The sequence below is a fragment of the Pyrgilauda ruficollis genome, unplaced genomic scaffold (assembly GCF_017590135.1).
Source record: "Pyrgilauda ruficollis isolate IOZ18807 unplaced genomic scaffold, ASM1759013v1 scaffold8, whole genome shotgun sequence".
NCBI lineage: Eukaryota > Metazoa > Chordata > Aves > Passeriformes > Passeridae > Pyrgilauda > Pyrgilauda ruficollis.
Window position 1 is genome coordinate 6,326,009 of NW_024529932.1, and position 144,179 is coordinate 6,470,187.

Sequence of the window (144,179 nt, forward strand, 5' to 3'; positions counted from 1 at the left end):
CGTTTGTAACCCCCTTGCAACCAGTTTTATATTCCTATTGCATCCTCCCTCAGCCTTCCCTTCACCAAACTGAGTGAACCCACCTCCTACAACCTCTCTTTGGGACTTCAGGCCCCTGCTCATCTTTACTGACCCTTGCTGCACCTTCTCCAGTTTCTCCACATTCCCCTTGAACTGAGGGCTGTGAAACTGGACACAGCACTCCAGGTGGTGCTCTTGCTTGCTCTTGGTGCACACACCTTGCTGGTGCTCACATAAAATCAAGCTATTTGCCCTCATTTTCCTCCTTGAGATGATATTTCCCAGGGCAGCCTGGCAGTGAGCACTCAGAGAGATATAATGTGAGCTCTCTACTGGAACAGGGTTAGATTTCTCATTCATTCACAGGTAGATTTGAAATAGACCTTTAAAAAACTTCAGCAGCAAGAAGAGATCAAAAACAAGTGAGCCCAGAAAATGTAAACTTTTTTCTTTTTTTTTTTTTTTGTCATGTGAAATCGTTGCAAAGTATACACTAGAAGAACTAGGCAACAAATACTCCTGTGGAAAACTTAGTTTTTATAGATGTTTTGTGTCATGGCTAGGGCCAGATTTGGACCTATTTGTGCTATTCCTAGCAATAATCTTCGCACTTTGAAGAACATAATCTTCTATGCTGTGCATTGTCCATTTTCCTGCATTGTCTGTTAAATGTCCTGCATCTCCTCTTGGGTTCATTGGCTGTGTGTGGTGGTCAGATACCCAGCTGTCACTGTATCAGAGACTGAGGTATAGACTATGATGGTGAGGTCAAGTCCTGAGCTGGCAATGCTGCTTTTAGCTTGATGGGGTGGGGACAGAGGATGTGGCTACAGAAATTCCAGTAGGCCAAGGGTGATTTCCATTTTTACTTAGTTATCCACTCTATGAATAATAAGGGCATGCTTATCGCTCTGGGTATTTATAGGGTTTGCTACAGCAGCATGGTTTATAAATAACTAGGGATCTCAGGGCGACTGTCAATAGCAGAGAGAAAGGAAGTTAGCTTTTCTCAGAGTTAAAAAAGTTGCAGTTTGTGATGTTTTCTGTATTATTAGAACTGCAACCATAGTGTCTGTGGTCCAGCAGATCTGTCCAAGCAACTTGCTCACACGCCCTTTTTTTTAAATACTGCTAATTTTTCAGCACCCTGAGACAACCCTTGCTCAAGGGTTAGTCTCATCTTTGCAATTCCATACAATATTTTCTTGCAATTTGCAACCCTGCTTGCAGTTAGGTTAATGGACTCACTGCATGTTTGGACTGAGCTGCATTCCAGTCTCTGCCACACAGGCAGCTTGGCAGATTTTCTCCTGCGTGGCTACTGTGACAACCTGGAGTTTAGGCAGGAATTAAAGTAGTGATGATTATTGGGAATTCTCAACAATATTGTCCCACATATTTAGAGCTATTCTTTTTGACTCTTGCTGTAACTCTGTGCCTCTGTCTCCTCCCTTTCCTGTCCACACATACTCTGCAGTCTCATCCCTTTACAATTCTTCCCTTGCCTGCTGCTCTTCTACCTTCACCTTAACAGCTCAGAGCTAGTCCCACATCCCCATCTTTCTCTAGTTATGCTGGCAAGCACCACAGCCATTCCTATTTCTGTTCTTTCTGCCTGAACTCATCCTACTATCTTGTGATGTGTCCATCTCTTCCCCACCTTCTCTTGCTGTCTCTGCAGTGCCCAATTCATCTCTAAAAATGTCACTGTCGACTGCAACACTCCCCTGTGCTGCCCTTTGTAACTCCTCATTATTCCAGATAATTATCTCCCCTTTCCATGAGTCTTTTGGCTCACTTCTCAAACTATTCTTCCATCAGATATTTTTCCTCATGAAAGATCTTACCAGCCCCTGCAGAATTATTCCTCCAATTTACACCCCCCAAAACTTCCCCCATTATCCAGCTTATATTTCTTCTTCCTCTGCTGAACAGCCAGCAAAAATGTAGTTTGTCTTCTGCTCTCTCCTTCCAGTAACTCCATTTGCACATATGGTCTCCTGTCATCTCCTGCCCTCTCCTGCGCAATTTCTTATTTTTCCTCACTCCATCTCAACCCATTCTCTTATGCTGTTTGCCTATTCTCCAGCTCTTTCTCCATATACAACAAGCTTCAGCACATTCCAGCCTCTAAAAAAGAGAAAACCTTTGGGTCTCTACTTTGATGTCTGTCACCCACCTTCCTGTACTTTGAAGTTCAATCACTGCAGTTCAGAATTTGTTTCTGTAATTGGTTGGGTTTTTTTATGTCCCACTCTTGCCTTCCTCTACTCTGTCTTCTTTCCCTACTGCTAACTCACCACACACATCAAGCTGCCTTTAATGCCCTCTTCCTGGCCAAACTCCTAAATTGTTCCTTCCTGCTTACACTCTTCAGCCCTTCAGGAGCCATTCTGGTTTTGGAATGTTGCATCATCTTTCTTTCTGAAGTTCTTTTGTTTTCTCTTTAACCTCTGCTTACATTGCTAGTAAGTCTTCCACATTTTGGTAAAAGTCAATGTTGATTTCTGCTTCTAAATTATCTCCAGCTTCTTGAAATCCCTGCTTTAAATCTGCTCATCAACTTGAAAAAAATGAGTTATTTAGAAAACTGAGAGATCAGTTTCATGTAGAAGCAGGTGCTACTCAGCCTTTTTCAAGAACTAGCCCTCATGTAAAAGTGCTTACATATTGATTTATTTAATGCTACTGTGAGCCTTCCCTTAACATAATTTTAAGGAGAATTTCATGGGCATTTTCTTGAGACACGCTTAAAATATATTTTGAAAGATAACTGTCTTAAAAGGTGTAAACTTGGAAGGTTCTTGGGTTGCACTCTGTAAGGTCAGTCATGAAAAATGAAGCAGGGCCATGCATATTAAGTATCTCACAGATAAACACATGTGATGAAGAGATCCAGACATAGAAAGCTGTTGGGTTCTGGGACAGATTCCAAGGACAAACAGAGCACTTTGCCTGTAAAAAATAAATATTTTCTCCTGATAAATTGGCTAGTATCACCTAGACGTGGCAGACTGAAAACGTATTTTGCCTTCTTCATGGCTCAGAAATATTTTTTTCCTTGAATGAAAACTTTCATTAAACACTGAGTCCTTGAATTGACTGTTGTTCTGGTTCTGGTCTTTAGGTTATTTTATTCAATTCTCTGAGCCATCCCTGCATTCTGCTGCAGCCAACAGTGTTGACACATCTCCATGCACTGGAGTCTGCTCACTTCAGGGTGCTTATCTGCCTGCAATAGGAGCCCCGTTGCTCTGAGCCCCTGTTCCACAGTGTGTCTGGCCAGATTTTCTTCTAACTGTAGGTCTTTCTGCATTTTCCCTCTCACTGATCATGGAATAGTAACTTACTGCCTCTGTGGACCAAAAGCAGCAGACTTACAGAATACATCCATGCTTGGCTTGCAAACATTTTGTACTAGCAAAAATAACAAATTACTGCCTGTGGTATGCACAGGGAACTTGCTTATATTTAATGGTTTTCAGCCACTGGCAAAGAATGAAAACCTTTTCCTACAGGGAGTTCCAGCTGATTTCCTCATCAGGGTTTTATTCCTCTTTGATGATGCAGACAGAGCACTCTATCCCGCATTTAGCTAGATAGTGGCTATCTATCAATTCAGCCACTAGTGGCTTTTGGCCACTAGTGGTCAATTGAATTTTTCAAGCTCTGCTTTCCAGGCTAAGATACCTAATTTTTACATGTAAGAAATTAAGTTCTGTCTATTAGTGTCAAAGTTCAGTTTATCAGCTGTCCTTGTGTATTCATCAAACATGGATAACCCCAAAGAGGAGAGCTAAAGGGTTAAACATAAAATGTAGAGTGGTCATGGGGCAGCTATTTTCCCTTCTGTATGGAGTGCTGTGTTATCACTGTGCTGCTCAGAGGCAGGCGTGAGTGACACAGTGAAGTGGGCCCAGGAAGCACAATCAGCTTCATGTCCCTTTCTCCTGCAAGCTCACCTTCTCTCTTTAAAGAAAAACTGCAAAGTACAGGACACCAAGCCAGAAAAGCATATTCTGAGTATCAAAAATCCAGCTGATTGTTGCCTTGACCGAACATTTTTCTGTATGTCTGAGTTCATGTCTCATGTTGAGGAATTACAAACTGTTGGCGTATGTCGGCCCAAGGTTCCTGAAGGTTACTACTCTGGCTGGATTAACCTTTTCTAAAAATGACCCCCTGCCAAGACCAGATTCACACTGCAGGCAAGCTTTGGTGCCCACTGCCCTTCTTATGAAGTAAGTGTAGTACCTTACTTTCATACTGACTTTCCTCCAAAATGATTCCCCAGTATTTTAGAGCTTTGGGCTCAGTGTTAATCCAGCAGCTATGCAGCCTCACTGCTCTTAGCAATGCCTTCATGCTAACCTTGAGGGAGTCCTGTCCCTGCCCAGTACCTCCCTTACCCCATCAGCAAAAGGGACCCGTGGCATTCATCTGCTTTAAGAAGTGCCTTCACATCTGTAGATGAGAAGTACAGAGATACTTTCAGTCATGGGAAAGGACACCAAATTTGAAGAATAGACTGTGGTAATTAGTATAAGCTTTCTTTTATACGCAAATGTACAATCTTTCAAATAAGAGCATATGTGATTTAGCAAATTGAATATGATGGGCAAAATACAAATCTTACAGAAAACAGCCTATGAAAAAATATTTATTTCTAATCATAACACTGCTGGTTCTGTATATCACTTCATCCCTTACAACAGCTCCAAAAATGTCTGCCATGTGTCTATAGCTTCACTAACTAGCTAAAGACATCTTGAAGTGTGTCATATCATCCCATGACAATTAACATAGTCATCTTTCATATGAATTATGTCAACAAGTCCCTAAGAAAAAAGCCAGGGAAATTTTAGAGAGAAGACCCAAATTGAGGAAGAATTTGAAGACCTGCCATGAGCAATGGATGTCCAACGTAACAAAGAAAGCACCAAAATGTGGCTGAGGGGGATGGTGCCACATGGCGAAAGGAGCTGAGAGGCAAACTTGTGCTTCTCCAGGCTCCTTTTGTCCATCCTGAGAAGGAAACACAGTGTGTTACTTGTTATCTGTGTTAACTGTTTTTTCATGCACCAGAAAACAGCAAGAAACTTCCCACATTTTGAAAGACTGCATTTTGTGGGATCTGTCAAGAAGGGAGGCCTTATTTTAGAGCAATCCCTATGTCTGACATAAAATCCAAGCACCATGGCTTCATGAAACTGGGACAACTAACACAGGTAAAAGGAGCTGATGGTCATGCCTGAGGGGGTTACTGCTGAAAACGTATTTCAAGATAGACAACAATTTTTGTAAGGTTTAATTGGTTCTGCATTCTTAACCTGTCATTTAGATCCTATTAACGCTGTCCCAGAATCTTTCAGTGGGAAATATCTTCCTACGGCTGGTTTCAGAAAGCAATTACAGATGGTCATCTGGTTTTGGAGGATCTCAGAAAGTGGAGAGCAAGTGCTTTGGAGTAGTCTTGGACAAGAACTAGACCTTGGACAGCATGGCACTGGGTGACTGGCACTTCTGGGCTGTGGAGGTGACTCTGTCTAGCCTGCAAAAACAGAAATGGTGCCCAGCTGTTCGTCTCCCCAGTCCTGAGCAAATGCTGACAACTTGTTGACAGTGCTAGCGATGAGGTCAAGCACTGAAAGTGCAGCAGCACTCAGTCCTTCACTCATTCTCCTCTGTTATGCTGGCACTTGAGAGGAAGTACTCTGAACTGGTGTGGGTGGAAGAGGATGCTTCTGGTCTGTTGAAGAAGACTTAAGCATCATCAAATTGCTGTTCCCAGTAGACAACATCTTTCAGCTTTGACAGAACACTAGAGGAAAAATGGTTAACATAAAGAGAGCTGAAATGTTTTAGTATATTGATGGGAAGTTATTTTGGCATTGGATTCAGATGGCAAAATATGTTTCCTTTGATGCTGCGCCACACTGAGGAGATTGGAGATGATTTGTCCCTGAACAAACTAGCAGCTGATCATGCACATATCTGACTGGTGTGCTGCAGCTACAGGCTGATGTTAAACTAGAGCACCAAGAGGGGCTGAGGGATGCAAAGATGAATAATGCAAAGATCAAGAGATGCAAACACACTGAAAAGATGCAATGATGAGAGATATAAAGACAGAACAGATGACAAGTTGGATGCCAGCACATGAGGTTTGGAAGTTATGTTGTGGCTACTGCCCAGAAAAGGAGCTGTTTCTTTCAGCTTTACTTTTGGAGAAAATAAAAATAATTATTCAAATGAGATAAAAATAGGATGTTGTACCATTTTATCATTTTCATACCTAGATCTCATTTAACACTATTGTGTTTACTACATTTGCCTCAGGCAGGTTGCAAAATAAATGTCTAAAACTGCTACAGACAAAACAAAAAACATCATTAGGGCAATTAACGCTGGCTGTCCTGGCATTTGGACATTTGGACTAATTGACTTAGACATCGATACCACAATCTTTTTGTTCATAGTCTGTACACAGGATATCTGCTGCCAGGAAGATACTTTAAGATGGAACAGGTTATTGGTGTCTTAGACAAAATAAGTGATGAACAAAAGAAAACTATAATCCACAAGCGTTTTCTGAGAAAATAAATCTGGTCTCCTTTTTCTAAACTGTTGGTATATTTCAAATTCTCAGTTGGCTTTTTTTCTGGTTTGTTTTTTTTTTTTTTTAATACATTGTTTGACAATCCCCAAACAAGTCCCTAAATTAATTTTTGCTTGACAAAGCACACGAGGCCACACAGAACTGTTGTAAGGTTTCTGTGCCTCCATCCTGCCTCAGCCTAAGTGGAGGCATGTTAGGGTCTCTTCAACAACCCCCACTCAGAAAGATGATCCTGTGGTCAGAAAAGAGAGTCAGAGTATTGCAAGCAGGCAGCTGAGTCTCCAGCCCTGCCATGATCAACATATTTTTCAGTTTAATAATCTATTAAGCTTTTGTGGGGGATCCATGCTCTCTGAGATTTTATTATCAATACCACAGGGTTTGTTTTGCCAAGGAGAAAAAAACAAGAGAAAAGCTTCATTTGCTAGTAGTATTTGAGCTTCAGTTAAATTTGCTAGTATTTTTATTTGTATAAGCCCCACAAAGCCAGATAATTTCAGGAAGAATTAATTTAGTGTGAAACGACTCAACAGGGCAAAAATGTGTGAGATGCAAAGTCCCTGCTTCTGATTATTTTTTCACAAGCTGTCTGCATGTTCTGTGTGTTTGAAGATCCAGGTATCTTCAAGGTCCTTCTAAAATTATAACACCCTCCTCTCCCCCAGATGCTCCCTTACAGAAAGTTTCAAAATGGGAAATAACCATGAAGAAGGCATATATGATGAACACTGTCCCAGTAGCACGTGTTGAACAGGGTTAGCAGACATTGGTGAATTTTCTTTAAGATGGAAAATAGCTTTCCAGTTTGATCCGGAAGTCTTAAAGGCTTCCTCACATTTCTGCAAGACTGTGATCAAACTGAAAAGTTATATGCCAAAGGAGTAAAACTGCTTTTAAAATCCAGCCAAAAGATATGTTGCCACACTCTGGATTTCTCCTATTGTTTCTCATGCTTTATATGTATTCACATTGCCAAGAAAATAAAGAATTATTCGGAATTTCAGAAGAACCTACCTGCTGGAGACCTGAACAAACTTTCCTCTGCTGAGAAAAGTAATTATTCTCTCTAGTTCTGGTCCTGCCTTGGCTTTTCCATGTACACAAAACATAAGTCTGTGCTGTTCTTCTTTTTGCACCTCAGAAATACCATCATATCTACCTGATATTTAAGGTTTTGTATGCCTATGGTCCCATATGGGCTGCTAGGCTGCTGTTTTTCTCAGAAAATGGCAAGGAACAACAATAGCCCCTTTCCTGGAAATTTCGTGTGCTTTACTCCTGCCTCCCCAGAGAGCTGATCACATCTGCTCTGACTTCCAAAGGGCTCACTCAGAAGTCCAAGAATAGTTGACAGTAAAGCCCAGAGCAATTAATCAAGTGCAGAGGATGACTGGACTGGGGAATGGCAAGTAGCTTTCTGAAGGCCCAGCCACAACAGACAAACCTGTTTCAGGGCACATATGAAAGTCTAGTCCTCAGGTCACAGGTCTTACTCCCACAGCCCAAATTCCTGCGTGAAGGGTGGAACACATCCATCCAGCGCTGGTTGCCAAAGTGCCACTCAGCTGGTCCATCCCATTCAAGCAGGCTCATCCAGTAGCCAAAGGGGAGACAGTGGTTCTTCCAGACAGTGATTTACTCCTCAGGCCTGATTCCCCAGTGCTTGACGAACTCTTCATTTCTCCCGTCTTTTCCTCTGGCAAGTGCTTTCCTAACCTAGGGCAGAGATATCAGAGTTTCCCAGGTTTGGTGAGCCATTGCCAGGAAACCCATCCATCTCCCATACAAGCGCATCCTTTAGGAGAAATAGGAGCAATCCTTTTCTAAGGTCATATTTATTGAATAAATAATTCACTTTTCTGGCTCATTTGTTTGCTTGTTATCATAGAGTGATTGCAGTTTAGCTCTTTGCCTTAGTTATGAGGCTCTACAGGCATCATTCCTGCCATTTAAACTGTTTCACTGCCTTTGTTAGTCCCTGGCTGGCAAAGGTCAGGGGTTTAAAAGACACTCCTATCATGCAATGCCCCCACCCAGCATCAGCAGAATAGAGCTGCCAAGAGCAAGGCAGCTGGATGTGAAGGCCATGGTCACTGTAAGGATATCATGTGAAGCCACCTACAGAGCAGTCAGTGCTTTTCTCTGAGAAGCCTGTGCTGAGGCAAAAAGGTGCCAACTGCTGAGTGATCAAGACAGCCCTTTTTAGTTCCCCATGGAGTTTCTGGGTTTATAATTTCTACTCATGTGTAAAACAAAATTCTTGCTCTTGAGGAGGTGATGAGGATAAGTCACCAGGTGTCCTGTGACACTTCCCTTCCTCGAGCTTTAGAGTGCAACACCTTGCCTTGGACATTAATTCACCTGGGAAATTTGCAGGAATGAAACGTTGCATGCTGATTACCCAATGAAGAACAAACTGTTGTTCTGCTCTAAATGGACTTTGAGTTGTTCAGGGAAATGTCTTTTGTCCCTAACTGATGTCCCTTTAGCTCCTTTAGTGTCGCTTGTCCCAGCTGGATGGTGGCAGGGAGGGTGACAGAACCCCCGCTTTGAGCCCCGTTGTATCCCTGCGCCAGTGACAGCGCAGCATGAACAAAGAGCAGCACCACGGGTCCCGGGGTAACTTTATTCCATGGTAAAACTTCCCCTCTTCAGCGTCCCAGGACCCTGAACTGGGGGCAGACAATGACTTCTATACGGGGGCAGGTCCCAAGGGGAGGATATAATCTTTAACAAATCAGGAGAATTGAGAGTGAAAAACAAGGGGGGGGAATACAATGTATGAACCAATAAAGAATATCAAGGGAGGGAAACAGTTTCAGTGAACTAAAACTTTATTCCATGGTAAAACTTCCCCTCTTCAGCGTCCCAGGACCCTGAACTGGGGGCAGACAATGACTTCTATACGGGGGCAGGTCCCAAGGGGAGGATATAATCTTTAACAAATCAGGAGAATTGAGAGTGAAAAACAAGGGGGGGGAATACAATGTATGAACCAATAAAGAGTATCAAGGGAGGAAAACAGTTTCAGTGAACTAACAGAGTTTGAAGAAATACAAAACTGACAGGGAAGTTTCTCGAGGGAAGGCAGGTTCGGGGCGAGACTGGCGTTTAATGAAAGGAGGAGTGAGGAAAGCTCTGGGAAAAGGGCAGAAACAAAAAGACAGCATAAGGAAATTACAAATCAAACAGTAAGCATACTAATAAAACAAAAAACACACTATTATACTTCAGGTCTTTCCAATTCTGCATTTTCAAACACAAAAAAATTTTCATGCTGACCATTTGGATGAGGCACTCTATTGCAATGTTCTAGCAGTACTGTCTTTAGTTCAGCAGTAAATCACGTAACTCCAGGATATGGGAAACTGTGGACGTGATTTCTGGGAACACAGAGTAGTATTCCTTTCTTGTTGACCTTAATTTCCCTTTCCTTCTAGCGGAGTTGTGTGTAAATGTTTCTGATCCGAAGCCACCTTTTGAACTCCCGTTGCTGTCATCACTATAAAGGAGGCAGAAATCAATGAAGCAGAGAAAGTACTGTGGGCGCAGCAATCAGCAGCCACATTCTTCATTCAACCCATGCTTTTTGCAAGCACAGAATGTTGCACCATGCTCTTGCCAGGTATTCATGAAATAGCGGTAGAAAGGGGTTTCCATCAAGAAAAAGCCTGTATGAAAAAGGCAAATGATTCATAGCTGGCATGTGAATCATATTTCCTGGCTGCAGAGCTACAGATTTTCTGATGTGCAGCCAGGCCCATGTCCATCTTCTCTGTAACTCCTGTTTCACCATAGACATCCTGCCTGCACTTTCCTGTCTCCAGGGAGGGCAGTAGTTCTCTTGGATTTCAGAGATTTCATATGCTAACTTGACATGATGATTTCCTCTGTGAATTCTGGCACACATGAATGTTAATTAGTTGCAAACTTTGTAAATATACTCTTAAAAGTATTTTATTGTAGTCAGCATAAAAGACATCAAGAACCTAGAGGAGATTTTCCATATATAATCAACAAAAGAATGGTTTTATGGTTGTGGAACTAGAGAAAGGCTCAGACACAGGTTTAGGTTCCAGCTTTGCTGCTGGCTCCTGTCCAACCTGATCTCAGTAATTCAGTGTCTTTCACTGCAGAATTACTGCTTTTTTCTTTCCTTTTCACTCTCATGTTTTGTCCTGATTTCTCATGTTAGAAAAGCCTGAACTTTATAATCCTCTTAATGTGTGTTTGTAAAGCTTGAATGTGAGAGGACGCTCAGGTGCAGTTGTGTTACTCACAATTACTTTGTCAGTCTTATGCTTCACTTGACAAGAAAGACAGTGCTGCAGAACACCCAGTTATATTCTGCTTTGATTTGGTTTGTTTATAGCTCTTCAACAGAGCTGTAAATAAACCTCTCCAAGAGTCAGAAGAAGCATGTAAGAAAGAAAAAAGGAAACTTCTTTTGAGGACGTCTGTCCATCTTGTCTGCTGCAACCAAAAGATCATAGCTTCAAGGGGAAGTCGTGTTTGACCACTTCACAAACTTCTATGATGAGATGAGTGGCTTGTTAGGAGGGGCACAGAGCAGTGGATGTTGCCTACCTAGACTTCAGTAGGGTTTCCAACACATCTGGATCTGCAGACAGTGAAGTGGATTGAAAATTGCCTGAACTGCTCTGGCTGGACCCAGAGGGTGGTGACCAGTGGGAGAAAATCTAGCTGGAGGCAAATAATGAGTGGTGTGAGCCAGAGAACAACAGCAGGCTGTACCTTCTTAACACTTCCATTTTGAATCTGGTTGATGAAGCAGAGTGTACTCTGAGGTTTGCAGATGACACCAAACTGGGAGAAGTGGCTGATAAACCTCTGGTCTTTCTGCCATCCAGAGGAACCTTGACAGGCTGGAGAAACAGGCCAGCAAGAACCTCATGAAGTTCAACAAGAAGAAGTGCCAAGTACTGCATCTGGGGAGGGACAACCCCAGGTACCAACATATGCTGGGGACCAGACAGCTGGAAAGCAGTTTGGGAGAAAAAGAGCTGGTAGACAGCAGGTTGAACATGAGCCAGCAGTGGGCCCTCCCAGCAAGGGAACCTGATGGTGTCCTGGGCTGAGCACTGCCAGCAGGTCTCAGGAGGGGATCCTTTCCCTCCACTCAGTCCTGGTGAGGCCACACCTGCAGTGCTGAGTCCAGTGCTGGGCACCCCACTACAAGAGAGACATGGAGTTACTGGAGACAGTGCAACAAGGGGCCACAAAGATGATGAAGGGATGGAAACATCTCTTCTGGGAGGGAAGGCTGAGAGAGCTGGGACTGCTCTGCCTGGAGAAGGCTCTAAGGGATTTTATCAATATATATGAACATCATGAGGGAAAGTACAAAGCAGATGGAACCAGAGTCTTCCCAAGGGCAAAAGAGACAACTGGCACAAATTGAAACACAGGAAGTTTTCTCTGAACATTAGGAAACACTCCTTCTTTTTACTGTGAGGGTGATGGAGCACTGACACAGGCTGCTGAGAGGGGTTATGAGGTTTCCATCATGTGGAAATTCTCAACAGTCATCTATCTAGGCATGGTTTTGGGCAAGCAGCTCTAGGTGGCCCTGTTGGAGGAGGGGGTTGAACCAGGTGGTCTCTGGAGGTCACTTCAAACCTTTCTGTGACTCTGTGAAAGGCTGTGTAACAGAGCAATCTCTGACAATTCTTATATCTTCTATCAGCAAAGATCCTGTAACAGCAAAGCCAGACAATAGTAGGCAGAGCTTTCTTTCAAAAACCAAAAATGTAGTCACATGCAAGAAAGGTTAGTGCAGGATTGGTGACACGTTCTTGTTTATGAAGCTGAAGCTCTGGAAATGGAAGAAACTCTTACACTTTGTCACTGAAGTGTTGTTCCCCACAAGACACTGCACCATGGTACACCTCTGCCAAATTTAAATCTCCTGGTTCATATACTTCTAAACCATTTCTTACAAAACTATTTTACAGCACAAGTCACAAAGGTGTTTTTGCCATTTTTTTGTCTTAATCAATGCACTTTAAACCTGTGAAACCAATAATGTCCTGGTGCTGAGGTTCCAGTGATACACAGGGTCATGGGAGGCCAGTCTTGGGGACAATCAGCAGCTTTATAGCAACATTCAGTTAAATTCTGATTGTTAGGGAGCAGGGTGAGGAGATGAGCAGCACAGATTCCTGCTCCAGAAAGCTGAGGAATCAGCTGTGCAGTGCAGAGGGGAGGCATGACAGCAGGCAGAGGAAATCATAGCAATGCTTTTGTGCTTCCAGGCAGGACTTGAAACAGTTTGAAAGGCCATTCAGAGAGATTCTGCCCCCAGTTTTATTATCCAAGAAGTTTACTTGGCTGCTGGGTATTTGAGTTAAATGAGTGTTTCCCAGTGACACTCCCACTACCCCCTGCCAGGAGCTACTGACCTTTCCTAAACTAGGTAAGAAATGAACTGAATTTGTCATGGAAAGCAGGATACATTCAGCAAATCAGATCTGTGATCTGGAGCAAAAGATCTGGGCTGGCTGGGCAAACTGGCCTCCACTTTGGTAACCATGTAACCATGATTTCTGAGTGATGGTAAGGCCCTGGAATGCCTCACCATGTCCTCTTCAGGTACAATTCTTTTTGACTGTCTTGAACACCAGAAATATTTTGGAATATATGTACCTAGAATACAGGATGGACAATTGAAGATGTGTCAAAATTGACAGTATTTGCAGACTTTTCCTCTGACATTCTGTCATGAAATAAAGTCTGTCACTTAAGAACATTATATTTAAATAACCATTAGAAATAATTTTAGAACAGAACTACAGTTAACTTTTGTACTTACATTTTTAAAACACATCTTGAATTAACTTTGAAAAAAAATTTTAGCATAATAACCAAGTTTAGTTTTCACTTGAGCTCAGAGATGCAGGTGGATACTGAGTGCATATCCCCTTCTCAGGGGATAAATCTTCATATCCTGAAAAGACACTTGTTTTAACCAAAACCATCTGGAAATACTTATTTTAACTTCAGTTTTTCCTAGTTATCTAAAAAGATCGCACTGTACTTGCTTAAACAAAACACTGAAAAATGCAGTTGTCATCCATTCTATGCCTCCTGTAGCTGAACACTTTGTTGTTTTATAATAAATGGTGACATTAGTTCATATCATGTGATTAAAAAGGATTCATTGCACATTAGAGCCCATAATCACAGCCTATAGTCTCATTTTAACATTTCTCACTGGCATATCCTACTTGACCCTGCTTACTGCAGCACTTCTATTATGCTGTCGAAAAGGACAAGAGGACTGAACAGAAGCAAAAATGCAGGGGTGAACATTGCTTTCACACTCACAGCTATGTGTTCAGTGCTGTTATAGCTCTCAATGAATAGAAGAAATCTGGAGTCTGGCCAACACCGCTCGATAGAAATCTCCATCTTACAAAAAAAAAGACCTGATGTGTTTAAAATAAAGTGACCAGCTAAACCAGTGAGCAAGAACTTTCTTTCACAGAACTACAGGATGCCACGGAAGACAACCTGATTTAATACAGTATCAGCTTTGTGCTTTATGCACTATCACTGTTCAGTAGTGTTTAGTTTTTTTCTTGGTAAATTATGATGAGGATCAATATCAAAAGGTTGAAGATTACTCATTAGACCTTTCTGTCTAGGTTTGTTATAGGTAATGCAGCATTGATGTACAGCTTAGGAAACAAATCAAGATATAATAAAGCAAAAACCCTTCACGGGTCAATTTTGTTACAGATGGTATGCTGATAACAACATGAAAACAGTTGTCATGTCTTTATTGAGTGATATGAACAACCAAATCAAACCTTTCTTGGTTTAGCTCTTTCTTTTTGCCGTCTTTCAAGAGATCTGCACATCAAACCAACATGAAAATAGAAAGTAGCGAGGTGCTGTCTGAAGCTGAGAAAACATTTAGCTAGAGCTGGACCATGGGCAGGTGTGTGCTGGGGCCCCTGGGGCGGGCAGAGGGGCAGGGAGGCTGCTGCTGGTGCTGGGGGGCAGGCAGCTCTCCCTGCTGCGGGACGGAAGGAGGGTTTCGCCTCCAGCCCGCAGGATTGGTGCCACAGCCTGTTTGCCTTGTGTGGCACCAGATGGAATTATGGTGAGGAAGCCCAAGCTCAAATGAGATCCCAGCCTGAGGTTTAGCTTGGCCATTTCTGCTTCTCTGCTACTTTCACTTTGTTTTCATTATTTGTCATGCCCACGCTGCTTTGCTGTGGGCTCTGCCACCCACCTCCCCATGGCAAACCTGCTGGAGATGGGGCTGGCTTGGGGCACTGTGGGCACTGTTTTCCTGGTGCCTCTGGGGATTTTGTCCTGATTTATTTTTTATTTAGCATATTTAGAATAGCCTTACAGCAGCAGGTGTGAATAAAAGCTGTAGGCTGAGTACATGGTGTGGCACAGAGGTGAGGCAGCAAACATCACCCTGTCCTCGTACCCTGCTTCTGGGCATCCATCTGCCCCTTTCTGAGCCACACCTCTGGCTTAGCCAGTTTAACTCATCTGATGAACCAAATCTTCTCCAGCTTTGCTGAAATTCATGTGCTCAGTGATGGCCAGTGTCTACCAAATGGCATTTCCCCTTCCTGAGGGAAAAAACATCCCAATCAATCTGAATCACAGAACTTAAATTTCTTCATTTTAAAACCCTACTCCACAGCCTGTTGCCCCTCTCTCAATTGCTCATGTTTCTTTCTGAGATGAAGAGATATTCTGCCCTAGTGGCCTCTTTTTCACTTGGCAAAAGCAAGGTAGGCTCAGGCTCTCCCTGAATCTCTCATAGCCCTCAAAAAATGTTGTGTGCAAACTCCCTTTGTACACAGAAAAACCACACGAGACATCCCACAGTCCAAAGTATTTTACATCTCCCATGGGGGTCATTGCTCAGGTTTTCAAATTTAAACAAAGTCTTCTCTGCTCATTTTTGCAGAGACTGGTGATCCTGCCAGGAACTTCTTTTTCCCATTGTTTAACATACTTTTCACTATATCTGCTAAAGTTCATTTTTCAGGACTGTCTTGTAGTGGATTTCTTTTAATCTTCCAGCGTGGCTGATGATATGCTGCCTTTGCATAGCTCCCACAGTTGTCTTCCATCTCAGCTCTCCTCCTGCCTGGATGCAGTCCCTTTGGCCAGTCAGCTGCTGTCCCAGTTTGCTCACACATGGCCCATGGAGCACACCCAGGGTAACACGTGGATAGGGTCTGCTGTGGGAATCAGTGTGACCATTCCTGCCACTATCAGAGGTTCCCTTCCCATGGGAAAGGAACCTGCCCACCAGACCCAGATCCTTTTGCTGGCTGCCACAGAGATCTGCTGTTTCTTCCAGAATCCATCCCCTACTGGTGCTATTTTACCACTGAATCAGCATTTATTCAGCAGTAGCAATAGTTAAATAGTTAAATGATCATTTCCAGCACTTACAGAGAGGTATGTACTGTCCTATCCAACCTCCTCATGCTCTGCAGCAGCCAGGTGACCAAAGAGAACTTTGTTACTTTGGTTTTCTGGTTTTGATTTTGTTTGCTCACAGCCGTACAGAAAAGCCACAGTGCCGCCAGCTCAGGAACCTCAAGCTCATATGGGCTGTGACAACAACCAGATGTGGCTATCTACACAGGAATAATCCTCTAAAAATCCTCCACGACAGTGGTACCAAACAAGTTATATTTCTTTTAAAAGGAGTCTATGCAGCAGTGGGGAAGATGTTGGAAAACTCTTTTAACTTTAGCACAATAGTGTTTGATCCCTGTATCCGTGGTTAATGCTTATTTTTGTACCATATAGTGCTTAGTACAAATGCCAGAGATTAATGTGGCTTTGTATTAACTCCCTACATCTGTGACTAATAAGGCCTGTGCCACTTAGAGCTTCCTTATTTACCTATATCAGTGATTAATATGTACTGGCAGATGACTTAGTTTTGAAAACAAAGATAGTGTGCCAAAGCAAAAAATTATAAGAAAAGTACATCATGACCTGACCACATATTTGAGATACTCTTAAGGAGAAAAGATTCATTAGGAGGTCTGGAACCATGAAAAGGAAATTTAGGGAAGGGGATGTTCCCAAACAACCACCAAAGACCACAGGGGTCAAGTGACTCCTACTCGTATCCAAATAACTCCGCAGATACAATTAGCATACATGGATGTATTCAGGAAATGCAATGAATATGTAACAGAAATTTAGAGCATATGTGTTGGTTTAGTGACTATAACCTGGTCCGCTAGGCTGCTGGGTGTGCATGTTAGGTGGAGTGATCCCCATGCACCCAGTGCTCTCCAAGTGGACTTGGTCTCCCAACACCTCTCCTTCCATGCTGAGGGATTCAGTGATGAAATCACCGCTGCTTCGTTCAGCCCTCCTCCACACCAGGTACCCACATGTCCTGTGGCAGGGGGTGGCTGCAGGCCTCCTGCAGTGCTCTGCTGCCTCATGACATTTCTCTCTTGTCTGTCAAATTAGAAAGAAAAACGTGCCGTGTAAAATTCCCACCACCCTCCTACTGCTTTTTAATAATATATTTTTGTTTGAATTTATCTGGTTAACACTGGCTTTGCCTTGCCCTGTTTTATTATAGCACATTAATGTGCCTGGAAACCAGCAGCACTGAAAAGAAAGTTCAGGAAAGTAACAGAGTTGAAATTAGACAATCATTGTCCCCACCATTCTTAAATGAAATTGATTTATTTTTCTTGAAATCTTTTTCTTGTTAACAGCACTAGGTAATTATTACATCTCATTTCCCTTTAATATGAAACTCTCTGGGACCTGCATTGTCCATGTTCCTGAGTTTTCAGAGAGTTAACAAAAATGTGGTTACACCAGGCTTTCATTGTGAGGGGTGTCAGTGATGTGCTGCGGGCTTTGTTGGGCACTGGCTGCGCACGTGACCGTCCCAGACACCTCACACAATGGCACAAAAAGGCTCTCGTCTTGTCAGCAACACCAGCTCTGTCAAAAAAAACTTCAAACAATTGTCTTCTGTTGGAAGAGCATATATTTTGCTAAAAGCTCTGATATATCATTTGCCTTTTAATGCTTTTTTGTCTCAGTGAGAAACACGCAATGGCTGCACTGTGCTCTGCCTTGCCTCATGCAACACCAGCTAATTCAGCTGGCACTGCCAGTGAGATTCTTCTACAGCACTTGGAACACTGAACAGCTGAAAATGATGATGAAAGTTACTACAAATTATGGAGTAGCATTATATAAGCTACCTGCCTGCTGACATATATTGTTTCTTCTGTGAAGATGACAGACAAACTTCTAACTCAAGGCATATGGAAGTCAAACATGGCAGTGACTACAGCAGCATATGTCAAAGAGTGTTAATGTTCTCTATTACAGAGAAAAAAGCTGATTTAATTCTTACTGTAACTGAGAAATAGAATCACTGTACTATGCCTGCAGATCTATGTACAAAGCTCATGGAAGCCATTGTCACTGCCTTTCCTTTCCTGGGTCAGGACCTCTCAGCAGCAGGTGACACAGCTTGAAAAGGCTAAAAGACATGTAGCATTTTTGTATTTAAGAAATACTGCTTGGCATTGGGGAAAATGTAATTATTACGCAAAATGCTTAGTTTGAAAATACTATTTTTTGTTAAAAGAAAAAATTTGATTTGTCTCAGGTGTGTTATATGTGCTTAGAATTCACTAACAATTGTGATCCCAGTGGGAGACACTGCTTAGAATCATAGAATAGTTTGGTTGCTCAGAGCCCCACCTGACCTGACTGTGAATCTTTTCAGCAATGAGCTATCAACCACCTCTCTGGGTAACCTGTTCCAGTGTTTCACCACCTTCACTGTAAAAAAATATCTTCCTTATATCTAGTCTGAATCTACTCTCTCTTAAATTAAAAACATTATCCTGGTCCTGTCACTATAGGCCCTGCTAAAAAAAATTGTTTCCATCTTTCTAATTAGCCTCCTAACTCTCTCCTTAAAAGCCTTCTCTTCTCCAGGCTGAACAACCTCAGCTCTCTCAGTATTTCCTCAAAGGAGAAGTGGTCCAGCCCTGAGCATCTTTGTAGTTCTCCTCTGGACTTGCTTCAACAGCTCCATGCCTTTCCTATGCTAAGGACCCCAGAGATGGATGCAAATCCAGTGGCTCATGGGCTGAAAATGATGCATGAAAAGATTGGTTTTCTGTGCCTGATCTCCCTGCTGTACCTAAATAAGGTTTTCCTGAGGAGATGAAATATTGTCCTGATGAAAACTTTGGGTTTTCTTGAATGGGACCCCATTACCAGGTACCTTGCTGGGCACCCTAGGTTAAGTCCTCCCTTTGACCCTGGCAATTCTTCACCTTTCTTAACCCCAGACAGAGAAACAACAGGACCTTTTACAGAGTCCAAAGCATGACTTGCTACAGTCGTGGTCTCAATTTCCAGAGCCAGTAAAGCTGTTTCAAAGGCCTTCACTCCTGTGTTGGTTACCTTCCTGAAAAGGGAAGTTTGGATCTATTGATTCCTCTAGCAACAGCTCAGCAGCCGTTGTCATGAACCAGAAATTATGGGCTATAAATGCTCATCTTCAAAACCTTTTCAAAGAAAAAAGGCAACCCCAGCCCTCAAAGGTTTCCTAGGGCTCTCCCTGGTACCTGCATTTCCCAAAACATACAATTTGGGAAGCTGAATGCTGATTCCCCCTGGGAAGTTGAGAATCACACAAAATCAGGCTCCAGCAGAGTTTGCAGAGCTGCATTCAAATGAACCAGCTTATGACAAATTCCCTGTCCCATGCACTCCTGGGATGTGCCAGGAACACCACAGTTAGGGGAGCTGGCAGGGTTCTGCCAGAGGCATGAAGATCTGGAGTTCTCAGGCAGGACTGGCGCAGCTGCCACTGCTCCACCCCTTGCAACTGGGACATTTCCAGCAGCACATGGCAATTACTCTGTTAGTGAGAAGGAACAGGAGCAGCCAAACACCAGAGCAAACACTAAACTGGGCTGGTGTTTCCCAGGACAGGCACATCTGGCATCAGCAGGAGCACCTCAGCCCCCAGCCTCCTCCACCAGAGCAAATGCAGCCCCCACCAGTGCACCTCTGGTACCTGGTGGCAGTCAGGATGGCAACAGCAATGAGAAATCTTCCTCCTGGTAATTTTCATCTCAGAAGAGGACAGCAGCAAGACACAACTCTCCCTTAGCTCAGGAACCTCCTTCCCTATGCTGGTAACAGTTGTGCCTTTGGGAAGGCAGAGCACAGAATAACTTATAGATGATCTTGTTTCCCTGAGGCTCTTATTGCTCACCTGCTTCTGCCTGCCCTGCAGAAGTCTGTCCCAGGATGCTGCTGAAGGAGTAGAAGGAGGCAGAATACGTGCTTCAAGCAAGCAAGCAAGCAAACAAAAAAAACAAAATGTAACTTTCTTGCATTGAAAAATAAAATTATCTATACAATGTTTCTGTGACAGTGCAAATTCTGATGCAAAATTACATCCACCCTTACATAGAAGTCTTAGCAGTGTTCCTCCTCTCTGAGATCCCATCCCAATGGATTTCTGTAAAATAACAAAATACAGTGAAGCTCTTCTTGTTGATTTTTATTTCTTTTGCTCAAGTTTGTTCTAACATCCCTTGCTATTCACTTCCTCCCTACTGTGCCCAAGCAGTCCAAATTGCTCAGCCTTGCTCCCAGAAAATCCTTTTCACACCTTTGCTGTGCTCAGGTCCTTAGTAAGTTCAATAACTGCAGCATTAAATCTGGCCCCTTGTTAAACTGACTGCAGAGCCACCAAGGAATTTCAGAATCACAGAATCTGAGTTGGAAGGGACCCACAAAGATCATCGAATCCAGCTCTTAAGTGAATGGCCCATAGGAAGATCAAACACAAACCTCAGCACTATTAGCACCACCCCTGCTGTTTCACACGATTCTCTCTTGCTCTGGCAACATGTGAGACTTAACTCACCACTGGCCTGTGGCTCTAGAGATTCAGTTGATGTGAGGAATTACTTTGAACCTCCTCCTCCTTTCCTTTGGGGGATCCTCCCCTTGAAGCTGGAGAAGAAACCACCACATTGTATCTTGACGAGACACTAATGGCATAGATGAGAATGCTCTCCCTTGAGGGTGAGGACACTTTTTCAAAATACTCCAAAATACATGTTGGACGCCACCTCTGGGGATGAGGTGGAATTTTATTATAAGAAATACTTTCTGAAGGTCCTCAGAGATGCCTGCTTCAGTAGGAGCTGCCCACGACACAGGAACACGTACATGAACAAGCCTGTCCACGGCTAAAGGTGCCTGGGCTCCTATCCTCCAACCAGCCTGAACTGAGTGGACACACTGGTAGGGAATTCAAAGGCCTTTTCAGTTCTGTCAGCTGACATCAGGGACAAAGACTGATCTTCCTCCTGTTCTCTTTCAAAGTTGTCTTTTCTTATTTACTGTGTTTTACAACTTTCACCTTTAATCCCTGTTGGTCACTGATACAGCCAGAATTCATCAGAGGGGGAAAAAAAGGAACAAAAAAAAGCCTTATTTCCTAAGATAACATAAATCTGATTATAAATCTTCCTGTATTTATTCTTTTTATTACCACAATAGAGTTATTACATACTAATGTGGATGTCACATACGGGGCTGGAGAAAAGACAAACAGAAGATATTTTAAGATATAATGAGGAGGGAAGATTTTTGGAATTAGTTTTTTTCCAGAGGTACTGAGGCTGATGATTTTGCAGTGATGGTGAGCCCCTTCCTTTGTCTTAGTGACATAGATTTATTCTGAGCTGAAAAGCTCTCGCTTCACTTCCAAGTAGGGTGTTTTAAAAATGTTAATTAAAGATTAGAAATGCAAATACTACACATATTGCCTTGTACATTATACAATACACATATTGTATAATGCATGCTGAAAGCAGAAATAACCTTCATGACTGGAAGCAATCTTCATGACTTATTCTGCTAACATACTAAGAAATAAAATAATTGTTCATATTTTAAACTGGCAAAGAATTTCCAGTGTTTTGGCACAAATGAAATGTCAGCAGTTTAAATTACACAGATGACAAGGATGTTCCCATTCCTAAAAGGACACTGAGGTTTCGTGTTTTATGAACCAGAATTTCAGTATAAAATCACAATAGAGAAGGTACTTACAAGTACCTAAGCACATTGTACATGACACAACCCACTAACGCTTTGAACGCTTCCCTCTTCTTTGACTGTGAACCAGGAACAATTATTTCAATAAATAAATCAACAAATACATAAATAATGGAAGAAGATGCTAATAACCCCAACTCTCCTTGTACTGGGCAGAAGAGCCATCCTTGAGGAGTTTTTCTGAGAGAAACCAAAGCAGTCTGCTCCTGCCTGGGGGAAGACCTAGCCACCAAAACAAAATTTTTTAATTTTTTTTTTTTTTAAATACACAAACTGAAACCCAGGAACAGGCATAACTCAAAGAAGGAGCTGGTTTCATGTTAGGTTTTGCTCTTTCCAGACCTCTCAAGTCCAACTTATTGCCTCTCCTGTTTGGCATCCATGGGCTTTGCCTTCCAAAGCTTTCACCTCCCCCACAGCTGAAGGCACCCAGTGACAGAGGGACACACGTTTCAGTATCTGTGCTTCTGCCAAACTATCAGGAATTTGGGCCAAGTAAAGATTTAAACCTGGGGAACAATTCCAGGAAGCTTCCAGCTCTCACGTCAGGAAGGTGAACAGCAGCTTTGCTGCTAGCTGACATTGTCCCCTGCCCCTAGGCAGGGTGGCAGCCAGAAATGACCCTCACCAAGTGCCACACGCCATCTCTCCAGGAAATGCCACATTTCAGAGAAAGCAGAACTCAGATCATGTTCATGCTTTATTCATACTCACATTCCTGGAATTTGAAAAGGTAGTTGAACAAGAAATCAAAGTTGAGTTTGATCTTATTTTCTTTCTCTATTGCTTTTTGTGAACATCTGCAGAAATCGCTCTGCTCAGAAGTGTTTCCAGGACTGGCACTGACACTGGTTTGCCTGGGTAAAACCATGCTTTGTGAGGGGATCAGCAGAGTCTGGGCACTCATGTCATTGCTCTTCCTAGCTATGACAAACAAGAGGGCTCCTCTATGGGTCCTTGCCAGTAGCCACCTCTCACATCCTGCTGCCAGCAACAGAGGAAATGGCTGATGATGTCCTCAAAGGATTTTTCCAAGAACTCTGCTATCTTCAGAGATTTTTTCCTTTCATTTCACACAACAAGCAAAACACAACAAAACCAACCAACCACAAATAAAGGCTGGGTATGGGGGGGTAGGGGGGGAAGGGAGGAAGCAACTGGAGATAGAAAAACATGTAATGAAACAATCAGAAGTGCTGCAATACCTCACCGGTACCTGGGACACGATACAGAGTTAACTGCATCCTTCCCTACTCAAATTATGCAATTGCAAATGTGTCATGCAGGACTGCTGTGTCAGGTAGCTTTATTCTATAAAGATAACCAGTTCTTGGGCGAGGAAACAATTTTGCAGACACATGTATTTGGAAACACCAACACAGCAATTTCCTGAAAATAATCTCGCCAATAAAACTTTTACATACGTACCTCTTTCCCGCATCCACCATGCGTGCAGCAATTGCTGAAAAGCTTTCAGACAGGCTATGCAGGAAGTTGTATCAGGTGTCAGAAGCTCGAAGGCCTCATCAGAAAGTCCATGTTAAACCTGTACCTTTTAAACTCTGGTAGTTGTTCAAAGTGGACACAGTCACCCTTTTCTGTGCTGTTTCCCCGTGTCACAGACACGAACACCAGCCTGAGTTCCAAAGCACAGGCCCCATCACGTGCTGGTCCCAAGTGCTGTGGCTCATGTGCTGAGGGCTTTTGGGTTTCAACACTTCAAATTCAATGCTTTCAAAACATCATGAACCTTTGCATTATAATCCAGAGACTCATTTCACCTGTGATGGCCAAACACCCTCTTACGTCTCAGTAATTTAAACTCTCACTGCACTTACTCTGCCACACACTCAGCCCTGCACATAATGTGTATTATATAATGCACACATGAGTGCAATGAACTGAAGAGTGGATGTTTAAAAAAATGGAAATGAAAATATTTTACTGCTGTTCCTAACTGTAACAGACAAAATGGGAAAGGGGAACAGAAAAACCTCTCCTATATAATAAAAAGGTCAGCAAAAATGGGTATGGGATAGGTTTTCCTACCACTACACATGCCTTTCTCTCTTCCATCTCACACACCTTCCTTGTGGGACTGCAAGGTTTATGGACCACCTCTCCTGTGTTCCCCACCTATTTACACAGCCTCTCATGGGACAGAGTCACAGATATTAAGAAAACAAACGTTGCTGCACTGTAGAGTCCCACTGCAAGTACTTTAAAGGTATTTAATATTGTAAACACTGAAATTATTTCACAAACACAACCTTTTGTTCAATAAAAATCAACTGTTGTAATTTTTGCTTAGTTCCCTAATTACAAAAAGCTGCATGATTCTCATCGACTGAACACAGTCACAGATTAAAAATATTACTATCAAAGTAAATTTATTTTCTGAAAATTGCATCAATTTTTAACTGTTTCTCACCCTGAACTATATTTTCTATGTGATTTTCTTACTGCTGCTGTCTAACTTTCTTAGTGTCTTAAGGCCACTTCTTCACCTGGGAATTGTTCAAAATTTGATCTGACAGCAAGGAGATGCAGAGGAGATGCTGGCACGACTGGAGAAGTTAAGAAAACCCCGCCAGGACAGGAGTGAGGGCTGTGTGTGGACAGAGGGGTGTAGTCCCACACTGCATTTCTCAGGTAATCTCTGCCAGAGCTCACAGGGATGCCCTCAACAGCCCGGGTGCCACTTCAAACCCTCTTAAGGAGGAAAGTGAGGGCAGGTTTCTTAGACACATGACCACCTGAAAGCTGTGTGCCTGTGTGGAACAGAGCATCCATCATATTTTGTCCTGCACAGCATATAATTCCTTGGCATCAACCTTATTCTACTCCAGCTGCTGACAGTTCAGCCAAAGGGAAAAAAAAAAAAAAGGATTTGCCCTGAACTCCTAATTACTATAAAATTACATATCTTTATTTTTTCAGAACTAAGGTATTTTATTGCATTTTGTATCACCATTCAAATTTAGGAATAAAATGCATACATCGAACCATGATGCAGACTTGACTGCAATATCTCTGCAGTTTACAATGTTCAATCTGAACACATGAGCCACCCAAAAAACATTATTGCTGATGATGGAATAGCTCCATCTTCTGGAATAAAAGTTATTTTCTTAACAACCATCTTTACATTTCCAACATGGATCTATATGTAAAAATGTCTTTTTCAAAACCCAACTTGGATATTTTTACTGATGGCAGATGCATCTTGGGTAGAAAATGGAAGGAATTTTACAACAATTATGTTGTTTCTGATAAAACTTAAGAATAATTTATTAATTATTTCTTCCTGGTGCTGAAAATGCCTGGAGATTGTTCAACATGCCATACTAAAGACTGACCTTACTATTAAGAAATAGCTGTAATCTGATTTTGAGAACAAGAATTTGAAACTCTTGCTTAAGACACTCAACACTACTTAACTTTCAGCTTCACATTAAAGGTTTGCAGTTTTAGAAAAGTGTGTTTGTCATTAAACAGAGTTATAATCTGGGAGCAATTGAAATCTCTGCTGAAGCCCCTGAAGTCTGAACTACAGAGAAGGAGCTGCAAGTGATCCTTACTGCTATTTATCAAAACACTTAAAAGTTAGGTTTGAATGCAGTATTTCAAATTTCATTTTACACAGGCAATTAGTAATGATCCCCATATGTAAATTTAACTTATGGTCAATCAGGTGTTAAAAAAGCAGGAGAGACCAGAACAAAACAATGACTACACTTCCTGATTTCATCCCTTTTATGTATCATGGGCATATTCTATGGCTACTGTTTGGAAAAAAACAATTGTTAATGAACTAAGTTCTTAAGTATTCACTCACAAAGAGAAAGGTGCACTGAAGCTGTTGGTGATTTACTCACTGGTGCTGTGTTGTATTTCCTGATTTCACAGGAAGGGCAATGCCACCAGAAAGAAATGAAAAATTAAACATGTACATTTCCATCTCCATTTGAAATAGTGGTATATCTAAAATTAATACATACTCACAGACACACCAGAATAGCAGAAATTTAAATGAACTTGTTTAACAAAACAAAGCAACTGAAGCTTTATTTATCTATATAGAAAGATGCATCCTTATGTGCATTCTTTTAAGCTAAGGAAAATGAAAAAGCCATGCAGCCCTTGCAAGAAATAAATCCTCAGGTGGTAATATATATACATAGAAAGTTTCTCCTTTAGTAGGTGATTCCTCTCAACAGATAATTAATGCCACTTAGGAGAGACTTAAGCTTATGAGTATAGTAGAATACTCTACCACATTTTTTCAGTACAACAGCAAAACCATTGCTTGAACCACCATATGGTTTGTATTAGTTAAATAAGAGCGAGTAACAGAACTTAAGCAGTTAAACACGTATGTGGAAATCAGACTACTTAAGTAAAGTAAGCACAAGGAAAGGATATAGAGCAAATGAAAGGATTTTTCTTCAAGAAAAATTATCTTTCGGCTTGTTGCAACTTCACATCTCATATGGCTTTTGAATGGAGGCATTAGTTAAAATAAGCTTTCCACCCATAGTCAAGTACTGACTGTATTTAAATACAGCAATGCAAGGACAAACAAGTTAAAAATTTAGCAAACCACATTACTTCATGTAATATGGCAGAGAACCCCTTTCTATAAGGCTACAAAGGACAAATTTTCATTAATATGAGGTACTGGCATTTATGACTGAAAAAGTAAAGATGAAAAAAGGATTATACAGCATTGTCATCAGACATCTCTTTTTTTTTCCTTTTTTTTTTTTTTTTGAGGGGCTTTTGGTTTATTTTTCCTTTTTACAAAATACGTGTCTTGATGACCACATGCTCTAAGCTTATATTCACTTATTTTTACATATATATTTTATTTGTAGGGGCAATTGAGAGAGAGTCACAAATAACGAAAGGACACTAAGGTTTTAATAAGGGCAACAAAAAAGTGTTTTCACCAGAATAGATTCACATTACAGTACACCAATATTGACAGCATTCTCTTTTGTCTATTTTTGGTACATAAGATGGAATCTCTCTACATAACCTTATAAGGCTTCAGTAACTAAAAAGTAAAAAACCTATTAGTTTACAATTCATTTAAAAATTCTGAAAGACACAGCAAGTTCTAAACTTTAGTAGTGCTACCCATACACAACCATCCGGTTTAAGAAGCCATTAAAAGAGCCTCCTCCAAGGGAGCTTCCAACAGCAGAGTTGTGCAACATGGATGTATCTTACTACGAGGGGGAAAAAAATTTCACATGGCACATTCTCATTCATATTTTGCAATGTAAAAAGTTACAAACATACCTAATGAAATAAATAATAAAAAAAGAATCTGAAATGTGTTTGTTATGTATCCTAAAACCACTACGCAGAATAATGGAGACTTTCACTCACAAACTATTTACATGGTAATACCCAGGTGAGGGTACACACTGCTACAAAACTCATAAACAAAGGGTAAACTTGAAATGTTTTCCATAGTAAAGGTCTAGCAGCATGACTATATCTAATGCTGTTTGTTGTTTTGACAGTTTTTGGAAGTTTGTTTTAATCTATGTCTTCATCCAGTTCGTAATTGTCTTTATCATAAATATCTTTTACTAAAAGAACCCGTACGAGCATATTTTCCAAAGTGTTGCGGTCCAGTGAAGTGGCAGTGTACCAGATGGGGCTCTCGGCTGACACGGAGCACTCGGGCTGCAGGTAGAACATGTCTGTCCTCTGGTTCAGATTCTGTGGGCTACAGGAGGAAAACACAGCGGGTGAGAAACACAGCCTCATCACAGGACAAAACAGTACCTTAGCAGTTCCAAAATCTTGCAGAAGCGAAATTCTAACTGTACCTAGGCAAGTTACCAAAAAAAACCCCAAACCAACCAAAATGAAAAGAATAATGAGGAGAAATGTGGTCTTGCTGATGGAAGGAGCCATGCCTGGTCTGGCCCAAACCCAGCCAGTCCCAGATGCCTGGGACTCAGCAAGCATGCAAGAGATCACAGACTCTTCAAAAACCTGCACATCCAGGTCTTGCTAAACCAGAAAGAACTTCCCATGATTTGCAAAGAGCCCCAACACTAATTACGCCAATGACATCAATAATTGCTCACACAATTGTTGGCTGATGTGGCCACCTCTGAATGTAAAGCCTGGGGTTCCCTTGAAAAGCCAGGGATGGTAGTTCTGAGATGCACAGAAGTGTAAGCAGCTAAAATCCCTCCTCCTTCTGTTTTATTTAAAAGGTGGGTTGTTAGAAATCTTAATCCCTTAATTCCTTAGCTGCTATATTATGGAATTACATGCAGCTCAGAAACACCCTCTAAGACACTAGAGAAGATCCTTTCAGGAAATCTTAGCAGTTCATCCATTTAAGCAAGTCTCAGAAAAGCATTTTCAATTCTGGATGAGCAACTGATCACTCAAGCTCCCTCCTTCACAAATACTGCAGACTTCAGGAGTCAACTATATTTCATGTTTCTTCAGTAAAAGTAAGGATTTTCACCAGCTCACCTTCCCAAATTGGTTGATAAGATTTCAGGTGTTGCTCTTCACCTGCTGGGGTGATTGTCAGATTGTTTTGCTCTCATGTAGATAAGATTAGGAGTCAGATAAGAAGTCAAATATGGTTGTTTAAAATAGTCTAATAATATAAATATTTTAACCTGCTCCCTACTTGCTTGAAACAACAGTATTTTTATAAGAACAAGCAATCACGGAATCAATCAAGTTGGAAAACACCTCTGGGTTTATCAAGTCCAACCTGTGGCCCAACACCCCCATATCAACCAGACCACGGCACTGAGTGCCACATCCCATCTTTCCTTAAACACCTCCAGGGATGGTGACTCCAACATCTCCCTGGGCAGCCCATTCCAGTGTCTGATCACCCTTTCTGTGGAGAAATTCGTCCCTAATGTCCAACCTAACTCCCCCACGTGCAGTTTGAGACAATAATACAATGAGACAATAATATAATGAGACAATAATACAGTGTTTCATAGCTGTGAATGAAAGCATCCTGAAATTTCAGCTACAGCTGTCTACTGGTTGCCAAGTGTATTTCAAACAGCTGGCATTACCTGAAATTTTACAATAGCTTTTACAGTGTCAAGTATTCTGTTAAAATTATTTCAACAAAATTAAGAAGCAGAACCAGGAGAAACAGTCTGCTGCTTTAGTTAACAATGGTGACCAGCATCTGCAAGACATCATGGCTTGAAACCACATCATAACTGATGCTCCAAATGGGTTTAAGAGCATTCTTTTCCCCAAAGTTGAGATGTTCCTCCTAAAGAACAAAAAATTATGGGGTCTCTCCCCCAGTGACTGTGTAACTCAGTCCAAAAATCCAACTTAGACTTTTTGATGACTAATAATCTCCAAAATCCCCCTGCAACAACCAGGACCAACTGAGTCTTTGAAAAACAGGTGGTTGCATTAACAGACCACAAGCTCCTCTTTACTTGTTTCTCTCTATAACATCACATACTCCTACTTCTGCTGATGCTGTGTGTGAGCTCCTTCTTCACCTTTCAGACCACGATGCCGTTTCCTAACACATACTGAGTCTCATAATTAATTTATTGTCTTGTGTATACACTAGGTGATTTTATTTCTTTGGTATCACTTGCCCTCATTTCCCTTAGAGTTACACAAAACATTAAAATCAGTCACTTGAATGGGTGTTACAGGTAAGGAAAAGTACTTTCCAAGAAATCTTGTTTTCAAGCTTCAAAACACGTAGCTAGTAAATTAATTTTTTTAAGAGTTGCCTAAGCTTTTTATTAATGTAATAAATTCTGCTTCCTTCCTTCCTGCAGAATTAATTGTAGAGATCACATAGAAACAAGCTATGCCAGCTATGGGTTAATGCCAGCAGTCATTTTCCTACTACAGAATATTTCAAACATGCTTCCACACTGGGTACCTCAAAAGCGTCTACATTTCAGATGCCTGGTAACTTATAATGAAGCAAATCTGTTGTCTTAACCCAATTCTTAGTGAAGAGATGGGGACCTCACAAACAAAAGCTTCAGTAGCAAAACCCACCAGAATCCTTGATCTGGCAATTCTCTGCAGAGATGCTTGGTATTCCTAGGTAAGAAAATTGAATTGTATTGTTATTCCCAGATGGAGCCCTTGACAATTAACACTGAAGTACTCCACTGCTCCCACACTTAATGTCCAGGTACAGAACTGGAGATTTCATTTAGGTATTTTCCGTAAGATTTCAATCCATTCCCTTTGCTTGACCACATTTCATGTTGCATCAAAACAGTTCCTTTCTAGGTCTGGTTTACTCTAGACTCTGTCTGTATTAGCCTGTATCACACTTACCTTTTAGACAGATAGCACTCAAACATTTTCACAGGGCATCTAGCTGGATCAGATGTATTTTCAATTTGTTCAAATACTGGCACATCATCTTCATGTTTCCTTTTTCCAGTAGCAATTTTATCTTTAAGAAGAAAATCAAAAACATCTAAGCTATAACTTGAAGTTATTTCATATTTTTCAGTGAAATTCCCCATAAGCAGCCCACCAAGTACCACAGGGTGGTTCACCACAACTGTGCAAACCTGCAAACTGGAAATGCCACCCACAGCCACAGCAAAGTCACAGCATTTCACATGGAGACCAGTGGGCTCAAATTAACTCAGAGACCCTGCAGTCCCCATGGACCACACACTCCAATTAAGAGTTCTGGGAGCTGAGAGCTCCTAGACTTTGTATGCAAAGGCACAGCTCTGGCTCCTGGCCAGGTGCCCAGATGTCCCTCATCAGTGCCATGTGGATGCCCCTGCAATGCTAATTTTGAACTGCCATAGTACCTTCATTATCAGCTCTGCACAGGGAAGACACTTGATATCGAAGACAAGCTTTGCTTTCCATTGTTAGAGGATTTTTCTTCCACTGTCTAAAAACAGTGCCAAAAGAAAGTCTCAAATGCTGCTCCACTGTTTTCAGGCCAAAATATTTAGTGTTAAAGTAGAACAGAGTATTTAAAAGAGCAACAGGTGAATGTGATCCTAGCTGTTTAATCCTCCAAAGGTAATCTTCTTCAACTCGAGAGAATATTGATCCTTGGAAAAAAAGAATAGTAGAGGAAAATACAATGGATTAGCCCATGAACTGTCAAGGTAAAAAAAAAATATCAAGTTTTTTTTTTACTGTGAAATACAACAAAATGATCATGACAGAAGCTGCTGATAAACTTATTTATTTTTATGTTCACACTCCCCAAAGCCACATGTTAAAGACACTCACTGAGACAGTCAATGGGAAATATCAGTACAGGCAATTTCAGAGAGAACACATTTCTGTTTAGTCACAACAGCATTTCTGACACGCAGCTCTCTCATGATATTTCACAGAAATTAATGCTCAATAGAGTAACCGTAATTCTAGAATAAAAAGCATATTTTTGAGTTAATTTTATTCTGCCCAGGTTAAGGCCTCCAAACATTGTACCTTCTTCCTTCTTATTACTAATGGGTATCTCACTTGGAAAACATTCCTGGACCATAACAGGTTTCAGGAAGGGCCCAACACAGAGGCTCTCTGGGCTGTACTGAGAGAAGCCAAGATTGAGAAAAGAAAGGAAAAGGTCTGGCAAGGGCAGGCCCTCACTCAAGTGAGGATTGTGAAAAAGATGGAAGAACGGCTGATTCTCCAGTTCAGCACCAACACTGGTCTGCTGGGAAAAACTTGTTTTCTCCATGAACCGATGATCCTTCTGAGCAGAAGACTCCCAGCAAAGAGTCCTCCTAATCCAGGTGAGAAATTCTAAAATACATCAATTATAAGCCCTACCTACATATAGTGCAGTGCCTGCCTGCTTTCATGTGGGGGAAAAAATGGGCAAAAACAAAAGTTCAGCTCAGGTAAAAACTACAGGTCAAAGAGCTTTTTTTAACTTTCTCTCCTAAAGATGAATAGTTAATTTTAACAGTCAGTGGCAAAAACAACTCTTGTAGCATGGATTACCCAGAAAGAAGACAAATAAAAACAGGTCCAGTTTTAAGTTAAATCTTAGAAGACATGTCTGTAATTCTTCATCAACTGCTATTGCAATGCATAACATATATATATATATATATATATATATGCATGCTTAAGAATACATAATTTTTAAGAGATGAAAAACATACATGACCAAAAAGAAAATTACCATCTGGAAGTATGCTTGGTTGCCAACTTCGAAGGATTTTATTTAATTCCTGTTCAAACGTGTGGTAGATTGGATCAATAAATATGTTGTCCTTCCGATTACTCCTATATAAATACTACAGAAAAGGGAGAGAGAGACACAGAATTTAAAATTCCAGATTAGAACAACTCCTGTGCTACAGGGCTCTTTTTTTCGTAACTGGGCAAGTGTTGTACTGAAAAACAGTATCTAAAAATAAAGCTATGCCACTTTTCCAATACCTTACACGTAACATTTACTTCCAATATAATTGTATGTTGTAAATTTCTAACTGGGTATGAATCACAGTTTAATTACAACTAACATTCTTCTCTAAGATTTCATGTGTGCAACACTGTATCAGTGAATGGGGAGGCATTAAAAAAAACCCCAAACCACAAACAACTAATTTATCTTTTCCTACACCTCGGCCTTCAAAAAAACCCATAACCAACCCACATTTAGCAAGAATCTGCCCTTTTAAATGTGAACTCCAAACAGTGACAAAACCATCCTCAATACAAAAGTGGGAGAAAAAAACCCACCCATGTATCTGTGGTAATAATACAGCAATACAAGAAAGATGATAGGATGGTGCAAGGCACTGGCCTATTCTGCAATCTGATTATCGCACCCCTCTTGATCTTACAGACAAAAATTCTTTTGAACCTTTACCAAGAATTAATGGCTGAGGACTACTATTTGATATTATCATCTCTGAGACATTTCTAAGAAAGGGAGGATTGGCTTCGTAAGTTTTCCACTTCAGCATTATCTTTGCAAGAACATGCCTGTTAGTGATTACAATAAAAGTGACAGACAAAACCCACATTTGCTTCTGGAAATGGCATCTATTTCTGTACCCATGCTTGAAATCACATTAACCACAACACTTATAATAGGTGATCATGGTTCAGTACATCCTAGCCTCCTTATCTTTGCACTTAATTTTATAATAAGGGCAAATTAATGAATACACTTCCTACAAGTTTTCAGCAACATTTTCATTTAGATAACTATTTTATATTATGGATTTAACTAACTCCTCAAAGCACAATACTCCCTCACATGTGCTTGTTTCTACATACACCAGTTTTGATTTCATAAAGCAATTCTAAGCCAGATAACACAGCTCACTGTAAGCTTCGTGGCATTCGCCCTTCCATTCCCTGGCACATTTTTCCACCACGTATTTTCATCTGGTTTGAATGAAAAACTCACACTGAATGCTGGCAGTGAAAATGAAGACTGAAAACTGGTCCAAAACCAATCCACACCCAAGCCTGTGAGAACTCAACTAAAAATACTTCTTCCTGGTTCACAGTAAGTGTTGACTAAGCCCTGGCATCCCCAGCTGAAGTCTGAAGCTCCCTGGAGCACTGGCACTGGAGGGTCTCTAGAAGGATGACGTTGTGCAGCAGGGCAGACTCCAACCTACCACCCAAACCTGCAAACCTCCATTCCCAAAGCACCGTGCTCTGCTGCTCTACAAACCCTAGAGGAGCAGGATGAGCACAAGCCATTTCCACCTGAGATGAGCTCTACTGTAAATGCAGTGCATGGGAAGGAACTGGATGTGCCTCTGAATCCCACAGTGGAGGAGAACAGGCTGAATCACTGTCCACAGCAATTTTGTTTGTCTGACTTTCAGACAAATGTCTGCCGAACTCTATCAGCCTGCCCAAACAACAACATTACCAGACATACAAAAAACAAGAAAAAAAACCCAAACCAAATCCCAATAATCCCAATTAGGGACAAAGAATGAAGGCCATGATGCAACAAAGGAGCACTGCAGGCTACCACCTTCCTCTAGATGAACCCTCTCCACTAGATGCCTGCCTGACCATGCAGCAGACTTTAATTCAAAGTGTGAGATCCTTCAGGATCACTCCTTTAGAGTTACCAAAACCATTACTGAACCACTTCTGTCTGAAAGCAGAACAATTTCAGCTGCAAATGAACCTGAACTGAGAAACTGCACCATCTGACTCAGGGACTGGTTTCCTGGAACAGATTTTACAGTGCTTCCTTTCGGAAAAAGCTGTTTTACAAACTTAAAAAAGAAAACAACCAACTTAGGACTTGAAGACTCCTGGGCTCAAACCACATTTTATCCATGAGGAAAAGCTCCAAACTGAGTATTTAGCCACAATGAGTGCAGTAATGCTGGTGGAAGGGGAATGCACTTTTTTACTAGCCTATGGCTCCTACATCCTCCTCCTTTGAAGAGAAATTTACTCTAAGATACCAAAATATTAATGATCTTTGGCCCAACTGTATCCTTAAATGGCATCATTTAAGCTCCTCTGAGCCCCTTCCAAGTTCAACAAAGCCAATACCTTTTACGCAGTAGAGAAAATTTATTCTCTTTCAGGCTTGGGGCTGTCAGGTGGAAAGGACTAAGCAAATTCTAGAAGGCAATGGAGTTTTATTGTGCATTGTGACAACTGCATTGCATTTAGTGTACCACTAGCTTCCTTAAACATGTTTCTTCAGAAGGGTGGAAATATTTGCCCCCAAATATTTGCCATCTGCACACAGATGATGGCTGAAGCCCTTCACAGCTCATGTTTCTGTCCCTCACTTGCTATCTGCCTCTGTGAAATGCAAACTCATCAGAACACAACACATCTTCCTACTGGTCTGGCCAACAAATCAGGGCTGTTCACACTGCCTGAATGAAATACTGGGCACGAAGTACAAACAGCAAAATTGCAGTAAAATTACAGCAAAATGACGACATGTTGCTCCACTAATGTTCCAGCATTGTGTATGTGTATTAGGCCTCATGATAATTGTGGTTGCCACACAAACTATGGCTCTGAAGAGCTGAAAAAAAGATGTTTTATACACAACTAGCTTCCATGACTGACATAATAGACAATGTCAAAGGTACAAAGAGAAAGATTAAAAAAAATCTTGAGTTCCATTTTATAAACACAGACTTCCTTCTGTGTACTGTTTATCTGCTCAAGATGAGTATTTTCAATTCAACAGAAAGATACAGAGAGAGAGTGTATCATGCAAGTGCAGAAGCAGAAAGCTAGCTGAATTTGAAACACACCTTGTAGCAATATTGACTAAAAAGCCACTGACAAAAATCAATGTTTGCTTCTCAAATTTCAACAATGAGGCAAAGGTAGCAACTAACTCTTTATTTTTGCATACCTGGAACACAGGAAAATTACTATTTTACTACTTATTTTTTTAATAAGTATATTTCAATTTAAAAAATTGTTACTTGATTCAAGTCCTCTGCCTCAAGTATAGAACAGTTTAAGTAGAAATGCAAACCCTGTGAGTAGCTTGCTTTCCACATCATACACATCTTCTATTGCCTTTTAACTTGAATGCAATTTTCTGTGCTCTCAGCTCTGAATACATTTTGCCTATGTTTTCGCTTATGTAGCAAAAATTAAGACAGCCCTTCCTGCTTAAAAGATCAGCTGTGGAACAGCTTCTCTAATTACCTAGCAACAGTTTACTGCCTTCACATCCACTACATCCAACCTGACTCCTTCCCATCTTACTGTGTGTAAGACAGTCAATACAGCAGAGTTTTCTGCACCCTATCCTGCCTGTCCACAGTCTTCAATACTCAGTAAATTAAACCCTCCCCAAAAGACACTCAATTTAGGTTGTTTTCTCCCTGTGCTAAGAAACTGAATTAGTCAAAGGCTTAGAGATCATGCCTTGTTTCATTCTGTTTTTACATTGGACATCTTTAGCAAACAAAATGAAGCACAGCATTTGAGAAGACTATGTAGTTTTTGACTGGGTTAATTACTTGCTTTAACCCAGCAAGAAGCTTAAAATTATTACAATATACCAATGTGTGTTTGAGCTTTCAGGATGGGTCTGCAAACTCACTTCCTACACAGACAGCTCTCTACAATGTGATTACAAAGCAGCCTGATCACAGCCATGTATTAAGGGTAGCTCCTAGCCAGTAAATCCATGTTATCTCCACTCTTCTACTGAAATGGGTTACAGTCAAATCAGCAGCTCCATTTCCCATCTCTACAGCCTCTACTAACCTCCTGAATTCCAAGACACAGATAATAGATGCTGTCAGGTGCATAGTTCTCTCCATTAGGCCTTCGAATTTCATTGACAAAATGTGTCAACCCATAGTTTAACTCAGCTGAAGTATGTGATAATAGATCTTCCTTTAATTTCACAGACTTTACTGTAAAATAGAGAAGAAATGCTACATTATACAACAGAATTGTCACACAGTGAAGGTGGGATGGGGTACTTTTTGACTGGAAACTGGGAAACTGGCTTGATGTCCTCTCCATTAACCAGTGAATGAGACTAAAATGTACTAAGCAGTTAAAATGTTAGGTCTGTATTAAAACAATCAAGGCTCCCACAGCAAAGTCTAGTTAACCAAATGCAGTAACACCTGCTAACAAATGTACTGTCATGCACAGCTCAGGATGACACAGAGGCAGCCCAAGATGCTGAAGTGAAGCCAGTGGCGTAGAGGGGCACCTTCAGGGGAAACAGAAGTTTCCAAAGACCCAAGAGCACAACACAAGGGTGCTGAGATGCATGTGGGAGCTGAAGAACAGCAGGAGTAGCAGCAATTCCCCTTTTCCCACACAGGACAAATGTGTACAGAGAGGAGAGCTGCAGAAAGAGCAGCAGGGCTCCAGGGGATCAAAGGCCACCTTGTGCCAGAGCTCCATGGCCAGGTAATGCCAGCCTCAGAGGAAGATCTCCTTACAGGACAAAGAGTAGGAGGATGTGCCTCCCTTGCCATTTAGAAGCCCAGGTACAGTGCGAACCCTGAAGTGAGTTAGAATGAGGAAAAATAGGATGCAAACAAAAAATTTAAATGGTCACAGAAAATCAGAACAGCCAAGAAGGTGCTGTGCTAGCTTTCATGAGAAGTGTGAAACCCAGCATTTTGAACCAAACAGGAAAAACTAGAAAAAAAAAGTTTGGCAACTCTGTGGTAAAATAATCTCGGTCATGCTGGAAACATTAAGGACATGAGAAAAATTCCATCAAATATTCCAGCTGAGAATCACACAAGTACGGCAATTTTCCCTAGCAGGTCAGAATCTGGACGCTAGATTTTTGGAAATACTTACTTGATTTCAGATTTTTGGAACTACTTACTTGATTTGAGTTCCTCTAGCTCTGGAAGCTCTTGGTCTAAGTGGCGGGACTTTACCCAGTGCTTCCACGCGTTTACCCCGTAGGCGTATTTGAACGGGAAGCTGCACTCGGAGTTCTCGGAGCTGTCATCGTGCGCCTGGTACTCCGACACCGCTTTCCTCTTCACGCCCTGCCGTGGCAACACAGAGGGTAAGGCCACCAGCAGTCCCACCAGCAGGGACACAGAACCTGGCACAGCCAGCTGCGGCCGAAGGGCACACTGAACCTCAGGGCACTCACAGAACTGCATCGTGTCGATGCACAGGGAGCTGAAGATGTGACAAATCTGTGTCACAGGCTCCACTCATAGGCTCAAATGAGCCCTTTGCCAATGCAAAAGGCAGCACTGGCTCCAGATTAAAGCATGCCCAGCAGCTGGATATGTGATAATGTCCAGTGCATACTAGCAAAAGCTATTTTTTTAAATTACTCCAGATTTGATACTAGAAAGACTCATTTATTATTAGAAAGCTTTAGTAGAAGTTGGCTGGTTTTTTTTTAAAGCTGCTATTTCTACTGCAGTTATTGGAACAAAACCATTTCAGCTTTGTGCCAGACACAGGAAAATATTTCTTGGTAGCGTCCTTCTAAATAAAATACTATGGCTAATTTGTATCCAATGTCTAAACTAAGACTGGCTAAAAATAAAATCTGGGAAAATTACAAGCAAATAAAAATTTTTTTAAACTCTTTTATATGGTACGGCTCCCATTATAAACCATGGTAATGCCAATGTTTTTCCATCTTACTATCAAATCAAACCAAGACACCTTTGTTCAAAGTAGAAGGTAAAATAGCATTACTAAGAATACAGTAGGTATATACACAGTGGCACATTACATCAGCAGTTCTGCCACTGTGAAACAAAAACAGGATCCCAATTTACAAATCACACTCCTATCAAATCTAACAGCTATCTGCAACAGTCATACCACTGAAATAAATTTATTACTTGAAATGTATCAATGTATGTCATAAAGACAGGATACTAGGTATGAGTAGACAGTAAAACTGTAATGTTATAAATCATTATCACAGCTAAAAAAAAAGGGTTTTTTTCCCTACATAAATTTTTGTGCATTTCTTGGTATTTTTAATAGCAAGAAAAAATTACCTTCTTTTTGGACCGAGGCCTTGGTTGTTCCTCATATTCTTCACCAAAAACAGGAGGTAACAAAAACTCATTTTCTGTATCAAGCTCCTCAGTTGCTGAAAATACATTAACAGCAACTTATTTCTAAATGTTTTTTAAGTAACATTGCTTTGAAAAAAACCAATTAACTATATCGGTGTGCCTTAACGTAAGGTGTCCACCAAGGCACACAAATAAACACAACCAAACACTGGATTTTGGTAAGAGGAAGCAAACCTATTTTTATATCCAAACTAAGACAAAGCTGTCAAATAGTTTATTTCTAAGTAGGTTTCAGAGGACACAATGCTCAACATTTCAAGTATTATCTGAAGTTGCTAAGGCAGAATTTCTTATTGTAGACTCTTACATAATATTTTCTGCCCAGGCTGTCTTTGGCATCAAAAATTCTTAGGTACAATGAGAATGAGCAGCTATGACTGGAAAAATACAAATTAACTTAGTACATGTGGTTTTGTTCATGTTTTTAGATGATTTCTATACATGTTTTGTTATTTCTTGTAGTGCATCACACTTGGTTAAAACATTAAGAATCAGAAGGCAAATTCCGTCAGTGAAACTGGTTTAGTCTGTATTTATACATGTGGTGGAGGTCTAGCTCATGATGGATAACACAGTTAAGTTTGGTAAGCAGATGTATGGCAATACCTCAAAATACTGTTCATTTAACATTTCAGGGGTAGGATTGAGGACTCCATTTCAGGCAATGTTGAGGAATGAGACAACATATGAATGGATTTAGTGTTGCAAGTCCCACGTTTATTTACTTTATTGAAGATGGTTCATCCCTCATTCAGCCATCAAAGAAATGTTTTCACTCAAAATTGAATGCTCTTCTCATAATGTGATTTCACCAGCTTATTTCTCATGACAGCTTTCCAACTGGTGCAGATGAAACAGCACTTACATGCAGAGATTTCAGAACTCTGCCCCAGACTCAAAAGCAGTCCTTCTCCTGATACCACAAAGAATCTTATCTCAGAAGCACTCCAGTGTGATGCTTCTTACAGACTGCTGCTACTTACTACTCCAACTTGCTTATTTCTTTTCTTCTATGGTTTTTCTTTCTTATGTACCCAGCCTCACTAAAAAGAGGGTTAAAAACGTAGTATGCATCTGACTAGTAAACTTCCCAAGATTAAGGTCAGACTAACCCCCAGGCTTTCTCTTTAAATTAGGCATGGAGCAAACTGGGCATCTACTGCAGGTATCTAAAACACAGCACAAAAAGAGCCTGTCAGCTCCTACAGAACCTGCCCAGGACAGATTTCAGAGTCATGTGTCCAACAGAAGCTATATAACAGCGACAGTAACTACAGCCAGAAGCTTTCTTGGATCTTGGATTACAGGGCTATGATGCAAGGAAACAGACACTGTTCCCTGCATTCTGTAGAGTGGTAGAAATTGTACTAAAAAACATCAAGAGTTTCTTTCAAGAAAGGTCTCAAAGCAGTGATTTTTTTCCTGCTAATTCAAATAACGCTACTACTTCAAAGGCAGATACGGACATTACCCAGATATTAAAAGGTAACACAAGTGGTGTGCAGCATGCCAACTTGCATGCCAATTTTCTAACAAACTTCAGTGGGAAGTTGATTCTTTAGTAATTTCTCTAAACTGTGAAAATACTTGAAGATTGAAGAATGATTCATTATGTTTTCCATGACACATACCATCTGAGTCCTTGAGCCTTCAAAACAACTTTCCTAAATCCATGTTCAAAACAAATGGCGCAGCCAAGTTCTTTGTGAATGGTTAACTTCCCCTTTTCTTTGCATTATTTCAAATACTGTATTGAGAAAGATGGAAAAACTAATTCAGAAGTCCCCCATCCATGCCCCCAAAGGCATGGCAAAGTTTTAACTAAGTCAGTAAGGCGGATCCTGCAATCAAATAAAACTCCTCTGAAAGGATGATTAAACAAGGTACAACAGCTGCCCACAGTGTCACAGTGTTTATTAAAATCACGGAAGAATTACCTCTTGGAAAGTCTATTTCAATATCAAGGTCTGGCTCATATGGAACATCAGGCAAGCCTGTCCGTGACTCTGAGTTTAGGAGATTTGACTCAACTATCACACCTGTTTAAAAGAAAAGGAAAACATTTCATTATTTTAACCAACACATGGGATTAGCCAAATGGTGCAGATCTACAACTTTAGAAGCTGAGTTGTTCTAAAACTGATTGTTCTGCTCATTACCATCCTACATTTTCTTGCTCTTGGGTTCTCATATTTACTTTTCCAACCTGATTTCCTTCAAACATAGAAGATACTTACTAGCCCATTGTTCTTCTCCATGAAGGTGAGTCAGCAAAGCACATGTATAGAAAATCAAATACTGGTGAACCTGGATCATATCAACCAACCCCAGAACTCAAACAATCTTGACAAAACTAACTGTCTATTTTCCTACCTGATCCTGTCACAACAGACTTTCAAGTCTGCTTTTGTAGGAACTGTTTCTCAAATAAGGCATGCAGGCGGGGAGAAACAATGCTTGAACTCTCTCCAACTCCTGGCAAACACTGATTGCTCCAAATTCAGTCCTCTGTAAGTGAGCAAGCTCTCATCCCATACATCTGCTCATTTAGCTAGCTGTACTTCACAAAAGAGAGCAAGAAACTGAAAATGACAAGCTTGCAGTGCTACCAGAAATGTGCAGTTTTAGTAGAAGAATGGCAGTAGATCAGAATACAGTAAACCTCCCAGGACTGCAGCTCCACTGGCCTCCTACATAACGAGGCAGGAAGTGTAAGTTTATGTAATTTGTCAACCTTTCAGAAATCTGTTCAAAGAGCTTGGAAAAAGCCTTCAAAATTTCATCTGAGTGAAGGCAAATTTTACTGTAAAGATATAGAAAAGATTTGAAGATTTGGGCAAGTAGAGCCAGGAATGAAGAGCAAAGAGACATGGGCACTGAGAAACATGGGCATTGAGAAACTAAAACTACAAAGTATGCAGGACTTTTTGATCTTCAGATATAAATTTTTATTATGAGAATAATGTGTTGGTTGATGCCCAGTAGTGCTTACTCTAAATCAGCTTTTCAGTTTCCCATGTTTTGCCAGAGTGCACAAGGAGGTGAGTGGAAGCATGTCCAGAACAGCTGAACTGAAGTGTCCAAAGGGGTATCCCCACAGCACACAATGCTCAGTATATAACTGGGGGAATTGCTGGGAACCACCAATTGCTGCTCAAGAACAGGCTGGGCATGGGTCAGTGGGTGGAGAGCACCTGTATGGTGCATCACTTAGTTTTCTTGTGTTTTATTCCTCTCTCTCCCCTTTTTAATAGTATTTGCTAGTGTAGTTAATATTGTATTTTATTTTGTTTTAGTTATTAAACTGTTCTTGACCCACAAGGTTTACTTTTTTTCCCAAGTCTCTTCCCCATCAGGCGTGAGGGGAGTAAGCGAGTGGCTGTGTGGTACTTAGCTGCCATCTGACATTAAACTACAATGTAACTTAATGTAAGACCTCAGTGATAGCACTGTTGTACTCAAGCTTTCCCTAAAATGAAAAACCAAACCCAATTCTTCTTGTCACACACATCCCCCAGCACTCCAAACAGTCAAAAACTCATCAGGAAACTCACTGGCCACATCAGAAGCTTCAGCTTTTCCAGCATGTTCAGGTACCACCCCTGACAAGTTCAGTAGCTCAGCTTCCAGAGGATCTGAGGGCACTTTTCCCCTCAGCTCTTCTATCGCTGCAAGGATTTTCTCAGTGCTATCCAGAGTAGTGGGCAAAAAAACTGGAACTGGCACCTGTGCAGACAGGGAGGCAGAGATAATTAGAAAAGAAAAAATGCCACAACAAAGCAACCAACAAAAAAATCTATACTCTTCTGAGAAACAGAGTTGATACACATTAGAAACAAGTCACTCAAGGGTGAGCTAACCAAAAATGCTGACAGGTTAAAAACCCAACATGAAGGAGCTATGAACAGAAGGGACAGCAGGAAAGGGCACAGGAAAAGTAAAGACAAAATATAGCAGGTCAAAGAAAGAACTGAAGGGTCTTTGGAACGTCAAACCTGTCTGATTATAACCTCAGACTAACAGTTTGGACAAATCAGCATCTTGTTTTAGTGGCTTATTTTTTTCCTGCTGTTTATCCCACTCTGCCATCCTTTCCCAACACAACCTTTTCAGCTTCCTTATTCCAAGAACAAACCTTGCTGTAAAAGGCTTATTCAGCATATTCAGCAAAAGCAGAAGTATCACTCAGAACTGTTCCTAAAAAGCTCAAGTGGCACAAGATTTTCACACTGGAAGCAGGCAGAGAGGTGCTGAACAATCAGGGAATCAAATGCCACTGTCGGATTCTAATGCTTTTTCAATAAACAGCCCTGCAATCCTTTAGATGGACCAGGAGAACAACCAGCAGCACAAGGTAGCCCCACACATGCATTTGAAGGAATGCCAATTTTAAACTGAAGCTGAAGTCTGACTTACAGGAACAGGAACCGTGGTAGGAATAGGAACATTTTGACTATACATGTTCATAGGCACCGGAACGTAGACTGGTACAGGAATAGGCACTGGGACATACTCTTTTTTCCACTCATCTTCTATTAAGAGAAAAAGGAAAAAGGCAAATACTGCCAGGTATTTAAATATATTTTACACCTGCCATTTAGTGAAAGAAAAAATCAGAATATTTGCAATATGTTAAAAGACAGTAATAGTTAAGAAAAAGCTGCAATGAGGAAATTAGTTCTAGCAGAGTTCAGGAGTTACCTGTCTGACAAGATTTTGTCTGCATATGAGGTTTACAGTACGTGGCTTTTGTCATTGTCAAAGGCTTGCAAAGAACTGCCTTGTTCTTCATTTCTCTGTTAGGTGTTGGAGAAGGTGGTGGAGCTGAGCCCTGCAGACAAGCAAATAAGAGAAGGTGCTGTTGCACCACACTGATTCCAACACAAAGTTCTTGACTTAATATATCAGCTGATACTTTTCATAAATGAGATACTGAAGAAGAAGCTCACAGAAGCCCAACACAACAGCACCAACTACTATTCTAAAATTGCAAGCTATTCTACGTTCCTAGTACTGAGCTGCCACTGCCAGCATCATAAGGAGGGCTGGCACTTATGGCTCATTTTCCTATTTTTTTATTTTATTGAAGGTATCCTAAAAACTATTTTTTTTACATGCTTGTTTAAGTGAAAGTGCCATTTAAGCAATTTTATAACATAAAAATAATTTTAGCTGTAAAAAGAGCTCATTATAAGCAGCATGAACAATCTTTAGGCTCAAGATCTAACCTTCTTGAATTATGCCATAGTCCTTGCAAAACTATCTTTGCTCTTTTTTTTTTTTTTTTTTTTAAAGTATTTCTGAATGGAAATTCTCTAAACACCTTTTTATTACCTAAAGTATGAACTTCGAGCTCCCCCTGCTGGCTCTGCACCAGTGACAACAACCTGGGAACACCCCAGAGTGCCCAAACTGCATCCTTATGGTCAAGAGGTAAAAACCCTTTTGCTCCAGACATGGTTTTTGTACCCTAGTACCTCTTTTAGAACCTGATTTGAGAAACAAACTCATATATAGGAAGACGAGCCCCACATGTCCTTTTAGATAGGGAAGGAAAGCCCATTCCCAAGAACAGCAATATGCTCTACCAGGTGTACACTCCCTAAAATATATATTAAAAATACTGTATCACACATAGCTTTGACATGATCTTTACATAAATGAATTAACACCATTAAACATAAAATACTAAAAGTTTTTAACATGACAGCTTAGCTTGTCTAAGAAATTTTCTGTGTTTTTCCTAAATATATTTGTACTGTCATCAAAAACTTTCACTTTTTCACTTAAATCTAATTTACCTTTAATGCCTAATTGCATTTAAAAGCCAATTCTCTCAGAGCCTCCATGCGACAAACAAATCAAAACCGAACTAAGTTTCAAACAAAATACACTAAGCTAACTGAAAACAATGTTAATAGTAGTATTTTCGACAAGCTGAGAAAAACAAACTCAGAATGATGAAGGCTCCTGCTCCACTGATGATCCCCACCCTTCCAGACAGCAATCCTGCAAAAGGCTCTGCTTCCCTACTCTGCAGCAAAGTCAATCAGACCTTGAGCACCTAGAGAATTCTTCTCTTGGGAAGGATAAAATTTAAGAACCGAGGATTTATTTTCAGCTTTTTAAAGCTGAGCTACCACCTTAATATTCCAACTGGACAGTGAAATTCTCTTCCTGTTCTATACTAAATAAATACACCTAATCAGTCTAAACACACGCATAAGACACACAGTGTGCTAATCAACTTTTAAGCAACATTTATAGGCACTACAGATGTAAAACACGTGGTTGATGATTTAGTTTCCCAGAAGACACTGAAAAGAAAGTATGAATATTTGAAATTTTTATTTCACCTATAGATGTGACAAAGAGACAAAAAAGCTCCATAAATTTAGCTTAGGATCATTCAAAGACAATAATTTTTGGTTGTTAATAGCATTCCTCTAATTCACCAGGATCTCACATTTTAAGTACATCTAATTATGTTTTGTGTATATATATACATACATATAGAGAGAGAGACAGACAGACAGACAGAGATAGAGAGTTAGGTTTAAGAGTGTGTTAAATAGATGTACTTACTGTCATTTTTGTCCGGGGGGTTTGACAGCCTTGATCTAAAAGTACAAGGAAACATTTTTAGAATTTTTTTTTCTCTTTTTCAAAATCAAAGCAAATTTCAGTAAGCAGCTCAAGATAACACTTGTCACCAATGTAACATTAAATCAAGAGAACTCATTAGTACCATATTGCAGGTGAGAACTGCACACAAGACTTTTCCTTCATGGACATTTCCCCACTGATCTCCCTCAACACTCCAGTATTGAGCCTTACACAAAGGCAAATGATAAATCAATGCTCTAGTCAGATGTGAATACAGCCTCTTTCAGAAAAGTAAACACCAAAACATTCAAGTATGAAAATGGCTATACAAAGTAGCTGAGCTGCTATAATTGCATTAATTTAAAAGCTGGTTTATTTGAACTTTGTCTGACTTCCCATTTAAACCACACGAACATGCATTCAGTGCCCATGAGCAAATTTACACAGTACCTATTGCCAACAGAAAGGAAAAAAAAGCAATATATTCATCCTATCTAGATACTTTCATTGTATTCTCATTGCCATTTCACTTATATTCCTTTAATTCCATTTAATTAATTTCTTTTTTTCATTCCTAGTGCATCTGTTCTCTGTGACCAAAAGGCATTTTGAGAAATGTTTCCACAGAGTAAGTGATGACAAACTGGAGCACAACAAAAGAGGAAAACATTTTCTGTTCCCATGATGAGAGAGGACTAAAATTACACTTAACCCACAACAGCTCAATGATAACAGCTGACAACAGCTCTGATGATAACACAGAAAAGGATAACACCCAACGCAGTTTAGTACAACAAATAAATTATCCGTGCAGCTTTCCATTTTTCATTTAAAGGAATCTCCTGGCTCGGCACTCCTGCAGCCCTGAAGCAGCACCTACCATAGTGCAGGTTCTCAGGTCCTTTCTGGGTGGCCAGGTTGGGCTCGTTCTGCTGACAGTAGAAGCGGAGCAAACAGTGCTGGTCGCAGAAATGCTTCATCTCGCCGCGCCACTGCACCTTCTCTTTCAGGGCTCCTTGAGACTTACAACAGTCACACCGTACAGCCTTAATGCAAAGGAAGATTTTCATGTTTTTAAGCAGGCCTTGGGAAAAAATTATTGCTACATTTTAAAAGGCTACATTTTTTAAGAGTCCTGAGGATTCAGTAGCACTGTACAGTTAAGTCTCGCTCACGAACAACTGTTAAAACCATTAAGCTGCCTTCTTTTCCCACTGCTTAATGGGGGCCAGCACCCAGAATAAATCTGCTTGCTTTTATTCATCTGTCACTATGTTCAAAAAATAATAAAAAATTGCTCACTTCTAAAGAGTCATAAAAAATAATTTTGTGCATCAATTTTAATTAATTTCATTGAAGCATTCTGCAAAACAAGAGCAGAAAGAGTTCAGCTCCTTAATGATTCTACTGAAATGAGGTCAAACACAAGTCATTTTTTGTACTTCCAAAACCTGGCAGGTTTTTGTTTTTTTAATTTTTTTTAAAAAATTAAAAGTTTTAAAAAGTCACCAAAATAATCACTTCTCTAGGTATCAAATCAGCATAAATGTTTTTTATATTTCCATTACTTTAGTAGTTTGGCATCAATTTTAAACTCCAATTCTTTAGCTCATCCAAGTTTCTCTATGATTTATAAGCAACAATTTCTCTCAAAAAAAGAGGACTCCCCCAAAACTTAGTTAGCATGTAACATGGAAACTCAAACATTTAAATAATGTATCTTTCATGAACCTGCATGTTAATTTAATGAGGCATCACTAAGGCAGACAATGTTTTCCTCCAGAATAGATGCTACTGCATTTCATCTGCCGCACTGTCAATTACTATCTGAATAGTGGTAGCCTCAATTTCACATCTTCAAGTAAGCAAATAATTGTTTGCACTACAGCTCGCCTTGATGTTGCTTGCAAGCTCCATCCTAAAGCAGACCTTAAGAAATTAAAAACTTTAAAGATGCTCAGGAATCCAAAGTAAGTCAACCTAATAATATAGCCAGGAAGAGGGAAGTTATAATATATGCAACATAAAACATTAATACATAAAACCATACACAACATTGCAGTTATGCACAAGGCTCTGATGACTTAAAAAAACAAAACAAAACAAAACAAAAAGAAGTCCAACTGTAGTTTTTGTGACTCCAAAAAAGTATGAACAGGCCAATTAGTTCAAATTTTAAAAATAATTAAATGTTTTGTTTCTTCTCTGTATTTGAACAGTGTAGTACCATCCTCTGGCAGTGTAAGAAATTAAGCTCTCAGTAGTAATTTTCAAGTATTTAAAGATGATACATAGAGAGGCTCGTTTCTAACAGTATTAAATATGTTTCTAACAGCTTTAAATTGGGAGCAATTAAAACTGCAGCTTCAAGATCACCTCACACTAAGGCATCAGGTGGCCCTGGAAGAGCAGGTATTTCTCTTCCCTCTTCTGAATGCAGGTAGCAGCAGCAGTGCTTATGCACCTGTAGGGCACACAAGGTCAGAAGCCTTGCAGCACTGCATCATCCCCATCCTCCCTCATTTTTTATTGTATTTGTCACTTGGACTTTCCACTGATGCTGATCCACAGCTCCTTTTGCAGATCACCTGCTCCTTTTGCAGATCACCTCAGTGGGACAAAAGAGCAAGCAAGCTTTATTCTTAGAAGGGAGTGGGGAAGAAGATAAAATGTAGAGTGTTGCCAAAATAGTGTAGATTTAATCAGTTCAGGAAAGCTGTGAATCCACACCTTTAAGGCAGATGCAACTTCCAAAGCCACCAAAAGACTGAAATACCAGTAGGAAAAGGAAAAAAAAGGTATCATTCACTCTGAATTTAAATCTCAAACCCACCTAACACTGATTAAGAATGACAGCTGACTCACGTACAGAAAAGCCCATCTATTCTGACCTGCTGCACGCTGCTTGACTATCAAAGCACCACTTTCTGCTCATTTTTCTCTCCTTCAAAGAAAGAAAAAGGGGTCAAATCTTGTCAAATCCAGCAACTACAGCCTTCCTACAGCAGGGCCTGTTGTGATAGGACAGGGAGAAATGGTTTTGAATTGGAGGGTCAACTTAAGATTAGATATAAACAAGGTCAACTTAGATTAGATAGAAGAAAGAAGTTTTTTAGAATGAGGGTGAAACACTGGAACATGCTGCCCAGAGAGGTTATAGATAGGCAAACTTTTAAGGTCAGGTTGGATGGGACTCCAAGCAACCTGATCGCATTGAAGAAGTCTCTGCTGATTGCAGAGGTTTTGGGATTACCCAGCCTTTTGAAGGTCCCTTCCAACCCAACAATTCTGTGATTCTCTCATTCCTGCAACTGTTCTCCCCCTCTCCCGGTTTCCTTTTTCAGTTAGGCTTTTGAATAAATATACTATTGTCTCTCCTGGGCTATTAAACAATTTAGGTAAAAAAAGATTGGTTTGCTTCTGCATGGAAATTACTATTCGTCACGAAACCTGGGATTCTTTTACAGTGACACTTCACTTCTCATCTCTACATTTACTACACTTGAATTCTACTATTTCCATAATTCTGTTTATCGTCAAGTTATACACTGTTCCATGCACTGAAGTTTCCTGCTACCTGTTTGCTCACCCACTTCCCTGATCATCAAATTTACTGAATGTGAAAATGAATTTAAGATTTTAATGACATTTTATGATTTTTCCTTCCTTCCCCTTTTCATTTGTTTTCACCTGGGATAGTGGCAATAAATGTTAATTGAATCTCCAAAATACCTGCTTCAAGTCTGCTTATCTCTGTGTTCCAAAAAGCCCACCTCTGCTTGCTGTGCTTGCACTGCACAAGTCCTTTGCCACTCCTAACTGCTTTTTGATACATTTCTTTTCCCATTACTTCAACGTGTTCAAATGGGCATGGTGATTAGTACAAATCACTAATGTTGGCCCCAAATTTGGGTTAAAGAATAAAATTTACATATGTGGGGCTTTTATTTACATTTTTAATTCCTCCATCACCTGGTCCTAATGTTCTCCAATGCTTTGGACTGCTATAAACTTCACCTAATCTTAGTTGTCTACTCCAGCTTCAAATGCAGTAAATAGGAAGCAAAAGCTGCTCCCAGAGAGTGAGTGATTATAAAAGATCAGCTGTTCTGAAAGAGCACTTACTGGAGGCTGAGATGTCTAACTAGAGAATGGCGGAATTCCGACAAGACAAATTCCACAAGGCTGTCTTGCTGTTTTTACCATTTTGATTAATGCTGGCTTCACTTTCAAATTTTACCACTGCTGAGCTCACCAGCCACAGAGACTTTTTTTTGCCTCAGACTGTAGTTCCCCACCTCCTACTTGCTCTTTGCTGCAGACAGCTGACCCCCACTGACCACAGAGCCATCACGGCACACGCTGAGTCTGATCAGTTCTGCACTGCAGCCTCGCACGGCCTCTGAGGTTACAGTGGAGAATCAGACAGCACTTCAGCTGCAGTTCTGCCACCAATGCTTCTCAGTGTGTATTTAAGGAATCGGTTTCTCCGCTGTTCTCAGAACTGTATACTCTTTTTCAAGGTAATTTCAATGCTCTAGTATAACATCAAATGATTGAAACTGTCATCAAACATCAGGCTACCTGAAGATTTATACTGATGTTTCCCAGGCATTCTCTGGATTAACATCCAAACCATTGCATGCAAGTTTACAGGAGGAGCTCTAAAAACTTAGGGAGCTAACCTCCAGATACCCAAAATTTTGCCTCTTGTCTCAGAGGTGCATGGAATCCATAGAGTAGAAATTTCCTCAGAACTTGGCACCAACTACAGATGATCAGGACTAAAACTATTCTTTTACATTTCACTGCCTCGTATTAGATTTAAAGGACTCTTATCTAGGTAAGGCTAATGAACTTTTAATACTTCTAGATAAATTGTTGTGCTTCTACTACTGCGAATTTCTTTTGGCTTTCTGAGAAGAGAATTTTGGCATTCAGGGAAGTGCTCCCACAATACCTGATTATTTTAAAAGGTTACAACATTTTCCAGATAATACTACATGAGAAAGATGTGTCCATAAAAAAAAGTAGACAAAGAAGATGGAGACAAACACTTGTTTAATGAACACAATGATGGTGTTAAAACATTACTGAGTTATTACTACTTATTTCTCTTCATGTATACATTCATTGAAACTCCAAAATAACACTGGACATTGCATAAATGAGACAAAGCTCATACATATGTAACTATTGTTTTAAGAAGCTAACAGACAAAACAGCTAATGAAGTACAAATTCAGAGAATGGTCCTCATCTATTCTGTCTTCCCATGTTTTGATCATTGTCTATTTTGGCTATATAAGAATATTGAGCTAACAATGCACTACCAAATCTAAGGTATCTGGAGCAACTTCCATAAAGTGGGAAAAGTTATCAGCAAGGATGTAAAGAAATAAAAAAGAGCATTTTAGCAAAAGACAAAATTCCCCAAAACCTATCGTATGTCTTTCCCACGTAATAAATCTCAAGCTTTTTTAACTAAAACTCAATTGCATTAAGGCTTTAAGAAGCACTTGAAAAAAATTACAATTAACAATTCTTCATTGGAACCCTAGTTACACTAGTAAGCGTAACATCCAAAACGTAGAAGTATCTAACACATCAACATCATCAAGTATCAAAAGCTACCAGCAAATTTGTTTCAATTGCCTTTTTATGACATCAGATCTAACTTTGCTGGAACATGGTAACAACAGCATTTATGCAGACTCCTTGTGCCATGAATCGGGATATCTGAAGCCCGAGTTTTCAAGTGGTTCTCAAAGCTGAATCACAGCACAAGCTTCCACAGAAGCTTAGGTACATTAAAGTAGTTTGGTATGCACACCTCCAGACTATATTTTTTGCTGAGTCACCAAAAGATTTCTAAAGCACACCAAAGATTTAAGTTCTCTACCAGAAGGCACTTTTTTCATAGGGATAAATTTCATCTCACACCCAAAGTTTTAAGGCATATAGAAAGATTAAATATTACTGTATGTAGTTAATATTTTTGTTAAGAACTTTGCAGCCAAGCTCTGTCACCCTATTTTCATGTGAGACAAAAGAAACACATTGTTGTCTTCAGAAGTTTTCTTTTAGGAATGTCTAACAAGACCCTACATACATTACTCAAAATAAAGAATTTACAGTGTTTGGCTATAACATTTCTGGAACCAGACATTCCAAAATATCTGATATATCTTCATATTCAGTTCTTTTATGGTAGGTAGATCATCTTGAATTACAGGACTTGTATCTAGCCCTCTAACATTTCACGTTTTTTACTGCCTTCCAGGCTGTGTGCAGAGTTTTGGTACGGTGATGAATTTTGTACTGTCTTTTTTGCAATTGCATCCACAATGTAGTTCTTGTTTTGAAATTATCAGTGTAGCTTTCCAGGACGTTCACACCAGAGATCAAATATCTTATCCATGGCACTAATCGCAGGTTAAACCCAGTCCAATTTCATCTTTTCCTTTCAAAAAATGTAAACAAAAAAACCTCTTATTGTGAAATCTTTGCTGGTGCTTCACAAGGCAGTTAAGCTTCCAGAGACTTAGGAATAGATGCTATCTGTTTGATTTAAACTGTTATTAGAAATCCATTTGGTCTTGCTTTTTCCTTTGGCATCCTTTCCACTGCGAAATACTGAACAATCAAAGCCTCTGCAGTTCAAACTGTGGGAGAAGGGAAAAGGCAAAAAAGGAGGCAAAAACAGGAACAAGAAAAACTCTGCTAATGTCAGTGAACTCAAGGTATCCAGCTGCTACTAACAGCGTTTTCAACATTCTGAATACACATTTAAGAAGTTTTGACAAGAAAAATGTGGTATTAACTGAGAAAAAATTGAAACTGTAAAGTAAAAAATATACATACTAATTTTTTTGTTTTCTGTAACTCAAGACTTCCTTGCCAAATGAATTAATAAAATCAGATTACAGAAATGCTGCTCTAAGATCTACGAAAACTGAAATGATGACATTAATACATTTGCTTATTCTACAGCAAATGCTTTGCTGAAGTAAGCCATATGTGCTGCACAGTCCTTGAGATATCCTCACATGTGCATTTTTGGTTTTTTTAATTGTGGAGCTCTCGTCAAAAATTCTGAGTTACTTGCCTTGTAGTACCAGTCCTGAAATTTTTTACAGCACTCTTCACTGCAGAAATCTCTCACTACACCATCAAGTTCCTTAGTTGCTCCCTTTTTGCACAGCTGTGAGCAGTAATTACAAGTAACACATCTCAGTCCTAACCGTCTTGCAAAGTCTTGTTTATATAGCAGCTTGCAGCCTGGAAACAGATTTTAAACATTAGGAACAAAGTAACTTTTACAGAGAGATATCACAGTTAAGAGTTAAATATCGAAAATTAAATGAATACAACAACAGCTAACAACTGGGGCTTCTGACAAATTCAGGTTTCACAGTAAGACTATTATGTCAAGACATTTTTACCCAAATACCTTCCCTACACAACTCTATGGTTTCCTGTGATGCCTGCATCTTTTTCAAAACCCTATGCAATTTTTTTAAATCAAATCCCTGAATAAACAGTCAGGAAAAAAACCCACGTAATTTTCTTTTAATATAGACCCGTGCAAAAGCATTGACTTGGAGTTACATTGCTCAGTTACACATCCTCAAAATGCTACAGATCCAGACACCACTAGCTACTAAAGAAATACCTATCTTCATGGATCAACTTAATTTTATTATTACCTTTATTTATATTAATACAGCAAACCACTTAAGATAACTCATTAATATTAAGAACACTACTATGTACAAGATGACCTCAGATCTTAAAAAAAAGATTTCTTAAAAATGTAACAATAAAGTAAGCAATGGTCAATAGTGAGGCAATGAAAGGAAATTGCAATTACACATGAAATTTGTGAAGAATTTATATGTAATTAATATTTTCATTTTTTTTTCCACATTGGGGTGGGGTGGAGATACTGGTTATTTTGGGTTTGGTTGGTTGTTATTTTGTGTTGGTTTGGTTTTTGATGGGGTTCTTTTGGGGTGTTTTTTTTTTGTTTTGTTTTTGTTTTGTTTTTTCATTTACTATGCAGCCATAATTTCAAGGCTGCAATAACGACAGCTATATTCTTCCATAATCTGATCCCCCCTGAAGCAAATTAGAAAGACATTCTACCATATTAAATGCATTAAAAGATGAATACTGTAGCTATTATATAGGCTATTTTCAGAATATATTGTATTTAAATGACCTCAAATCCAGCACCTATTCAGCTGATGCCTAAATCATATACTGTATACCTCTGTAATTGTTCTAATTTTGCAGGAGAGAACAGAATGAGAAGATGAAGTAACTCTCTATATCGAACATATAGACCTTTAATCTAAGGAACTGCGCCTGTTTTTATGATCTACCAAATATCACAGCACCACCAAAGATGAGAACTCAAGTCTTCCAAAGTGTCCACTCTGCTAGGATGTATCTATAATCTAACAGATGCAGAATTCTGTATTTCTGATAAGTTATGAAACTCAGTATGTAAGATACATGCTGTACTTCCTCTGCCATACAGAATATAGAAACACTATAATGTGTTCAGTAATTTTAATTATGTGACTTCTGCTGTTGTCTATTAGGGCAGAATTAATATGTGTGAAACTGAGCTACAATTTTTAAATCACTAAAAGCACAGGAATGCAAATGGAAGATGCAGCAGACTGAATCTTCCAAAAACAAAAGGTTTATTGAGGAACTTAAACTTGTAATGGAACAAGCTTTGCTAAGGAATTAAATTTGCTAGTAATGACAAGACGTTTATAGAATACTGTACAAATAAGATACTGTAGGTAATCTGGGTTAAAGTGGTTTTGGTCTTTTTTTTTTTTTTTTTTTTTTTTTTTGTTTGTTTGTTTGTTCTTTGGGTTTTTTCTTTTCAGTTCTTCAACAACAGAATAAATTACTACCACAGATGGCAAGTGCCATATCCAGAAACCATCCTTAGAATGGACTTTCAAATACATTGCTTTGAAGGAAATAACAATCCTAAAGATAACAGTGTGTGCAAGCTATTAGTTAAAAGTACCAATTAAAAGCAAAATTTCTTGCCAGTATTTTTTCCTGCTGGCTCTATCTCTCATTATTGCATGAAGCATCATATTCTTTCCACTTCTTTAAAAATCCAGAGATACCTCAGCACCACAATGTATCCTCCTCTTCAGTGGTCTCTTAGAAGAGCCACGCAATGCTGCATCACGCTTTCAAAACTACAGACTAATAGCACTCCTCTACTACCAACCAGGCAACCTATGTCCACCTGGCTAAATAATTTTCAAAAAGGAATGGAAAAAAGAAACATTTTTTTCTTGGCTGCTGAAGTACAGGAAGTAAAGTTGAAGATGATGCAGCTATTTTATTTTTTAAAGTTATCAGGTAAGAAATTTTCCACTCTACAGTCAAACATCTCCCATATCTCTGTGACTCATGGAAAATGATCAGTGAACAGTAAGTAAGGGGAAACAAAAAGTAAAAAATTCCAGCCCTTAAGACCTAAGTGCCTGGAAATGGTGTTTTTTTAAACAGACCAGTGATTGCAGGGCTTCTTGCTGAAGGAGGCCTCTACAGAAGATAAAAAGACCCGTTTTTATAAAACTTTGGATGCTGAGAGTAGATTCCTACAACCCTGAAACTTGCTAAAGTAGAATCTTTACAAAGTCTTTCTTTTGCAACACCATAAGCAAAATTCTACAGATTTTTCTGAAACTCTTTTATGCATTTATAATGGTTAACTTCATCTATGGGGCCAAGGAAATACTGGCTTAGCAAAGAAAGAGAAACCGAAATGCCTTTCTTAGCTCCTTGGCAGTCTGCAGTCCAGTATATACATTTTTATCACAACGCTATGGTTTTGACTGAAAGTAAGACTGTTCATATGGAAAAAGGTATTTGACTTTGGCAAAACAGATCCCTAAGCTCAAACAATTTGGTCTTCTCTTGCACAAGAGAAATCCTGAATCAACATAACAGTAACACCATGCTGGCCTTGTAGATGTGACCATGAAGTTGGCTTTGATTTACAGCACACTGTGAATGAGTAATACAAAAAGCACTGAATGTCTGACCTTCCTAATATAAACACTAAAATGCTGAGGGGTTGTTCAGCCTAACTCCCCTGGGGACTTGGGGTTCATGAGTGTAAGCACTGCCTAGAACAGAAAGCTGACAGTCCCAACATTTTGAACAAAGACATCTGGTTTTACTCAGATAAGTTCCTCAAGATTTCTGCTATAACACCAGACCCACAAGTTACAGTGTGATCAGATAAAAACCTCTACTGCTTTAAAGTGCCTCGGAGAGAAAACACCTCTTACTTTGAAAGAAATTATAAGCACAGGTTATCTGGCTCAAGCTACAGCAGCCATTAATTACGGTCTTTATTAAAGTTCTAACATCCTTCCACAAGCTGGCTGTCTGAGACCACTAAGGACCATTTTCAGAAGTATCACCAACTCAGAATTTGAAGCAAAGAAAAAAAAAGTGAGTATCTGCTAACTTCACATATCCTTAATTACGCTATTAGAATTCTGGCTTCCAAGCAAAGCCCAACACAAGACCTATCTCTTAAGAGCCCTGAATTTTGGTTCCCCACATAAATGGTAGAGAAAGAAATTACCTGAACACATACAAGAGAAGATTGCTGACATGACAACATCCAGGCAGCTCCTCAAAACCTTTACCTCAGGGAAGTTCCAGGTTAAGAGAGCTTCCTCTCTCTTGGCAGATCCAAGATCTCTGCCAAGTTCAGCCCTGCAGAGTTGCCCTTGGCAGAAACCTGCTTCACTTGACTGACTGCAGACTCAGTGCAAGTAAGCTACTGAGAATATGATCTTACTCTACCACAGCACCTACCTGAATTAAAGGCAGTTCAGTACATTCCCACATCAAGTAGCTGTGTAAAAAGGAATGCTGAACCAGAAATAATCCTGAGTCCTCAACACCAGTCCCTTTTTTACCACAGGGACGAATAGATTTTATAAAAAGTAATTGTTCCATCCTAAAATAATTGCTTTTTTACCTCTGAAATGTTGTCCTTACTAAACTACCTTTGTTCTTCAAGTAACATGCAAAACTTGCTTTTCTCTCTTCTTGTAATTATTTTAATTGTTACCTGTTCTAGAGAAGAGTAGCAACAGGCCTTTAGCATCACAAACTACATCCTGGAAGCTTTCTGGAGCTATGTTCCATCCAGATTTTTCTGCTCCATCTCCCTCTGTACTGATTTGAGTGCAAAACCTCTTCCATACCCACACTGCTATCACATGCTGTCTCTGGATTCATAACAAACTTATTATCTTTAGGAAAACAGATGCAACGTATCCAAATTCTGGGTCCTCCTTGGATTACTGTTAAAGTAGACGCTACCTTCTTCTGTGTGCAGAGAAGTTGTGTATACCTCTTCGTTCCTTGTCTTCACCTGAAGAACCTTTTATTATTATTCAATCCAACTTTCATACAACCTCAGTTTATCCTACTATTTCCTGATATTAGGTACTATCTACAACCTCAGTTTATCCTACTATTTCCTGATATTAGGTACTATCCACAACCTCAGTTTATCCTACTATTTCCTGATATTAGGTACTATCTCCTTAAACTCTCCTCCCTCCTACTCCAATCCAGTTACTCATGTTTTGCTTATTCTTAAATCTTGTCAGGTTGATAATTCTTTCACGTTAATAAGAAGCATCTTTATAAGCTTTCTTCTTCTCGTGCTCATAATCTCATCACCCCTTATCTGCACCAGTCAATGCTGTCTTTGCTCAAAGACCTATCTCAAATCTCTTTTAAAAAAGACACAAAAGTTGAATTAACACTGAAGAATGAAAATCTAACAAGGACCGCTGGTGTCGACAATGCACAGGATTTCACTTGATATTCTTGACCATGTTACAAATTATCTCTCCACAATGAAAAACAAAAATTTCAAGAATCAATACATGTACAGAAATTTTAAATTATACTACTTGAACACTATCAATGTTCTCCCTCTATAAAGGGAAAGGAAGATAAACAATCTCTTCCACAGCATAGTTATATCTTTCCATTTCTCGACTACAAGAACACAGTAAGAAATATCAAAATCTAGGCTAAAAAGTTAAAACTGTCCAGTAATTTCAGAAGAGATGCATCCAAGAAGCACTAATTGGAAACTACACCGAGACTCTTCCACAAGTGAAATACCAAAGAACCAATTGTCCAGCTCTTCCATGTGTGTTTCTCTAGGAGGTGCAGAACTTTGCTTTCCTTCAGCATAGCCAAAAGCCTTCACTTGGTGCTTCTGTAGCAAGGGAGCCTATTAAATACCTCTTAAGTGACTTGTCAGAATTGAATATGCTGTCCCTTTTACCTTAATTCATTTCTATAAGCAAAAAATATTACTTTAGCTTTTACAGTAACAAAATTTGTTTGGAACAGTCATCTGTGGCTCAAAGATTTAAAACCAGAATACTTAATCAGATGACATGGCCTGAACAGTCACAGCCAAACCATGGCCTCTGTGCCATCAAGCGTTCCCTGGAGACAACTGCCATGGCTCAAGATGCCAGGAATGTCCCATTCTAACTTCTGTCCATAGCAGGATGTCAGAGTGTCTCAGAATAGCCCAGGCATCACTAAATACCTCTAACATTCACTTCCACTTTTTTACTAAAGCAGTCTAGGAAAGGAATATCCTCCTGCAGAAACAACATTACTCCTGCAATTGTGAACAAGCATTTTTAAGGATCATGCATTTTGCAGTATTTAAGAACTGTTCTGATTTTTACTTATCCCCTTTTGCCAGGATATCCCAACTTGGCACCAAATAAAGCTTTAAATGAAAGCCACAAGGAAACTGACATTTCAGGTTAGAATTTATCTCAGGAGGGACACTGCCAGAAGAAGTGATCACGAGCAAAACCAAACTAGGCACTGTATCAAGATCAAATTATTTCAACATGGCAGGCCTCCATCAAGAGCTGTTGAAAGGCACATAACAGCTCTGTGAAGCACAAATCCTAGAGTGTGTAAAAGGATGATTTCATACTGTCTTCAAAAATTTCTGTATGCAAGACCAAATTCCATACATTTTATTTTCAAAAGCAGTATTGATGCCTCTAAAAAAGATAGTTGCTAATGTAAACTATTAAACTTATATTTGAACAGTTTCTGTAGCTCTCACTTTAAAAATAATGAGACCAAACATAAGGAATGAAGAGATTCATGCAGGGTTGATGCAACTCCCTTTGTCTAGGGGGACACAGCAGCTCAGCACGACAGGGACAGTGCATCGACTCTTCCTTGGCCCATCCATCACAGAAGCTCAGCAACTATAACTAAGTCAGAGCAACAGTTCATATCACATATCAGTTTTTGCATAATTTTTTTTACTGTTTCTAATAACAACAGGAATTCCTATAAATATCAGGCAGTATCCTAACTGATTGTGAAACACTGGAATGTAAGCACCTCTATAAAACTTAACACACTTGCGTTTAGGCTCTCAGTTCCTGTAATATTTTCATATAAATCTAAAAATTAATCAGCTAATCATTTAATAGTATACTTTCACAAACAGTCCACTGAGTACTACTGGTTGGAAAAATCCCACTCTAAAATCTACAATGCTTTAACTGAACCTTTCCTAGAAGAACGTAAAATTACTTAATCTCCTAAATTTATTTTTCCACTTGTCGACTCCACAGTATTTTAAGAGGTTATCTCTACTTAGATGAAACATCAGAGATGTTTTCAGAGAAAACTCAATGTGTGCATTGAGTTTCATTTGTAGAAACCTTAATTCCCAGAAATTTACTAGCAGGCTATCAGGGTGATAGTACAGTTGCTAGTTTGACAGCTGTCTTTCATCTGTATTATCCATCTGAAAAGAATTCCCAAGCATCAGATAACTGAGCTACTCCAACAGCTTAATGAACTTCTCCCTACTAGAAGAAGACAACCAGATATGAATCAGTGTTATTAAAATTTGCATTATAAAATTATTAAGCCTTGTTAAAATTATTAAGTGTTGTTTAAGTCATAGCACTTAGTTCTACTGGAAAGGTGCATTAAGTAAGCCAACAAATAAATAAAATTATGGTGATATTCATAATAAAATAGTTTCATTGCTGGATTTCCAAAGACTGATTTGATCTCCCAGAGTCTCAGAAGGAATATGTATTACAAAACCAAAAAAAATATCCCAAACCCAGTAATTTGAAGATTTCCTCAAAATTAAAAGCTTGTACAGTCTCATGCAACTACACATACATAAAATCCACAAGCTACTTCTTATTTCAGCATACATATCTTATTTAATTTAGACACAGATATTTTGGAATGCAGCATTCTAGTGGCAAAACACCAGGACAGCCTCAGCACCAGTGGAACAGATTAAACTCTTTCATCTACTCTGTTCAGGTTGCTCATTCTCCACATAGCATCCGATTTTTGGACAAAAACAAAGAAAGCATTCTATACTCCATGAAGGAATGAATAACCATCTTCAGCACAAAATCTAGGTCAGTTCTAATCACACTTTATTATAATGGAATTTTCAGCTACCTCCTGCACATGTTTGGAAGTGTCTCAAGAGAAAGATATAAAGAAACAGAGCTGGAATAAAACCACACAGAAATACTGATCCAAGAGACCAAGAGGGGCCAGGGTTAAAGTGTAAATATATATATATATATATATATATGCATGTGTGAAAAAACTCTGCAGGTACGAAGAATGGGAGCAATGACTACATCTTCAGCACTCCAGCTGGGCAGCTGTAAGCAGTCAAGAGATATTTGTGGTTGATCTTACATGTGCTTTCCCATCAGTTTGCACAAAGATGAACAAGTAAATACACTTGCAGAAATTTCATCATGTGTTTGATTTCTGATTTTATCTAGGAGCCTTTTATAAACACTCCCCTGAAAATTCTGCACATTTTCCCTTGAGGGTTCGATTTCTTCCAAAAATTATCAGCAACTTCTGTGACTGAGTACCTCTGGCTATTCCTTCTCAAACTGTGATACACTGCCTTCTGATGAAGAATAATTGCGTGCTCAAAAAAAAATAAATCTGTGTTGGTGAGGTTCCTTGAACAATCTGCAATATCAAAACCAGGATGGCCTCCACAACCAGAAAGTATTTGGTACTTGTACTGGTTTTGTTATTTCACAAACAGTTGGACATATATCTGGAAAAATGCTTTGAAATTAAGGACAAACCAGTGATGTTTAGGTGCCTGGGAAAGGGGGAAGAAAAATCTATCATGTCTGATGATGGAACTCCTATTTGTTGACCTCCAAAAGTCCACCACAAGTCCTGGCCCTGTCCTTCCTACATCAGATCCAAGCACCATTCATTCTCAGACTGCACTGTTTCTGCAGCCATTGATGGCAATTGATGGTTTACCTTCAAAATATATGGTCTAGGGTTCCTTCACAATTTCTGTCCAGGTCACTGGTTTATTTCCAAGAGGAACACATACAGCTCTTTGTCATATGCACCACAAAGTAGACCTCAGCTACAGCTGGCAGGTATTAACTGTATTTATTTAAGTTAATGATCTACTTAATAGTGCTTTTGACTATCCTCTCTCTGTAACTCAATGGTTCAGCAGCAAGCTCATAAACTTTGTCTTTATGGTAAAATTTTGCACATTGCCCTCATAAATATAGTATTTACCCTTGAGCTGGCAGTCCAGCACCTGCAAACTCAAGACCCACACCTGGTAACAAGAGTCCCCCCCCACCCTTAGTATCTCTACTTAAACGGGAAAGACTGTTTTTATATCTTTTCTTCCTTAAATTTTCCAACAGGAAACACAAGTCCTCACTTACTTCAAGCCTCCTCATACAGAAGTAGTACTGGCATTATGAATCTTACTCATTTCACTGTGACAGCCACCTGGCTTTAAAATGAGGGAGTCATAGAATAGTATAGTAATAGAAGCATATATTTTAATCTCAAGAAAAGTACCTTGCTCTTGTTTGAATGTATTCTGTGGAACTGTTTCATTCACAGAAACAATTTCTAGCTAGAGGCTGCTGAGCAATGCAATGATAACCTGCAAGGCTGGGCTTTCATTTGTCTGTTTTTTACTCTCCAGCTATCACTTTCCTGTCCGGAACACCACACTCCATTCTTCAGAAACAAAAGACTGCAGAATCCCGAGCTGTAAGGGACTGGCATGGAGGGAAGACTGCTGTCAGCCCTGCATTCCAACCCTCTCCAGCTTAACAGGTCCTCCTACAAGTCAACTCACATATCTACTATTTAATCTGCCTAAAAGTAGAAATCTTTCATACAGGTCTTATCAAATGACATTGGAAGCGTTGTTGTTATAACTAAAGAAAAAAAACATTCACCATATTTGTGAATAATAGGTAATCCAAACTTGTAGTTAAACTTCTAAGATCATGATTAAATACCAGTATCAAAGGAGAGCTCACCAGAAGTGGAAAGGATAGGTCCTTGTTAAAAATCTATTTTTCTGTTTCTATTAAAACCATGCTTTAATGCAACTTAAAAGAAACCTAGGCCCATGTAGTTCCCTTTTAGTTTGTTTTCTTTTTGAAAATTCAAGTAATTAGTCAAGCAAATTGTAGTGACAGTAATCAACACACAGCAACAGGCATCATTCAAGTTATTGCTTAAGTAATCATTCTAAGCCAACATAGAACTTCTACTGTTATAATTAATTTAGAAACTGCTAATCAAAGAGAAAGCTTGGTGTTCATCAGTGCAGTTAATGTTGTATATGCACTACTGCATACATTCTAAAAAAAGAATGTGTAATTTTTTGTGCTTATGAATGTATGCAATGTGCATAAAGGTGTATGTATTTATACACACACATGCACACACACTGAAGAGTCTTACCCTCAACCTAGACTAAGAGTTGAAAAGCTCTAAAGGCAGCTCAGATAAATTAAAGAGTACCTGCACTAACAATAACAGGTACAATCACGTCAATAACAGTAATGAAGAGACTTCTGGTTTAGCCTCAAGTACAACAGAATGAGTTGTTACCGTGAATCTTATCCTATAAACAAAGTGAGTAAACTGCAGTAGAACAACAACAAATAACTCAGGAAAAAACCAAATACATACATACCTTCACTGCAAAAGGGTCTTTTGATACCAGAGAAATTCACTGTTTCATGGAGCGTTTTCTCTTCCTGACAGTATTCACAGTATGTAACTATGCAGTGCAGTTTCTTATAATCATCAGAACATGTTCTGCTGCAGAACTGATACACTTTGTTCTAAATGCAAAGTTGCAAAGCATCGTGAATAAGGTTAATGGATAAAATCTTAAGGTCTAACTAGTGCAACTTGAAATAATAGCTGCCATTAAGACAACTTACAAAGTAAACTGAAGTGCGAACACATAATTAGAGTACGACTTCTAATGCTAAACATTTACAAATCCCAATTAAGCTGACAGTGCTACAAATACTCATAATTTCACATGAAAACATTGAACAGAAAATATGCCACTCAATCTTGGCATATCCTCTTTAGATACTTCTCTCAGTTCATAAAGAAGTGTAATAATGGTCAATCATATCTACAATAACTGAAGATGAAAGCAGATTCCAGACTTACAGCTGATCTGAGAAAATAAATTTTTTTAAATTACACAAATACTATTTATTAACAAAGACTTCTGCTTTTGTCCATACTGAAGTTAAATTATATTCTACAGAACCAGGGAGATTTTAACTGAGCTTTTAAAAAGAAAAGTCAATACCTTACAAAATAGCTAGCAAAACTGTGTGTTTAAACTTTTAAACACATCATCATTCTAAGAATAACACCAACATCCCCCCCTTACCTCCCATTCCAGTACTTCTGGCTTTGAACAGAAAGAACTTTTGCAATAATTACATTTCAACTGAATATCACTGGGAGAGACGAACTGACCATTTGTTGAAGACTGAACACTGAGCGTCTGAAAAACATAAATATATATACATACATCACTAAAAAAAAACAAGTTACTTTTAAAATATGTGTTTTTTTCAATTAAGCTTACAGTGTGTGAGAATTCAGAAGTTTATTTATAAACTCAAGAACATTTCTGGCAAAAGCACTGCAGGTTGGTTCTTTACCTTAATTCCTTTTCCCTTGTCATCTCAGGTTTTTCAATTTTCAATCTTTTTCCTTACTTCCACTATAATTACTTTAAGTCATATTTTTTTACCTTACCTTTCTGTTAACACATTTTTTGTAAAATTAAACAAAAAAAATCCCCAAACAGAATGCTTTTGTTAATCACAAAACATATTTTCAGATAAAAACATTTCACAGTTTGTATTGTTTTGATGACAGACACAGACCAACAAACAAATGTTTTCAAAGCCAAACCTCACCAAGGCAGATTATGTAAGCATACCATTTGAAAATACAACTATTAAATAAAAGACTTTCAGTGAGAAACCTCACATTTACTCAGATTAAGAAAAATCTAGCTAACAGTCGTAAGTAGCCTCACTCCCATGGCAGGAAGATGCAGTTATTCACACAACCAGCCCCAAAACAATCCAAGGGTTTAAAGCTGAGAAAAATACTAAAGATTGCATATGTAGGTATGGGAATTTGATTTTGTAACTGAGAAATTTCTTTAGTGCATTTCTGCAGCAATCAGCAGATAAAAGAACTCAATTATGCAGTACCTGTATCTTTCAGTATGTCTTGTATGTGTCAACAGAATAGAGTGTTTTTGCAAATTCCCTGATTAAGAAAGAACTATTGGTGTATTATAGATGTGATGTTCAAGAAAAAAATCTGAATCAGCAAGAATCACAGACACTTGAAGAATCCAGGACAACCTCCTTACATCTGTCTTCTCAACAAACTTTCCCAAACTATTTGCAACAGAACAAATATATTCAAAGACAAATTCTCTTCAGACAGATTTGTTACTACCTCTCCACTGTGTAACAGTGAAAATTCAAAACATTTCTGTTATAGGATGCTTTTCTTCAGATTCTCATGTTAGTAAGCACTGACCTACACTAAATAATAAATTAAAAACTATGTTGAGACTTATTGCTGATATAAAACCTGAGCTATGTGGGCTGGTACTGGTGAGTGCTAGCTGGCAGTGCAAACAGCATCAATTTATGCAGATGCATTAATCCTTTGTCAAGAGTCTGCAGACATTAAGCAGTCATGCATATCCCCCAATCTCTTTGGTTCAGACCTGAGAACCAAATGCCAGGCAGCAGAAAGATGACATCTTTACTCAATGGCCCATCAGCCTGTAACAACTTTATATATATATATATAAAACTTCTACAACAACTTTTTTCTGATGCCTACACACAATATTATCGTATTTTTCCCATTATATACAGCAAATGTCCCTGGTGCTGAGCAAGGTTTGCTTCACTTTGGCTGACTTCCACAAACATGAGAGCCACAAAGGCATTTTCAACTGCAAGGTCCAACCTGTGCACTTCTGCATTTGCAGGTGTCCTCACAGAGCAAACACCATGCTTGACACATGCTGCTCTGTGCTTTATGGAAGCCCCAGAAGATCTCCTTGAAAATGAAAAGAACTCGAGAATACCCAGCACCTCCAGCTCAGGAATGAAGGAGATGTAAAGAACTAAGAGATGTGACAACTTGTACAGAAACACTGAAGACAGAGGGAGGAATGAAGATGAAATACTGTATTTCATGAAATAGTGGTCATCAAATGAAAAGCAATCCTTAACTTTCACATCTGTAGTTACCTTTAAATATGGACCCAAACACCCTATTGTGAGGGCTATAAGTTAAAAGTAAAACATAGTTTTCAGTTGTTTTCTGAGGTATGCCACAGTTAGCTTCTTTTATTTCTTTCCATTACTGTTTACTGGGGTAGAAATTCAGACTCACAGAGTCTAGGGAGCTGGTAACTGAAAAATAACAAAATGCTAGAGAAGTGAGAACAACAAAGACTGAGACTATTTAAAATTAGAATTTGTTTTAAAGGAAACTTATGCATAACTATTTTAAACAAATCTAAACTATTAAACATTATTACTTCTAAAAAAACCCCAAAATCAATGTTTTTTATCATGAGGTCCTCTGGTTAATTACATATCTTTCTAGAAAAATCTATAAAGAACTGAATTCCTATTACTGAAAGTTCTAAACAAAGCAGAAGGTGGTTTTTAAATCAAGTTAATCAAAACATTGTTTTGTATGCCTCTTTAAAGTTCCAATTATTCTGCTTACAATAAAGGACTGCCTCTGCATTATAAGTTGAGCCAAGATGACATGCATGGAGCATTTCCACCATCTTGATTTGCTTCTAACTTACAAGGTACTTAAAGTACCTTTAGGAATTATTTGGGAGCATAATTACACACAAGGAATAATAAAAGAAAAAAAGATGATAAATCCATTAAAATCTTTCACCAGTCTCCCTGAACACAAAGCTTTATCTATGCTATCAAAGACATCTTTGAAGTCATATACCTATGTTTGTTCTTTTGAGGGCCTGCCCTGAATAACAAGAGCATGGGAAGTGCAACCAAAGCAAAAAAAAAAAACCACTGTGAAGCCCTTTTCAGCCTTCAGTGCAACCAGCTCAAACTGCTCTACGCTGCCAGTTTAATGATGAACACTAGGCAGGCACAGCCCAGGATCTTCTGAGAAGACCACCACAGCAACACAGCTTCTGCCCTGCCCCTGCCATGGCAGCATATGTGACAGAGGGTTATCCTTACTCACAGCAATGTGAAATTGAATTGTGGAAACATTTCTGTACCTAAGTGTACATGTGGAAGAGCTGGGCACCAGACTGAGGTTAGGTGTTTTTTTCCAGCTGAGAAAAAAACCCCAAAGCTTTGGAAGAATCAACATTGTTCTTAATGTGCACGAGAGAAGCACTTATGAGGAATCTTCTACATCTTGTCATTCACTAGGACTGCTCCACAAGCAAAATCAAGGAACTATATGAAACAGGGAAGGAAACAACCTTTTCCCTCGCACTCATGCACACACAGACCTTCCAGCTTGGGCATGGAAGGCATATACTTATTATTATCAAATTTAGAAGAGTATTGGTCTGTGTGCACACACATGAAAGATACAACATATTAAGCCAAGAACACTTCCAGGCACCATCACAATGGTGAAAAAGAACAGCATTAGTGAATAACCAGAGAGAGTATCCTGCTAAAAACCACTGTACTTTTAATTCTTACCCATACTGGTCCTGCAATTCTCCAGATACATCCATAAATTGGAAGCAAAACCCAAACCAATTAAAGCTTTACCACAAATTTGGCACAGACTTGTGCTTTGCCAGATAGCTTGTACTGTCAGGCACTTACACAGCTGCTAACTCCGGGAAGACACTTGTGTTACTGCCTCCACATTCACAATAATTAACCAGTAGTTTATTTTTCCCTGAACAGCAAGATCTTCAACTGACCCAGCAGAAGTATGAATATCAATACTGACTTAAAACAATACACCTTGGGAACAGTTCCATCTTTAACTCTGCATTAACAACCTCCAAGACGGTGTGTGGAAGACAACATCCAGTCCCACAGTTCTACCACCAACTACCAAACAAAAACAAATAAAGCAGGCTGTTATCTCTTTTTTACTCTCTTTCTTACAAGATCAAATGCTCTTACAGGCTGGCTGCTCAAAGGAGAATGTAGATATGGCCATAAACTTTACAACATGCAGCTCAGCTGAATCTTTCCAGTATTTCAATCCATTAAAAGAACAACTAGCTAGAAACAAAAAGTGATTTGCAAGACACAGTTATAAACAATCCTGAAGTTCTGTAAAACAAACTTACCCATTCGTAAACCAAAAGGACTAAAATACTTGCAGAAGGGAGGAAATATAGGCCTGAAATAGCAATTATTCTGTTCTGAGAAGGATAAGAAAAGAGAAAAGTCTAGGAAGAGCAGGAAAAGCATGAAAAGGGGATGAATATGAAGCCAGAAAATTAAAATAAGACTTATCTCCATTAACGTTGAAAAATATGGAGCACCATAGTAAACTGACCATTTTTTCAATTCAGGTTCAATACCTTATGTGTCACTTAGGTACAAGAGAAGCCTCAAGGGAACACTAACAGATCAGTGCTAACATTGTGGTATATCATCCTTTCCACCTAAATACTAAATGAACAAAACAAAGGAGCTATTCTCATACATTCAACTCTAGCCTCATGGTGAATACATTTTATTTTTCTACACAGTGACTACACAAAAAGCTATGAAAAGTTAAAATCCAGCAGTGCTGGTTGAGCAAACTAACTGTAAAAGCAAGTGACAACCTACCCATTCTTGGTCTTTACTGAGAACTCACAGACTGCAAGGCTGCTTCCATTGAACTCCACTACAACCCCGACAGGAGATCTACGTGCAGCACTGAGACTGCAACAGAAGCATGAGCACAAGGACTCAGCAAGACCACGAACCCACTGCCAGCACTAAATGATCTGGCAGTTCTATTCAATAACGTTGCTTAATGTTGACTTATGTGCAAATCCAAGAAGGCCCAGGTTGAATTTGTCATTCCCTGGCTGTATTTGTTCTGAGAGCTCTTGGGGATGCAATTGATTGTAAAATCACGTGCAATAAAATAGATGTTAGATGAGTTTGCAGTAAGTATTAAAGTCTGTCATTACATACTAACAATACACAGGTATTCTGTTAATCAGTTCCACTGACAGACACCTACCGAACTGGCTATGATGGAAACACAGAACATGGCTACGTGAGAGAGGTCCTACCCAGGGTATATTAAAGAAGCAATTAAAAGACCAATTTGCTGTCCCTTTGACAGAAAACGGCAAAGTTCAATGACAAATGGGAAAACCCTGTGTGGGTGTAATTCTTCCACAACACATGAGGAAGCAATTATCAATTATCCTGCATAGATCTGGAAAAATGCTTTTACATAGAAAAATTGAAACATATTCTTTTAAAATATCTATTGATCACCAAGAGATTAATGGCTGTGACACGTTTCACTTATGCTTTAACCTTGATTCATACTGAAAATATGACACTTTCAATAAGCAGAGCAGCCTCATCCAGAGTGCATGTCATTAGCCTTGCAACCACCCAGTTTTGGGCCACAATTTAAACAGCTAGTATTGTCCATAAATAAAACGGTTGAGGCTCTAGCCTTTCATTTCAGAAGGAATCACATTTCTCCATGGCAAACCTTTGTTAGTTCTACATTCAATATGAGAATTTTGTTATTGAGTTTAGTACAAAAGAGGCTAAATTTGTTGATCTTCAATGCAAAACAGCAAAGCTCACATCCATGAAGAGGCTAAGGTGGTAAAAGGAAGATGAGCAGTGATACAGCTTTGTACTTTCTAACAATATAAAGCAGAAATTGGTAAGTTTTTGTAAGTTTAAGACAGCAGCTAGTGTTATCATTATGAAACAGCACTTTGATCAAAGAAAATGTTATGAGCCAGAAGCACCTGCTATGTTAATTCTAACTCTCAAGCATGTATGCACAAGCAAGTTAGTCCAATATTCAAATACTTAACAAAAACACAGGCACACAAATATTTAGGGAGGAAAAGATTTAACACAACAGCTAACCTGAAATTTAGCTACACAACTGGAACTGCAAAAGTTGTACAGTTTTCCATCAGGCATTGTGGCTTGATATTGAGGTAAAGAGTTTCGCTTACAAAAGTGGCAAATAATTTCCATACCTAAAAGAAAAATGTAGTTTACAAACAAAATAAACATAAAATAATAGGAAAAAAATATTATTTCAGGTGAGCTCTTTTTAGTTTCTCAATGCAGAAAACTAAGATTAGTCTGTTTTCCAGTCAGCTTCTACAAATCACACAAAACAGAAAAAAATTACAGAAGTTTAGATAAATACTTTGACTAAAGATCAGTACTAAATACAAAAACACCTTCTTCCATAAAATTCACTGGAGCATCTCAACTTCAAGTTGAGATCTGCTTTGCATACTGAAGAACACGTTTTGAATTACTTACTGGATCAAAAACTTTACCTAGAGAATATCTATATGCATTATAGCTACCTCCCTTCTTATCAATCTTCTGCTTGACTGGAAAAAAAATCCAGGGTAGGATTCATATGAGAATTCAGAGAATATGAATTCATATGCAAAAAACCTGCACTATCATCCTGTGACACATAGGAGCACGTTATGCTTCAGCATTTTTTTCACAGGAAGCCTTAAGACAGTTGAAAATTCTTTCCAACATGACAAAAAAAGGCCAGTGAGTAAAATTAATCCTCATGGGTTCATTTACTGGTGTTTAACAGAAGATTTTTTTTTTTTTAGTGAAGTTAAAAACTATTAAGTCACATCTGCAGAGACTAACTGTAAAACAAATGCACCCACCCCCAGTGTTCAAATTTTTTAAAAGTCTGCTCTTAGCAGTGATGAAAACCCATCATCCTTTTCACTTACTTTGTGATTTTGCATATTTTGATTTGTGTGTGTTCATGCATACAGTTGAGCAGTATGGCTCCATATATCCATTAGGTCCTATGCACTGAGTCATGTCAAAAAACCTGCACTGAGCTCTGCAGCCAGTACAAGATGTTAATTGGCCACATTTCTAAAACATAAAACAAAGCAAAACAATGCATTAGTTAAAACTATGCTTGGCTTTTAACTTAAATTATGGTCTTTAAAAAAAAGAAAATAAACAAAGGAAAAGTTTTATTTATGTCATCTGCTCTCTCATCAGATCCTTCCTATATTAATGCTCCTGATCATCCTCTCACGAGCATTCAGCACTATGGTTGTGTCTCTTACTCCTGGGAAAAAGCAAGCTAAAAATAACCTTCTGCGTAACAACACACACATACACCCTTCAAAAAATTCAAAACCAACCAAAACATTCCAATTCCATCCCAAACTCCACTGTCTGCAAACCGAACTGTGGCAAGAGTGTGCAACAAGTTGTGCCGAGTTGAAGAGTTTGAAAAAACTATTCCTCTCTCTTTGTTGATGGGACAATGGTTTTAAGGAAAATTACAAGAATCTGGCATGCCTAATGTGATACACAGACTGGGTAAGCTTAGAATAGACTCCTTTTGGTCCAACCTCCCTGTTCAAGCAGGGTCTTCCTAGAGCACATGGCAGGCACAGGATTTCATCCCAGATGGTTCATGAGTATCTCCAGTGAGGGAGATTCCCTAATTTCTCTGGGCAATCTGTTCCATTGTGCAGTCACCTGCACAGCAAAGTTGTGAATATGAAGAATAAATAAACTTGGGGGAGAAAAAAATTGTATCTCCAATCCTGCAAGCAGGAGGAATACACACAGTTTCTATGCTCAACTGTGACTCCATGAACCTGATAACAGACTTGATTCTGACATCTCTCAACACAGCAGTTTTCCGCAGAATGGAACAAACGTTCTACAAAAAGCAGAGAAAAAGCTGCTCAGAGCAGAAACACCAATGACATAGTCAACATACAAAATCAATAATTCTGATGTGCTACATGTATTACATATGCCAGTGTTAGGCAAATATCTCAAGCACAATAAAGCAAGTTTCAGAAAAAATATCTAGACACCTTCTCTGCCCATAGAAATAGTCTCATGGTTTTGACAGTGATGGAGAAAATTCCTCACCAAAAATGATGGGCCTCCTACTAGACAGACTCTCGCCTTATTAAGTACTAGAAAATTGTCACTTAGGCACTTAAGCTCTCCTCCCTTCTAAAGAAATAATTTTGGCACTCTCTCTCCCTCTTTCCCTATTCTCAAGAATGGAAAGGAGAAGGAAAGGCAAAGGATATTTCATATGTACTTCCCTTTGTTCAAAGTGAGAGATGCTTCAGAGGATATCTTTGGTTTTCCTATTTTTCAGTACCCAAATTTGAAAGATACTTAAAGCCAATCTTACAGTCTAAAGATGAATCTAAAGATGAAGGTTTTGGGTTTATAAAGTCATCTTTCCTATTCTAAGAGCATCCACATAAAAACATAAAAATCCACACGCCTGCGACACAAATTGGATGTAGCACCTTGCGGAGTCCAGTAAAATTTCCACACAACTTCACAATTTCCACAGGCTGTTCTGAGGAAATCTTCGCTGGGGATTTCCTCCAGAAAGGAGTACCTTTCAAGATACCAAACTCCTACTAAAAGAAGGTATAAAATACAACTCTAGGATACTTCCTTCCTATTTTAATTTTTTCCATTTTCTTTTAAACATGCTACTCAGGACATCATTATCTTCCTAATATTGACAAAATTCACACTTAATACCAAGACCAAAATGTAGCAGTTATATTGTTCTGTGAATTGGAACTATTCTGCTGCTATACATTCATCTCCTCTAGCAGGCTGATAAACAAAAGCAGGGCATCCAGAAACCTCTGAGTTATATTACTAATAATACAGGAGGAGGCTACTATTTACAAAGGACTTGATTCCTTGGAACATGCTTAATGGACAACCACCATAGAAAAATCTGCTTGCATAAATAGCCTTGGTAGCTCCAGAATAAACCAAAATGTAAATCTAGAAGCCCTGATGCAAATATGCTGGCAAATAACTAAACTAAGAGCATTCAGCAATATAATTGGAAAACAACACACAGGCAAATGAAGCTTTTGCAAGTTCTATACCCAAAAGAGAAATCCAACTGAGGCTATAGTGATTTCAAGAGACAAGACAGCAAGACAAAACTGTAAGTTTTAATAAATGAATTTATAGTAAACTCATCAGAGCATTATCAGAAAAAAATTCATTGTGTCAGCAAACTACATGTTTCAACAAAAATTCCTTGAAAGCAGAAATAGCTTTTGCAAACCAGCATCTCAAATACCTCATCATTTACGTGCTATTAAAAAAGGATCACACATACAAAAACCAGTGCAACAGCATGTCAATCACTTCTGAATTTCATGTATCTTCTAAATACTGGAGTTGTTTACTGACTTCACCCCATCTATTTCAGATTTAAAAGCAAGAAAAATTTTTATTTCTATCGAGTAATAATCTATCAAACTTAGATCTGGTTTACCAAGACTAAAAAGAATAAGAATTTCTAAAAAACGTGCCGACTATGCAGAAGATTCTGTGGGTAGGAGCAAAACTGTAGTAACAAAGCTCTTATTTTATTCTTTTAATAACAACTAAAAAGAATGTTTGAGCGTTTCTGCATTATTAGAAATATAAACATATTGTTATACAAGTGAAGAAGACAGGGCATGCTGGAAAAAAAGAAAATTAGAAGGCTCAAACCTGCCTTAAATGTATTACTCCTAAAATGTTGTAATCATCATCTCTGTCAAGTGAAACATTTTTCTTCCATTTTTTTTACTCTTTTCAGCACTCCCTAAACTTCCAACTTCAAACATTAAAACCATTTTTAAAACCCCCAGGGAGTACCACACTATTTTTAAAGAAAGATTAATGCATACCTGAAAGTATTCAATCAGTATTATACACGGGTCTCAAACATTTATTTTCTTAAGAGTCTAACTCAACAACTTCCTCCACTGACAACATCAACAGAGAGCCTCACTGTATCTCTATAATGTTTTCGAATACCCATAGTGCAAACCAAGAATTTTTTTTCTGTTCCTAAGTGTGGAATTTCCAGATGACATTATCAAGTTTCTCAGCTAACTTACATTTCCACACTCAAATTCTTCCCAGCATGACCTCTTTCATCTCTAAGAATCTGCAGTACTCACTTCATTCTGCAGAAAATTAACATTTGGGAATCCTTTCTCTCAAAGTATCCTTCTAGCTGCCATAAACAAACACAAGATACACTAAAATTAAGGAGAGCAAATACAGAGCGTCAAAGAGCATTCTTATGAGGTAAGGATTTTTGGCCTGGAAACAAGATAGCTTAGGAGAATAATGACAGAACTAAAAATGGTATTATGTAGGGCACTATGGATCAACTGCTCAGTGTATTTTCTTTTATATATCTATATATAATATATATAAATATAATAGTAATATAGCAATATTACATATTAACAACTACGGAAAATCACATTAATATCAACAGGAATTTGAAAATAAACAGGAGACATTTCTTCATGTGACAAACCGCAGGTCACCAGAACCTCTTACCAAAGGGAGACTAGACAAGCACTAATTAAAGAGATTTGCCAAAAATAGCATACAGGAACATCACGTAAAGTTCAAGGGATGCCCTGACCTCCAGAGAGTCAGAAGCTAAGAGAATGCTCAGAGGAAAATATTTTAAAGTTCCTGCCCTGGTCTTACTCTTCCATGTAAGCCCACTTACATCACTGCAGAAATTTCAATCCCTGATCAGAACCACAACAGCTTTCTCAGATTCTTACTACAGTACGTACTAAATTTAATATTTTAACCACCCTCAAGGAAAAGTGCGTGTTTAGAAAAGAAATTAAGGAAAACTTAAAGCTGTGTCAATGTTGTTGATATCTCATGGCAAGACACAAAAAGATCTTCACCGGCAGAGGAAAACTAGAACAAAATACTAAAATCTTCACTAGTGACTAAGTAAAGAGGGAATGAATAACGCAAAACTTCATGAGTCTTTGTTTTAAAAATCACTGCTTCCTTCTTTGTTTCAGAAGAACAAAATCACAGAATCATAGAGACTGGAGGAGACCTCCTGAGTTCAAATGCAGCCTACTGCTCAAAGCAGGTCCAGCCATGTTTGCTCAGGATCTTGTCCAGTCAAATCTGAGCATCTCCAAGGACAAGAACTCCTAAACCCCTCAGGAGGATTTCACCATCCTTATAGGAAAACAAAACAAAACACAAAAAGGAAAGGAAAACAAAACAAAAAACCCCAAAAGAAAACAAAAACAAACAAACAAACAAACAAAAAAAAAAAAAACACACCCAAACAAGCAAAACCCCATAGAACCAAAACCACAAAAAAAAACCCCCAAAAAAACCCCACCAACCAATCAATCCAAACAAGAAAAAAAACCCCATAGAACCAAAACCACAAAAAAACCCCCAAGAAAACCCCACCAACCAATCAACCGGAGAAAAAAGCCCAGAACCAAAAACAAACAACCTTTTTCTTTATCTAAATTAGTTTCCCGTTGTTTTCAAGTTGTGTCTCTTGCCTTTCTTCCTTCCACTGTGTAACTCCTCCCAGGAGTTGAACTTTGTCTCCTCCCATCAGGTAAGTCATCCCCCTTTATGCTTCTCAGGCTTGAACTAAGTAACAACTCCTGAGCCTGTCCTACTATGTCAGGTACTCCAGCCATCTAAGCATCTTTGTAGTCCTCCACTGAACTTCCATCAGCATGACAATGCCTTTCATTCTGCCAAATCCAAAACTGCCCACTGTACTCCAGATGTAGTCTCAAGAGCAGAAGGATTAGGGTGTTGGCCCACATAGATCACCTCCCCTGTCCTGCTGGCTGTACGCTTGCTAATATACCAATGGGCTGCCCACACAATATGGGGAGTCCCCATCCCTGGAGATACTGAAGAACTCAAATGGATGTGCTCCTGGAGAACCTGCTCCAGGTGACCCTGTTTGAGCTGAGGGTGGACAAGATGACTTCCAGAGGTCAGGCATTTTATGAGATATGCCAGGAACCAGCTGGCCATCTTTGCTACAAGGGCACACTCCTAACCCCAGCTCAGCTTGTCCACTGGGATGCCCAAGTCTTTTTCTCCAAAGCTGCTTTCTGGGCAATTATCTTCCATTCAGATCAAGTATTAGCTTCATCTTGTGCTCCTGCCTCTTGACAAAACCTGCAAAGTCAAACCAGCTTCAGCTTCACGTTTCCTTCAAAGGTGAAATTAATACAAAACCAATCTGCAAGAGAAACTACGAAGCGTTTTCCTCCCATGTGCAAATTCACATCTACAGCATCCTATGAAAACATGCACATTTGAGGACTGTAATTTCAAGGAAAACTGAAGTTAAAACACAATCAAATTAGTAAGGAAAACTGTATCAATTACTAAGTATAAATAACTGAAGCTAATCCAGAAGCAAAATTTCAAGATAATAAAGGCTCAGTGCCCTCTGAGGGAAAGCTTGATGCACAGTTGTCTGGCTACACCTCTCCTTCACTACCCCACCTAGTTTCTGCATTGAGATGACCTAATTTTGGCTAGATCCTATTGCCTGTTTGACCTCTTCCAAACCATAAAGTCTATGGTTGATGAAGAAGCCTGAAAATTCTTCTCATTGTATTTTAATCTAAACTCACTCATTCTTTCATGACTTGTTTGTATATCCTTAAGAGACTTAATTCTAAAAGGTCTATTTCATGATAGGTATCTCATGACAGATAACAGACACTGAACAATGTGATATGAAAACTCTTGCAAGTCACTACTTCTAGATATATTTCAACTATTTCTTCCATTCACTAGGACAGTGCTCAACTCAAATGGGCAACTACAAAAGCAGCTATCAAAATGCAAGACAAAGCAGATGAATATGGCATATTCCAGAACTGAAGGAATTATTTCAACAAAAATACTATTTCCTGGAAATAAAATTTACTTAGAAGGTTTCTGAGGAATTTTTATTCTTGCTACTATAAAGAACTATGATTTTAGAAGGAATCTTGACCTTCCTTTATATCTTACTGAAAGGATCATGTAAGCTGAAGTCTAGAGCTCTTGCTGCATGTACCCTACAAAGAATAAAGATCAAACTCCAGAATAAATGTCAGACCAATACCCTAAGTTCACAGCATATTAGAAGCCTCATTTCTGTTTGCTACTGGGACTAATGAAAGTCTCTGTTCTTCAACCTTCTGGCTGCAACAGTACTTCAATAAAGCTACTACTGCCTTGAATCTAGGCATCTGTGCTAGACACTTTTCTTCTTGACCGAAAAAAAGCAGAATCATCCGCTTTGTCTGCCTTGAAAGGCTAAGAGAGCGTGATGAAGGACATGCCAGCAGTGTAAGAGAGCATTCTTCCCATGCAAGGGCCAGTCAACAGAACATACCAGAAGAGCAGCTGATTGCCACAATGCTATGTAGCAGCCCTAAGATTTGCTTCCAGTTCAAGGAAATGCTGTGTAGCTAAAACTCCACGGAAAAACACATTGTTAAATACTTCTCAATCCAGGCAAACCTCCCTGGTGCTTTACTGAATAAGAAGTTTGGATTAGAATTAAGAAAAACACCAGGAAATTCCAGGACAGAAACTTAGTATGCCTGTGTTCAAACAGAAAACGAGAAAAAACATTTTCTATAAGCAGAAAAGCAGATACATTTGCTACGTGGAATTCTATGATAACTGAGATCCTTCAGAAAGGTCATGGAGAAAACAGCAGCTACACTACTTCAGATTCATTTGAAAGGATGGTCTGATGGATCCAGATGCACGTCTAAGAAAAGAACCAGGTATCAGTAGAATCTGTACCAGCAAAGAAGACATCGTGTAATTTATTTTCTTTTAAAATACTGCATCCAAATCATCCCTCCCCCAAGAGTAACAGATGTGAACTCTTCCTCAAAAGCATTTGCCCAAGTCCTCAGAGCAAATGATCAAGCAATTGCTTTTGTGAGCCTTGAACACCAAGTGATTTATGTTTACATTCCATCAGCTGAACTCTGCAAACAGCCAGATCGATAACGTGTCCAGTACTTTTCCCTGGCATCTCCAACTGCCAACGTTCTTTTTGCTGCTTTTGTTCCCACGCTAAAGCCACTTGTCTTCCTGCCTCTGAGAAAAGCAGAGCTGAAAACACCTGCCTCAAAAAAGCAAGTTACTTCTACATCAACTGAATGTTTCAGCTGCTTCTGTTCCGCCTTTTCTCTCTACCCCCCAACACCAGCCAGGTAATTACTCCAGGTACACCAGTGTATGGATGTGGTTATATCCATTATAACTATGATACCCAATCATGCCACCTCTTTGCTTCCTCTTTCCAGGAAACTCCTGAGCTCCCACACAAATCAGAGCTCACATCTGACTGCCCTATGTAGCCTTCTTCAGAACTAAAAAAACATTTTCGTTTCTGATGGACCCATCTATTTTTATCTTCTAAAATAGCTACATAATAGTATTGTTAACAGTTATGATGAACTACATTCAGATGTTTAAGGAATCTGGTACCATAGTTTTTACTGAAGAACGGTGAATTCTACAGTTGGAAGACAGACATTTGAAGAAAAAAATGGCAAAATAAATAGTTACAGCAAGCAGGAGTGAGTAAATAGTACAAGCAAAGGTAGAACGGGAAAGTTTCTAGGACTCAGTTTACATCAGAGATGCAAGAAACTTAGGGTCATAAATACCAAGAGGTCTGAAAAAACCTTCCCATATCACTAAACAGGAAGAAAGAAGAAATTATTATTCCTTGGTTGATAAAGATTTCTGTCTTTTAACCATATTAGATGGGGGAAAAAGGATCTAGCTATCTCCATTTGTAGAAGTGTGCATAGTACGAGACAACAGTATTATCAGAGATTACTTAATACCAAACTGAGTATTACCTGAACTAAACAGAAGTGGTTTACTGTATGATGAAGAAACTCCACTATTAAACCACAGTTTGATCTGGCTGAAACCACAGTACTTCTCCTTAGAAGTGATCAAAATTTAGAAATAAAAAAGTCAGTATTTCTAACGTTTCAATGTAAGTGGGCTGTTCAACTCTAACAACTATTGACTTTGTCAAGAGTACTTACTCTTGACACAGACACTTGGAAATGAGAGTTTATAAAACAGTAAAAACAGCAGGAAGTGGTAGATTTTGTAGTTCATTGTACTATCAAGATAAAAAGGAAGACAGGAAGGACACTCTGTCTTAACAGCAAAGAAGCACAGAAAAAAACCCCAACACTGCAAGGGACAGGACAAAGCTGAAAACCCTAGATGCTTCCACTGAAGTGCTAAGTGGCAGGACACTCTATCAGAGCATTTAAACCAGTCAGTAACAATACACTTTATGAGGCTAAGTACAAACTCTGTGTAAGCAATTAATTGTTAGCTGCAGAACTGACATGCATATTATTGCATACAGCGAAGGCTCTTAAAACCCCTGCACAGAGATAAAACAGACAAATGAGTTTTAAGGTTTCACAAAACCAGTTCCTTGGCAAGGAGCAGAAACTGAACAAGGAAGCACAACTGCCTAGGGTGTTTTTTTCTATTGCTTGTAAGTGAATAGCTTAGGGGCACGGCCTAGCCTTGTTATTCTTGAAGCATGTTCAGTATGTCTTCATCTAATCAACAAGTAACCAAATGCACTTTTATGCAGTATTGAAAGATTTCTCACTAAGTGAAAAGGCACTGCAAGCATCCTCTCCAACTAGAAAACTCTCATTTGTCTTGCATTCATTACATCTCACTTCAGTCCAAGCTATCAGAAAGCCTATGAAGAAATAGCCAGAGCTGCTTTCGCACCCACCTTCCCCGCCCCCCTGCTTTTTGGCAGTAGATGAAGACCATCACTTTCAGGAAGCCCCCAAAGCAATCAAATGCCAGGTCACATTCTAAGAAGAATTTTAGTTACAGAAGCAGAGTAAAAAAGGTAAAGGAACATTTTTAACTAGGAAGGCATTAAATACTTTCTTGGTAGAATCAAGAGCACCATGGACTGATTAGGCAAGGAAGCAAAATATTTTTAAAAGCAGACACAGATATTGCTTTAGCTGAGTTGGAAAGCTCAAAATTAAAAAGCTTGTGCAGCCAACCATACCTAAGTCACAAATTCAGAGAAACAGTCCACTTGTTTCTTAAAACAACGTTGTCAAGCCTATACCAAAATCCAGCAAACCAGGACACAAACATGGGAATTACTTTGGAGAGCAAGTTAACTGATTTTTTGGAGACAGAAAACATGCAATAGTAGCAGAAACAAAAATACTGAAGCAACCTAGGTATGTGCTGCATGTTGTTAACATCTTTATTGCAAGCATATTTGAGGTCAGTTCCAATTTACTGAAGATAATTTTCAAATAAATCATTATAGTAATTTTCTAAATGCTTATACTCTCATTTTAACTACAGAAAATATCTGCTCAAAGAAATAAGGTATCAGTATCTGCACAATAACAGAATTTTAGTCAGTTCCTGTTCAGATATAATTTCATTCTCTTCTAGTGTGGTTTGTTTGGTTTTTTTTCTTTTTGTTTAGGGTCATTCTTTAAGTTCCTCTTGACTCTCTACATGTGAAGAGTGAACCTCAGTGCAACAGTCAGAGTGTATAATCTAGCAGTAGTAGTCATCTTCAGGTTTTAAAAAATGTAAATACTTCAAATCATCCACTGAGAGTTTTGTTTTCACATTTTACCTAGGCTGTCACAGGTTTTTTTTGAGAAATGATTTTATCATTGTTTTATCTTTTTTGACTTGCACTTAGCCGTCTTCACACATGGCTTTTGTATCACAAAGAAATTAACTTGCTCTTGCATGTAACTACAGTGAGCATTAGTTATGTTATGCCTATTTATTGCTTTGTAATTATTTTAGAAATTATTATTTGTATGTCATAACTTTTTAACACTAAAAGACACCTAAGATCTGCAATCACTTTAAGTTTTAGGAAAGAAAGAACAATGACCTGTCAGAAAATCAAGACTTAAAATGCAATATTAAAGGTTATGTATGTCTCATTTTTAAAGCAGGTTCTGAAACTGGTACATAGGAAGACAGGTGCATCTGTCACCTTGAAAGGTGACATGACATTTGAGAAAAAACCTACTCTCCATCCCAGGAATAACACTGTTTCTTACTGCCAGGAGCAGTCTAAACCAGAGGAAAGACACACTTTGCAGCAGATGGATTACCTGCAGTAATCCAATTACGTGTCATTCTGAGAGCCACTGTAATTTTTATTACCCACAAGTTTAATTTTTTTTTTCCAAGAGAAAAAGAAAAAAAATCCAGGATGAATTATTGAAAAATTATGTGTGGAAATCAGTGTAACATTTATTTTTAAAAACTGTGATTAAGTATATAGATAGGTACAAGTAATAAGGAGTTTTCATTTATTACTACTACAAATGTATAGCAATATTGATAGGTGTATGACATTTACAATATAAACTGCTTAATACAAAGCTCATACCAGTAAGACCTATTTATTTTACAGCTGTTGTAAGAAAACATTTGCTAAAACTTTTATGTGACACACAATGTTGTACAACACAATGCTGGAATCAAATGACATTAACTTTTTCTGTATTATTTCTTTCATGAAGTTTATTTCAGGATGCAATAATGACTCTCCCAAAATCTCTCCTTCAGCAGTTCTCCTTTAAAGCAAGGTCTACTAATTTCTAAGGAAACACTGTTACAACTGAATAAAACAACCCATAATTACCAATTGTGGCCCAGTGGGTTGTCAGTGACATTTTCCAGTCTTTTTTAAACTTCTTTTCTAAAAAAACAGAACTCCTTGAACATAGCTCAAAAAACCTAAACAAACTTCAAGCCTAATACTGTTTCAACTAAATATTCTCAAGTATTTGTGTCCTGAGCAACTTCAGACACCTATAGCATATACTAGAAGAACTTCCACTTTTATAGTTTGACTTTCACATACTCATAGAACAACAGAATGCTCTAGGGCTTGGAAGATTATCCAGTTCCAATCCCCCATGCCACAGTGAGGGACACCTTCCACTGGACCAGGCTGCTGAGGGCCCCATTCAACCTGGCCTTGGATATCCCCAAGGATAGAACATCCACAGCTTCCCTGGGCAATCTGTTCCAGTGCTTTCACTACCCTTTACAGTAAAAATTTTTCCCCTAATATCTAATCTAAACCTACTGTAAATCTAAACCCATTTCCCCTTACCCCATCACTATGTGCTCTTGTAAATCTTGTTCCATCATTCCTCTAAGTTCCCTTCAGTTACTGGAAGCTACCATTACCATTAGGTCACCCCGAAGCCTTCTCTTTTCCAGACTTAACAACCCCAACTCCCCCAGTTCTTCCTCATAGGAGTGGCTCTCCCTCTGATCATCCCAGTGTCCCTGTGTACTCGCTCCAGCAGGTCCCTGTCCTCCCTGTGCTGGGACCCCAGAGCTGAAGCAGCCCTGCAGGTGGGGTCTGAGCAGAGCAGAGGGGCAGAATCCCCTCCCTGGCCCTGCTGCCCACCGCTGGGTGCAGCCCAGGACACGTTTGGCTCTCTGGGATGTGAGAGCACACTGACAGCTCATGGCCAGCCTCGCATCCATCAGCATCACCCAATCCTTCTCAGCAGGGCTGCTCTCCATCTGTTCATCCCTAGCCTGTGTTGACACTGGGGGATACCCCAACCCAGGTGCAGCACCTTGCACTTGGTCTTTGCCCTTTATTTGGACTTCTGTGAAGCCTTTGACATGGCTGAGATCCCCATGTACTCATTTCAAGCTTGTCCAGTCCCTCTGGATGGCATCCCATCATTCAGGTGTGTCACTGCACCCTCAGCTTCGTGTCATTTGCAAACTCGCTGTGGATGCACTTGGTGCCTTTGTCTAGTCCTTAATGAAGGCATGAAATAACACCCATCCAAATATGCTCCCCTGAGGGACACCACTTGTCACTAATGTTTACCAGGACTCTGAATCATTGACCACTACTCTGGATGCTACCATCCAACCAATTCGTAATCCATCTAAATCCACCACTTTCCAGTTTGGAGAGAAGAACATTGTGGGGGACCACATCAAAGGCTTTACAAAAATCCAGATAAACTACATCTATAGTCCTTCCCTTATCCACTGGTGCAGTTACCTCATAACAGAAAGCCACTTGGTTAGTCACATGGGATTTTCCCATAAGAGCTTCTCTTAATAATACTCCAAACTCCTCACACTCCGTGAATATTTGAAACCTACCAGTTAAGAATTATGCTTAATCACCATTCCAAAACAGATGCACACAAGCACCCAAATTAAGCTTCTCACAGCCTATTATAGTTGCACAGTACCACATATTTTGATAAAGGAATTAAGAACTTGCTTGCATAAAATCTGCTGTCAAAAGTGAACAAACCAAAACAACATGTCTCAACTTTAAAGCTTCTCACAACAATGCACCAACTTGACACTACTTGTGAAGATCCTTGGTACTGCAAACTGCTCCTCCTCCCCAAATTAAACTAGAACATACCACTTTCTACCCATATTCTTCTCATTCTCAAACACATATCTAAACAAAAAATACAATGATTTGTGAACAAATACAGTATATTCTGGCATTAAAGTACAAATTCAGCATTTAACCTCAAAATTCCATATTCATTTCATAATTCCATGTGCAGTGTAAGTTATACTGGTTGTGGGGGAATGTTTCACGTTCAAAGTTAATCTCCTGCATTTTTGTTTCTTCAAGAGACAGTATTCAACGTTTCTTCAAGTCTTTCCATGGCTTCTGGGCATGCCTATGTTTTTAGTAGCTTCAAAACCTATCCTGTCCCTTTTGGTACAGCTGTGACAAAAAAATAACGCTTATGTTACGTTTCCAATGAGGCTGTTCACACATTTCCAGCTTTGCTCTTCACACACAGCACATATACAGGAACAGCCATCCCCAAAAGCATCAGAGCTCAGCACCCAGTGAGAAAATACAAGCACACATGATGCAACATTAAAGAAACTTTACAACACAGCACTGCAATGCCTCTTCTCTTGGACCACTGGTTTCTTAAAAATGAGAAGAGATGAAGAATGAGCCCTGAGCAAAGTGCAGCACAGGGGCCACTCACATATTCAAGTGTGCATTTCAAAACCAAAAACATAAATGTCTTTCTAGTGAAACAACCCTGTCAGAACGCTACTCCTATAAAATCAAAGCAGAACATAGCAAGCAAAAGAACTCAAAAAATAACACCCCCAAAATCCCCATATTCTATATGCTCCCCTGAAACATTTAATATTTTAGAGCTATCCTATTATACTATAAATACTGTGATTAACATTTAAACCCTCTAGCCAGCATTAGCAACAGTTCAGAGCTAAGCTGGCTCTGTAAAATATAAAAGACATCAGCATCAGACTTCTTGATTTGGCATTATATTTAAACACAATTACTACTATCTTAACAGTCCTAAAAATAAATTAAAAGCAAACCAAGTAAATGAAATGAAAGCATAAAATTTGACACATGGAAAGATGAAAGTAACAATTTTTTGAATCCTGTGCTGTACAATGGAGATGAGACATAGTGCAAGCACACAGCCAAACTGTAACCAGCTAGAGCCTTCTCACAGCAATGTCCAATCTGTTATGTTCTGCATATTTTTTAATGTTTCAACTGCATCCAAGTAGGCTTTTATATAAAAAACCCCATAACTTAAGGACCAGAAAAACCTGTGTGGTGTGCTATTAATATACTTCAGATATCACCAGCAGAGAAAACCAGAAATTATTAACAAAATTTTAATTTCAATTGTACTTTCATTAAGAACAAATACGTATCGTTATTACAGCAACATCAAAAAGAGATAGTAGTAAAAGTTCCACTGCAGATAGTTTCTTCTCACTGGCAATAATTTCATTTTTATAAGTCTTTTTTACTTATGTCTTCTTAGGAAAAGTAAACCCAATCTATTAGTACCAGGATAAACTTAAGAACTATTAATGTTTATTTAACTTTAACTTATAGGTAAGTAAGTCATTACCTGCTTGTATTCACCAACGCAGTTCTGACAGCAGAATCTTTTCTGCTGACCATCAATAGTAAGGACATTGTTTCCAGCTCCTTTACTGGGCAAATACTCCCCACAATGCTCACAGCAATTCATTATTAAACCATTTGCCATTCTGTATCTATTGAAGCAATGGTCACTGCACAGCTTATGAGTCATATTTTTAAAGCTAACTTCGTGACGAATCTAAAAAATAAAAATAAAAAAGTATTCTATCACTAGAAAAGCATAAAGTTGCCTGAAACTAATAGACCAGCTAGAAGTCTTACATTCAAATAACCATCTCACTATTTAAAAACTTGAAATGACCATGAAATATACAAACAGAAAGGAATGTTTCTGTTGTCTCCAAAGTACTGGGAAAACACTCTTAGATTCATCTACCCTTTAGCCTAGAAGGAAAGACCAGAGGGAATGGGTGTGGAAATTGCATATAAGATCAGAATGCCAATTTATGCAATTTTATAAAACAGTCAATTTACAGGTGAAGAACCTGGCATATGAAGATTGGTCAGACAATAAGCTGTGCAAAGCAGCAGCCTGAACTATGCTGGGCTCACTAATCAAGAAGGCATCAAGAATAAATACATACATTCATGAGAATTTAAAATACACATATTCTACAGATCTCTAAAACCATCTGCATTACCTTTCAAAACATACAATAAAAAAAAAAGGTAATACAGTGGATCTTGACATTTTTTCATCAGCAGTTCTTTTATGTGAGAGATCTGGGTTATAATTACAAAATTCTATGCCTAATAGAACACATTATCAGCAAAAGGCAGTTCAAGTTTCTGAAACAAGTATCAACCTCTTGGAATACTTTCTTCCTTCAGCTACTCTTCATGAACATAAAACCTGCATATTTTAACGTCTCAAAATACTGAAGATTTTACATTTTCTTCTTTTCAGTTTTCTTATTTCAGTATATAAGGTATTAATATGTCATTATTGAGAAAGACAAAAAACAGCCAACCAGACCTCAGTTAGTTTACCACAGATCGTGCATCTTGATTTATTCAAGGCTCCTTTTGAGGGATTCTGTTTATCTTCATAGAAGGATAAACATGATGTACTGCAAAACTCTTGGAAAGACTCACTTGAGTCTACTTGAGCAACAATGGTACCTTTCATTGTTGTTATATCTCTGAAATAAAAAAAAAATTATGTGCTTATGTTTTTACATATACATAAACATACACATAAACAAGAACACTTCACATGTTGTAAGATTCATTCTTCCTTTCAAGGCTTAGATTTCAAAACACTTTAGTGTACAGTTGTTAGTCACAGGATGAATACCACGTTTGATAATATTCTAGCAACTACTGTAAGTAAGTCTTTACTGTGTAAACCCCTATGTTTTTCTTTGGCTTTGAGTTATTCTTTCCTATTAAATTATTCTACAACTAAGCAGTGTCAATGCACCATTAGATGTAGTTATGGCAAACTCAATTTTTTCAAGAAACTAACAGCAAATTTGAACTAGCCATTTTACAATGACTTTTCCTTTTACACAAAATCTATATGTAAGTTTCATACAAAAAATTCAGATTTATAATAAAAAGCAAGAAATTGTCTTTGTAGGTACCTCCAACATTTTCAGTATTACTCTCAGGACAGGATGACAGGAAGAGAAAAAGTTGTTTTCTCATATTTCTCAAACTTATAAACAACCAAAAAGCTTAGAACTCTACCACAAATGTGCCTAGAAGTTCTATCATTCAAAATGTACAAAAGTTTATTCCATCATTCCCTTATAATGTTCCAAAGCATCTGAGCAGCTCATGCAGCTGTTCATGTAATTGAGCCAATTTAACACCTCAAACCAGAAAACCAAACATCAATAAAAGTAATTCGAAATCGAACAAACCTTGCTCTAACCAAAGAGACTTTCACTGTCCCAAACTAATAAACACCATATATTAGAAGAAGTAAGAAGAGGAAATAAAAGCCACCTCCTTCGCCTTCTAAGCAAAAAAACCCACAAAAGTATAAAACCTACTACTGACATATAGGAAATGCTATTGGGCAGAATGTTTAAAAGCAATTATTGTGCACATCTGGATCACCAGTTGGAAAACACATGCCCCCTACACTCAGACCTGCAAGCTTTAAAACCAAGATGGGTAAAAAAACACTGGGAAAACAGGGAAAAGGTATGTTTCCCTAGACACTTCCTTGAAAATTAACTTGTACAGCCCTGATACCAATACTTGCAAGCTTGCCTTCTCCCATCAAGGGCACGTCGGCAGACTATGGCTTACCCTTTGGAGAACTATTAAGATTTGTGTCAGGGAGTGCTATCATTCCTGTTCTGCAAAACAAAGGCAGAGCTTCTCCCCTGGGGAGCTTGCTATTTATGTAATTACAGAAGAGTTCAGAGGAACGCAAGAAAAGAGATTTATAATAAAATACCTGTGAATTTTGACTTTTCCTGTTGGGTTATACAGAGGAACAGTGCCACAGAGGAACAATTTAGTGCCTATACTATCTTCCATTTAACTGTGATTGAGTAAAAACTTCACAGTGGTGGAAAAGCAAAGACTAACATCACCTCAAAAACTGCCAAAGGTGACTTCAGAAAGATTCTCTTTAACCTCGAAAGCTAAAAATAAGGTGTTTTCATCCTCATTCAAAAATAAAGCCTTTTCATTTAGGGCAGTTTTGTATGTAGCCTCTTGCAACACCGTTATCTCTGAAGTGGCAAAGCAGCATGGATTTAGCCATGATTTCAGTCAGAAACGTTTTGTCTAATCTTCATCTTTACAGATCATGCAGCTAGCTGAATATCATCACCAGATGATGTCTTAAAAAATAATAGCGTATAAACACGTAACAAGCCAACAGAAAGAACAAGCATTACTTTTAACTAGTCCTGCAGAGGGAAGGGTACAGAGAATTCCAGCTTTTACACAGATTTAAAAAAAAAAAAACCTAGAAAATCTTCTATTTTCTAGGTTTTCAGGGTACCATAGTATGAATATGCAGGATATCAATGTTTTCTATAGCTTATTTTTACTGAGTGCCAAGGAGACAAAAGACCAATAGCTTGCATCTGAATACTAGCCATTAATCCAGCACACTGGACAGTCATGTAAAAGGTTTTTACTAGTTTAAATCTGTGACTGAGCAAAGACCACGCTCTCTGGAGCACACACTAACAAAGGCAGTCTTTACTGCAAGCCTTCTTTATTTCAGAAAAAATTTATCCTTTAACCAGTGTCACTGCAGCATGTACCAGACTGAGAATATAAAAAAGTGCAAAAAGCTCAGTAAACAGTACACTGAAAGTAAAAGACAGTACAGCCAGTCTGTACACTTAACACTACAAAAACACACTTACAGAAGACTTCTCTTTGGCAATTTCAAGTCTGGCAAATCATGAAAAACTGCAAGTCAAACCTAACCAGTAATTTAAAATAAGCCACTTCTAGCTATGCTTGTTACTCCCTCTATACCGCCCACTTAAGGTATCTTCAGCTTCAAAATTGACAGCTGCCACAGTTATGGGGAAAATCTAAGGCTTTTCCTACCCCCCTATGACCAAGAGTGGAAGAACTCCCAAGTTTCTTCCAGCTTCTTGCAAGTATGACTTTCTCATCCTTTTAACGTCTCTTGATTTTACATCTTCATCTATCAAAATTAGTGCTTTCTACACAACACATGGTCCACTTTTTTCATAAAGGACTTCATATATGAAGTATGTCTCGTCACAAAGTATGCCACAACTTGGACACCTTATCTCAAAAAAAAAAAAAAACAACAAACCAACAAAAAACCCAGCTATTTTTAGTGTACTGGCTTTCAATAAAACAATATCCCATACTCTGAATTCAAAAGCTGGTATTATTTTGTTAGACACAAAGAATTCAATATTTCCAAACACTAAAGCAACACTATATAAAGCACTCTCAAAATCAGATTTTCTATCATTAATGGAGCAATTCTCATGCACACGTGAGAACCTTAATAGCACTCAGTTTAGGTCCTAGAGCGAAACAAAATAAAAAACTTACTTTCTGCACATGACACAAAGTTTCTTTGGAGTGGGTTTATGTGAAAATGATGAGAGGCAGGTAGTGGAGCAGAAAAGGTGAGCTGATCCTTTCCGCTGATACGCAGTCTGTCCCTTCTGTAAAGGCTTTTTGCAGTTCGCACATGTGACTTTAACCTGCTTGGAAGGCTGTTGCTGGGGAGAAGGCTGGAAAATTTGCTTAGGAAGGGATGCTACAGGTGACAAGGAATCCACACCTGGTTGCTTCTGATTCCTAGGAAAGGAAGCTGACTGGGATATCCAAGAATCTTCAAGACAAAAAACCCAAACATAAAAGTAAATCAAGAGACACATATGTATGTACAGAATAGTGTTCACAGACGTATCATCATAAAATCATTTTTTTGCGGGAATGACCACAGAAGAAAGGTATTTTAATTTCAGGTTTAATGTAAAAAATCCTGTTTGATGGTACCACTCTCCATTGCTACAAAACTTCAGAACATGAACAAATTTCAGCTTGCTCCCATTCTACATCTAGTGACAGGTTTTGCAGATTTCAATTCACTTGCACTGAGTTTGCAAGCTGGCAATCTTATCTTCAGACAAACAAAACTGCAATTAAAAAAAAAAAGAGACCAACACACAACAGAGAATTTCTAAACCAATGTTTGAGACAAACTCTGCAAATTTAGATCCAAAATTTTCATTAGTTATTTTGTTCTAAAGCTTTAATAGGCACAATGTGTCCAGCCTCGGTGATAAACCACGGAACTGGCTCCTAGTCCAGCCTGCAGCCAGAGAACTACACTGTATAGCAGTGAACTTGCAAACTCATGAGAGAAACAACCTCCTCAGTAGAAATCAATGAACCTAGAAAATAATATTTTGTTAAGTTTTTCCAGTACACAGATCCATGTCCCCATGTTTCAGACTCCACTGGTTTTCTATCTGTATTTTTTGGAAAATAAACTACCATGGAACAAAGTTATCTTTGCCCAATCTTTTGTAGCATAAGTATCTCATATAACAAGAATGTAAGCAAAAGATTTTTTTTTAAAGAAATACATCTATAAACACCATACGTTAAATTACATGCTCCATATCTTGGTCTGGAGCAGAAGATATTTTTGGGGGAGAAAAGAAATCCCCCAATAAAATGTCATTTCTAGGTTTTTCTCTAGAATTTAAGCTTTCATTTAAAGTGATTATCATCAGAATTTAGAAACGTTTACCTTCTGAATACTATCACTAGTAATACATTTCTTAAGCATGAATTAAAACTGGAAAAAAAAATTTTTGCAGGATAAAAAACATTTGCACAAATTTTCAATAGTGTGCCACTTATACCAAACACTGTGACAGCCCTTGGGACTTACCCAGCCTTAAATGTTTTACTGGAGTGAGTCAGATTATTTCTGGAGTTTTAATACAACTAATACCCAAACGCAAGACAGATAACTTTAAATTCTATGACTTCAGATAACAAAAACATTAATCTACAGACATGAGCAACTGCCCATACCTTATTCTTAAGGGACATTATTTTGGTCCATAATTGTTCATTAAGTAGAAGGAACCTTTTCCTCCTATTTTCTGCATTCCTTTCTTTCCCCAAAGAATTCTATTAATGATATATTCTGATGCATAGCTTTAAAATCCATTTAGGGACAAAGTTCCAAGAACACTTGTTAGTACAAGAAACAACATACATTCCTTAGCAGGTAAAAGATAATTTTCTGGTCTGGCTTTTTAGCTGTCAAGGATGTCCCACTACTCAGGCATTTAACACAAGCCAGAAATTTACCTGCTGTAGTGCTTGAGAGTAAACAGAAGAGCTGGAATGAAAAGGTGAAGGGAAAAGGGCACAAAACAAAACACATTTGTCTTAAAAGCATTAAAGGCATTTACCTTTGAAGGTGTGAATATCCTTACTGACAAACTAAGACAAGCTACCTAAGTGCTTAGAATTAACATCAACTTAAGTGTCCTCTTCAAACTTTTCTATACTTCTACTGCTTCAAATACACTAATATCCTGCTAGCACCTTAACACCTCAAAATGTTCTGAGAGTTTCCTCTTTTCTTCTAAATCTCATGTGAAAGCACATTGCCTCTCTTATCAGGAATGCACAGCATGTTCAATAGAGCTACATCTGCTTGTAATTCCAGTAGGACTCAACTGCCAGTCATGAAAACTTGGGTTTGCTACTCATTTCAGTTTGAAACATTCAGCATGACTAATACCTAACTAAGGTAGGTAATAATATCTCTTTAAGGTTATTTCAATTATTCCTAATTTTCTTAAGGCCTCAGATAGCCTCCCTCGATATTTTTGTTGCATTTTTCGTTCCATAAACATACAACAATAACATCTGAAGATCTTGACTTTTTTTTTTCATTTTTTCCATATCCCAGCTTCATAGATACCCATTTTATACTATGCCTTTTCTTCACTTCTCAGCCATGTTACCTCCTTTGCTTAAAGGATCTGTAAAATCCAATTTTCATGTCCTTGAACTGAGGTGTATCACACTTCCTTAAGTTAATTCTTTGTGAGTTTTCATACCTCACTGCCTTATGTCTTCATCCTTCAGGTTCCTACCTGTAATTCTGTAATGGCCAAGTTTATGAGACTATACAGTGTCATGTTTAACTACTTCTTACTGCTATGGCTTTTCAGGTTGCTCCCCTTCTTTCTTACTCATTCCTGCTCTAAAGCACTATAAGATTATCATTTCCTGTCATTTATACCTTTTTTTGTACAGAGTCATCTTGCAAAAATTTAGGTTTTTTTAAAAAGCTGAAAAGAATGTGTCAGTACAACTTGGGGCAGAGGTGGGGAAGAATACAGTACTGAAGTTTTACACAGGTATGCAGCTTTTGAAACACACTGAGCTACATACAGTTGCATTAAAACCTGGTTCACATCAGGGCAATTGTAAACTGCATCCTCAATTTACTAGGTGTTGGCTCTTCCTCTGGAGCATTTTTGAAGCAAAGAAACTAGATTCCATTGAGAGAAACAAAACCTAAGTTCTACTCCAAAGCACACCTACATGGACTTAACCTACCTGGACCTCTCCCAAGACCTTTCATATGGTCCCCCCACAATGTTCCTGCTGCTGAATTGGAGACATCTATTATGTGATAGATAAGGAACTGGCTGGATGACTGGACCCCAATAATTACAGTTCACGGCCCAATGTCCAAGTGGAAACCAATAAGAAGCAGTGTCCCTTCATGGGTCTGTACTGGGACTAATATTATTTCGGTTTTTTTTCAACAACACAGAGTGAGATTAAGCAGACACTCAGCAAGTTTACTGGGAACACCAAGCTGGGTGGTGCAATTGATAAGCCACAGGGGACAGTATGCCATCCAGAAGGATCTTGACAGCCTGGATGAATGAGCCTATGGAAAACTCAAGAGCTCAACAAGGCTAAGTGCAAGGTCAGGCAGGGCAATCTTCAATTTCAATACAAACTGGGGGCTGAATGGATTGAGGGCAACCCTGTGGAGAAGGACTGTGGGGGACCAGCAGATGGAAAACTGGACATAAGCCAGCAACCTGTGCTTACAGACCAAAAAGTCACTTGTATCCTAGTCTGTGGTGATTCTGTCTCTCTGTTCTGCTGAGAGCCCACCTGCAAAACACTGCATCTAGCTCTGAGGCCCCCAGTACAAGACAGAAATGAGCCTCTTAAAACAAGCACAAAAGAGGGTCACAAGAAGCAACAGAAGGCTTAAACATCTCTCCTGGGAAGAAAAGCAAAGAGTTGGGCTCTGTCTGAAGAAGAGAAGGCTGGGGAGACCATACTGCAGTCTTTCAACATATAAATGGGGATTATAGAAAAAGATGCAGTGAGATTTGTTAACAAGACCTGTAGTAATAGGACAAGAGGCAGTACCTTTAAATTGAAAGAGAGCAGGTTTGCATTGGACATTAGACATAATTCTTCTACAATGAAAGTGGCAAGACACAGGAACAGGTTATCCAGAGAAGCTAGGGATGGCCCATCCATGAGTGTTTCAGGTCAGGTTGGACCTCATCCAGTGAGTAACCTCATCCAGTGAAAGATGTGCCTGCCACAGCAGGGTGGCTGGATGAGGTGATCTTTAAATGTCCTTTCCAATCCAAACCATTCTATTGTAGGTACTCCAATGCTTACTGGGGACATCAGACTCTAAATTAATGTGTAGGACAGAAGTGTCTCTGTTATGCACCTACTGCTTCATATAGAGAAGAGGTACCTACTCAAGGAAAATAGACTAACACCAATTCAGAAGAAATCTTCCAAACCACACATATAATCACAAAATCATGTAGGTTGGAGAAGATGCCTAGGATCATTAAATCCAACCATTAACCCAGCACTCCCCCTAAACCATGTCCCTGAGTGCCACGTCTACAGCCCCTTTTAAATATCTCCAGGGTTGGAGATCACTTTCTTGGTCAGTCTGTTCCAATACTTAATAATCCTTTTGGTGAAGACACGTTTCCTCATGTATTATGCCACTGAGGATATTTTATTCTAGTCACAGATAAGGTAGTGATGGGCATGAAGAGAATCAAGACCTTTCATACATATTAAGCTAAAAGACTAAGCAGTGCCACTGCCAAAATACTTAAATCAAAAATTCTATAATCAATTTATTTCATTACTTATTTTCAGCCTTTAAGGAAAAATTCAAAATTGCAACTTACCAGGATTATGATGAGTCACAGATTCTCCATTTTGAAATACATCTCCAGCCACGTTCATTCTACCAGGATTGAAAGGTCCTACACCAGTCTTGGTCTGTGAAGTCAAAGATGGGGTGTATGTTTGCAAATTAACACCAAAATTATCTGACTGCAGTCCGTTAGATACATCTCCCAAGCTGGCATTCTGCAGTGACGTTACATGTGTAATCATTAGGTTCATGTCACGCCCGTCACCATCATTTTCTAAATGACCGACACTGACAGAGCTCATAGCACCTAATGTAGTTTCTAATGTAGTAACATTAGCAATCTGAATTTCTGAGTCTGGTTCTGTGGTTATACCACTATTACCTATTCCTGAATTTACCTTACTTCTTGAAAAACTGGAAGGTGAGAATTCCATTTCGTTGGTTCTATTTTTACATTCTGGAAGTCTTCGCTCATTAAAACTGGAAGCATTCTTCTCTTGTCCTTGATTTGTTTCAATGTCTTCTTCATCATCAATAATAATTGTTTCACTTATACTCCCCTTTCGAGAATTTAAGTCTTTTGGAGAAGGAAGCATTTTGCAATCATTTCCTTTAAGTTCTTCATTTTTAGATGATGTAAATGCAGCATTCCTTTGGTCTGCTACCAGCGACGTAGAATTTTGCGGAGGTTGTATAGGTTCGATAAAAACTACATCATCATCATCTTCTATAGGCGAGTTCTGGAATTTATTAGGTCTAGAAACTAAAGAACTTGGTGGCCCTCCAAATGTATTTCCTACATTTGCAAGACCTGCTGCCATGGTGGTATTCCCTAGTAGACTAGGAGTATTTTCAGACAAGTCTAATCCTCCCAGAGGACTTGTGTCCATTCCAGATCTGCTGTTTGAAGAAAAACATAAAGCAAGAAAAGAACACATCCACCTTCAGAGTAAGACACTACTTTCCAGCAACAGTTCTTAAAGATAAAATCTGGAACTATTAACTCAGTAGTTATTTTCTTCCTGAGATAATATGAAGGAAAATTAAGTTTTTCTATGCTCTTTTTTGAATGTGTTAACATTCATTTACTTCCTAATCCTATACTAGCAAAAAATATGCAATCGCTACACATCACAATGTTTAATCAACACATTTACACAGAGGGAACAGAACTTTCAGTGCTATTTATTAAATTATCCCAATCTCTCAGTCCCTTTCCCACCCCACATATGCAAGTAATTATCTTCTAACACTGCATTTGCTAGACTACAAAGCAAGATCAAGAGTTAGGCACAGATAAAAAAAAAAAAAGTGAATTCCTATTAAATTTTGGCCCTATTAGGAATGTTAACAACTTTGAAATTTAACTGATTTTTCCCCCAACCCCACACTGCCAAAGCTTCTTAGGTAGCCACAAGACAACTGTAAGGGAGTAAGTAAGTAAGGAGGAGATACATAGGAAACCCTTGCACTTGACAGGAATTGATACCTCATTGAGCAGCAGAAAGTGGACAGCAACCTCTCATTTGTAGCCACTACAGACTGAGAGCTCATTTGAAGCCCTGACTTAGTACGCCATGCTCATGCAACTTCCAGTGACTTCGTCTTATTTCTTTTAAGAGCAATCAGTGTTTATTCAGTCTACTTCCCAACAGCTACTTTGCCTGGGGAGATCTGTTTGCTTTTAGTTATTGTTCAGTTTGGGGAATCTGTTCTTCATAAATGTCAATTCAACCATGAATTAAAAAAATATAGAAGTCAACCTGGATATAATCAAAGCTAAAAGACCTACGATGGCTCTAAAAGACATCTGTACTAAAGATCAGTAAGTTAAACCGATCTTGATACAATACTACAAGAAGAATACAGACATAATTATAATTTGGGGATGTCTTGGAGTAAACACTGATCTGTAACATCACTGAGTTTGTGTGGAAGGTTAGAAACAGCTATCTGTGCTTTTTTATAGAACCTTTATACAGGAAGGTAAATACAAGAAGTAGAAATATCCTGCTCATCTATACTTACCCATCCAGAAATCCACTGCAATCTGTTTACCTTAATAAGTTGCTCCAAGCACTTTTGTTTTCTTTCCTGTGGGGAAACTGCTCTTGTACCAACTTGCTGCCTTTCACAAAAGTACTGTGATCTGAAACAGGGTTAAAACAAACATTAGCTACCCAAAACTATTTCCTCATCTCAAGCATCATCTGCCAGCTATGTTACAGTCTGCTTACACCAACTTTCTTCTAAATTTACAGTTAAAAGTTCAAACCTGACTTTCAGCACTATGATCCTACAGTAAGAGAGAATGTGAGTCTATTCAATCCCTGCTGTGAATAAAGCAGCAACAGTACTGTCTCAGATCTTCTACTCTGTCACATCACCCTTCCAGAAGGCTTTACAGAGGAGAAAAATATGCCATGTTTGGTAAGAGACAGATACACATAACTGCAACTGAGTAATCAAGCATTAGAATTAAGAAGTATATCTGCAATAGAATACTAAGAAAATAAATTATTCAAGTAAACTAAGCAATTGAAAATAAAAATCTTAGCAGCTACACCTCCTTCATTTTTATCATGTCAACCTCCTTGCTGCCTGTAGCAGAATACACTATGCTAAAATTAAAATATAAAAGGAAAACTACAGGACATAAAATCAGGCCTACAATGCAACATAAACCTTATAGTGCTAATATTCTTCAACTTGTATATACGCACTGCAGTGATACTCAGCACAGATTCAGGCATCCATAGCCTGTATTAACACATATGATCACTCACAAGAGACTGAAAATGTTCAAAGTTCAAGCATCTATTTATTCTTCAGGTTTTATAACAGTCATTAGGTTTTCCAGACTTGGCAGCATTTTTAAAAGAGAGAGCATCAACCTGTGTAGTTATCTACTGTTTGTGGACTGCCCTTAAAACCCCCAGACAGTAAAAATGCCCAGAGGAATGCTCAAATATTCTTCTACACATTTACACTATTCAAGCCCTGCTGACCATTAACTGAGCAGGAGCAAGGAGGGCAGGACAAGGACCAAAGAGTAAAGCTGTGAACCAGATTAATCCTAGAGGAGAGGCAGGCGACCACCTTTTAATTCCTTCCTATGTTAGCATTACAGACAAATGCCATTATGTAATAGCATTTGAACCACAATAAAGGGAACACTGAACTGGAATGAAAGAAGGTTTCTTACCAAAAAAAAATGTATTATCAATGTAGTTGGCATGTACCTCCCTGGATATAAGTCAATTATGCTGAAGGTTAATTTGATCCAATATTCTCTTTCACTTTTATTTTTTCCTGTAAGGCTGAATAACTTTAGATTTTTCTGCATCTCAGATTTTGCTGAAAAGAATTAATTTAATTCTTAAACTTTCACAGGTTTATTCTATATATTTTCTTTTTCTACAATGACAAAAGCATCACAAGAACATAAAGCTTTTAATAAAGTTTCAAATATACTTGAACAGATGTGAGCAGGGAAAAAATGAGACTATGCCAAGACTACACCCCAGGCCTGACTCAAAACCTTTGTGATTCCTATTGTCACAAACCCTTAACAGAAAAACAGACTTGGGCTGTATTACAGTACATGCCCACAACATGTAGCAAAGTTAAGACTCAAAACACGTATCTTTTTGCTTAAATCTACTTACTTTCTCCACAAAGCTCTTAGGTTTTAATGAGTTGTACTGTCAATTATTAAAAAAAAAAAAGTTGTGTTTAACTACTAGCGCAAAGTCATAAGCAAAATCTGCATACATTTCCCTGCAAATAGCTCCTACTTCTCAAGAACAAAATTACCCATAAAATGTGCAAAATGAGATAGCTTGTTTTCTAAAAGTAGAAACAGCAAGGAGAAACATAAAAAACACATTGGCAATGTCACAGTCAGTAGTTCTAAATTAAAAACTACCCCAAAAAAGTGGCTTAGCGAAAAAAATTATGTTTCGAATGGAAAACCAGGAAAAAACTCACGCCTAAAAAAAGGTAACAGCAGACGATGCTTTACAATAGAAATACAATTATTAGAAACCCATGAGATTTATTAGACTGATCACTGGATGAATTGCGGAGATTTGGGGGGAAAAAACTAAACTGAAACAGAAAAAAACCCAACCAACTAACAAAACAAACCCCCAGCTCAACAACAACAAAACCAAATTATTAAAAAACCCAACGAAAAAACACCTCAAACAAAAAATCCCAACCAAACAACAACAACAAAAAAAACAATCCACAAAATAGTGAGACTGCTGAAGAACAAGCTTAAGGCTTTATGCTGGTACACAGACACCAAAATCACATCTGGACAGAAACAGCAGCACTAACAAGATTCAACAGTCCTTCCTGAACCAGGCCTTGTGTGTCCCTCTTAATTTAAGCTACACCACTCACCTATTAGAAGTCTTCACGCTGAAATAAATTACAATCCCATTGCTTTGTTCAAGGCTTAATTTCTGGAAGAAATAAGAGATAAAATGTAGGCACTTCTTTAGAATGATGGCAACTACTACAGCTCTTAACACAGTTAAGTAATACTTGTAGGATCAACTTCACTGATGAACGATAAGAGAGTTAAAGTTAACACGAATTGCAGAAATCCAGGTGAGGTGTACGAGTACCTCAAAAAAAAAAAAAAAAATCAACTCTGCTTTAACCAAAGCAGAAACTGGAATTTAAATGCCCTTAAGAAGTGCCATTAATAATACATGGAATGAAGGTGACAGAAGATCAAGGTCACAGTTATGTACACTTGGATCAAAACCACAAAAATCAGAGTCACTGAAATCTGGCTAAAACTGCAGATCCACCAAAAGGGGGCATTGGAAACAGACATCCAAAGTAGGACCAGCATGTACAGATGCCTCCCTGTCAATGCTATATGCCTAAAAACAAAAAGAAAACTTGAAAGACTACTTTGGAAATAACTGAGACATAACTGAGACACCTCCAAACGTGAACAGATAAACAAAATTTAGGAGACAGTATCGTAAGACGCAAATACTGGAACAAAAAGAAAGGGAATTATTTGCCTCAGCAAAAGAATACTACCTTCTGCTAGGAAAACACAGTATCATAACTAAATTATTTACCTCAAGAGCTACTGGGCTACTTTTAAATTCTAGATCCCAAGCAGAAGAAACAGCCTGTTAATGCTATACTATCAATCACTTCCACTCAACAGTGACACCATAGGTGAGATAATGAGCATGAGACTGCAAAGTACTCTCATTCCCATTATCTCACTATGGTGAGATAATTACTCACCATAACTACTTAACTACTGTTTTAACTACTTTTAATGACTGTTGTGCAAACTAGGGTGGAAAAAAGTAAAATCCACCACTGAATGATGGGAAAAATTTTTACAACACAGTCAACTTCAACCACCTAGAGAAGTCTCTGAAGAAAAAGCAAATCTTAGTCTAACTCTGGGCCATGCAACATAGTTCAAGGTGCAATTATCCAGACAGCACTCCAGAAAAGCATATTTAAATTCCCAGGAGAACAAAAAATAAATACAAAAAACCTCATTACTTCACATCTGGTTTCAGAAAGAACAACCTCGGTGAGAGGAAAAGAAATGGAGCAGCTAGAACAAAAAGCTTGAAAGCATGAAGGCCATTTAAAAAACTCACTGTATTATGCATACAACCAGCCCAAAAATACTCCAAAACCCAACAGCGACTACTATCAGGAAGTCTCTTATTTACAAAAGTGCTGGAATTGTACTGGGGGGGATGTTTTACACACATTTCATACACCTTTAGTTAGAAACAGGCTACTAACCTATGTCAGAGCAACAGTTTGTCTAAAATCCCAATTCTTGTCAATTTTACAACCAGTAATATTTTCCTGAAGTAAAAGAGTATCCCTAAAACCTGAACCAGAAAACACAGAATAAATTCTTTTCACTGATGTTCAGTGAGAAAAAGATCAGGGAACATCACATCTAAGCTCTCTTTCTACAGGTCAGGTCAGAGGAAAAATGTTGCATCAAAGTGCTAACACAAGAGGATTTTAGAACAAATCACTAGAGCCATGTGGAAGTCACTTAAGACTTCTAAAGGCAGTCAGCAATTTTTTATTTCAGTATCTGCAACCAATTACTTAAGCAGAAGGCAAGAACAATTACTCAGACTACAATCCTATCTCTATCACTAAATAAATTGGTAGAAACTACAGAGGGGAGGGGAGTAACACAAATTTTGCAAAGAGAAGGTAATGTCTCATAGAACCACTGCCAAAATCTTTTGAAGGGTTCACATACTTTTTGACCAACCTGATTAAACTGGTATATCCCACTAAAGTCTTCCAAAAGGCATTCAAACACCATACTCAGTAAAGACTGCTGTGGAAATTAATAAAGATTTTGAGAATATGTTCTTTGGGGGATTTGTAATTATTTAAAAAAAAAAAAATCATGTGTTGCTTGTTGTTACCACAATAAAGACAAGTTACCACAGGGGTTCCAAAATAAAATGACACAGATCAACATATATAAGTCACCAAAGAGATAGTGGCTCCCAAAATGAGTGCTTCCTAATCATACAAACTTATTCACAGCAGCTGAAAACACAAACTGATTGTAAAGCAGCGTGGCAGGAAAAATCACTAGTGATAAATGCAAGGTAATGAACGGGGGGGGGAAAGAATACACATAGTTTAAGAGTCCAGTTGCAACTCTCTCACTCCTTTAAATCAAAGCTACTCAATCATCAACAACCAAAGAGGGAAAAAAATAACATAATCAAATAAAACAAAGTACATTTGTTACTACAAAAAAAAAAAAAAAAAAAAACTTCACCAGCATCTTGCTTATCATGAGATGCTCACTTTTCAGAGAAATGGAAAAACAGATGAGTTACATGAAAAATTTATACTCATGGAAAACATTTATCTTTGAAACAAAAACAACTCAAAGAAGATCCTAAATCTGAAAGAATAAAAAAATACAGATTATAAGAGTTGCCCAGTGTTTTGCAAGAACAAAAAGGTGCCAAATTAAATAATTAAGAAGCTTTAATAATCTGTTGTGCATGAGATCATTTTGTTAATTGGGAGAGTCACTGCTGTAGAAGGCTACAGAGGTTAGAAATGTAACCAGTTCAAACAGGGATTGGGCAAACATAAAATAAATGCATTGATGACTTAAACACAATGGTTCAAAGGATACTCTACAAAATTCTTGGCCAGTCAGCTGAAAACCAGAATACACCTGCAGAAAAATCAGGCTTTAACAGAAAAGCTATTCCAAGCATCCCTGCTACAAACAAGTTCCTATCTGCCTAGTACAGCCATTACCCTAACTTAGGAGAGTAATAATAATCTTCTTGCATACAAAAGAGGTACAACTAGCCTCAAAAAAACTCTACCCATTTACCCAAAAAAATCTAAATTTCAGCCTACGGCTCTGAAGCTGACTTCAGCTGAGGGAAGGGTGTCAACATTTTGGTATAAGGTTAGAGACTTAATGAACACGTTCTGCGAGGCCATCCAGTTCTAATGATAACTTCCTGACCCTGACACTAATTTGACCATAATATCAATTAATTCCTTAATTCAGCTACTTTCTGAAGTTCCTCTCCTTATTACAGAAAATCACTTCTTATCTCTTGACTTTCCTTTTGTCTGATGATCACAAGCTCAGTACAGATTATCTGCAAAGCAGCTATCAAGAAGCTCTCTAGCTTAATGTCTTGCTACAGCTCAGGAACACTCATTTCCTATACAGCCAGATGCAACCCACGTACCACAGCTTTCTTGGGGTATGAACCACCAACCCAGTGGCTGAATGTATGCTACAGTTCACCCCAAAACCAAAGTAAACCACTCCAATTAACATCACCTAAAAGCAGCACTTTTTCACTGTAATTGAAGCAAACTAGTAACCCAACTATATCTGCACGTAAGAAGTGAAAAGTGCTAGAAAAACACAAGCAGCCCAGAATTTTTAAAGGGTTGTCATTTAAGCCAGCTTTAAACTAAATCTGCATGGTACTACTACAGTCTCCATTTGGGCATAGTAAATGATACGTACTGTGTATGGAGAGACTCCTACCTGTGTGAGCATAACTCCAAGTTAGATACAAAGCAGTTGTGGGGCCCTTCTGAGTCACCAGATATAAAACTCTTACCACAGGCAACCGCATAAGCAGTTTTGGTTTGTGGGTTTTTTTTCTTCCTTATATCCTTCCTGAGGGATATTCAGCCATCAGCCTTAGCCTTTTACATTCACATATGCCTTGGATACATGGTAGCTCTGACTTACTGTTAACTTTTACATCTCTAACAAAAATTTTAACACTTCTGGAGGTCTGCCTAGTTACCAGGTCCACAGTCTCATCACTACACTATCATGTGGCACAGCTGTTTCTTCAAACACACACATAACCAGACACAAGAGATTTTCCTGCTGGAATCCTTTCCAGCCAGATCAGCTCCCCAAAAAAAAGAAAAAATTCTGTGCAAGAACATTAAAGCTGTGCCTGAACATATCAAGGTTGGTGCCACAGCTCTAAACTTCAGCACAGAAATCATTTCAGCAGATGGGACAGCCATGACAAGCTGATGGCCACAGACAGAAATGCTCTACCCTGACACCAACTACTACACAAAGCAATCCAACATGCATGTGCCCACTGACAACACAGCAAGCAGTGACAGGCTGAATATTATAACAGGTCAGACTGAATTTTACAACGTGTATAGCCACTGGCCATGCTGAATTGTGCATCTGAAGCAAGCAAGGCTTTAAGCAAGCCTCAGATATTACATTAATGCCACAATGACTCAACCATTTCATCTGCCAGTTTCACACACAAATCATGGTAATGAGTTCAACAGGAATATGTGCATATTTTGGGCTAACCTCAAGTGCAAGTATTCACAACACCAAAGTAAAACAAGTGTCTTAAATTACTATACAAGCTAATGAAAGAGTCTGAATAATATTTAACACAAACCCATCAATGTATTTCTATTGCTGGTGTTTCAGAACATGGGTAAAAGCTTTCGGGAACAGGATACTAAGTATAGGCTCACAAATACAGTTTACCTGTTTATCTGAACCATCATTACAAAAGCCTGGTATATCTCATTACTTCAGTTTTGAGACACTACTTCAGAATTTGTTTTCCAGTAGGTTTGGAGCTGCTTCAAATTTAATTCTTTCCTCTGATTTTTTGCATGGATTGAAGAAATTAACTTACTAAAAGTCATAATGTAAGACTCAAAATGTGTTTGTCACGCAGATTTCACAGAATTCAACAAAAAAGCATACGAAAAGACCTGAAACCTTGCAGAGACAGTAACTAAGAACAGTAAAAGGGCAAGATCTACTTAGTGAAGTATTTTGAAGCAAGTCAGTAAACTTTACTTTTATTCACAAGAGTAACTACTTACACACAGCTAAAGCTTACTAAAAGCATGCGAACTCTGATATCTTCTGAGCATCTTAAATGAACTACAGCCACCACTGTTACATGTGAATGCTGACATCTGTTTTCCAACTGATGCTTCCAGGAATATTTGAATAATTTTGCTTAACACAGCTTCTTCCTTGAGTCTTCCTACTCAATGAATGCTAAGAAATGCTTCCTTGCATGCACAAACAGAAGCAAAACACAGAGTCAACCTCAAACTTAATTCTATGAACGGGTATCCAAAACAAGCACCAGTAATTCTCAAGAATTCATCGAAGAATGAGCAGCACTCGGCATAGGAATTCATGGCAAATCAAAATCATACAGTTGACCAACACTGTTTTAGGGCAGCCACACTGCCATGTCTCTCCTCATCCACACACTTTCTATGTATTTCATGGCTGTTTAATCTTGGAAACACACTGATCAGCAAGAACACAGCACCATTTTGAGCCTTAAAAGCCATTATGTGTAATGTGGTAGAGAGCAAATTTTATCTACTACTCACGCAGCAAAATGCTGCTTAAGGATGTCCTTTATTATAAATGGAATAGAAAGGTAAAACAAGACAGAAAAACAAAGGACCTACTATAAATGCTTATCTATTACTTATATCCAAATGTATGTCTATTTCCAGAAAACAGGCAACACCAGACCACAGCAACAGACTTGAAAGATGGCTAAGTGGAAAGGGAATACAGAAACAGTAGAGAAACACTATGCCAGAGATATGAAAACAGGAAAAGGACATGTAAAATCCTGAAAAATAACTAGAAAGTGGCATTAACACAGTATGAAAAGAGTCAAGCTGTCACTTGATGGATCTTAATTTAAAAAAATGCAACACTTAATAGGAAAAACAAATACTGAATGACTAGATCAGAAACAGACCCGGGAATAGTAAATTTATTTAGATGTCAAGCCTGGGCAATAGAACACAGGCCATTGGTGTCAGTGGGTCACAGCACACATTTCAAAAATATGCCTTACTCTTGCTCCACGTGGAGCAATGAAGATTAACTTAGAATTCAAATCTATGAATCTATTCAAATCTATAACACACAATCTTTCAAATGTGTAAATTTACAAAAAATTGGATGTACAGCCAATCATATATAAACCAACCAAATGTGCACAAGCCACTAGAGACGAGAAAGAACAGAAATCTCAAGAGCAAGAATTTTCCAATGTTTTATTATCTTAGCTATGCACAATTGTTACCCCTGCTGCTACTTATGCCTATTACCTGCCATTCTACCAAAAGGCATCTCAGAGAAGAGCTTGGCTTTGTCTTCTCTCTATTTTCCCACTAATTAGTTCAAGACAGCAGTAACCTGTCCCTTCAAGCTTCCCCTCTTTCTCAGCTTTTCCTTCTTTGTTATGTGTTCAATCACCCTGGTCTTACATGAGGCTTACTCCAGAATATCCATATCTTTATTAGGACAAGAGTCTAACCAAAACCAGACTAAACACTGTAGATGGGTTCTCCCAGTATAAGACAGTGCAGAACCATCACTTTCTTTAAACTGCTGGCTACCACCTTACTTATTTCAGTCCACTATGGTGTTTACATTCATCCTGCTATACTGCACTATTCACGTTTAACTTGCTGCTCTCCAGGACTAGCCAAGGCTGGCTTCCATCCTATTAGTGCCCACATTGTACTATTCCCAAACATTCTGGAAATGAAGACACTTTTTAACTAACAATACATACTTTTAACACTATTCTTCATTAGTGCTTCTTCTTAATTGGTTGGGATTTTTATTATTTTTTTTTTAATCAGCATTTAGTCTACACTCATATATGTATAACCCAAGAACAAGTAGCTCTGTATGGTAACTGCTATCCACCATGCCTAATGGCATACCACTTCTCAGTGCCTGGCTGCACACATCTTCTCGGCTAATGCTTCTAAAATACTTTATTTTTGCGTATGCTTAGAAAGAGAAAAAACTATCATGCCAAAGTCTGCAAATTAACAAGTTTGCAGACAGACCGTTTTCTTTGCCTTTAGCATAACTAACATCAGCTAATACCCTCAACCAGATTTTTCATCCCTGAGAAATAATCAGGTATTGACTAACAACCTAGTATTTTGGGCATGGTATGGACAAGCTTCTTCAACACAATTTACTTGCAGTGATTAGTATTCAATGCATCAAGTAATTCAGAACAAAGAAAACTGAATTTAAAAGAGTAAGTAATATCATGCTATATGTAGGAGGGAAACTCATGCAGACTAAGACCAAGTAAACAGACAATGAAGCTACGGTGTAACAAAGGAAAGAAAAAATTCTCACCACAAAGAAAATGAGATAGAAAAAGAAGTGGGAGAAAATCAAATGAAAAAACCAACCACAAAATAGTTCAAGTTGTATATGAGGTAAGGTTGACGGGAAACAGAATCCAAGGCAAGAATAGATCTGGTCAGCAAGGCAAGTATGATAGGTTTTCACAGCTGCACTGGCTGGCTGGCTGCAAGTTACATTATGCAATCAAGACTCCAGGTTATCCAACTGTTTTAAACTGTAAAAGGTAGTCTTATTTTTAAGTAAGATGCATATTGTATTCATTAAGGCCATGGTTCCACAACTACAAACCACATCCAGTCCTGGACAGGACTACTGTAGTTTTGAATTTCTACTCCTTTCCCCTTTCTCCCTAGCTGTTTAAGGATTCTAACAGCCAGTCCATCATGGGAGCTCAGATGGTAGAAAGCAGAAACACAAAAAAACCAAGAGCAAATACTCTACACCTACATAGCCACTCACCCCCAAATTTCATTATGATGATTCATGGATCTAAATTAACTCCCAAAATTAAAAACATAAAATAATCAAAAAATCCAGAAAAGGCTGATGCTGGTACAAACAGGAAAGGACAATGACAAACCTAAGTTAGTTTGGTTTAAATGGTCATACAACCAAAGATATATACATGAAATTTAAACCCTTGAAAAATATACCAAGTAGTATTTGTTTCAAGCCAGTATTTCGTCTTTTGAATCCACATATGCAACTGGAAGTATAGTCTGAGCCTTAAAAAAAAAAAAAAATCCCCACCAACACAAACTATTAACTTTCCTAGCACGGAGCTTTTCAAATCCTCTATAAACTCTTGTCTAAAAAGAATAAAGTAATGCCTCAATAAGCTATTCCACCTTCTAGTTCTCATATCTGCTGAAAGGCTACACACTGTTCCATTTGATTTTGTACTGCTTAGGCAATAACTGACACTCAGAAATTCAGCCTTTAACACTGGAGATGGAAAGGGAGATGAAGGAAGCACACAATTATCTACCATGTTATTGGGTGCACCGTCTTTCCTAGATCAGAATTAAGTCACACTGTAATCTATTCTCTTTTATGTGAGCAATAGACTGAGTTTCTGAAGTCTGTTAATAGAAAGCATGTTTGCCACTCCTTCTTAAGTAGCTCTTGTGTATCTTCTCCAAACTTTATGGGTCTTCTGAGTTACTAAAATAAGCTGAATTTAGTTCAGATCATTACTGTACTATTCACAATATTAGTCAGACCATCTCAGTATTTCTATTTGTTAATTCTTTGGATAGAAGTATACATAAGGATGGTCAAACACAGTGACAATGGCAAATATCCAACTTTTGCTTCTGGTAAAAAACAAATCACCTTTGTTGTGCTCTCCATTTTCCTTCATTTCTAAATTGTGACTTCTTTTTTTGTTACATGGATTACACAGGACTTCTTACCTGGCCTCTCTAGATACTACTTGGCTTCCTTAATGAGGCATCACCTACCAGAACAAAAACATAATTTCCTGAATTCACTTTTTTTTTCAAAAAACATAACCACCCTTACAAGAAAAACTACTGCTACTACTAATAATTATTACAATAAACAAAATCCCATATATGCACATGTGCAAACACTAGTTATAAACTCAAAAGATGTCTGGTAAATTCTGCCAGCTTAATATACCAATCTATAAATGTTTAAGAATTCTTATTAACAATCAATTGTTGCTCAAACAAAACGATGACATTATCTCAGGTATAACAGAACACTAGGTCTTCTTCCCTTTTCCATACACACAAACACACAAAAAAAAAAAGAGAAAAAAGACACCAATACCACACCCATAGATCACAACTGTTATCACAGACTCCCAGGAGCCAAAGCTGTAGACCACATCATGCTAGCCACTGTGCAAACAGAGTAAAACTGTTCAAAGAGCAAACAATCTAAACATAAGGGGCAACAGATGGAGAGAGACAAAAATGAGAATACAAGGAAACAGCACCACCATAAACAATGGTTACAATTAGTTCTTGTTCTAAGGATGGTGTGTTTGAGTCCCAGGGTGACAGGAAAGGTGGTGGTTGGGTTTTGTTTTCAGTAGGCTTTATTTCCTAAAATCAGGTTCTTTTGCATTAACAGGCTGCAACTTGGCTTGCTTGTAAGGGTGCACACGCAGAACTTCTCCAAGCATGACAAGCATCACAGGAGAATGAATGAAATTGTTTAACTGCCCATGATGTCACTTCCTAAACAGCACTTACAATCTCATTAACAACAAAAAACAGATAGTACTCTTCACAGTTAAATCCCAACATTAGATTAAAGGTAAGTAAAACCTGTTGGTTTTACTGCCATAAAATGCAAAAAGACTAGAGAGGCAAAAGAGATGTCCAGGAAAGCACTCTGGAATAGAATTCCGAGTCCATATCAACAGAGCAGGATCATTCTTATCACATCTGTTAAGAAAAATTGTTATCACACGATACAGAGATCAAAGGCGCAATCTTGTACTCACCTGATTTTTTTAACACAGCTAAATAACAAACACCTAATTGATTAACAGTTAAGACACCACTTAATATGTGGGAGAAATCTACAGTCTTTGTTAGAAGAGTGTGTGCCATGTCTAAAACCAGGGCTAGAACCAAAGATCTCATGGCGCTGCTGTCTACAAGTAACAGCACAGAGAGTTTTCCTTTGCAATAGCAGCCTCAGCAAAAGGGCAGACATCCACAAAGAGAAGTCAAAAGCACACACAGAGATTTAGCTAGTTTAGAGGGCAGCAAGTCATGAAGAGAGAGAGACTTGAAGGTCATCCATACAGGCATGACAGCTGAGTTTATGAATGAGATGAACAAAATGACTTTTACAGAAATCTGATGTAGTACTAGGAGCAAATATCAAGCTAGAAAGATCTTACACAGATCTAAGGAAAAGGAACTCCAAAAAGAAATAAGGTTTTCAAAAAGAAATAAGTAACCAAGGTTACTTTCAAGGAGAGAGGAAAACAAAAAGCAAAAGGAAAAAAAGCACAGCTGCACTATAAGTTAACTCAAATGAATTAACTTTTTTTAATGTTCAGTATGGTTGCATTGCACAGAAGAGCCCAAATAAAGGTAAGATGCCAGTACATTTCCAACAAAAGCCTGCAGGAGGAAAACAAATATGTCCATGTTTCTTGGACTGACTGTGAATTATAAACAGTGCTCAATTAGTAAAATTTGGTATAACCCATACAATTCTATTTGCATGATTTTCTAGCTTTTTCAATACCATCTTTCACAGCAAAAGGTGAGAGGAAACTAAAAGCAGAAACCAACACAAACACAACACAAACTCCTCCATAATGCCACTCATCTCTCCTAGTGATCTGGCCCAGCAGAAGTTACATCAGTAGTTCTGGTTCAAATACCTAAGCAGCTGTTGTCCCCATCAGTGCCCACGTGGCAGCACATGCCCAAGCATACATGGCTACTGTAAAAACTATTCCATGGGGGAAAGGTGGAACTGAGATGACATCCTGCTTAGCATGTGTTGGGGGTAAAACTGATGAGCAGGGACCATGCCTGAACAGACTTCTGTAAGCACTAGGTACACAAATGTTGGTATTACAGCCTTTGGAAGCTACAGTGATGCTAACTGAAGGATTCTCATAGTCTTGTAAGGGTTAAAGAAGCTGTACAACAAAGATCATAAACATTTTAAATGAAGAAGTAACATATTACACGTTATATTTTTTAGAGACCTGTAACACATAGCTTTGCACAACAGCAAACACCATTAAGTAGTCTCATCTCAGACAAACTTAAAAAACCCAAACAAACCCAACCAAAACCCTCTTGTGCTACTAACACTCAGTATGGCTGGCTAGAGCACTGACAACACCTGAGTGTTTCAAACCAGGACTGCAGCTACTCTGCTAAGATCACTGAACACTTGCTTCTGCACCCCACCTCTGTGACGAGTCCCTGATATCCCTACAAGATTATTCTCTTCATAGCTGATGATGAGAAAGGGGTAGAGAAAGAAGTTAATGTAAAGCTAACCCAAAAAAATTTAGGAAACATGGACAAAAATTAAGCATTTAAGCATGACAACAAACTTATGAAGTACAAATGCCCTCTGAATCAAGAGCAATTTGAAAACATACATTGGTGGCAATCTTGTCACTAGAACACAAAAATTAACAATCTCTGTAGATTTTATTTATGCTGAACTAATAAAATCTGTATTGTAACCATTGGTTGAAATAATTTTCTTCTGATAGTAAACCGGAGCAAGAAAACAACTTTCATCACTGACATGTCCAGCCCAAGAGATACTTTGTGTGTGTGTGTGTCTTATTGAACGCTAGTGGCATTGAGTTCCACAGAATACATATAAAATGCATAACTTCTGGGAGTTCATGGAAAAGAAAAGTTTTCAACTGTCAAAATCATTTAAGTATAAACAAGTGGCATGGAAATAATCATCAGGTTGGAATCATTCCGGTTGGAAAACACACTAAAGATCAAGTCCAACCATTAAACTGGCATCACCATGTTCACCACTAAATGATGTCCCTACGTTTCACACTTCTAATTACTTGCAGGGATACCAACTCCACCACTTTATTGGGCAGCATACTTCTATGCTTGACAACCCTACCAGTGAAAAAAATTTCCCAAACATCCAAGCTAAACCTACCCTGGTGCAACTTGAGGCCATCTTATCCTGTCACTTGTAACCAGGGAGAAGAGCCTGACTCCACCTGGCTGCACCCTCCTGTCAGGCAGCTGCAGAGAGTGATGAGGTTCCCCTGAGCCTCCTTTTCTCCAGGCTGAACACCCCCAGCTCCCTCAGCTGCTCCTCACAGCACTTGTGCTCCAGACCCTTCCCCAGCTCCATTGCCCTTCCCTGGACACGCTCCAGCCCCTCAGTGTCTTTCCTGCAGTGAGGGGCCCAGAGCTGAGCACAGGATTGGAGCTGTGGCCTCAGCAGTGCTGAGTACAGGGGGACGGTCACTGCCCTGCTCCTGCTGCCACACCAGGGCTGATCCAGGCCAGGGTGCCATCGGCCTTCTTGGCCACCTGGGCACACACAGGACTGTATTCAATCGAGCCAACCTCAGCAGCAATGAATGCTGCTTAACCATCTGAGCAGGGGGTAAGGGATGGAGATTCACATGACAGCAAAGACACAAAGCTTGTCTGTGCATTAGAAACCACAGAAGCACCTGAGAACAGTCACACATGAATCAGCACTTCTCTCCCCAAAATAGGTGGCAGGATGAATAGTCCCAATAAAGTGCATTTACACCAATACACGCAGCATGGGCAACAAACAGGAGGGGCTGAGATAATTCACCGTGCAGCTGGAAAACTATGATATAAAAATCAATACAGTGAAAGTCTTAACTGAAGAGGCCATAACATGCAACTGCATTCGAGGAGTCTCAAACTTCTGCCTTCTATCAAAAATTTCTCTTGGAAGTACAAAATGCTATCTGACAAACTTGCAAATCTCAGTACAAAATGAAGAATGTAAATAGTAGCATCTAAATTGAGTAAATATTCATACATCAAGTTGGCATGTACTGCCAGCCATATCTGCCAGCAGCACATAGGGCAAGCTATAAATATGGAATACAAGCTAAGCTTCATCTGAACTTTAATGTGTAAGCAAGCAACCCAGTTAGCCACAAGAGCATTCAACTACCAAGATTAAATCACTGGAACAAAGTTAAGTAGAAGTTGAAAAGAAAACACTTTCAGCTCTGGAGCTGAACACAATTTCAGTGGACAAAAAACTCCACTGCAACATAGGAGGCTTTTAAGGCCCTCATGAGGCAAGTATTACCTCAAACTTCTCACACTGGACACCTGAGTAGTCTTTTGAACTCTTGTGAACTCCAAATTCCAATCCCTTTCCACAAATTGGTTGAGCTCATTGTTAATTGCGATGGAAAAATAAATAGTTCTCCATGAACAGTGAATTTTCCATTAGCAACAATTCTTGATACAAGTTCTTAACAGAACTCCCCATACTGCTTTTGTTGCAGGGTGTATCAATTGAGTGCAAACTCAAACAATGTGACAAAACTTCAGTAATTCTGTACTTGGTCCTCAAAATCAAAATGAAAACTTCTCAAACACCACAAGATGATTCATGATACTGCAGGACCAAAAAAACCAAAACCCAAACCAAACAACTCCAGCAAAAATCTGACAGACATTGTACCAGCTTTGTACTACGTCCCTCTGTACATACTTGAGCAAGCTCTACAAAAGAGAAACTTGCTTTCATTTTTTCACTTCCACTTTGACATTCTTGCTGATGCAAATCCCTCTTAGCATGTTATTACAGGGTAAGCAACAGTAGAATGCAATCATATATTTGAAGTCAAAGAGGATTAATAACAACAATATAAAGCCAATTTAGTAGATAATAAAGTGAATTTATTGCTCTAATTAAGAGAGACTTCTATTAAAACAAGTTACTTAGTTTAACCACCAAATAACATGGCTGATGAGTTTGGTTCCTAGAGATGACCTTGCAGCATTGAGCACCAAATACATTTCCTCCCAGAACAGCATAGTCCTATCACATGCCATAAGAAGGCTGTACCAGCATCCTCACAGCTAGAGGAGGACAATGTGCCACCTACCAGGATGCTTTTGTGCAAGACGTTTACTAAGTCTTACAAAGATTTACTGAATCTTAGCTATACGGCTATTCTTGGCAGTATTCTCATCTTTTCATAAGCAGCCACACAAAGCTGCTATAATTTTTGTCGAACCAGCCTCAGTCTCCCTCCTTCCAAAGCACCATTTGCCTTGATTGCTCCTAGAAGTAACTTTTTTTGACATGAAGGATCATCAGAAAAAACAGAACAGCTGTTAGACTGGAATGCATAATGAATGAAACAGAAGTAAAATTAGATGGTAGCCTTGCATCCAAGATATGGTAAGAGTTAAAAAATTACTATTAAAATGCTGTAGCAAATCAAGGGTTGGAACAGATGACTTTATACTAAAGATAACATGCCATCTAAACTCTTACGAGCATTTAATGTGGTTCATAATTTTAGATGCCCAGAATAAATACAGATCTGATGTCCTCATCCTAAGCAGTGAGGTTTTGCAGCGAACCACTCATTCTTTGTACATGTTAGCCACCAAAAAGTGACAAAGAAAGTTGCAAGCTCTGCGAATCTGGAAAATCTACCACGTAAAACAGCAAGGGACAGAAACAGAGGGGGGGAAAAAAATTTCAATACACGAGTGGTGGGGAAGACCACCTGAATCCGTGCTGTACCCAATCGAGGGACCCAGAGCGCAAGAGAGGCGCTGCCTTTTTGTTTTGTTCTCGGGCTGCACGTTCCCAGCGGAGCCGCCGCGCTGCCCGCCGGCGCCTCTGGCGGCGCAGCCCGCGCACCGCGCCGGGGCCCGGGCCCGCCGCGGCAGCCGCCGAGCCTCCGCCGTGCGCTCGCAGCCTCGCTGCGCTACCTGGCGATTCTGGAATCCCCCACGCAGCTAAAAAACAGCCCCAATGTTAACACGGGCAGAAACTAGAGTCAAGTTACGTCCCAGCCGTACCCACAGGGATTGGCAACAAGCCTCTCCTTAGCCAACCTAACACCCGACAGAGATCAAAATCTGCTCTCAAAATCCCACGCAGACAAAACACCAAAAATGCTCGCTATTGGGAACCTGTGGGTTTCACCAGTGTCCTCCAGCTTCCTGGGGAAGGGACAAAGTGGATGGCTCAGAAGCCCAGCCAAGGAACCCAACAAAACCACGCAGCAAACAAATCTGTGGGTGTAGAGAACCAGCCTGAATGCACAAAGAGACGATGGAGCGCGCTTCTCCATCGCAAACTGCTGGGCGATTTTAAACCTCCCATGCCTCTTCTTAGCTTCGAGATGATACGCGGGACACGTGATTCGAGCAATGGGGGGGGAGAAAATTCAAGATGGCTGAAGGTGTCTTGTCAGGGATTTTCATACACGCTCCAGAACTCTAGAGGGCACCCGAAATATGCCCTCCTCCTCCTCCCTCCCGAGCCGGGTAACGTGAGCAGCGGCAGCAGCCCGTCGTCTGCCTGCCAGAGTTGGTATTGCAGGAGCGATGTCTGCAGCAGCAGCAGCGCCCACTCTGCGAGGAGGAGCCGCCTCACAGCCATTACTGGGGCTTCGCCCCAGGGCAGCAGCTACTGAATCCAGGAATTTCCCCACCCAGCCCTGGAGGGACCTCATTCCACCTCTACCCCCGGAGAATACGGGGCGGGGGGAACAGCTGAAGCCCGCTGGAAGCAGGTCTAGCGAAGGCAGAAACAGATACACAAATAGCACTCACAATGGAGCTCCCTCTCCTTGTTGGTCGCTGCCAAGGCTGCACCAAACTGGGCTGGAGCCTAAGGGAAAGACACGGGGTTAACACGGGGCAGCGAGGATCAGGCAGCGCCCCCAAGGAGCGTTTCCATCGCCTGGCCAGGGCAGGTACTGCCTGCATCACTCACCACTTCCCTTTAATCCCAATCTTTCATCTAAATTAATAAATAAACAAACATAAATCCACTGCCCTCACCGGGGGCGGTGGGGTACACCTCACGGCACACCCACGCAGATTGTCCTCGCTAAAGGAAGGAGAGACAAGGAGCCCTCCGAGGGCGCCGCCACACCGGGGGCTTCTACTGCGAGTGTGGGGGACAGGGGCAGCGGTGGCACCCACGGCGGGGAACAGCGAGTGTTACCTGCGAACTTGCCCTATCAGCCCTGAACGGGCGCCCGGAGGGCCGCGGCGCCCTCAGCAGCACGGCCCCGGCCCCGGCCGAGCGCCCGCGCCCCCCGCCCGCTCGCGCGGCAGTTGCCCCTGGTCTCGGGTTTGCCCCCCTGCAGTCGGCCAGCAGCACTACCGCCTCCTGTCCGCCATTAGAGGGACCCAGCCGAACAATACGGGAGGGGAGCCGCGCAGCGCCGGGCAGGGGAGGGGAGAGGAGGGAGGTACCCGCGGGGGGGCTGCGAGGGCGGTGGGTGGGGGAGGCACCGGGGCAGAACAACAGCCGAGGGCCCGGCGGGGAAGGGAGAGAGAGAGTTAAAATAGGAGGCGCTAGAGCAGACCCGGCCCTTCCCCCAAATCCCCCTGCCCCCCCCCTCCCTTCGGGGCTGCCCCCAGGCGCCCCTCCATTTTTCCCCACCGTCCCCCTCCGTGCGATGGTTATGCGCGGGACTGCCCCCGGTGCCGCCCGCACCCCGCCGCCAGAGGTGGCGGCGCGGCAGCGACACCGCGGGGTACTTCGGCCGGGTAGCTGGGAGGCACGGCGGCTGCTCTCCCTCCCATCCCCGCCCTGGGGGCAGCTGAGCGCCGCCAGCCCCCCGCCAGCCCGCCCCAGTGAGGCGCAGCGCCCCGCGCCCCCGCCTTACCCGGCTCCCCACCGCCTGCGGGCACGAACCCCCCCGCGGGGGACGCACGCACTCTGCGCTACTCCTCCGGCGCCTCAACTCTAACTCGGTCCAGTCCCGGGCGAAGCGCAGCTGCTGGCGAAGGGGAGGAGGAACCGGGCCAAGGGAGCTCGGGGAGATCCGCCTCCCTGCCCCGGCATTGGCTTTCCCAGAGGGCGGGCTCTGGCGCTGGGCTAGCCGAATGGGTGCGCCGCCCATCCATCAGAGCCGCCCGCAGCCGGTTGACCCTATAAACTGCCAATCTTCCTCCTGGCCATGCTTGGGGTTCTTCCCACTTTGATCCATCAGGTTTGAGGAACCCGGATCGCTGCCCACCGACCGGCTCGTTACCCGTGCCCAAGGGTTGCGCTGTCGCTCCCCGCGCCGCTCTTTGACAGCGGCAACTCGCAGAAGTTCTTGGTGCCGCCGAGCCGGCTGCGCCCCGCCGGCCGCGGGCAGCGTGCGCTGGCCGTCCCGGCCGTGCGCTCGGTCCCTGCGGGCGCCACCGCTCCGACCGTGGGGCGCGGGCTCGCCTCTCCCGCTCCGTCCCCCGCCGCCGAGCCATAAGGGCTGGCAGTGCTTATCCGAAGGGTCCCACTCCACTCCTTCCCTTCCCTCATTAGGGTTTTGAACCTGGGGCCATTCCCATGGTGGACAGAGCATAGGTAATGGAAGCATTCCCAGAGGGAAAAGGGAGAGTTCACATCTCCTAGGGAGGGCGCCTGACCCGCGTCCCCGCAGCCTGCCCCGCCGAGCCAGCGCCTCCTCAGCCGAGGCCGCCTTGCTGCCCCCGCCCGCCGCGGGGGAGGGCGCCATATCAGCCGCCGATATGGCTCCTGGAGGAGATGGTAGTGGTGGTGGTGGTGGTGGCAGTGGTGGTGGCGTCCTCCATTTTGTCGGAAGCCGCTGCGGGGAGCTTGGTACCAATTTGAACCAACGTGAGGCGCAGCGGGGAGTCCATTTGAACAGCCTCCGTCCGGCTTCCCCGCGGGAAAAAGAGCCGGGTACCCCAGGCAGTGCCGCGGGGTGGGGACGAGTGCTCCGGCCAGGCGCCGGGAGCCAACTCTCCGCCCGCCCTTCGCCAAAATGGAGGATGCGCGCTTGCCTTGCGCGGCTCCTTCCCCGCGCTGGCCATGGCACCAGCGCCCGCTCCTTCGAGGACCGGGAGAGCACAGCCGCCCGTCTGGCGCGGTGATCCCGCTCTGCTCCATTCACCCATCCTCCTGTGCCCAGAAGAGGGAGAGAGAGAGCGCAATACCCGCCGTGCCTCCTCTAGCCGGGATCAATCCGTGTCAACCACGCGGAGCAGCGTCCCCCGGGGAGAGAGGCTCTTGTGTGCGCAAGGCGCTGGGTTTCAGCGGCTGGCGCCATTTCCAGTCGGGAGCTGGAGCCTCCGGCGGGATCAGCCTTCCTCACGGGCGGCGCAGGAGTCCTTGAAGGGATGCCTCCTATCTCTCAACAAATCTTTGATATGTTTGGCTAATAATTTTCATGTGTAGAAGAGACGAGAAATTTTCTATCATCCATTGTCACAACAATACATCTAGTTTCTTTCCAATGGTACCACCCAGAGACACAGGCTCTGGTCAACAACTCAAGCCAAAAGCTTATCCAGCGCTGTTACTCTATATTGTTGAGTGGAATTAATGTGGGTTTGGTTTTTTTTTGGGTTTTGGGGCTTTTTGTTCAAAATATACTGCTCATCAGATGAAGCTTGGAAGGCCTTGGTGTGGAGGGACAGAGTTCCCTCAGGCCTGGCAGCAGCTTACTCATGCCTGCAAAAAAAAATGTGAGCTGATGGCAAAACAGCTCTAATACAGCCACTGCCAAGGAGAAGAGTGCCATGTCTGCAGGCATCATCACCCATTTTGAAGGGCTCAAAGTTGCTTATAAATTGACATATATTTGATCTGCAGTGTCAAACTACCAAAGTAATTATGTAACCAGAAAAATGTTGAAATTTTGACATTGAATCCCATTCACTCCATCAAGTCAGCTGGCTCCCGACCATCTTCATCATTGGCCTGGAATATCTTCTAGGTTGGTAAAATTCAAAGCCGTTTTAAGTTGTCCTCCATATTACATATTTGCCAACATTCCTAGTCATACGTCTCAGGAAGATGTCTTTTGTTTTACCACAGTGTTTATCCATAAGCATTTAAGTTCTCATGGAGTTCAGAAAGAAATTCAAGAGGACTTAAGCACCAGCAATGGATGGTAGAAAACAAGTGTTTTTCTGATTAAGAACACATTAAGAGAAACCTACCACTCTTAGTATTCTGGAGTACCAAAAGTAACTGGAGAATACTTTGCCTCTTACCACTGCTATAGCAAGAGACATTACCTAACAGTGTTATCTAGGACTATTACATAGCAATAGAACATTTTCATTAATGTTTTAGATTATACAGCTCAAACAAAATTTAATGGTTTTTCTTGCACTTTTGGAACTATATTAAATTATTTTATGCATTAAAGTTTGTAACTCCAGAGAACTGTTGTCCCCCTATAGACATGTAACCTTAGTTATAAAGTCATATGTTGAAACATAACCAAAAATAATTAAATACACCGTGATTTTTCCTTTGTTTTTTCAACTGACACCAGGAAAAAGGACAAAAAGGTCAGGCAACCAGTAAATTCCTCTTACTCTATAGCACCATGTATAATTCAGATTCCTTTTAAGAATAATTCATATAGAGTAATTCTTCTTATGGTTTGAAAGAGTTAGCACTAGCTCAAACGCTAAGCAGCAAAATCTCTTCATGACCACCAGAGAACTGAAGCATATGTATTTATGGGCTTCACACCACTTCTTTCGTGAACAGGCTGGATGTCAGTAACCTTACTAGAAAATGACAAATGTATTGACTGGGAGTAGATAAATTCAACAAAGCTGAACCAACAGTTTATCAGCTTAAAGAGTGACATCCTTCTCTCTGTCATGGAGGACTATTTTCTCAAAAACCAGTCAACTGTATTTGGACTGAGGAGTAATCTGATATATTTTGGAAGGTTTATGTTCGAGTAGAAATCTTAAAAGCACTTACCAAGCCAGTCTTCAAGTGATGCATATTGTATTGTAAGAACAGGACGAAAATAGTTTAAAGCCACTTCCTACTGCTTATTTATCTATGATAAAGAATAGTGGCATTTGTTCCAAGCTTAGAACAACTTTTATTTTTTCCCCTACCATTTCTCCCAGTATTTCTCTTTCTTTTTAGTTCTTAATCTCAATTCTTTCCTCACCTATCCTCAGTCCCTCTTGGCCATCACAAAGAAGAAAGATGTGAACAACCTGTATAGGTTGATGGAACGTGTGTTCTCATAGTCATGGCATAATGGAATTCTGGTCTACTAGTGTTTGCTCAGTACAACTTCAAGAAATAGTAGTGGATGGAAAAGAAATGAAAAAAAAACACAAAATCGAAACAAAAGAAAGCAGAATCTTAAAACACCTGTGATCAGTAACAGCTTCATCATTTAGGCTGTACTTCCTCTATCGGTGTTCTGATTTTTGAATTTCATCAGGCATAGCAGCTATTCTTTGTAGACCAAAGCTCTTAATGAAAAGATACTTAGGAAAAAAACTCTTCACTATGAGGGTTCTGAGGCTCTGGAACAGGTTGCCCAGAGAAGTCGTGGATGCCCCATCTCCGGCCATGTTCAGGTTCAATGGAGCTTTGAGCAACCTGGTCTAGTGGAAGGTGTCCCTGCCCATGCTACAAGGGTTGGAACCAGATGGTCTTCAAAAGGTCCCCTCCCAACCCAAATCATTCTATGATTCCATGATACCATATCTGTGCACTTGTACTCTACATAACGGAACCCATAGAATTTTTTAAAATTACAAAAAAAATGCTCTGTACAGAATGTTACCTGTGGTTTTCATTATGGTTGTTGAACTACATATGCATTTTGTAATATTTGTAAATAGATCACTATGTAGATATAAGCAGATTGCATTCAGCTGTTTAATTTGCAGCTTATTCAACCAAAAGTGATCTTTGTAATGGTTAAATAAGGAGACAATATGTCCTACCCTATACGATTATAATTCATTGCGTATTATAATATACCTTCAAGTGACCTTTATGCCACATCCCATGTTTACATTTTGGAACAGTAAATAAGAATTTACGTTCTAATCTGGGCAAATTCCCCGCAGAAGACATTCTCATACTGAAAGAATAAGATTGTAATACCTACCAATTGTTCTCCTGAAATAATTTTAAGGGAGTTTACAATAATCAACATAATCTTTAATTGCAAAGTAATTTTTATTAATTTTTAAACATTTGAGGATTTTAGGTGGATTAATCTCTTGTCTTAATGGAGAACTGGTATTACAAAATAGAAGGTAGGATCTTAAAACTGTAAGAGACTGCTTAGGTCACTGAGTCCACTACCTTGCTATTAGAGGAAACTGTGTCATATAATCCCTTGCAGAAACTTTTCAACCCCCATCTTAATGGTAGTCTGATATGTTTATCCCCTACTTCTGTTGCAAATCTGTTCCAGATCTTCATTGTTTTGGTGGTTAGAAATGTCCTTCTAATTTTCAGACTAAACTTATTCAAGAATCCATTTGTTTTTGTGCCAATATTCATCCTTTGGCTTAAATAGCTCTTCTCTCTCCCTGGTGTTTAGTCCTGATATATTTATAGACAGCCATCATATTCCCTCTCAGCCTTCCTTTTGCTAGACTAAGTACAGATTTTTTAGTCTCTTCTTGTTCAACAGATCTTCAATCCACTGGTCATTCTACTAGGCTTTATTACTACACATCCCAGTCTGAACTCATCTGTCTGAATGTGAGTTCAAATTATCATAATAATCCACTTTAGGCTACAATGTACAGTAGATCAGTATTTCTATATCTCCATGAAATATTACAGTCTTGAGCATGTAGTTGCCTTTTTGCATAAGTAAATTAGATAACCACCTACTGGTACCTGTGTTCTTTTCTACCACTCAGTTACTGGGAAAGTTCTTCATTAACAGCAAAACTTTTTTTTTTTTTTTTTTTTTTTTTTTTTTTTTTTTTTTTTTCCCCCCAATGCTAACCAAATTCTCTTTTTTCGAAACTATTTTTTTTTTTTTTTTTTTTTTTTTTTTTTTTTTTTTTTTGTTAGCCTCCAAGTGCATGACCTTGCATTTTGTATTATAGCAGTTTGTTTTGTTTCCATTAGTTCAATCATCAAGGTCATTCATTGTTTTTCCATATGACATCCCACTGCAGCTCTGTTGATGATGCTGCATAGTTTTGTGAAACCAGCCACTGCAATAAACTTATTTTCTCTTCTTTGCCAAACAATAAGATCCATACCAAGAATAACTCCCAAAGAAATGTGCTAGAAGACACTATTAATTTTGGTATTCTGTTTGATACTACCTGCTGCCATTTCCTTCATTCTGCTCTGGAAAATATGACCTTACCTCTGGGATTCTCAATGCGTGGCAAAACTCTTCTGCTACTCATCCCTGTTTCCCCAAAAGCACTCTACTTAATGATCCTTTTTATGAACTGTCTTAGCACCTGCACCCTTAAGAAAGGGTAAATGATTTTCATTTCAAAGTTCTGAGCTCCTCCATTCACTTGACTTGATTAACTAGGTTATAGTTTACCAAAATTTGCCTTTTGAAATCAAGGGAAATCAAATACAGACCTGCTTTTGTCGTCTTTCCATACAATTTACACAACATCAACTTTTAGGATCATTTTCTACAACCAGTTTTTCTATACTGTCCTGTCCTCAAACTGTAAGTCCAAGTCTAAAATAGCATGATTTCATGTTGGTTTAGTGACATTTTGCTGAGAAAAGCTGTCAGCTATGACATTCAGCTATTTTTGGGGCCCTGCCACCATTAATAACATTTGTTCTCCAACCTACTAAATCAATTAAGTAAAAAAAAAAAAAAAGGTGAATAGCTTTTTGCCACCTTAGTGAGTTGAAGTGACTTATGTGTCAACCAGGTACCAAAGCCCCCACAAAGACAGCACAGAAGAGTGTGCAGCCTGAAGGAGGAGAGATGACTCCATTTCAGCAAGAGGGAGTTGTTGCATGAACCTAGCTCCTCAGCTTACCATAACCTATCTTGGGAGCAGCATCTGTGTATGTATTCCTCTATATAAAGAAAATTCCCTATTCTTTCTAAATCCTATTTCTTTCTAGATTTTCACTTGTGGATCTCAAAAACTATTTGATCACAACTATTGATCAAGTACTGGATTTGCTTTTCTAGTTTCCTAAACAAGATATTTCTATGTAAGAGGTTGAAGATGTCCTCCTGTGGGGTGTGTAAGAGCACTGAATGAAAGAGCTTCTGTGTACCTTCAGCTTTATTTCTTTCCATTAAATCTGGCTGATGATATTCCTTTTTTTTATCCTGGTATTTCTATTTCTCTTACTGAAGAACTTGAATAAGATCAGGCTCCATGGTTTCACCACAGACAAGTTGCTGCATGATAAAGCTGCTGCCAAAAGTAGCAGTCCTGCCCTCTTCTCAGTGACTAGCTATAAATTTATATCACCTTGCTATGGTGACATGAGCATTCTTCCAGCTAAAAATTGGCCAATTTTCAGTTGGACCAACATGTTGATCTTTCTGCATGTGCAATCAGCTGAGTGATAGTGCTTGATAAGGGGGTGCAGTGGAAAGCACAGGGGAATCATGTATTTTCCATTTTTGAAACAGCACTACTGATCTGCAGAAACTGAAGTGATACTTCAGTTATATATAAAGGAATCAGTAGTTTTTGGCTGATGACCTGGCTTCTGTTTTATCTCAGTAAGAAGCACAATGTAGTTTTTAACTGGTTGTTAGCATTGTTTAGAGCTGTCTGAGAGAAAAAAATAAGCATGAAAAATATAAAATTGTCAAGTGAATTTTATTTCATAATGCTTAAATTTGGTCAGTTTTTAAAACATTATTTAATATATTTCTTGTCATAAATTTAATTTTAAAATTGGATTATTCAAAATCATAATAAGATTCTCTTACTGCAAATCACTGTGATAATAGTTTGGTAATATTTGGACATGTGCTTTATTGAAAAAAACCTGGAAAAAACAGTAATTTTTTGTGAACTTTTTCATTTTCAAAGCAAAGCCATTTTTCCTCAGTTTCATTTAGTGTCTGAGCAATGAACAAAGTTGCTTTTTTAGGCAACTTGTCCTTTCCTGTTGGATGAGGACTGTTCCATAGTCAACAGGACCGTCAGGTTGGATTAATGCACTGCTCTTTTATATTCTAAAAGGTGATTTGGAAAAATTAGTTAGGGCAGAACACAGTCAGGGCATTTACTAGAGCACCTTTCCACAATGGCTTTGTTAAACTGTAAGGTGGATGGGTGAATATCCTAAACAGCAGAGTCCCTTTCTTGCCAGGAGACTCAGAATATGTCCTGCACAGAGCCTTGCGAGTGGGAAGACTCCAGCCCTACTTCCCACAAAGAGAAGATTTTGTGATGACACTCTCATAAGACTTCTGACTGACCCGACCACTTCTTCCTTTAAAAAGACTGTGGACTTGGACTTTGACTTGTGACCCAAAACCCAAAATTTTTGCTCTTTAAACATCTGTCATCATGATGCAGCCTCTTTTTCACATAAACACTGACAGTGCTTTATCCTCAATTTCAGACCCCTCACTAGTGCACCATCACCCTCACAGCTGAATCTGTTGTGGTCTTTTTATTTTTGTGATCTTTCGAAGGTCCATAATTTCCTTTTAGCCTTCTAATGGCTCTTAAGGTACCTTCCATTCAATCTCTTGCTCTTACTCTAAAGCTATAATTTCTTTCACAAACTTTTTTTCATTTAGTTTTAAACCATTCTTGCTCATCATAAATAAGTGTGTTATACATAAAAAAGTAATTGAAGCAATAGAAACTTTGTGAAGTCTGATGCCTACGGGTTAGGAAGTGCAACATTCCCTACATCCCCATTCAACTTCAGTTCTAAAAGGCCAGCTGTGAAAATCACAACAAATTTGTGACATGGCTTTTAAGAACTGCCTTCCCTAGTCTCTGCTCTCTGGAGCTGCTGTCTCCAATCTTTGTGTCCCACAGCTTGTGTTCACTTCAACAGGCAGCTCCTTGTCCCACTTTGTCAGCTTATGGTGATTCAGATTCAAAAATCCCCACCCTGTCATTCTACATTCAAGCTGCAGTGATATAAATTCAGATTGGATATTAAAAAGTTCTTCACTGAGAGGTTGGTCAAGCTCTCCAGGGAAGTGCTCCAGGCCTGTAGGTGTTCAAGAAGAGTTTGAACAAAACTCTAAGATACACAATTTAACTTTTAAGTTGTCCTGTGTGCAGTCAGGAGTTGAACTTTAAGATCCTCATGGATCCCTTCCAATTCAGGATATTTTATGATTCCACAGTTCCTTTGACATTTATCATTAGCACACATGACAGCTTCACAAACATTAATGCATTTATCCCCATGTTATACAGAGAGAGTGTACAGTTAGTGTCAAAAATATGTGTTATTTGACTGCCTGTTTTGGATGGCTAAATTTGTCAGGGATATAGCATTTATTTCTACACTTTATTTGGCAATCACATCTGACATCAACTTTGTTTGCAGTTGAGAAGTCTTCACAGCATGAGCCTGGGTGCCCAGAAAGTGAAAAATACCTATTTCTCATTGCCTGTCCCAAAAACTGAATTAAATGAGATTCAGCCTCACACAGGATCCATTGAAACAAGACAGTGACATAATCCAGGAGATATTCTTCTGTCCAAAGAACACACCTTTTCTTCATGAAACCAGGTGCCTCAGTCCCTGTACTGTGTAGCTTTTGTACTAGAAAAGGTAAATACAAAGATTCATACAATCAGCAGGCTACTTCACATGTTCTCCTTACTGTGAACACTAGATATCTTGTGTATTGAAATAAGTAAGGAATGGCCTGTGGTTCATACAGAATGTGATCTCTCGCATATAAAAGACTGTATCTTCCAGGAGTTTGAATTAAGTTTTCACAAGTAACCTTGTGAAATCAAGAGTTTGATTGCTCTCTATTTTTTGGTATTTTTTAATGTCTGTACTCTTAAAACTTCCCAAATTACTTTTAGGAGTTAGCTAATCCAGAAAAACAACCATCAGAAATTCTGTCTTGTTAAAGCAAATTTATATGCCTGGGGCTCATCCAAAAAGTTCAAAACTCACAAGTTTATAGAACAAATTCTGGTGACATAAGCCAATAGCAAATGGAAGCAGGAGAAAAATATAATCCCTGAATTCTATGTAGCTCAATCATTTGGCTAAAAGGTTAGGTAGTCTTTTTATCAGCTAAACTCAGGAATCCTGAACCCTGAGCTGTGTTCAAAAGGACCATACATTCCCTTTTCTTCTGCACCACTACCTGCCCTGCAGCCTATGTCTCAGTCTTCCATTTTCTCACATCTTAACTTCCAGTTTGAAGATGCACATCCTGGCACATTTGAGGCTTATATCCTAGTCCCCTATTGCTTTGAGGTGTTGTTCCAGCTCCCATTCTTTCCTTACCTCAGTAATCATTCAGTCCCTTTGAGCATATCTTCTCACATTTATGTATTCTAGCACCACTTCCTTACTCTCAGTTCTTGGCATTGTAGCAAGCTATTCAGGAATAATGTCAGAGTTTGGACCTCAGACTGGAGCATATCCGTATATATGTAATCAGGAATTTATCAATCACAAGCTAACTTGTGCAAACAGAGAATTTTCAAACTTACGGAAACATAAAAACATAAAAGCAATCAAACCAAAGGTTTGTTTAGCCCAAGATCCCATCTCTCACAGTGGCCAGTGGTGGACAACTAGAGAACAGCAGAAGACAGCAGTACAGTGATACCTCCCAAACATTCTCTCAGCATCCATCTTATCACTTTTGCAAATATAGGTCAGTGAATAGAAATCAGGAGGGAGAGAGGTAGGAAACAACAGGTTACATATGTTGCTGTGGATCATAGTTGTTAAATACACTGGTTTCAAGGTTTCTTTTGAACAAACAGGACATTTTTGTGGGTTTTTATGAGCTCTGCCCCATGGCTTTTGGTTAACATTATTCCACATTTTAAAGATTTGAGATTTCAAGATGCCTAACCTTGATGATATTTTCAAAACAACCTACCCAACCCAAAGTCACTGTTCTGTGGGAGAACAGTTTACCCACTGAGGTAAGTGGCTTGTTTTTCTACTCAATTAGATACCAATTAATTACTAGACAAGTAATCATAGAATCATAAAATAGAATAACAGAATATCTTGAGTTGGAAGGGACCCACAAGAATCATTGAGTCCAACTAATGGCCATTGTGGAAAATGGACTGGCTGGTTGGTTATGTCAAAATAGAGAGACGCTGTGAGGCAGTGGAGAATTGATGAGGCTGATTCAGCAAGACCACAAGCTAGGCCATTTGCTCATCTTGCACTGGGCTTGAGCAAGGCTTAACAACTGAATGTTGCCTGGGCTGAAGCAGAGGCCCCAGAGCCCGATGTTGTCTCAGTGAAGTGCAGAAACACCCAGGTCTCTGTGCCAGCCCTCAGCCTCACTGTCCCTGCACTGTGCACAACAAGCCTTGGTTTAGATCTGTTCCTCTGAGGAGACAATGATGGCAGTAAAGACCTGGTGAAGGTCAGATGGCCACCACTGCTGCCTCAGCTGTGTGGAGGAGCACACTGAAGTACCACACTTCTGTGCTGCCTATGTTTCAACTGTAAATTTTGTTTGTACCTTCAGTCAAAATGCAGACTCGTTTTATCAATCATTAGTTTGACTAAAGGTAACCAGAGACCTTCTTTATCCTCTTGCTTACATATTAAAACCACACTCTAATTGGTCATAAATCAGAAATTAAGCTCAGCCACACCAAGCCTCTCTGATGTCTAAGGACTAGTCGGAACACAAGAGGGTTTATTTCCTGCCAAATTTTCTATACTTACTGCAATAACTGTGCAGGACAACCCCAGGCATCGCACCATGTGCCTGGGAGCATTGTTCAAACAATTCTTGAAATGTGTCGGGCTTGGTGCTGTGACTGCTTCCCTGGGGAGCCTGTTCCACTGCCCAACCATTCTTTGGGTGAAGAACCTTTTCCTAATGTCCAACTCAAACCTCCCCTGACACAGCTTCATGCTGTTCCCTTCATTTCTATCGCTGTTCATCAGAGAGAAGAGATTGGCGCTGTGAGAAGGTCTCCCCTCAGTCTCAGGAGGAGGTACAACTTTGATGTAGCACATAAAAGAGGAAGCTTAAAACCACATAACCTACAGGAGAAAGTTTCATCTGAACTTAAAATATAATTTCTGAGAAATCCCTTTATAACAATGTAAAATGCTACAGATTTTAACACTCTACAGTGTAGAGGTCTTTAATGTAATGGAAAAGTGGCAACAGATACATTTTACTGATTGAAAAAATTGAGTATGAGGCTCACTCTCTAATTATGTTGGTAAAACAGAAGTAAAAGTGTGGAACAAGTAAAACTGAACACACCTATGAGGAAAGATCCTAGGCTGGAAACTGCTCTACAAAGACACTCTTTAGCACACACAGTGTAAAATGGCTGGAGATAATTAGTGGAAAATCTCCATTATGAAGAGCTATTCATCAGGAGATGACTAGGGAATCAGAGAGCAGAAAGTATTGTAATCATGTGTTTCATACAATCTGGGAATGGGAAAGAAATGAGTTTCAGAATTTTCTTGCTCTGTACCTGATGGGCTACTGATAATAGCAGCAAAATTCATGATGGCATAATTTACAGAATATCTTGCTTTAACTTTTGTCGGGACCCAAATATAAGAGATGAGAAGTCACTTTCCACTGTATACAGAAGCAGCACATGTGATTCAGTAAGACATTTATAAAATGCGGTTGGAGGTCTGCCTTGGTTTTGACTGTAAGCCACTTTGTTAATGCTGCTATTCTGTAAGCATGTCACTCTCATAAAGTGATACAATCATTTAGTAAGAGAGTGCAAGGAACAAATAGACATTTGAATATTTCTACATGCAAACTCATCAGCTGGTAAGAAATTTTACCATCTTTAGAGTCCAGGTGCTCTGTTCTGGCCAATGCTAACTGGGTCACAATGAGATATGATTTTTCAGCACAGTCTTGTAGGTAAGAGGGCCATTATAATCCTTAAATGTAAGAATAACATATTAAGAGGTTGTAGGGAAGTTATATTACAGCTGTATTTGCCAAAGTTGTGGACTAGTACTGAAGTGACCACTGACTGTTTAGGGTAGTTGGTTTAGTAATTGTTAACACCCAACTTTTGGATGTCATGAAGCCAATCTATAGTGACAGACACCATCATAGTGAGAAGCTCAGGTGATTTTAGCTTTGCACGAATCCTAACTTTACTTAACATTTCTCTCATGGGAAGCTTACGTTTGGTAGAACCAGAGCACCTTGCTCCTTGCTTAAATGTGGAAGTCAGATAGAACAACAACAACAACAAAAAGACACAGGCTGCACTCGAACTACTTATCAAGCCCTGACATGGATTCTTCATTGTTATAAATGAAAAATGAAAAATAGCCAATTTAAATAAAAATATAAAAAATAAAATTTATTTCGCGACCGTAATACAGTCCGACAGCCATCAATCAATAGGCCAGCGTATCACCCCTGGTCGGTGATACAGGTGAACGTGGGAAATGGCCTCGCTAGCACCAAATCCACCCTGTCCACCCTGGCTGCTTCGAGGTAGCAGTTCTTATATGGTTTATTTCGCCCGCGGCAGAATGTCTTTGTTTCTTTCTGAGTTCTTCATATTCAAGTTGGTTTCTTTCTCTTGCTCGGGCTGCACAAAGCCTCCGTCCGGGAATAGAATAATACGCTTCCCCGATTCCCGGAACCTGGCATTCAGATTCAAGGTGTTGATGGTCCTGGTCCCCTCAGACAGGAATCTTGTCTGGGCCATCATCTCCTGGGCGTTGCTGGGTGTAGGTGCTTGTGAATGCCCATCTCCTGGGCAGCCAAAGTTTCCTTCAAATGCAAATGTGGTGTTGCCTCCCTGTCCATCTGCCGAGGTTTCGCCATCCTGGGGAAGAATCTCCCCCCGCCCTTTGTACACCAGTAGCTTATTTTATACACATATATTTTGATACACCTTTTATTCCTACGAATTACTACCCCTAACATTCATCACTACAAACGTTTTAATAATATTTTAACCCTAAAAGTTGTACTATAACTCACATGGGAAATAATTCTGAGAAAGTCTTTCATTCTATGTTGTTTAGGCACCCAAAGGTCTATTCTGGAGTCAATTAGCAGAGAAGAGACAGCAGACTTTCCTGGCCTCCTGTCAATAAAAGCAACCTGGATATCTTTTTTCTTTCAATAATAGGGCCCAGGCAGTTTAGCTAGAATTAAGAATTAAGAAGACAAACTGAAAAGAGGAAGGAAGACTGATAAGTATCATACTGTTTACTTAGATGTGATTATCATAAGTAAGAATGCACATCAAGGAACAGTTGAAAAATTCAGAATATAGAACTACTAAAGAAGACCTACAATCCCTACTATCACTTTCTTGTTCTTCTGCTATAAAAGAAAACTTAAATTTTTTGTATATTCCTCAGAATATGTATATTTTTATTTGTTTGGAAATAAGTGGGATTGTGTCAAGAAATAACTGATTATGTTACCAGTTTTTCTTCTGGAGGACACAAATCAACACCCGAAGTTGTTGGGAAACCCATTGTCTAAACGGAGGTATTTTCCTGTAAGAAGCTTTCTGTTGCTGGTTTTATTGTTTGTAGCAATTGCTAATTTTGGAGAGCTTTTCAGGCATTGTTATAGGTAATAATTGATAGAGCCAAATTAATAATTACTAAAAACAGATTTTATTTCACGACTGAGATTTGGTCTCCGATAGCCACAATCAAAGGGACAGCGCCGAGCCCGGGATCGGCGCTGGGTGAACACTGATCCGACCTCTATTGCACTGGATCCCCTCTGTTGACCAAGGCTGTTCCTGTCCGGGTAGTTTTTATACAGTTTATTCAGCCTGGGGCAGAGTCTCTCCTTTTCTTTTCATGGCTTCACATATTCATGTAGTCTCCTTTCTCTGGACAAAAGAGTTTCTGATAAGCAGTGAATGCTGATGTCAAGGTAAGGTGAACCTGGCATTGGGATGGGACTCTGGCTATCTCCATGGTAGATACTTATTGAGTATTCATTGCTTGGGTGTTTCCTGGACTGTTCTCAGGGAAGAGCCCATCTCCATAGGAGCCACGACTTTTGGATTGTTAATTAGGCTTTTCTCTCTGCTGCCATCTGTGGTTTCACAATTTTGCCAGGCAATCTTCCCGACTCCGGCATGTGGGTTTAAAACTTTTAAGAATATTTCTTACAAGCATCTTACAAGCATAACTTATTTCTCGTATATTTCTTGTAAATTTCACATAAACACAAATTATTCCAAATCATACATTACAGGCATGATTAAATTCTAAGAGAAAGATAGCAGAAAAAAACTTGTGATTTACTTATAAAGATCAGTTAATAACTGTTGACCAGTTATTTCTCCTGAAGTGAGTTGCATTTTTTAATTCTAATTTTCCTCCAACAACAAACAGCAAAGGGCTTAATTTACTTTACAGTTACCTAGATGCAAGTTCAGATAGATATTTTAAATTAATAATTACATTGTTGTCAATGTCTATATTTGCTAGACAAAATAATCTGATTCAGACATTTTTGTGTGGATTAATGGATGCATTAAGAATTCACTGCAGTTCTGTATCAAGTCTGTCACTGCTGCGAATGTCATAATCACAGTAAACATATAAATCCAAAGTGATGCTTTCAGAATTAAAATGAAACTATTTTACTAGAGCTAGAAGTAGAGAGGTAAACAGGAATTTGTATAACAAAAATGAAATTAATGTCAAAACCTTTATTTGTTTATTGTAAGATGTGTACTTTTGTAATAAACATATCTTGGTGTACGGAATGGAATTTCAAAGTGGTTTAATTTTCTTTCTTTCACTGATTCAGAGGTGGGTTCAGAAGCTTCACAGAATTCCTTCCCCTCCCAATTCCTTCAGTTCTAAAAACTCTAAAGCAGGTGTTTCTCAGACATTGATCACTTTTAAATTTCAGACTAAATGTGATTCCTGTAAAAAAATAGAGAGAAACTACAGCATTTTCCTGTTTTAGTGTTTTCACTTTCCAATTGTCTATTAGAAGCTGATGTACTGAATATTCCCAGTTATATACCAGCTGAGGTAGTGGTTTGGCAGTGGCCAGGGAACCATGATTAATGTTCTTTGCTATAAAATGAAGGAATGACATATTATTTGATAATAAGTGATTGTGAAATATTAAACTATGGTCATAATTTACAAAAGTACTCCAGAGGAAAAAAGGAATTAGCTAACCTTTTAGAAAAGATCACTATGAAATTTTCTGCGTAGCACAGGATTTTTAAATGCAGGAATGGATTATTATTAATCCAGTGTATTTTGTGTTATGAATAAAAAGTTACCTATTTTTGTTTAAGGTTACAGAGCTAAAACCGGTTGGACCAATTGCTGTCAAATTAGCTTCATTGTTAAGAGTTCTTATTTAATTGCCCGTCAATGGTTGGTGATTTAGCCATTGTCCTCCCAGTGCTTGCCTGGGAGCTACACCTGGACAGGCAGCCCAGGAGAATAGGAGTGGCCTGAGACCACGTATGCAGATGAGAAATGCACTGCTCCAAAAGTTTCCCAGGAAAACCCCTAAAAACAACGAGCCAATATAGAATTAGGGGACCCTAGGTGATGTCTAAGGACGGGCGCGCAGTCCAGTACCTGCTCGGATCCTTTTTGCTTCTCATCCTGACCTGAAAGGATGTTCACTAAGGAGGGGACCCGAAGTGTTGGACCGAAAAGCAGGAATCTGCCAATCTCCCGTGAGGACGCAGTCCCCAGCTCTGCCTGCAGACCAGCGGACAGAGCTGCATCACCCTCCTCCTCCGTGCCACTCTTGGGGACAGCGGCGGCGTGGGCGCGACCTGTCGATTTCTCCCCACCTGAGCTGAATCTCTTTAATAAAGACATTAAAAAGGAGAAAGATCTCCTGCCCATTTATTTCATTTTGCATTATAGAGAAAGAAACATAAAAGTTAAGTGCTTGGACAGTACTCATTTAATATGCAAGGTTAATAATACTGTCTTGGATTAATCTTCTTCCCCAAAAATATTCAAGGTCTTTTCCTTACTAGCTGTTGACAAGCTTTATTCCAAGATGAGTCTAGCCAAAGTCAATGGGCACTGAAAGCAGAATTTTGAAATTAAAACACTTAAAATCATATATATATATTAATCGCTGAAAATATTTCCACCTACTGTTTCTTAACAAACAAACAGGCTACAGCAAAGCCCACAGGTTTTCACTGTAAATAAAGAAGACACTGAACTCAGGAAGGCAGAACTGTCAAAGGATTTAACACATTAAGTAGTCAGTCAAGAGTATGTCCACTAGCAAAGCTGAAAAGAACCAAAGAAAGTTCTAGTGCATGCATAGGACTGCTGTGAATTGGTCAAAAACAAGTGCCACTAACGGAGTGGCAGGGAAACAATACAGGAGCAGAAAGCAGATCTCAAGGATACCAGTAAGTGCTCAAGAACAAAAGCCAGGAGCATGATTACAACTTAAATGCAAAGAGAAGCAAAGAATTACAGTGCTCATTCAATGAAGGGGGTGGATCTCCTGCAAAAACAGAGACAAAGCTCTAGGATCAGCTTCTAACTTGTCCACTTGTCAGGACTTGATGTGGTTAGCTACAGAGCTGTTAGCCCAGAAAGTAACTCCCAGAGCAATCTGACTGGAGGACACAACAGGATGTGAGCCTTAACACACCGGTGCTACTTGGATTTCTCAGTGGCACAAGTGAGCAACAGCACATCTCAGCTCCACAATGTACTTTGCAGCTGAGCATGGTTTTAGAGGGAACAGAGTAAAGAGTTTAAAACCAAACAAAGTAGAAATTCTACTGTGGACTTCTGGCAATATTTCCACTTGAATATGAGGAAGAACTTTTTTACTGTGCAGGTGGCCAAGCCCTGGAACAGGTTGCCCAGAGTGGTTGTGGAGTCTCTCTCACTGCAGATATTCAAGAACAGTCCTGTGCTATGTGCTCTAGGATGACCCTGCTTGAGCACAAAGTTTGCATCAGATGACCTACTGCAGTCCATTTCAACCTTACCCATTTTGTGATTCTGTGAATGCCACTTAAAAGGTTAATTCCATAATGAAAAGCTGGTTTTAGACATTTTGACTACATAGTATGATTTGCTGAAGTTTGATTCTGGGAATTTTAGTCATTGGAGCAGCTCCATTACCTAACACTGGGTCAGAACAGTTACATTCAAATGAAACGTTAAGCAGTAGAGATGAAGTGAGTTGATCTCAACGGACCAAAATTTTCGGTTGTTATTACATTTTTATGATCAGAAATTATCCTTTAATATCATAATACATATTTGCATATAATTTGTCATCCTCCTCTAGAGACAAGGAAAGTAATATTTTTAAATATCTTAGGATGATATTGAACGCTTTCATATTTTAACTCTTACCTGTGTAGAACAAATCCATGTTTACATGGATAAGATGTTCTAAGAACTGGGAAAGTGTCACCAGTATGGGTATGGAAAGCAACTTACTTCACCAGAGGTAACATCTACAAATTTTAATTTCCTGTGTTGGAGACAGCTCCTTTGTTGAGTGACAGCTGCATCCAGATGGGCTCTTTTACCCACCAGAAAGAGTGCACCTCAGCGGGGGTGCGAATGTGAGACTGGCTGAGAAGCTTGGGAGAGGTTCAACACTGTTCCACCCTTTTCTGTAATTGATAAAAGGGATATCTGGAATGGCAAGTGTCGCATTAGAGAAACAAATGTTTTTAAACACTTGATGATAAAGAGATAAAAGGTAATGACCAGCAGAGTAGTGAACTTCTCACGTTTTTATCATTGATGGCATGGCAGGTGAGATTATCAAGATACCCAGCTAGAAGTGGCTCATCTGTTGTGTATGGCAGAGACAGAATACTGTGAATCCTGCGGAAACAAAGAGATACAACATGAAATCAGAAGTGTGATAGTGCTGCTTATGATGTTGTTATATTGAGAAAAACGACTTGCTTAAGTGAACAACTTACTCCATCTTTATTTGCTTAAGATTACAGTTTATAATGCACCAAAGTGTAAAGGACCAAAACAGTTATTCCTGGCAAACTTACCACTGTGAGTAGTAAAAATGACATTACAGAGGTAGTGTAGTAGCTTCTGCAAATAGAAATTATAAAGCCAAGGAGAATGACATCAGTTAGAAGAGTAAAAGAAACTGTCTGGCACCTTTGGGAATGGCTAATTACTCTGCAGCAGTCTGTGCACACTGAGTGATCAGAAGGGGTCAGCATGCCATACCAGCTCTGTTTAGAACATCAGACAAATATTCTGGCGCTTTCCAGATGCTGATCAGAGAATTAATAATTAATTCCATTTCAACTACTGTGCTGTATCTTTGGGTGCAAAAGGTCCAAAATAATCTTAAAGTATTCTATGCAATGAATTGTAAATTGTGAAAGTAATAAGGCCCACAAAGAAGAATTCCCTGAACAGACAATAAGTTACAGTGGCTCAGTTCACATATGAGTAGTTCCAGCTGCTTTTTGAGGAAGTGGTATCAAAGTGACACATCAGCCTCTTACCCTCCTGCCATGAATGGGTTAGTGAAATGATTCATTCAGCTGTTTGAGAAAGCAATCTGCGCTCCATCCCTGCATGGTATTAAGCTAGCTAGCTCAAGCTAGTTACCAACACAATAATCTTCTGTTTGTAGAAAGGCACTCTGGCACTACCCTTTGTAGGACTTAATTTAAGACCTCACCAGGATGTTCTAATCCTTCATGTGCAGAAGGATACTGAAAATAAATATTATGACTGAATAGTTACAGCTAAAAACATCAGAGCTTTCATGTTACCAAAAAAAAAAAAAAAAAAAAAAAAGGATATTTTGGAAACATTTGTAAAGGTGGAGTAATTAGGACAGAGAGTGATCCCATCCTCTGGTTCACTTAGCTGAAATCTCATAGAACTAATTAGGTTGTGAAGATGTGAAGAAGACATGGAATGTTAAGGCTGAGAGAGATTTCTCAAGGTCCTGTAGCCCATTGCTTTGGCCCAGTGCAAAATGAATTCTATCTTTATCATATCCAAACTGCTCTTTAAAACTTTAGTTAGCTTGGTTTTAAACAACCTCTACAGCCTCAAGAGTTTTATTCCAACACTTCAACACCTGCAACATTCAAAACTTTCTTCTAAATCCAGTTTGAATATTTATTGCTTTTTCAGAACAAATATAAACAAACTATATTTCTTATTTCTTTCAGTCCTTACTTTCTACAATTCCAATAATTCTTTTGGTTTTCTCTGGACTCTTGCTAGTTGATACATGACCTTGTTCAGAGCCTTAAATTGAGCATGACATTGTATTAGATGAGCATATATATGTCAGAGCCATCCATATGTGTCTGTTTCCTGTGTCAAGCAGACTGTATTACTGTGCATCCACTCCACTGGTGCTGGGGTGTTTGTAACACCACTGTATGTTGGCAATACACCAGAAGTCCCACATCCTTCTTTCCAGAACAGTGACCCGAGCACTTTATTTTTCTCCATCCTATATTTATATATTTTTGCCTGAAGGTAGCATCTTTTCCCTGTTGAGTTTTATCCTTTTTTTTTTCTTCCCTTCAGATGATTTCTCTGATTTAATTTTTTAAATACTAATTCTGACTAAACACAGCTAAAATCTCTTCCATTTTTGTGCAATGTTGAAGTTTCTATTTAACTACTCAGATACCTTTTGAAATAGGGAAGAATACTGAACCCTGACCTTGCAGGACTCCAGTTAATACTGTCCAAACAGTCAATAAAAACTGTATTAGTGCAGTTTTGCATTACAGTAGTTTCATCCAGCGCATCTTTCTCCAGGTTATTTATTAGGCTCTCACATACGGGAATATCAAACCCATTACTTGAGTCAGTATACAAAACATCAACCAGTTCTTCATCTGTAAAACCAATTAATCTGATGCAGAGAACAATTAAACTAGCTTGCTATGATTTGTTTTATGCTAGCTATAACTTTTCTTCTTTCTGATTCTTACAAGTTGTTTGTTCCAACATTTTTACAGGAAAAGACTGATTGGTTTATCATTTTGTGATTTATCTTTCCCCATTTTAAATGTTTTCCCTTTTCTAATCTCTCTATACTTTTCAGAATTCTTCAAAGCTAGGTACTAAATACTTCACCCATATACTAGACAGATGTTTCTTAGGTTCAGACAGTTTGAGAGTTCACAATTCAATGACTTTTCTAGTCTGCTTGTGCTTTTTCTTGGCTGAATACTTAATCCTTTAGCTATGGGTCTTGTGCTACCATCTGATTGCAACTGACCTTGATGGTAAAAGCTGATGCAAAAGAAAAGGCATTAAACTATCAGGTCTGTTGATAACTTCCTTGTGTATTGGCCAGTGGGCTAATTATTTTCTTAGCACTCTATTGCTAATGTATTGAGATATTTTTTGTGGGTCTTGGCCTCTCTGATTTTTATACCTTTATATTTATGATATATATTTTTATTTCTTCTTTGGTAAGTTGACCTATTTTGCACTTTCTATGTGTTTCCTGTTGTTTAAGAACTCAAGGTTTAACCAGGTTGTGCATTTATTGTCTCTCCTACACAATGAAACAGTTTACATTTGTGTACGTACATTACTGAGGACCTGGTATCTTGCCTCCAGTTTCTGACTGCTTTAACTTCCCAAAAATCTGGAATTCCTAGGTGTCCCCCTAACTTCACATTTTCAACCAGTTCCTTTGTTGGTTCAAAATATCCTGTAGAAGATTGCTTGCTCCTGCTGCATCAAAAATTTTTCACAGACTGGACAATCTGTGTCCCATTGTGTTATTTCCCCAACAAATAACAAGCCTAATTAATAATCTACATTATTATCAAATAGTGGCTCTTAACCATTTGTCTACCTGACCACAATTAGTTACAACTTTTGGTTTGCTGGTCTGTGATAGGTTCCCACAGTGGTAACACCCACATTTCCTTTATTCTTTGTCCAGAGATCTTCAGCATAAGATGTCCCTTTACCATCTGCAGCTCATACGAAAGATAAGTCTTTGCTTATTTCATTATCTGTGTGATATAACAGTGCTTACACCATTCTAGTTCCCTGAAAAATAATACAATCTGTTACTCCAATTTTATGATCATTAGAATCGTGTGATAGAGTTAAAGGTCTTTAGACACAGTTGTATTTAAGTGGAGAAGTGAGAAAAGGGGGTGTTCGTCTTCTAAACATCACGTGAGGACTGAAGATTCATGACTGCTTATACTAAGCATGAACTGTCAGGGGTTCTGTTTATTTTAAGATATTCTCATAATCCTGTAAATTTTTATCCTGCAAAGACTCAGAGGATTCCCTAATCCTTCCAATGCTGCAGTGGGGGTCAGCAAGTTCTCAGTTTAAAAGACCTGTCTGACTAATCCCAGTGCACCATCCATGAATTTGTGCAGCATCATCTCCTAGCCATTGAAGCAGTCTGTGGACTCAGGTATATCATGACAGGGGATTCCAGCTTTTCTGTGGGCTCTCTGCTGGAGTAGTGGTGGCAGGAACTGCCTTCTCCACTATCCTGGCAGAAACAATATCATAGAATCATTGAATATCCTGAATTGGAAGGGACACACAAGGATCATTGGACTGTAACTGCAGGCCCCAACAGGTCACGCTCAAGAATCACACACGTGCCTGAGCACCCTCTGTTATCTACTCCCAGACACGCCTCAGGGGATGACTCCACTCAGGAACAAAGTGACTACAGGAATCCCCATTTCCCTTCAGAGCAAAAGCAGGAGCAGGAAGAGATATGCATAGATAGTACTCCTCTGTAGCCAAGGCACTCTGTTCATGGACCTTAGTCTGGAAGAAGTCATCTGTGAATTCTTTTGTTCACATAGTTCTTTCACTAAGTGGTTTCCGCTCACAGCTCACATTTCTTGTTTAGGTTTAGAGATTACACACCCTCAGTCAGTCGCACCTAATTTATGATTGCAGTATTTCCTTCAGAGCCACATGACTGGACATTTGCTTTTTAAGTTTTAAATACAAATCCGAGGGTTTTTTAAAGAACATTTTTGCAGGAGGTATACAGCAGTCCCTAGGATATAATATCTATGCTTTAATCCTATCCTAGATAAAGTTAGCTCTCAATATCCCAGACAAACTCTGAAATGCTTTATTCAGATCAGATAGATTTTCTCTCATGTTGTTAGGCTAAGAATGAGATTCTAAGATAGATATTGAGAAATCAACTGATTTTCAAAAGTGACACCTGATAGTTCCTAATGAACTTACTGGCAGCTCCTAATTACTGTTGCCAAAAATAAAACTATGTATTTAGAAGAATAAATATGGATAGAAGATACTAATTTATATTTCCATTAGAAAACCAACAGTTTTTAAGGAGATATAATAATAACGATCAGTTACCACACAACAAAAACTTCTCTTGCACCCTAAGATTACATAATGAACTTTCCATGTACCATGTTCTATTATGAGAAGGAAAATTGACTTGAAACTGTCCCTATTTAAGTAATTTTCACAGTGCACTAGCTCAGAAACATTCTGGTTTCTTTAATCATTCTCAGTCTTTATACGGTGCAGCTGGAATTGTTACTTTAATTAAATGCTTTAATTAAAACCAAACCAAGCCAAAGCATGCAAATTAAATCCATTGGGTGATTTCTGAAGACAAGCTTCCTCTGCTTGTTTGTCAGTTGATGCAGAGAGCCCAGATCCAACTTCTGACCTTTAAAGACATCCTGCACAGAAAGAGATGCCAGGCTTCCTGAAGTTAGCACCTCTCTTCGGAGTGTTTGCAGGCTTTTACACAAGTGACAGCAAAGAAAAAGTTGCACAAAATTTGTTCATTGGTCACCTTGACCAATGCATTTCTGCACATGCTGCAGATGTTCACTACATAGAGGCAATTTTATATTAGCATGTCAGGTTCCTCTCAGGGGTATAATTTTTATCAAGGTAATTAATCTTTAGTTCTCTCCAGACAGCCTTGCTCTTTTCTCTCCAATCTCCCTAGACAGGAGGTGATCCATCTTTGGCATTAATGCACCCTTGTCATTCTTGTGGTACCTTGCTGTGATTCTCCACTTTGAGGACCACAGTATTGGATCACAATACAGGTGGTGCAAAGTCATGAGCTCACACAAAACTACTCTGAAACTTCAAGTGTATGTTAAAGATGTGAAGGTGGACTCTGTCCTAGAGGATTTGATATTGGATCAAGTATTATCAAGCTACTTTTGACTTCTTGCAGAATCAAGCATACTTTGGCCTCCTATAGACAATATTAAAAATTATAGCCATTATAAAAGAGGCTGTATCAAGTGCTATGGTAGTGTGATAGAAATGCAGTGCTTTGTTCATGCTTGGTCTATATTAAATCTGAACTGAAAGTGATCCACTATGCACAAATTTGGAACCAGGTCTGAGGCTTCCCGCGGTCAAGGGAAATACTCCAATGAATGACCAGTATGCTTATTGCACTTGTTATAATTACATATAGTTTTATTTAATTTCATCTCTGTTTAGGTAAAACTTCCCTTACATTATTTTTCCCAGGACTTTTAAGGGTAGAAGATAAGATAGGAATAGATCCTTCTGAGCTAGTAGATTTAGATACTACAAGGCATTTGGCTATCTCATTATTGTGGCTACATAGCTTGAATATTTTGTGTTGAAGCAATTTTAAACCATATGTCAGTTCTGCATAACATTCAGGTTTTTTCTCCATCATGTGGAATTAGAACTAGTCTGCCCAACTTTTCAAGTCAAACAAATTAACTAAAATAAAAAATACAGGGAATTTCAATAAAAGCTTAATTGTTCTGAAAACAGTTATACAACAGTAGGAGATGGAACCAATTAGATTACATATTTAACTACAGTAAAAAACAGTGTATTCTAGTGAAATAATCACAATATTAGAAGACCTGCCCTAGCTTCAGCTGAGTAAATGAAGGTGCAATATTTTGCAACTTAACAATCAAGTAAGTGACCACAGTTACTTTTTACTTTACAGTTACTCCCAGTCATTATCTGGAAGGTGAGTAGAAATAGATTTGTAATTGTATAACTACGAAGAAATGTGTAACTTTAAAAAATACATTGTCTAGAACACCTGGTATTTGGGATACTAGGTACATGTACCACGGTGTCTTCCTAGGTAGATAGATATGTTTGTGACCAGTTCCATACGGGTCTTTGAACCTGCTAAATTTGGACAAATGAAAGGCAGGCCACGTACTCCTATATAAGCAGCAGCAGCAACTCCAGCCTCCAAGAAAAAACAGGCTGATGAATGTTCTTCCTTCATCATTATTTCTCTGTGCAGCACAACTATCTGACTGTGAAGTGATGATCTCCAAACCATTTTTTACTGTAATTCCTCTCATTCTACATCAAATAACTTTGGATATTAAGAAGTCCTCTGTAATTTTTGAAGGCATTTTTTCACTAAGACTTCATTCAAGCTTGATCTCTCTCTGCCATTCACCCATTCATTTAAGCTCAGAGAGCAATTTTCTATTGTTTTCCACAAGTTTAGAGAAAGAATAAGAGTTGTCTTTGATGGCCTTACTGCATTTCTTTGTATAATATAAGCTTTTCCCACAATTCTACAATGTGCTGTTTTCCTCTCTGTTCTATCTGTTCCTCTGATCCTCAAACATATGTTGGAAGAAGCAGCAGATCCATAAGAGAATATGGAATATATATTTTTAATTTTTGATTAACCAAAACTTTTATCATGCTCTCAAGATAATTTGCATCTGAGGATGCTGGGATAGGTTTCCCTGGAGTGATTCTGAAATACACAAAGAATGTTTTATAACAGTAAATACAGTGCTTCTCACAGGCAACTCTTCTCTAGGTTAAACATTCACACTGTCTGGATGGACTGCAGTCTATGTTCACAGATTTATGTGTATTTTTCACCCATTTTGCGCAGTATGGTCTTCTGAAAGTTCACTTGGCAAGAAACAGTTTTTGCTAAGTATAAAGTGTGAAATCTGCCAATAAAGTTTTAAATTAAACACAGTATTTTTCAGCCTACATTCTGGTAACTGCTGTCTTACTAAACAGTATCCATTTCTAGCCAGAATTATGTGCCACGTCCACCACCAATTTTTCAGAGCAACATGCAGCTACTGAGATACCAAGTATCGCAAGGCAACAAGGATGGGCAGGGATGACTACAACACCTCTGTTGAAGATATGGTGAGTGTGACCCAGAAGAAAGAATAAATTGAAAAAGAATTATTAAAATTACACTATTGCCTTTCAAATGTATTGCCCATTGGAGAAGTGTCTGTAAGAGTAAATACACCTGGGGGAATCCTGGCCAAGTTGCCATTAAGGTAAGTGACGCTCAGTCCTGTTGGAAGAATGGATTCTGTCTTGGGAGACCATTCTCAGCCCTGACATTTCCAGGTATGAACAGATGGATCGGTGTAGACTGAACCTCTTTACTATACATATCAAAAAGCTAATATACTTCTGAGTATTTAAATGCTCTGTTCTTGAGTACACATCAGTTGCAGGATTGTGTAAATCAATTACTTTGCCGACAAATTAAAACTGATTGTGTTGATTGTGTAGCCTTAGACTCCTAACTTTTTTCATAATACGGAAACGAGGTGGGTCATTCAGACTCATGCACTGTTGAAAACCACTGGGACCTGCAGCACATCAGTGACCATTTCCCAGTACTCCCGGAGGCGAAGACGCCCTCTGCAGAGGGCAAAGCCACAGTGCACCAGCACTTTCCTTAAAAATAACATCCAATTGCCATAGTCCTCAAAGGGAATGAAGCCACTGTCGGCCCCAGGCCTCCATTTTGACAGTTTTGTGGCCCTTTGGTGGGCTGGGCCTGCCCCTGTGGCAGGGCGGTGAGCTCAGTTCATTGGGAAAAACAGCACGGACCTGGGAAATGGCAGATCAAAACAAAGCAGCCTGCACTCTCAGGAAGAACAGGACATGCTGGCATTGTGGAAGGGATCAATTATTCATTAGGTTCCTTACAGGTGACTTTATGTAATGCCTCTGCTAAGCCCCCAGTTGTGGCAGAAAATAAAGTAATTAAGCAAGGAGTTTGACTATTGGTGATAAAGAAGTATTCTAAAAGGCAACCTATGGCAGCATATTTGCTAAAAGATTTGAGATTAGGATAAGAGAGACACAATGATATGTGAGGCTATAGGGATGTAGAGTAAACGAGAGAATTGCCATATACACAATAAAAAGTGTGTGTTTTCCACACAGGAAAGGAATTTCCACTCCAACCTGGCCACTTACTGTAAGTGCAGCTAGATCTCCTTCTGTTTGTGCAACCCATCTCCTTCTCCCAGCTCAATCTGCTGCTCACTCAAATACAGCCAATTTTTTGTGCTGATGGAAGCATTTTTTCCTTTTAATACTGTTCATCCTTCTGTCTTCACATACACTGAAGTGAATGGTGTGGAGGATACTAGTGTACAACCCATGCCAGAGATAATAGCTTCAGTCCTCAGTGTATTTTGACCAGCCATCTCCCCATCATCCAAATATTCTGTCTTAGGCATGTCCCACAAACAGCAGAAGCATGAAGCGGTGATGGTGATGTTGCCATGCTGTTGAATGAAGACTTTAATCTTGCCAGTGCACTTACTCTGCACTTTGGCACATCCTAGTTCCTCACATTGCTGATGCATCTTCTTTCTTCTTTCCTTCCATGTAAGGACAGATTCTGTTGCATTTGGTTTTCTATCATCTGTGTTCTAGACTTAGTGATGGTTGTACTCACCAAATGCTTAATTGTGTGTTCCTAATATCAGGCATTTTCTCTTACTATAGCAGAAAATCTCTTTGAATTATCTTTTCTTAATTTAAACATAAACTTCCTTGTTCTTTTTCTCTTCTTAATTGAAAACAGGGAATCTGTTCTCTAGTCAGTCAACTGGTTACCAAACCAAAGCTAATCAAAGCTGATCAGTTTAGTCCCTGAAACAAAACACCTTGATGTCTCAAAATTGATTAACATCACTCCAGGTCTCACTTTTGATACTCAGTCTTGCAGATATCTCTATGGCCAATTTTATCTGTGCTCACATTCTTTCCAGTGCACAACTATTTACATTCCTCTGAAATGCATGGTAGTACCTTGTGTGAGTGTGGCCACCAGACAAGTTTAGGTGACCTAGTTCAGGACCAAATCATATAAAGATCCCACTTGGTTAAATAAGAAAGCAAAAGTAGAAATAAAGATGAGGAGGTGATTATTTTTTTTTTTTTTTTTTTTTTTTTGAGACATGATAAGTCCTGAGAAAGAATACATTTTTTGACACAGAGATCAAGCAAAATTAATCAGGTTATTGAGATATTATAAGCAAACTTCTCTCACCAGGCCTATTTCCTATACACAGGCTCAGAGATAGCTCAGAGGTCCCTTCACACTTGGACCATGGCCAGTCTATTCTCTCTTCCCCAAACTGGCCTCTCTATTTTAGGGCTTCAGTGAAACCTGATGTGTCTTAGAAAGTGTGTGCACATGTCTGAGGATGCTCTCCTCACTGTGTTCTGCATTCATCGCACTCAGCATAGCGTGCCATGATTGGGCTAGTTTGAGAAAAAGTATCTCAAGTGTTCTGGTTGCAGTTCTCCACTGAGTACTCATCAAGTAAGTTAATCTGCAAAAAGCTGAATTAGTAAGTTCTTGTGACCTTATAGTTTCAGGTTTGATTATGTCCAGAGGAACTGGACACAGGACTTAGGACATCCCAGGACCCTGGGTTCCAGGTGCTTCTGTATCACCATAGTTTTTTCAAATGTCATGCCATTTCCCATATCTACTAACAGAGGCATTCATCCCCAGCCTAGCTAGGCTCAGGCACGTGGGTCCCACTGTGCAAACACTGTAGGCTGCTGGGTTTGCTCATGGTCTGCTTTGTACATTGTACATGGCAAAGTAAGTTGCATGCAGGGTGCCTCTGGGAGCACCAGGTGATCATGCAGAGCTGTTGTATGGGTATCTGGCTTTAAGGTTGGGTTGGACTTTCTAGTCCTGTCCCTACAAACAGTACATTTGGTCCTTTGCCTTATAAAAAAAATGACCACAGTGTCCCAATTTTTCTCAGAATTGGAACATCTAATGAACATCACTTGCTTTGGGGATTTGTCCTGCTCACATTTCTGCCATAGGATAACTGGGACTCCGTGTGACAATACACAAGTAATCCTGGAAATTTATACTTGAAGAGTTTCCTTTGTTTGAGAATTCACAGTGCTTAAAATTTAACTCATATTACATTACATTACCCATGTGAAGTAGGTAAACATTTTCCCCAGTGCAGAAACTGAGATGTTATGAAGATCAAGACTGTGTAGGCTGTATATTTCATAGACACCTGTATAAAAATGGCTTTATTTTTGAAGGTGGTAAGTACTTAAGGCTTCTACTGATTTTAATCTCTAGGTTTTGTCACCTGCTTTGGAAAATGCTGACTGAAATAAATTGCACTGCATCACAGAATGATGTGTTAAATGTGTTAACATCAAGTATCTGCCTTTGGTGTGATATTCAAAGATAAACCCTTCTTAAATTCCCTTTACAGTCCTTAATATTAGGAAAAAATATACCAGGAAAAAAAAAACCCCTAAAAACAAAAAACAAACCACCAGAAGCCAAACCAAAAATGATCTCATATATGTGTCTCATCTAGAAGCTGATAAGATGTACAGTTGTCTTAAATTTTCTGTGGGAGAGTACAATTTCTAACAGATTTCTTTATTGCTGGGCAACAAAGCAATCTTGCTATGCTACAGATTTAACCAATGACTTGCAGGAACTGTCACAGTGTGAGAAGCACCACCAGGACCTGTGGGAGCAACTTATTCCAGCCTGTATCTAATCAGTCACTGGTGCTGGGAAGCACTCAAGGGAGCAGTTCACTGCTAGTAGGTTTAAACAGGATTCCAACAGGAACAGAAGCTGGCTGGCTGCAGGAGAGTTGTTTTTAAGCACAAGAGGTTTTCTCTGAGATCACACTGCAAGGCTGCCTGACCTTCAGGCATGTACAGCAGTTTACTGTATTTGTTTGCTGAATGAGCAAACTGACCTTGCATTTACTTTGGGATTACATTTTGCTTGAGAGATTAACTGGGGAGCTGTGGCCTTCTTTATTCTGGCCTGAAAAGAGATAAAATTTACTATATCACACAACTTTGGACCACAACTTTGGGGAAAAAAGTGAATCTATATTCAAAGATTTTGCTCAAAGTTTTGTGTTAATTTTACTATCATGACTCAGTGTGTTTAATTCATCGACTACCTGCTTGGTAGCTGAGTTATCTCCTTGACAAGGTAACTTTACCCTAATCCAAAGATGAACTGGGAACAAGAAATACATGCTCAGGTCCCATTTACTCCAGCCTACAATTTCAGCTCAAGTCCACTATGATGAACAGTGTACCAGACAGCTGGCAACACTTACCTGAAAGATGGCTGGCATAGGGATAGAAAAACTTCAAGCTGTAGCAGGATCATCTCAAATGCATTAGGTGAGGTTTTTACAGGGACAGACACTTTGTCATGCTCATGAAGGTGGATACCTCCAAATTCCAGACGTGGAAGGCACTAGTACATTAAGGGGTGCTTCTTTCCTAACAGGTAACAGGAAGCCTCTATCAGGTGCTGTTTGAGATGAGGCTGGAATGCTAATACCACATTTATTAACCACCAGTGCTTGCTTAATCAACTTTTTACTTGCTCCTCTTCTCCCTCTCCCTTTATTCTTTCAGCTGGATTAGTTCCCCCATTCCATTTACATGTGGCTGTATAAGCAGCAGAGTAATGTGCCAAAAAAACCTCCTGCAGTAAGAAACAAGACGGGGACAGTAAGAAATGTCAGGTGAAAGAATGGAGCACAGACTCTACAGAGCAGTGTAAGTGGTGCTGCTGGGCAGGGCCACACTCACAAAAATTAGATTCCCAGAGTTTTGGGGGGGAAAGAAAAAAAGTAAAAATGTTTTAAAATCTGATCTATGTGTGGTATAATTTTACAATTGCATCTGAATTTACAAATACTGAATAGCAACTATTAACAAGTTAAATACAGCTAAATGCCTTGTTACATAACATGTAACTTAATTTTCTGGTATCAATTTTAATTTATCAATTTAGAGATTATATATCTTGGATTATTTTTTGTTGATTTTTTAAAAACAGTAAAACTGTACATCTGCTTCATACATTCACTTCCTAGACAGATCAACACTTTTCCCTTAAGCATTTGGCATCAACTACCTGTTGAAAATAGTACGATTAATAAGACAGGCCTTGAGGTTTCTCTAATATGGCAGTTCCTGAATTTCTGTGTGCTACACTACAGACGAACCACATTCCACCTTAAAAAAAATCAAAGTTAACTATTCAAAAAAGTGTCAAAACAATATTCCAATTTATTTTTTCATTATTTCCTAATTTTTTGTTAGGTAAAATTTTCAATTTTTGAGTTTTCAGGATGGCAAAATATTTTAACCTGTAAAAAATGCTCAAAGATTATAAATACTATTTCTTCTCTAGCTGTAAGAGTGATTGACAGATATGAGCGAAATCAAAGAGGTTTGGGTAAAAGTATTAGATAAACTCCTGAAAATTGAATTCACAAATTCCTAA

At 39.3% G+C, this 144,179-nt stretch overlaps 1 protein-coding gene across 13 annotated transcripts; it reads right to left on the reverse strand.

Moving 5' to 3' along the window:
• Nucleotides 1-25,645: 25,645 nt before the first annotated feature.
• On the reverse strand, nt 25,646-113,465 carry ZMYM2 (zinc finger MYM-type containing 2). Of its 13 annotated transcripts, none has more exons than XM_041487208.1 (26): nt 113,343-113,465; nt 96,631-96,692; nt 94,249-94,369; nt 92,619-93,120; nt 92,252-92,345; nt 87,567-87,852; nt 84,529-84,694; nt 83,518-83,730; nt 69,406-69,556; nt 68,552-68,667; nt 62,803-62,919; nt 62,080-62,230; nt 52,066-52,238; nt 45,839-46,004; nt 44,938-44,972; nt 43,054-43,183; nt 42,769-42,884; nt 41,907-42,078; nt 40,290-40,391; nt 38,272-38,366; nt 37,119-37,287; nt 36,026-36,177; nt 31,968-32,082; nt 30,628-30,879; nt 30,134-30,254; nt 25,646-27,539 (listed from the first exon to the last, which is right to left on the reverse strand). In XM_041487208.1, the coding sequence occupies exons 4-26, from the start codon at nt 93,108-93,110 to the stop codon at nt 27,347-27,349; spliced, it is 3,777 nt and encodes a 1,258-aa protein (XP_041343142.1). In that variant the 5' UTR covers nt 93,111-93,120; nt 94,249-94,369; nt 96,631-96,692; nt 113,343-113,465; the 3' UTR covers nt 25,646-27,346. The 13 variants fall into 13 exon arrangements, with proteins under 13 accessions (XP_041343142.1, XP_041343138.1, XP_041343130.1 ...); XM_041487204.1 differs by having other exon boundaries at nt 42,769-42,914; XM_041487196.1 differs by adding an exon at nt 112,276-112,333 and having other exon boundaries at nt 42,769-42,914; nt 92,252-93,120; nt 113,343-113,458.
• Nucleotides 113,466-144,179: the final 30,714 nt, after the last annotated feature.

Coding starts and splice junctions, on each gene's coding strand:
- ZMYM2 (XM_041487199.1), bottom strand. CDS start 93,110: ATGGACACAAGTCCTCTGGGAGGATTAGACTTGTCTGAAAATACTCCT. Junction 46,005..52,065: donor TTCAGGACTGGTACTACAAG/GCAAGTAACTCA, acceptor CTTTGCATTAAG/GCTGTACGGTGTGACTGTTG. Junction 40,392..41,906: donor TGAAGCTTCTGATGTGGCCA/GTGAGTTTCCTG, acceptor TCTTTTAAACAG/GTGTGATAGTTGAGTCAAAT.